Source organism: Ranitomeya imitator, chromosome 4 (assembly GCF_032444005.1).
Source record: "Ranitomeya imitator isolate aRanImi1 chromosome 4, aRanImi1.pri, whole genome shotgun sequence".
Lineage (NCBI taxonomy): Eukaryota > Metazoa > Chordata > Amphibia > Anura > Dendrobatidae > Ranitomeya > Ranitomeya imitator.
Window position 1 is genome coordinate 160,943,454 of NC_091285.1, and position 144,179 is coordinate 161,087,632.

The 144,179-nt window shown below is 44.5% G+C and overlaps 1 protein-coding gene across 2 annotated transcripts; it reads left to right on the plus strand.

The window, feature by feature from the left end:
• Nucleotides 1-9,421: 9,421 nt before the first annotated feature.
• On the plus strand, nucleotides 9,422-87,068 carry RBM27 (RNA binding motif protein 27). 2 transcript variants are annotated; one of them, XM_069764068.1, is made up of 21 exons: nucleotides 9,422-9,716; nucleotides 22,889-23,007; nucleotides 25,920-26,056; nucleotides 45,094-45,185; nucleotides 47,757-47,929; nucleotides 52,653-52,916; nucleotides 54,475-54,699; nucleotides 55,137-55,274; nucleotides 56,383-56,532; nucleotides 56,883-57,027; nucleotides 57,318-57,471; nucleotides 66,193-66,438; nucleotides 66,895-67,032; nucleotides 73,840-73,953; nucleotides 76,440-76,514; nucleotides 79,908-80,063; nucleotides 80,294-80,398; nucleotides 80,529-80,720; nucleotides 81,777-81,863; nucleotides 82,544-82,654; nucleotides 86,841-87,068. In XM_069764068.1, the coding sequence occupies exons 1-21, from the start codon at nucleotides 9,658-9,660 to the stop codon at nucleotides 86,922-86,924; spliced, it is 2,964 nt and encodes a 987-aa protein (XP_069620169.1). In that variant the 5' UTR covers nucleotides 9,422-9,657; the 3' UTR covers nucleotides 86,925-87,068. The 2 variants fall into 2 exon arrangements, with proteins under 2 accessions (XP_069620169.1, XP_069620171.1); XM_069764070.1 differs by lacking the exon at nucleotides 66,895-67,032 and having other exon boundaries at nucleotides 9,529-9,716.
• The last annotated feature ends 57,111 nt before the right edge of the window (nucleotides 87,069-144,179 follow it).

Here is a 144,179-nt window from a genome sequence, read left to right on the forward strand (position 1 = left end):
ATTATTTTGGGGAGGAATAGCATTTTTGCCGTTTGTATGCGGGCCATCCACGAGAGGGACGCGCTTGATATTTGCTCCATGCCCCTCCTGACCTCCGAAAGAGCTTCTTCGCAATTTACTCGGACTATGTTATCTAGCCTAGTAATCTTGATGCCCAGATATGTAAAGCCCAAGGGAGCCCAAATAAAAGCATATTGAGATTGAATTTGAATCTGAAGGGGGGGGGGAGGAAGAGGGGGAAAATTGTGGATTTGGTGAGGTTAAGTTTATAATATGAAACTGCCGAAAACTCAGATAGGATGGTGGTGATTGCAGTCAATGAAGTTAAGGGAGAGGTGCAGGTCAGGACCACGTCGTCGGCATAAAGACCAATTTTATGTTCAGTTCCCCCCACCGCAATTCCCCTTATGTCCGCGCACTGCCTGACCATGGCGGCCAAGGGCTCCATGATCAGAGCAAAGATGATAGGGGAGAGGGGGCAGCCTTGACGAGTACCGTTCCTAATAGGAAACGTTCGAGACCCGAATCCCGCCGATCGAACCGAGGCGCATGGGTTGGAATACAATGCCATAACCGCTTTGCTAATCTGCCCGGTAAGCCCAAACTTCTCCAATGTGAGCTCGATATAGCCCCAGTGCACTCTGTCAAACGCCTTCTCGGCATCGAGCGACAGGAATACACTGGGGAGACTCCCCCTCTCCACCACATCCAAGAGATCTATCAGACGTCTGGTACCATCCCTAGTCTGTCTGCCATGAACAAACCCAACTTGGTCGGGGTGAATGAGATCAGGAAGGACTGAGAACAATCTATTGGCCCAGACTTTTGCGTAGATCTTAACTTCGCAGTTTAAGAGTGCTATCGGGCGGAAGTTCCCCGGAGATGTTGTGGGTTTCCCTTGTTTGGGGAGAGTCGCAATGGCAGCCTCCAACCCCTCAGCCCTAATACTGCCAACCGTCAGCCAATTATTAAAAAGACGCAACAGAAAGGGGGCAAGGACAGGAAAAAACTGAGCATAGTAGGAGAAGGGAAAGCCATCAGGCCCCGGGGAGGAACCCTTATTGGCCTCTCTGACAATCTGCGAGAGTTCAGACTCGACAATGGGGGAATTTAGGAAGGAGAGCTGCTCCTGAGTGACGGAGGGGAGATTAGCCCTCTCCAAGAACGCCAAAATTGACTCCCGCGAAGGTTGGGGAATCCCCAGGTCAGACCCGAGGTCATAAAGCGAGGAATAATAAGAAGCAAACTCCTCCGCAATCTGAATCGGGTTGCGAACCTGGGAGCCATCAGACCGGAGCAAGAATGGGATCTTGGATTGGGCCTCTCTCTTCCTAACACGTCTAGCCAGAACAGCACCCGCTCGATCCCCCATTGTGTAGAATTTGGCTCTGGTTTTCCTCAGGGCCTTCTCAGCCTTATGGAGGAGGAGATTGCGAACATGTATGCGGGCTTTAGAAAGGTCAGAGAGAAGTGCTGGAGTAGGAGAAAGTTTATGAGCAGATTCCAGGCGAGATAATTCGTCTAAGGCTACCTGAAGTGCCGCATTGTATTTCCTCTTAGCCTTTGCCGCTAACTTGATGAAGTGACCCCTAATCACCGCCTTGTGGGCGAACCAGAGGGTATCGTCACCAATGTCAGGAGTGTCATTGGAGGCAAAAAATTCCCCCAAGGCCTCCTCTATACATTGGGAATTGGATTGGTCAGCCAGGAGGTAGGCATTAAGGCGCCAACGCGCAGGGGGTCTGATGGCCAAGGGGTCCTTCAGGGTAAGGGACACCGGGGCATGATCTGACCAGGTGATACTGCCAATATCTGCTGCGATGCAGTGAGGGAGAGCCACGTCATTCACCAGCACAAAATCAATCCTGCTATAAGAACCGTGTCTGGGAGACAAAAATGTGTAGTCTCTCTCACCGCAGTGCAGGTACCGCCAGACATCATGCAAGTGGAAAGAGTCAGCTAGAGGCCCGACTTCACATCTAGACAGTGAAGAGGCAGAGCAGTCAAGGACTTTGGACATTGGGGCATTGAAGTCACCAGCTATCAGCTTGTGCCCATGTTGAATATCATTAAGAGTTTTGAATACACCCTCCAGAAACTTAAGTTGACCTACATTAGGGGCATATATCGAGGCAATAGTATATGGGGCATTATTAATGAGACACAACACCACAATGAATCTACCCAATGGATCCGCTATAGATCGAACCAGTTGGAAGGAGTTGGACCTGCTGAAGAAAATTGCTACACCCGCCTTTTTTGACGGACCATTGGCGAAAAACTGATGCGGGTACAGACCTGATTGCATTCTGGAGTTATCACATTCCAGCAAGTGCGTTTCCTGGAGACATAAAATATCATGACGGGATTTGCTCAACTGATGCCAAACCACAGACCTCTTACCCGGCGAGTTGAGGCCATTAACGTTAATTGAATACAGTGAGATACTCATTGAAAAGGCATAAGAACAGTTTTACAGTCCTCAAACACTGATAACCTGAGCAAAGGCAAAGAAAACATGTGGTCAATATAGCAGGACATAAGAAAGGGCAAAACAGAAACAGAAGAGAAAGAACATAGGGAAACAAACAGGACATACAACAAAAAAACCAGCGGACCAAGGTCCATTCAGGAATATCCTGAGTCCAGAAGGTGAGAATCAAAAAAACAGTTCACCTATGGGGCAAACAGATGCTGCTGGAGCTCTCAAGCGAGAGACCAACGCAGCTTAAAAAAGGAAAAAAAAAAAAAGGAAAAACCAAGTAAATCCGTGCGGGAAAATAGCCAGGAACCAAAGATACAGTGGGTTCAAGCCTCCTCCCAGTCCGGTGTGATACGGGCCCTGGGACCTCCGTCAGACCCGTGCTTAGGAATGTTCACGGCACTCGAGGAGTCGGGAGTCCCCATTTAGCGAGAGCCGAAGCCGCGTGGGACGGAGTTAGGCAGGTAGTGATTGATCCGTCTTTGCGAATGAGCAGCTTCGTCGGAAATCCCCAGCGATACAGGATGCCTTTCTCTCTGAGGATGGTAGTGTAGGGGGCGAAGGCCCTCCGCAGAGCCAAAGTGCCCGGGGAGAGATCCGGAAAGACTGAGATGTTTGCAAATCTTTCAGGAAGCGCTGGGGTTCTCCTTAGGGCCTGTAGGAAGTCCTCCTTTATTTCAAAAAAATGTATGCGCGCCAGCACATCTCTGGGAATGGAGGGCCCCAGGCCAGAGGGTTTAGGGATCCTATGCACGCGGTCTATTATGAAGTCCTTTGGCGCGAACTGCGGTAAGGCTGCCGCCATAAAGTCCTGCAGGAATGGCCTCAAATCCCCTGCCAGGACAGATTCCTCGATGCCTCTCAGTTTAACGTTATTTCTCCTGGACCTATCTTCCAGGTCCAGGGCTTTAGCGTGAGTTTTAGCAGCTAGGGTTTGCAGGGATTCATGTGCGTCCCAGAGCTCATTATGAGAGGAGACCAGTTCCGCCATCTTGCGCTCCAGGCGGTCCGTGCGGTTGCCCAGCTCTGCCACCTCTCCTCTTAGCTCAGCCAGCATAGTACGCAAGTCCTCTTGGATGGAGGCTCTAAGGTCCCCAAGCAGGCCTTTAAGGAGAGATGCGGTCACCGGGCCATCAGCTGAGTCAGACGCCGAGCCTCCTGAATTTAACGCCGCTCCGCCAAAATGCGACGCTGCTGCGTCCGAATGTGATGCTGTTCCGCCTAGATGCGACGCCGCAGCGCCGGACCGCGACGCCTGAGCGTTGCGTTGTGAGGAGCGGGAAGCCCTGGGGGAGGACGGCGCCATCCTGGATTCCGGCGGTGGCTGCGGGGTGGCTGCAAAGAAGTCTGGAATTCTCCTAGGGGGATCGCGGTTGCACGCTCTGGATTTCCACATGCACTCACCGACGCTCCGGGAGCCAGCACCGATGTCGTGAAGGCAGAGGAGGACACCTGAGAGGTAGAAATGTGCCGCTTTGAGGTTCCTGGCTAAGGAGCTCCCACTCTGTGCGACCTACTCCATCAGCAGATAGGCCACGCCCCAACATTAGATGTTTTTACTATTGACGCTGCATAGGCAGCATCAATAGTAAAAACTTGGTCACACAGGGTTAATAGCGGCGGTAACAGAGTGAGTTACCCGTGGCATAACGCGGTCCGTTACCGCTGGCATTAACCCTGTGTGAGCGGTGACTAATGCTGCATTCTGACACTGTCTATCCTCGGCGCTCTGCTTCTCTGGTCTGGCTGTGAGCACAGCGGCCGGAAAGCAGAGCGGTGACGTCACCGCCCTGCTTTCCGGCTGCCCGGCTCTCACAGCCAGACCAGAGAAGCAGAGCGCCGAGGACAGACAGCGGTAGGTAAGTATGTACGGTTTGTTTTTTTTACTTTAACGATGGTAACCAGGGTAAACATCGGGTTACTAAGCGCGGCCCTGCGCTTAGTAACCCGATGTTTACCCTGGTTACCAGCGAAGACATCGCTGAATCGGCGTCACACACGCCGATTCAGCGATGTCAGCGGGAGAGCCAGCGACGAAATAAAGTTCTGGCCTTTCTTCCCCGACCAGCGACATCACAGCAGGGGCCTGATCGCTGCTGCCTGTCACACTGGACGATATCGCTAGCCAGGACGCTGCAACGTCACGGATCGCTAGCGATATCGTCTAGTGTGACGGTACCTTTAGAGATTAGACCTAATATCTGTAAAAGATCTAGCCTTTGGCAGGAAAGTCTTCCAGGCTATTGTCCCTCCCTAAACATTATTCTTTGGCATTTATCCTGTGGTGCTGTCGTGGAGGGAATAAAATAGAATTACACTTACTGGTTTCTAAGAACCTCCACGACAGCACTGGTAATACACCCCCTAAGAACGTTACATTCATTTGATTCCATGGTGTGAATAAAAAATTCAAGCATTCGTTCGGGGTCCTTGGGAAAAACCTCTTGTGTTTCCTGTCCCTAATTTGGATGTGGAGGCAACCTCCTGTGGTGCTGTTGTGGAGGGTCTTTAGAAACCAAATTACCGGTAAGTATAATTCTATTTTCAGGTCTTTTTTTTTTTTTGCACAATCAATGCCATAAAAACAAAACCCAAAAAGCAAAGTTGAAGCAATGGTGAGACTAGTGGCCCCAGGGAACGTGAATATGGTGCAGTTTCTTGTCTTTGAACAAACTGCAACAGACAGAACATTGTGTGAACGTGGCCTAAAGGAAACATTCAGTATTTGGCCAGTATTTTACCTCAGTATGTGTAAGGGTATGTGTCCACGTTCAGGATTGCATCAGGATTTGGTCAGGATTTTCCATCAGTTTTTGTAAGCCAAAACCAGGAGTGGAACAATTAGTGGAAAAGTATAATAGAAACATATGCACCACTTCTGTATTTATCACCCACTCCTGGTTTTGGCTTACAAAAACTGATGGAAAATCCTGACCAAATCCTGATGCAATCCTGAACGTGGACACATACCCTAAGCCAAAACCAGGAGTGGGTGATAAATACAGAAGTGGTGACGTGTTTCTGTTATACTTTTCCTCTCCTGGTTTTGGCTTACAAATACTGAGGTAAAATACTGACCAAATACTGACAGTGTGACTGTGGCGCTAATGAATGGGAGCACGGGCGTGCGATGCACCTCTGCCTGAGGCATTACCCCCAATAATGGCGTGCAGTACATTTACAGTGACATAAGCGCCACTAGTGATGCATTGGACAGGTGGGCTTCGCCATGCTCAGTCCCAGTGTCGCCCATGTTGGCTGGGCTGGCAGGGACAAGTGTAAAAATGCAAACTTCGAGCTGTGCAATACTGTTGCAATATGCAGGGCCGTATTTGCCACTAGGCGCTCAAGGGCACGTGCCTAGGGTGGGGACGATGCTGAGGGTGGCACCTAAGCAAGTGAGCAAGGTTTTTTTTATTTTTTTTACCTCCCGACTGACCTCCCCCCACCCACCCTCCTTGAAGAGTCAGACAATACTCACACTGACCCTTCTCCAGCGATGCCTGGTCTCAGCGTCTGTAGCGTGTCCTGAGTGAGCGGTCACATGGTGCTGCTCATTAAGGTCAAGAATATGTGCATATTCATGACCTTAATGAGCGGTACCACATGACCGCTCACTCATGAAGAAGGTACTGCGCCGGGACAGAGCCAGAGGGATGTCGGCGCAGCCGCACGGTGTGGTCGTGGGACAGCTGACAGGTGAGTATCAGGGACATGGGAGGATGAAGGAGGACGGTAAGCCGCCTGCGCCATGCAAGATGGGGGGAGCGGGGGGGGGGGGGCGGCGAGATGAGCCATGCATATGGGGGAATATGAGCCATGCATACAGGAAGGGGGGGGATATGAGCCATGCATACAGGGGGGGAATTATAAGCCATGCATACAGGAGGAGGTGGTGGTGGTGGAATATGAGCCATGCATACAGGAGGTGGGGGGGAATTATGAGCCATGCATACAGGGGGAATTAAGAGCCATGCAAATAGGAGGAGGGGGGAATATGAGCCATGCAAATAGGAGGGGGGGGGGGGAATATGTGCCATGCATATAGGAGGAGGGAATATGAGCCATGCATACAGGAGGAGGGGGTATTATGAGCCATGCATATGGGATGGGAGGGAGATGAGCCATGCATACAGGAAGGGGGGGGGTGATATGAGACATGCATACAGGAGGGGGTGGTGGTGGAATATGAGCCATGCATACAAGAGGTGGGGGGGAATTATGAGCCATGCATACAGGGGGTATTATGAGCCATGCATACACGGGGGGGATATGAGCCATGCAAACAGGAGGGGGAAAGAATATGAGCCATGCATACAGGAGGAGGGGGGAATATGGGCCATGCATATGGGATGGGAGAGAGATGAGCCATGCATACAAGATGGGAGAGGGGCATTATACACTATTGAGCTTCATGTGGGGTCATTATACAGTATGGAGCATCATGTGTGGCCATTATACAGTATGGAGCATCATGTGTGGCCATTATACAGTATGGAGCATCATGTGGCCATTATACAGTATGTGGCACTGTATGGCCATTATACAGTATGGAGCATCATGTAGGGCTATTATACAGTATGGAGCACTGTGTGGCCATTATACAGTATTGATCATCATGTGGGGCCATTATACAGTATGGAGCATCATGTGTGGCCATTATACAGTATGAAGCATCATGTGCGGTCATTATACAGTATGGAGCATCATGTGCTGCCATTATACAGTATGGAGCATCATGTGTGGCCATTATACAGTATGGAGCATCATGTGTGGCCATTATACAGTATGGAGCATCATGTGTGGCCATTCTACAGTATGGAGCATCATGTGTGGCCATTCTACAGTATGGAGCATTATGTGGGGTCATCATACAGTATGGAGCATCATGTGTGGCCATTATACAGTATGAAGCATGTGCGGTCATTATACAGTATGGAGCATCATGTGCTGCCATTATACAGTATGGAGCACTGTGTGGCCATTATACAGTATGGAGCATCATGTGTGGCCATTCTACAGTATGGAGCATCATGTGTGGCCATTCTACAGTATGGAGCATCATGTGGGGTCATCATACAGTATGGAGCATCATGTGTGGCCATTATACAGTATGGAGCACTGTGTGGCCATTATACAGTATGGAGCATCATGTGTGGCCATTATACAGTATGGAGCATCATGTGTGGCCATTATACAGTATGGAGCATCATGTGTGGCCATTATACAGTATGGAGCATCATGTGTGGTCATTATGCAGTATGGAGCATCATGTGTGGCCATTATGCAGTATGGAGCATCATGTGTGGCCATTATGCAGTATGGAGTATCATGTAGGGCCATTATACAGTATGGAGCACTGTGTGGCCATTATACAGTATGGAGCATCATGTGTGGCCATTCTACAGTATGGAGCATCATGTGTGGCCATTCTACAGTATGGAGCATCATGTGGGGTCATCATACAGTATGGAGCATCATGTGTGGCCATTATACAGTATGGAGCATCATGTGTGGCCATTATACAGTATGGAGCATCATGTGTGGCCATTATGCAGTATGGAGCATCATGTGTGGCCATTTTGCAGTATGGAGCATCATGTAGGGCCATTATACAGTATGGAGCATCATGTGTGGCCATTATACAGTATGGAGCATCATGTGTGGCCATTATACAGTATGGAGCATCATGTGTGGTCATTATACAGTATGGAGCATCATGTGTGGCCATTATGCAGTATGGAGCATCATGTGTGGCCATTTTGCAGTATGGAGCATCATGTGTGGCCATTATACAGTATGGAGCATCATGTAGGGCCATTGTACAGTATGGAGCATCATGTGTGGCCATTATACAGTATGGAGCATCATGTGTGGTCATTGTACAGTATGGAGCATCATGTGTGGCCATTATGCAGTATGGAGCATCATGTGTGGCCATTTTGCAGTATGGAGCATCATGTAGGGCCATTATACAGTATGGAGCACTGTGTGGCCATATTTTTTGGGGGGTTATAATTATTGTATATGAAACAGTGTGATCAGCAGTGCTAAATGGGTGTGGTTGGGACGTGGATATGGGTGTGACTAGTTGTGAAATGGGTGTGGTCAAAGGCGTGGCCTAAAATTTGCCGCGGCGCACAACGTGCACCGCAACCTTTAGACCAGGTACCACAAATCCCATAGGGAATGAATGGGGCAAAACGCAGTGTTGCCGTAAGTGATCCGTTACGCGGCAAAACTGCCCGACCTGCTGCAAAGGGCGACTTTCACATGAGCGATTCTCGCCAAAGTCACTGCCGATAGTGTCATACTCACCAATGGGGGAGGCAGCACTAAAAGTGCCTAGGGCAGCAGAAACTCTAAATACGGTCCTGGCAATATGTGAAAGTGTTGGACGTGAGAGCTGCCACCCCTCCATGAACCGGGTCCCACATGTGCAGTGAGGGCACCAGCCTAAAGCATTGGGTACCCAGGTACGTGTCCTGCAATGGCCAAGTGCCAGCATGGCGGCAATAAGTGTGTATTGCCATTGGAGCCCTCTCGCCACACCAGGACTAGTGACTACAACCACAGCAGGACTAGTGACTACAACCACAGCAGGACTACTACCACCCCAGGACTAGTGACTACAACCACAGCAGGACTACTACCACACCAGGACTAGTGACTACAACCACAGCAGGACTACTACCACACCAGGACTAGTGACTACAACCACAGCAGGACTACTACCACACCAGGACTAGTGACTACAACCACAGCAGTGGTCGGCGCCGCGCGTGTGCTGGCTGCACTCTGGCACCATGCGGTATTACAACCCTTTCTGCCGTGGCCCCGCCCACTAATGGCTGAGCGCGTGTAGTCCCGCCCCACCAGATCCCATTGGCCGGCGTACGTCACGTCCAGCATTGTGGTTGGCTGCTTGGAGCTGTCCGTCTTCCGGTCCCATCGTAGGCCCTAATGCCTGCCTAAGTTGTGCCGTGCTTGGGACGGGAGTGGAGCCGGTAATTGGCGTGCGGTCAGTGCGGAGACTGGCTGACGGGCAGGAAGCTCCTCAGGGACGTGTGCGAGGGACCAGGCGGATTCCGGCGGGAGACGAGGATGAGCGCTGCGCTCGCGCTGCTGGCACGCTAGTGGGCCCCCACACCCCCAGCCCTGCCTCAGCCGCCGACATGCTCATAGAGAATGTGGAGGCCTTCAAGACGTGGCTGGCCAAGTTACTAGAGCCCATGTAAGTGCGAGCAGCCAAGTGCTGGGGACTGGGCCTGGTGGCAACAAGTCTGGGGGAGGGGGCGGTGCTGCATGGCTTTGTGCCCGGAGGGTGACAGCTGGGGGCACCGGGAGCCCTGGCCGACCATGTATGCAGGCATGTGCTGCCCAGGCACCAGGAGCTTGCACACAAGGGTTAATGGCGGCTTTGTAGCAATGAATGAGAGCAAACTGTTGAATATTTGATGTGACCCCACTTGTCTATCAGTTCCTCTAAAAACACACACACACATCATAGAAAGCACTGGGCAGGGGGTTCCAAACATCCTGGAGAAGTGACCACTGATCTTTGTCTTCAGGTAAGAAGGACTCTATGATGCTGAGATCAGGGCTCTATGGCGGCTGTGTCATCATCCCAGGACTGCTTGGTCTCTACTACACTGGCTCGGTCCATGCTATGTTCATGCTACGCTCCAAGTATGCGCCCGTCAGTGTGTACAGTCAGGATGGCCACTTAGGCTCCCGTCAGTGTGTACAGTCAGGATAGCCACTTAGGCGCCCGTCAGTGTGTACAGTCAGGATAGCCACTTAGTCGCTCGTCAGTGTGTACAGTCAGGATGGCCACTTAGGCTCCCGTCAGTGTGTACAGTCAGGGTGGCCACTTAGTCGCTCGTCAGTGTGTACAGTCAGGATGGCCACTTAGGCTCCCGTCAGTGTGTACAGTCAGGATGGCCACTTAGGCGCCCGTCAGTGTGTACAGTCAGGATGGCCACTTAGGCTCCCGTCAGTGTGTACAGTCAGGATAGCCACTTAGTCGCTCGTCAGTGTGTACAGTCAGGATGGCCACTTAGGCTCCCGTCAGTGTGTACAGTCAGGGTGGCCACTTAGTCGCTCGTCAGTGTGTACAGTCAGGATGGCCACTTAGGCTCCCGTCAGTGTGTACGGTCAGGATAGCCACTTAGTCGCTCGTCAGTGTGTACAGTCAGGATGGCCACTTAGGCGCCCGTCAGTGTGTACAGTCAGGATGGCCACTTAGGCGCCCGTCAGTGTGTACAGTCAGGATGGCCACTTAGGCGCCCGTCAGTGTGTACAGTCAGGATGGCCACTTAGTCGCTCGTCAGTGTGTACAGTCAGGATGGCCACTTAGGCGCCCGTCAGTGTGTACAGTCAGGATGGCCACTTAGGCTCCCGTCAGTGTGTACAGTCAGGATGGCCACTTAGGCGCCCGTCAGTGTGTACAGTCAGGATGGCCACTTAGTCGCTCGTCAGTGTGTACAGTCAGGATGGCCACTTAGGCGCCCGTCAGTGTGTACAGTCAGGATGGCCACTTAGGCGCCCGTCAGTGTGTACAGTCAGGATGGCCACTTAGGCTCCCGTCAGTGTGTACAGTCAGGATGGCCACTTAGGCGCTCGTCAGTGTGTACAGTCAGGGTGGCCACTTAGTCGCTCGTCAGTGTGTACAGTCAGGGTGGCCACTTAGTCGCTCGTCAGTGTGTACAGTCAGGATGGCCACTTAGGCTCCCGTCAGTGTGTACAGTCAGGATGGCCACTTAGTCGCTCGTCAGTGTGTACGGTCAGGATAGCCACTTAGTCGCTCGTCAGTGTGTACGGTCAGGATGGCCACTTAGTCGCTCGTCAGTGTGTACAGTCAGGATGGCCACTTAGGCGCCCGTCAGTGTGTACAGTCAGGATGGCCACTTAGGCTCCCGTCAGTGTGTACAGTCAGGATGGCCACTTAGGCTCCCGTCAGTGTGTACAGTCAGGATGGCCACTTAGTCGCTCGTCAGTGTGTACGGTCAGGATGGCCACTTAGTCGCTCGTCAGTGTGTACGGTCAGGATAGCCACTTAGGCTCCCGTCAGTGTGTACAGTCAGGATGGCCACTTAGTCGCTCGTCAGTGTGTACGGTCAGGATGGCCACTTAGTCGCTCGTCAGTGTGTACGGTCAGGATAGCCACTTAGGCGCCCGTCAGTGTGTACAGTCAGGATGGCCACTTAGGCTCCCGTCAGTGTGTACAGTCAGGATGGCCACTTAGGCTCCCGTCAGTGTGTACAGTCAGGATGGCCACTTAGTCGCTCGTCAGTGTGTACGGTCAGGATAGCCACTTAGTCGCTCGTCAGTGTGTACGGTCAGGATAGCCACTTAGTCGCTCGTCAGTGTGTACGGTCAGGATAGCCACTTAGTCGCTCGTCAGTGTGTACAGTCAGGATGGCCACTTAGGCGCCCGTCAGTGTGTACAGTCAGGATGGCCACTTAGGCTCCCGTCAGTGTGTACAGTCAGGATGGCCACTTAGGCTCCCGTCAGTGTGTACAGTCAGGATGGCCACTTAGTCGCTCGTCAGTGTGTACGGTCAGGATGGCCACTTAGTCGCTCGTCAGTGTGTACGGTCAGGATAGCCACTTAGGCTCCCGTCAGTGTGTACAGTCAAGATGTTTAGACTCATTTAGATGGGTAACATTTAACCTCTTCACCCCCAGCCTGTTTTCACCTTCCTAACCCGGCCAATATTTTAAATTCTGTCCAGTGTCACTTTATGTGGTCATAACTCTAGAACACTTCAACGGATCCCACTGATCCGGAGATTTTATTTTTCTTGTGACATATTGTACTTCAAGATAGCAGTAACATTTGTTCAATATAGCTTGCGTTTATTTGTGAAAACATTGGAAATTTGACGTAAATATTGAAAACGCTGCAATTTTAAAACTTATTTTTTATTTTTTTATGCCCTTAAATCATAGAGATATCACACAAAATAGATAATATTTTCCACATGTCCCACAATTTAATTTATTTTAGTTATGAAGTTTGTAATGGTTAAAAGTTGACCAGCGATTTCTAATTTTTGCAACAGAATTTACAAAATCCTTTTTTTAGGGACCACTTCACATTTGAAGTGACTTTGAGGGGTCTGTATAACGGAATTACCCAAAAGTGACACCATTCTAAAAACTGCACCCCTCAAGGTGCTCAAAACCACATTCAAGAAGTTTACTAATCTTTCAAGTGCTTCATAGGAATTAGTGTAATGTGGAAGGATAAAATGAACATTTAGACTATTTGCACACTTTCTGGATTTTTCGGGGTTTTTTTCACGTTTTTTTTTTTTCGTCTGCTGCAAAAAACGCTTACATTAACCCCTTCAAGTCGCGGCCCTTTTTCGTTTTTGCGTTTTCATTTTTCACTTCCCTCCTTCCCAGAGCCATAACTTTTTTTATTTTTCCGTCAATATGGTCATGTGAGGGCTTATTTTTTGCGGGACGAGTTGTACTTTTGAACGACACCATTGGTTTTAGCATGTCTTTTACTAGAAAACGGGAAGAAAATTCCAAGTGCGGTGAAATTGCAAAAAAAGTGCAATCCCACACTTGTTTTTTGCTTGGCTTTTTTGCTAGGTTCACTAAATGCTAAAACTGACCTGCCATTGTGATTCTCAGGTCATTACGAGTTCATAGACACCTAACATGACTAGGTTATTTTTTATCTATGTGGTGAAAAAAAATTCAAAACTTTGCTTAAAAAAAAAAAAAGGGCCATTTTCCGATACCCGAAGCGTCTCCATTTTTCGTGATCTGGGGTCGGGTGAGGGCTTATTTTTTGCGTGCCGAGCTGACGTTTTTAATGATACCATTTCGGTGCAGATACGTTCTTTTGATCGCCTGTTATTGCACTTTAATGCAATGTCACGGCGACCAAAAAAACGTAATTCTGGCGTTTCGGATTTTTTTCTCGCTACACTGTTTAGCGATCAGGTTAATGCTTTTTTTTTTTTTATTGATCGGGCGATTCTGAACGCGGCGATACCAAATACATGTAGTTTTTTTTTTTAATTGTTTTATTTAGGATGGGGCGAGAGGGGGGTGATTTAAACTTTTATATTTTTTTCATATTTTTAAAAACATTTTTTTTTTACTTGTGCCATGCTTCAATAGCCTCCATGGGAGGCTAGAAGCTGGCATAGCCTGATCGGCTCTGCTACATAGCAGCGATCATCAGATCGCTGCTATGTAGCAGAAATACAGGTGTGCTATGAGCGCCGACCACAGGGGGGCGCTCACAGCAGGCCGGCATCAGTAACCATAGAGGTCTCAAGGACCTCTATGGTCACCTTCCTGATGCATCGCCGACCCCCGATCATGTAACGGGGGTCGGCGATGACATCATTTCCAGCTGCCCGGCCGGAAGCGCCGGTTAAATGCCGCTGTCTGCGTTTGACAGCGGCATTTAACAGGTTAATAGCGGCGGGTGAATAGCTATTTCACCCGCCGCTATTGCGCGCACATGTCAGCTGTACAAAACAGCTGACATGTCGTGACTTTGATGTGGGCTCCGGAGGTGAGCCCACATCAAAGGGGGTGACACGGCATGCGCAGTACTAGTACGGTGCATGTCGTGAAGGGGTTAAGCATCCCATCAATTTTAATGCATTCCGCAATTTTTGTGCATATGTTGCGTTTTTTTCAGCGATAAAAACGCATCTTGGATAAAAACGCAGCATGTTCATTAATTTTGCGGATTTTTGCGGATTTCCCGCTATATTATTGCATTGGGAAAAAACGTGAGAAATCTTCAAAAAACGCGAAAAATATGCTTGCGGATTTCCTGTGAAAGTGGTCTGGATTTGCTCAGGAAACTTCTGCTCACTTTCTTGAACGTGTGCACATAGCCTTAGGGTATGTTCAGATGTTCAGTAATTGACCTCACTTTGGACGTAGCACATGTCGTCTGAATCCAAAGCGCTGCTGGGTATTGAACGCAGGTGATTCCGCATGTGATCACTGAACCATGCGGAATCACCGCGTCCAATACATTGTACGGGTGAAATCTCTCTAATGGAGGCTCACATCTCCGCAAAAGAAATTGACATGCTGCTGTCTGGAAAGACGCGCCACGTGTCCGTCACCACGCGTGTCTCCGGATGCAAAGTGGGCATGGGATTTCTTGAAATCACATCCACTATGCTGTAACATCTGGACCCTGCGGGTTGGACGCTTCGCAAGTACGCAGCGTCCAACCTGCAATGTTTACTGACCGTGTGCATTTACCCTTAACTTTTTTTCACAAAAAGTTTACTTTAGACACAATTTTCTTTATTTTCACAAGGGTAATAGAAGAAAATGGACCCCAAAATTTGTTGTGCAATCTCTTCTGAGCATGCAGACAGCGCAAATGTTGGGGGAAACAATATGGGTGCATGACAGGGCAGGAAAGAGCTCCATTTCGCTTTTTGACTGCAAAATTGGCTGGAATCATTAGCGGATGCCATGTTGCGTTTGGAGAGCCTCTGATGTGCCTAAACAGTGGAAACCCCCACAAGTGACACCATTTTGGAAGCTAGACCTCAAGGAATGTTTCTAGATGTGTGGTGAGCACTTTGAACCCAAAGGTGCCTCAGAGTTTTACAACATTGATCTGTGAAAATGAAAAAATGCCCTATATATTTTTCCCATAAAAATGTTTTAGCCCTAAATTTTTTTTTTCATTTTCACAATGAGGAGAAAATGGACGCCAAAATTTGTTGTTCAATTTCCCCTGAGTACGCCAGTACCCCATATGTAGGGTAGTACTACTTTTGAGGCACAGTGCGTAGCTCATTAAGGGATGAATCGCCATGTTGGAGTTCAGATTTTGCTGGACTAGTTTGAAAGCGCCATGTCACATTGGCCATGACGCTGAGGTGCCAGAACGGAATGACAGCATTTTACAAACTACACCTCTTGCTTAATCTAGGGGTGCAGTGATCATATTGACACCACAGGTGTCACATTTCATACCATTGGGCAGTGAACAAAAAATATTTTCATTTTTACCAGCAAAATTGTGTCTGTACAGTGCTGCTTAGCCATACGGAGAGACTCGGTAGGGATGAAGCGCTATTTGCCTCCTGGAGCGCAGATTTTCCTAGAGTAGTTTGTGGACTCCATACACAGAGCCCCTAAGTACTAGAAAAGCAGAATCCCCCCTCAAGTGACCCCATTTTGGAAATTAACCCCCTTGAGAATTTATAGGTGTAGTGATGATTTTGACTCCATGGGTGTTTACCAGAAACAAGCAGCAGTGGATATTGCGGAGTGAAGATTGCAAACTGCCGTTGTAGGGACCAGTACGTCAGTTCTGTAATGTCGGAATTGATATAAAGTGGACTGACTCAGACTCTGAAAATATTTAATACATTGGGTACAGTAGTATAATCCAGGATGAGCTGTAAATGTTTTCATAGGTTCTATCACAGCGATCAAAATAAAAAATATAAATAAACCCCCCCTTTATCACCCCCATAGGTAGGGACAATAATAAAATAAAGAATATATATACATTTTTGCCCCACTAGGGTTAGGGTTACGGCTAGAATTAGGGTTAGAATTAGGCTATGTGCACACGGTGCGGATTTGGCTGCGGATCCGCTACGGATTCGTAGCAGTTTTCCATCAGGTTTACAGTACCATGTAAACCAATGGAAAACCAAATCCGCAGTGCCCATGGTGTGGAAAATACCGCGCGGAAACGCTGTTGTATTTTCCGCAGCATGTCAATTCTTTGCACGGATTCTGCAGCGTTTTACACCTGTTCCTCAATAGGAATCCGCAGGTGAAATCCGCGGTAAATCTGCAGGTAAAACGCAGTGCCTTTTTACTTGCGGATTTTTCAAAAATGGTGCGGAAAAATCTCACACGAATCCGCAACGTGGACACATAGTCTTAGGGTTAGGGTTGGAATTAGTTAGGGTTAGAATTAGGGCTAGGGTTGGAAATAGGTTTAAGATTAGGCTGTAGTTAGGGTTATGGTTAGAGGTGTGTTGGGGTTAGGGTTGGGATTAGGGTTAGGGGTGTGTTGGGGTTAGGGTTGTGATTAGGGTTATGGCTACAGTTAGGGTTAGGGGTGTGTTGGGGTTAGTGTTGGAGTTAAGGTACCGTTACACTAAACGACTTACCAACGATCGACCAGCGATACGACATGGCTGTGATCGTTGGCAAGTCGTTGTGTGGTCGCTGGGGAGCTGTCACACAGACAGCTCTCTCCAGCGATCAGGGGAAAGACTTCGGCATTGTTGAAACTGTCTTCAACGATGCCGAAGTACCCCAGGGTAAACATCGGGTTACTAAGTGCAGGTGACGTCATCGCTGTGCTCTGCTTAACGGCCGGCGCTGACTGTCAGTGCAGGGAAGCTGACGGCGGGGGACGTGACAGACATCGGAATATGAGTATGTAGTGTTTTTTTTTTTTTTTTTTTACTTTTACAATGGTAACCAGGGTAAATATCGGGTTACTAAGTGCGGCCCTGCGCTTAGTAACCCGATGTTTACCCTGGTTACCCGGGTGCTGCAGGGGGATTTCAGCATCGTTGAAGACAGTTTCAACGATGCCGAAGTCTTTCCCCTGATCATTGGTTGCTGGAGAGAGCTGTCTGTGTGACAGCTCCCCAGCAACCACACAACGACTTACCAACGATCACGGCCAGGTCGTATCGCTGTCGTGATCGTTAGTAAGTCGTTTAGTGTGACTAATGCCTTAGAATTGAGAGGCCTCAGACCCCAATCAGAGGACAACAAAACATTCACTCCTAATTTAGGAACTTTCCAATATTTATGGACTCAACTGTTTACCACTTATCACTCTCCCATAATGACAGTTCTGTGCTGTGATTCTTCAGAATTTGCTTTAGTCTGTGATTGATGAAGAGACCTGAGTAGTCTCGAAAGCTCATATATTATATAGGCATTACAAACAGTGATCTATTTCAAGTGTTTATTTCTGTTAATGTTGATGATTATGGTTTACAGCGAATGAGAACCCAAAAGTCATTATTGCAGTAAATTAGAATACTTTATAACACCAACTTGAAAAATGATTTTAAAATTTGAAATGTTGGTCTACCGAAATATATGCTCAGTAAATGCACTCAGTACTTGCTTTGGGCTCCTTTTGCATCAATTGCTGCATCAACCCAGTGTGACATGGAGGCGATCAGTCTGTGGCGCTGCTGAGGTGTTATGGAAGCCCAGGTTGCTTTGATGGCAGCCTTCAGCTCATCTGCATTGTTGGGTCTGATGTCTCATCTTCTTCTTGACAATATCTCATAGATTCTCTATGGGGTTAAGGTCAGGCGAGTTTGCTGCCAATCAAGCACAGTTATACTGTTTGTTTTTAAATCAAGTATTGGTACTTTTGGCAGTGTGGACAGGTGCCAAGTCCTGCTGGAGAATGAAATTTCCATCTCCAAAAAGCTTGTCGGCAGAGGGAAGCATGAAGTGCTCTAAAATTTCCTGGTAGACAGCTGCGCTGACTTTGGTCTTAATAAAACACAGTGGACCTACACCAGCAGATGACATGGCTCCCCAAACCATCACTGATTGTGGAAACTTCACACTACACTTCAGGCAGCTTGGATTGTGGCCTCTCCACTCTTCAGACTCTGGGACCTTGATTTCTAAATTACCATATTTTCCGGCGTATAAGACGACTTTTTGACCCCTAAAAATTGTCCCAAAAGTCGGGGGTCGTCTTATACGCCGGGTACGGCGTGTGCAGGGAGCGATCCTGGATGTTGGCATGTGGTTCCCAGGTTCTGGAGGAGAGGAGACTCTCCTTCAGGCCCTGGGATCCATATTCATGTACAAAATAAAGAATAAAAATAAAAAAACATAAATATACTCGCCCTCGGACGGCCCCTGGCTCACAGCGCTGCTAGCGTCTGCCTCCGTTCCTAAGAATGCAGTGAGTGAAGGACCTTTGATGACGTCGCAGTCAGGTAACCGGTCGCCTGACCGCTCGTGTGACCGCGACGTCATCGAAGGTCCTTCACTCACTGCATTCTCAGGAACGGAGGCGGACGCTTGCAGCGCTGTAAGCCAGGGGCTATCCGAGGGTGAGTATATCCATGTTTTTTTATTTTTATTCTTTATTTTTTACATGAATATGGATCCCAGGGCCTGAAGGAGAGTCTCCTCTCCTCCAGACCCTGGGAACCACACGCCGTATAAGATGACCGGGCATATAAGATGACCCCCGTCTTATACAGCAGGCATATCCCAAATTCCATATTTTATATGGAAAAGTTGGGGGTCGTCTTATACGTCCAGTCGTGTTATACACCAGAAAATACGTTAAATGCAAAATTTACTTTCATCTGAAAACACCTTGGCCACAGAGCAACAGTCTAGTTCTTTTTCTCCTTGGCCCAGGTAAATTGCTTCTGGCGTTGTCTCTTGGCCATGAGTGGATTGACACGAGGAATGCGACACTTGTAGCCCATGTCCTGGATACCATATGTCTGTATGTGGTGGTTCTTGAAGCAATGACTCCAGCAGCAGTCCACTCCTTGTGAATCTCCCCCAAACTTTTGAATGGCTTTTTCTTAATCCTTTCAAGGCTGCGGTTATCCAGGTTGCTTGTGCACCTTTTTCTACTACACTTTTTCCTTCCACTCAACTTTCCATTAATATGCTTGGATACATCACTCTGTGAACAGCCAGCTTCTTCAGCAATGACCTTTTGTGGCTTACCCTCCTTGTGGAGTGTGTCAATGACTGCCTTCTGGACATCTGTCAAGTCAGCAGTCTTCCCCATGATTGTGGAGACTACTGAAACAGACTAAGGGACTTTTTAAATTCTTAGGAAGCCTTTTTCAGGTGTATTTTGTTAATTATTCTAATTTACTGAGATAATGACTTTTGAGTTTTCATTGGCTGTAAGACATAATCACCAACATTAACAGAAATAAACACTTGAAATAGATCACTCTGTAATGGCTCTATATAATGAGGTTCACTTTCTGTATTGGAGAACTGAAATAAATGAACTTTTTGATATTCTAATTTAGTGAGAAGCACTTGTAGTTGTCAGGCATGTGGGTACGAGAGCTTCTGTCACGTAGTGAGAAGAGCTCAATATCTGCAGCTTTAGGGCACATCTACATACAGGAGCTCTGTCCAGAAATGTCAGGACTGCAAAGATGTTCATTAGGGTGTATGTTCAGCCTGTTTATGGATTTCCACATGAACATAGAAGATTGACTTACCATGATTAATGTTACTTCCAACGTGCACTATTGACTTCATAGAAGGTATCCTAGGTAGTTTCTGCTTTGTATTAAAGGTCTCCATTCCTTTACTGGTCCGGCAGCACCGAACAGTGGTATACCTTGGAAGATTGTGGGCCCCAATGTAAAATCTCCCACAGGACCCCCAACTATCACAAACGTTTAATATTGCTCTTCAAATACAGACTAAAGGGACCATTTGGCTGCAGGGACTGGGTGCTTCTTAAACACCTGCATCCACTATAGTTATGATATGATTGTGGATGGCACTCTCTTATTACTCACAAGTATGGAAGGAGCTTTCTGCTCCTATGTAACAGCTTACCCTAAAGTTGCCTGTCAGACCCTCACTAGACTAGCACATGCCTTCTCTTCCAAATGACTCCCGATGCAGAGTATCACACTTTTCCATCAGATAAGGCAACATACCTGATTTGCCAAGTCCACTTTATGGAAAAAGTGAAACAAATCTGCAAACCCGCAATAGACATGCTACAAAATGTAGACCTGCATAGAAAAGCCGTAACAGATGTGCTATGCAGATCATTAGCTTCAGATCTGTGGTGAAGGTGTGCTTGAATCTGCTGATCCGTACCTGGTAAGGTTGATGGTGCAGATCACTAGGGCTAAGTTCGCGTGTCTGATGGTATTATTTAGTCTTTTCCAGCCTAGCCTTAAATCGGGCGGTCCTCTCTTGTCATAGCTTCCTCTACTGCCATTTCCATGCTGGTGACATATTGTACAATTATTGGATGTCGCGACTTATGTACTAACCAGTGGTAACAGACCTGCCTTTATTGTACCTCCAATTATAGAAACCAACCATACCTCCACAGAGTGATAGATCATGCTATCATCCCCCTTTTGGGTTCTGGTACTCTTCTGCTTCACGCTTCAGAAATGATGAGTTTTGTCTTGTAGAGCTTATGTCTCATAAGGAGATGGTGTATCGCCAGTACGTGCCATCACTGGCCTCATGTTGTCTGGCCTATACTGGGAATTAAGCGGTTGCACCCCCCCCTCACTCTTAGGTCTCCAAAACATTTATGGAATGCCATCTCTATATATAATCGACTAAGGGGCACTTCCGTCTCTGTCTGTCACAGAAATCCCGCGACGGGCACAGTCCGGCCGCGAATTTGCCCCTTCCTACTCTGTCAGTTCCCCTTCCAGTCAGCGCTCACACATGGTTAATGGCTGCGTTACACCGCGTTATGCCGCGGCGTAACGCAGTCCATTAACGCTACTATTAACCCTGTGTGACCAACTTTTTACTATTGATGCTGCCTATGCATCATCAATAGTAAAAAAAAACGAATGTTAAAAATAATTTAAAAAAAAATAAAAAATCATTATATACTCGCCTTCCGACGCCTTTCCCGCTCCTCGCAACACTCCGGGCCATTCATTGCGGTCTCGCGAGATGATTACGTGGCTGCTTTATATACGGCGTGGGCTGTGCTATATACTACGTGGCTGGGCAATATACTACGTGGCTGTGTTGTACGCTGCGGTGGGCTGTGTTGTACGCTGCGGTGGGCTGTGTTGTACGCTGCGGTGGGCTGTGTTGTACGCTGCGGTGGGCTGTGTTGTACGCTGCGGTGGGCTGTGTTGTACGCTGCGGTGGGCTGTGTTGTACGCTGCGGTGGGCTGTGTTGTACGCTGCGGTGGGCTGTGTTGTACGCTGCGGTGGGCTGTGTTGTACGCTGCGGTGGGCTGTGTTGTACGCTGCGGTGGGCTGTGTTGTACGCTGCGGTGGGCTGTGTTGTACGCTGCGGTGGGCTGTGTTGTACGCTGCGGTGGGCTGTGTTGTACGCTGCGGTGGGCTGTGTTGTACGCTGCGGTGGGCTGTGTTGTACGCTGCGGTGGGCTGTGTTGTACGCTGCGGTGGGCTGTGTTGTACGCTGCGGTGGGCTGTGTTGTACGCTGCGGTGGGCTGTGTTGTACGCTGCGGTGGGCTGTGGTATATTTCTCTACTGTATCTGTGCATCATGAATCGTGGTATGTGTTAGAGGGGGGCCCACTGAGACTCTTTCTCCCGGAGCCCTCAAAAATCTGGAGCCGGCCCTGGCTTCACTGATTGGTCACACTTGGCCGGCCGCGAACAATCAGCGACAGGCGCAGTCCGGCCGCGAATTGGCACGGAATTTGAACTACGCTTCGCTAATTGGTCGCGGCCAGCCGAATCCTGTGTATAATTTGCACTATTCTGAAAACTTCATAAATAAACTACATACGTATTCTAGAATACACGATGCGTTAGAATCGGGCCACCATCTAGTCTCCTTATAAGATAACAATAGTCTATTTACAATTGACAACTTTTGAGGGGGGTCTTGTATGAGATCTTCTCAAGAGTGGAGACATTACTATAGACAATAGGAGCCAATCTAAGTACTCCAGTTGCCAATTTGAAATTTCTAAGATGTTGGAAACCTCAAGGCTGGACTGAAACAAAAAAAAGTGTCATTCCTTCATTGCCGACTTGAGTACTTCTACCTGGTACTAAGTGTGAAGAAGACTTCTGTGATTAGTAGTGTGCCTACTTTAGTTAGTGGGGATGAGGAGAGTCAGAAGTGACATTTTTACTACTACGGAGCTATGGACTCAGTAAGTCAAACATCTGACTCCTCAATTTCCCTGATTGACTCCACAGCACTGGTCACTACTGAGCATGTGCATAAAGTGCAGCACAGATTCATCTCCACTAAAAGCTGAGATCCTTAGGTCAGGAACAGAACAGATATTTATAGGAAATTTCCGAACTTTCTCAAATCTTGAAAATATTTACAGCTCATCCCTGAGGACAGAGCTTTCTGGATAATCACTCCTCATTTGGGATTTAAGGACTCGGTCCTACAACTACCGTAGTAGTTGGTGGCTTCACAGTCTGGTGAAGATTTGTGTAGTCCTGGACCTTCTGGGTCCTAGGATTTCACCAGCTGTAATAGGAAATATGAAGCATTTGTAAAACGGGGGGAAAAAAAATAGAATCCATTTTTATTTTATTTATTTTTTTACAGATCAGTTTGTCCCTGTAGATGCTGGGACTATGTGTGACCGTGTAATATCTGTTTTATCTGTGACTGAGATTTTTTGTGTTTTAGATTTCTTTTGTGTTCTTTGCCGTAACCAATAATTTCCTTTTTAACAGATGTGATGCTGACCCATCAGCTTTAGCGAACTACGTTATTGCTTTGGTACGAAAAGACAAATCGGAGAAGGAGTTAAAGGCCATATGTGCTGACCAGCTGGATGTTTTCTTACAGAAAGGTATAAAATTAATATTCAATGGGTACCTTGGATGTAAGGTCACTATAGGTTTGGGTGGATCCACAAAAAAGAAAAAGTATGCAGGATAATTGTTATATCCAAAATTTGGGTATGCAGGATAATTGTTATATCCAAAATTTGGATATGCAATTCCATCCAAGGTGAAAGGAGTTTTTAACTTTTTTTTTTTATAGCTGATTTTTTTTTTCTCTGTGATAATCGCACTGATTTTAAAAGCAGTGTTTAGACTGAAGAATGGTAAGAGGGCGGTATCGTCTAAAGTCCATAGGACTAGCCAGGATCTATCAAAAGATGCATCTTTGATTATGACAGATTTCTGTGATTGATCCTGGCTAGTTTAAAAAGACTTGTTGTTCTTCCTATACTATGATTAAGGGCGTCCTTGACACCAGAAACACATCAGTTTTTAACCTTGTGTGTCTTTTTTTTTTTTTTTTAAGGCTTGCTAGATAAAATCCTTATTTTATTGAGCCTAAAGTGCCGCTCTTCTTTTTTTTTTTTTTTTTTTTTTTTTTTTTGAAAAAATTATATATTAAAGTTCAAATCGCCCCTCATTTCTCCCATTTAAAAATTCAGAAATCAAAAAAGTCATTAAAAATACACGTACTGCTACTTTGTGAAAATACAGTATGATTTATCAAATTATAAAATTTATTTAACCCAATCAGTGCAGTGTAACGAGGAAAAAAAAGTCTTTTTGGCAGAAAGATGCAGTAAGAGACAATCAAAATATCATATCTAATCCCAAATGGTGTAAATAAAACCATTGCTTCGGGGCAAGAAAAGACAAGCTCTCTCTCATAGTAACATAGTTATTAAGGTCTCTATCACTTGAAAATTGAAAGCATCTTGTAAAATGGCGACACCAGAAATTTGTAAAAAAATAAAATAAATTTGCTTCACATTTTTTTTTCACCACTTAAATGAAAAAGGAAAAAAAAATTGGTATCTCCAAAATCATACTGACCTGTATAATCATATTTCCAGGTCACTTTTACCATATAATGAACAGTTTAAATAAAAAGCCCAAGAAGCAATTGCAGAATTGTTTTTTTTTTTCTAACCGCACACTTGATTCTTTTTTTTTTTTCCTTCTCCACTTGTTCCAGTACGTTTATATGATAAAATGTATTGTGTAATTCAAAAGTATAACTCGTCCTGCAAGAAAGCAAGCTCTCACAGCTACATTGATGGACAAATAAAAAGTATTATGGTTTTTGGAAGAAGGAAAGCGGAATAATGGAAAATTGCAATGTCAGAAAGAGGTTAGAGGATCTTACAACAGTTTCTACATGTTAAACTGGCTATATCATGGGATAGTGGATGCAGAGTTGAGTAAAACACAATTTTTACTTAAGAATTATTTCTCTCAATTGCAGGGATGTTATCTTGTAAAGTTTAGGTTAACATTTAGTTCATCTGGGTGTTAACAAAGATTTGTACCTGTGGGGTCGTCTTCTTCTCCTGCATGAGGTTGACCAGTCATATGCAGGCAGCATCACACAGGGAAAAGAAGATACTCTCCTCACTAATCTCTGAAGCTACTGTATAAAGACACAGCTCGTTCCTCACAGCAGTCAGTGTGGGGGGGAGGAGGTGAGAGCTGACAGGACAGTGAGATGATATCTGGAAGTGTTTGTAATGATGCATAACTCTGCTCAGCTGTATTGCTTAGACAGTAGCTGCACCCAATAGTGAGGAAAGCATACTTTTTCTTGTCCTTTGTATGCCTGCTCATGATTGGTGAATCTCATGCAGGGGAACAAGTACACTCCCACCAGAGATGAACCTCTGGTAACATCTAGTTGAGTTGAATTTTAACAAATTTCAACGCAAACTTTACAAGCTAATATCTCCACAATAGAGAGAAGAAATTAAAACCTGTTTTACTGAGCTCTGCAGCATCTATTTCATGAAGTGGCCAGTTCAACATGAATAAACCGTTCTTTTTCTTGATTGACAGCTGGCTCACCATAGTTAGGCAGTGGGAAACCGGCTGTTAATCAGTGTGATATTGACAGTGATGCCCCGTCAGCAGAACTGCTCTGTCGACGTGACGTCACAGAAAGCAGGAGAATCCCCAAACTGCCGGATAACCTTTTGAGTTGGAATCGCACATCCAGCTTGTTTGTGTTGGTACGTTTGTTTTAATCTAAAAACAAAAAAAAAAAGGAAAAAAAATAATGGAAGAACTAGTTCTTTCATGTGCACTCTTGTTTCACTTACAAAAACTGCTGTAAATGGAATGTCAATAGGATCAACCCTTTTAAGTCATTTACATAGGCATGCAGATCATGAAATTGAATACAATGATACCTTGATATCTGCAATCTGATATCTTACTCCAGATAAACCTACCTTTTTCTTAATCTGTAAATGAGCTGTTGAAATCTATGGGCTGGACACATCTTCCTGAGAATCTGCCTCCTGATCTTATTTTAAATGAAATGGCGCATTACTCATGTGGGATAAGTATAGACTGACACGTTGTTGCCATAATCACACACCGCTTTGCAGTGAGATCAGAACTAACACAGTACAGCAGAAGTGAACTCATTACAAACACATTTGCAGCAGCACTTGTCCTCTCATAGTGCTGTCGAGCTGTGTGTGATTACAACTAACACAGTACAGCCTATTTACATATAAGAAAAATGGGGATTTCTCTGGAATAAGATGTCTGATCGCAGATGTCAACCTATCATTTTATTATGCGTCCTGTGACCTGCATGCCCATCTAGATGGCTTAGGTGGGTTTATTCTACTTAAAGATTCTCTTTAATAATCTAAAAAAAAAAAAAAAAAAAGTCATGCATTTTCCAGCCTAGCCAGATAATACCAGTTTATTTTTGCATCCATATATAGCTTACATAGCCTTTTTACTTTTTCAGAAACAAATGACTTTGTGGATAAACTTTTTGAAAGTTTGCACACGGGAAGCTATCTTCCACCTGAAGAAACTGTAAAAGTTGAAGAAAAGGAGGAGATATCAGAAAAGCACCATGTATCTGTGGCTGGAACAGGACAGGTGAGTTTTTGTGTTGCTTGGTGTCATTTGCCCTGTACTTGTATTCTTAAAATAATTTCTTTTACATGCTGATTATTAACCGGAACAGTGATATATATGATCAGTGGTCTGTCTCTCACATTGTATTAACTCCCAGGTTTTAGAGGGGATTACCCTATAATGAAGCAGTTGGAGAACATCACACACGTCTACTATTTGGTTTGTGCCCTTTTTGAGAAGCTTCACCTTATTTTGAATAGTCTAGTCTGTATCATTGCGTGTACCAGCTAGTTTACCAGTGATGCTTTTCTTGATTAGTTGGCTACTATCAAAAAATGTGGCTTGTGAAATTAATGTTGAATTTATAAATCCTATTTTCATGTGTTGAAAGAGGTTGTCCTCTACTTTAACATAGGCCATCAATCTTTAGGATAGGCCATTATTGTCTGATCTGTGGCGGTTTGACACCCAGTACCCCCGCCAATCAATTGTTCTTGGCGCCAGAGTCAGCTGAAAGCTCTGTTTGCTCAGCTGCTCCATCTGATAGTGGCCGAGACAGAGTGCTGCACATACCCCCCCTATTGATTTTTATATGTGGCGGATGTGCAGTACCTGGCTGCTGCCGCTAAGATCTTCTGGCCACCTGCACAGAGAACAGCCAGGTGTAATACCACCGTTCAGACATTGACTAGGTCATCTGTGTTAAAGCTAAGACAACCTCTTTTTACTAGAGCAGGATCTGTTAAGAGTCCTTATTTCTTGGCCAGGGTGGAAAAATATTACAAAGTAGGCCCCTCTCTGTAGGAACTGGGCTGGATTACATGGACACCCTATTGATCTGAATAGTTGCTTTTTATGCTTGGTGTCACCTGTCATGATTTGTACTTTTGCCCTGTCCTGTATTTGAATATTATGCCATTTGATGTATGTAACTGTTCTCTGGTTTCTATTAGCTGTAATTTATGTATTTTCTTGTGCTGGGAGTTCACCTGTAACAATATGTCTCCTTCCCCCAATACTTGCAGCCCTAAGTTATAATGTAATTAAGCTTTGTCAACACCACTAGTGAAGAATAGCCATTCTTCCTCACAGCAGGCGGCTAGTCAAATGTACATACTAGATAGACTAAGTGGAGCCAACCAGTCTAGAATCTTCTGGTGGACCCAACCATTGAATAGAAGGTGTGACCCCCTACCCCCCTTCCTGAGCGGATCCCAGGAACTCAGACAATCCATTCTTATTTTTGAGATCAGATGTGAGTTGATCCTTAAAGGAGAAGGAGTGGGGATTCTTAGCTGAGGCAAGACCCCTCGTCCATCTGTGACTGCGGAAGGGGCGAGACTTGAGCTGAGGACATATCTCGTTGTTCGTGAGATTGTTTTGGGATCCCTTGGACTCGTGTGGACTATTGCTTTGTTAGCTGGCACAAGGATTATCAGGAGGTGCCCCCGAATCTATTCTGTTGGACTCGTGGAAGGACTATTGTTTTCTTTATCGGGTGCGGGATTACTGGAAAGCACCTCCAGATCTGTTTCTTTACTTGGACTTATTGTGGACTTCTCGTGGACTTGAAGGACATTATGGATATTTGATGTTGTATGCTCCCTGCTTTAATAAATCTCGTTGGATCGTCCCTCGGCCTGTTGTCCCTTCCTGCTCTGCCGTACACCCCGTCACAAACTGGTGGGATCAGAGCAGAAGGAATGGAGGACAAAGGCCCATCAACATCGGGAACCAGCACCGCAGAGTACAAGAACTGGACTGCGATGAACCTACAAACAAAGGCCCGTAAACTGGGAGTCAGCTACAAGGGACTCTCCAAGGGACAGCTTATTGAGGCTTTGGAAGGAGTTCGCCTGCAAGATTACGCTGAGGAAGGATCCCCACAGCAAATGGAGGAAAGACGGCAGCCAGAGGTAAATACCCAAAAAAGTCAGTGGGTTGTGTGGTACGAGGAGTTGGCATTGCTGGGAGAAGAGGCCACCATAGACTATAAGAGGGAGGCCATTCACAGAGCTCAGGAGAGGGAGAGGGAGGCCATTTACAGAGCTCAGGAGATGGCATTGCTGGAGAGGCAGATCGCTTTGGAAGCAGCTAGAAGCTCCAGACAGACTGTAACCCCAGCACCCACCATGAGGGAACTTCCCAGAGTGTCCCGCAAAGACTTCAAGCCCTTTAATGAGGCTGCAGGCGACATTGAGGGCTTCTTCCAGGACTTTGAGCATCAGTGTCGATTAATGGAAGTCCCGGAAAGGGAGCGAGTCCGACATCTGGTGGGGCTCTTAGAGGGTGGAGCTGCCGCAGCCTATAGAGCTATGGACCCTCGGGGGGGGGGGAACTGTGGGAACTGCGGAGATTAAACAGACTATTCTAGAACATTATGCTGTTACCCCAGACACTTACAGGACTCGGTTCCGTACTTTAGCCTGCAATGAGGAAGTGTCTTTCAAGATGTATGCCCACAGAGTCAAACAAATAGGTCATCGCTGGCTGGAGGCAGAGGAGGCCTTAACCTGGGAGACCTTCCTCCAGGTTATCCTAAAAGCGCAGTTTTACTTCAAGTGGCCTGCTGAGATCCGGAATGGGTGGGTGAGAGGAGACCAGCCTCTGTGGAGGAAGCTGCAGTTCTAGCTGATGAGGCTCTCACCATCAAGCCTCAGTGGAAAAAAACTACTACTCAGTGAGAAAAAACTACCAGCCCCCCAACGCTGGCGGCCCCTGGTCCTTCGGCCTCCAATATTTACCATCCCACTAGACCATCAACTCATGGTGACCTTCGTGTGACTGTACCTCGCACTACTCCTGCTCCACCTTTGGGAATACGACGAGGAGAGGAAGTAGCAGAGCGCAGGTTTTATGGTTGTGGGCATCCGGGGCATCTGCAGGCCTCATGCCCAGCCAGCCCATGGAGGAGTCGTCCTCAAACCCCTACAGCACCTTCAGGCGAGATCCGGTCTCCAGGTTCCCTTACCCCTCGCCCAAGAGGACGCCTTGAATGGAGTGAGACCCAGCACAGATGCTATTGATGTGGGCAGCCTGGGCATCTGCAAGCCTCCTGCCCAGCTGTTCAAATGAGGATTGATCCTGTACCCAGTCGTAGTATTAATTATGTACAGCCAAGTGCCATGGAGGAAGACGTGTCACCACTACGTGAGGACTGGCCTAGTGCCTCACCCACCCATGTTGCACCACTAGGAGTTTATGGTGTGCGACCCGCAGCTATGACGACTTCTGCTCATCGAGGTAAGCACTTGCAGGAGGTCGTGCTGGATGGACAGAGACTTATTGAATTTTGTGACTCGGGCTTTCCTCACACTGGCTGATCCCCAAGTGGTTCGACCTGAGGCAATTCATAGAGGACCTGGGATTGTCATTAAACTGGCTGGTGGACAATGGAGGACTATTCCCACAGCCACTGTGGATGTGAACTTTGGTTTTGGGGTCAGGCGATGTGTTGTTGGGGTGATGGGTGGTCTGCCTGCAGATGTTCTCCTGGGCAATGATGTGGGAGAGCTACGATGCCAATTCGTGGCTGCATGAAGCCACATGTAAGTTACGCTCTGCCTGTGTGTACTTAACCAGCGACCTGTAAAGGTCCCTAGTACGTACTGTACACAAATTGGGAGGGGAAGGGATTGTCATGATTTGTACTTTTGCCCTGTCCTGTATTTGAATAATATGCCATTTGATGTATGTAACTGTTCTCTAGTTTCTATTAGCTGTAATTTATATATGCTCACCATTGTCCAATATAAATAAAGCTGGCACTTCCAATACACTACAAACAACACATGGTTGCCCAAAGGGTAACCATAACGAAGAGATCCAGAATAATACACATAAAGGCTTTATTGGAAAACTAAGTAACATGCATAAAAATTGCCCAAGCACCCTAACATAAGGTGGAGGCTATGTGCAGTACATCATATCAAAATATCATTTAGCATGGTAGTGGTATCACAATAACATATTCAATTCTGTATCTCTTAAGCTGCCTAAGCATGCCCAGATTTTAACATCAATAACAGTATACATAAACCATATGTGTGGCCATATCTACCTGCAAGCAGCAACACAGCGTTCCACCTCACCCCAAAATACGTTTCGCACCTGGCTTCTTCTGGGGGCGTGCGATTGAGAGAACAATAAAACAACCTGTGTGTTTATTTAATTAAAATTTTAGTAATGTGTGTGTTTTTTTTTTTTTTTTTTTAACCATTTCATGCTATTGGATTAATAATGGATAGGTGTCAGAATTGACGCCTCTCCATTATTAATCTGGCTTAATGTCACCTTACAATAGCAAGTTGACACTAACCCTTCATTACCCCATATCCCACCGCTACACGGGAATGGGAAGAGAGTGGCCAAGTGCCAGAATAGGCGCATCTTCCAGATGTGCCTTTTCTGGGGTGGCTGGGGGCAGGTGTTTTTAGCCGGGGGGGGAGCAATAACCGTGGACCCTCTCCAGGCTATTAATATCTGCCCTCAGTCACTGGCTTTACTACTCTGGCAGAGAAAATTAGTAGTGTGGAATATGCAAAAAAAATGGGGATATGAGATGGTTTACTGTATGTAAACCATGTCTCATATGTTGGGTTTAGGAAGGAGAAAGCAAAAGCCGGCAATTGAATTACCGGCTTTAAAGCTATCTAGCGCTGGATGAAATATAAATAAAAATTTTTATATATATATATATATATATATATATATATATATATATATATATATATATATATATATATATATATATATATATATATATATATATATATATTGTGTATTAATCCCTATACTATGTGTATCTTAGCTATTCTAACCTGTCAGTGTGATTTTTACTGTACACCGCACTGAATTGCCGGCTTTTCTCTCTAACACCGCTGCGTATTTCTCGCAAGTCACACTGCTGGTCCGTGTGTAATCCGTATTTTTCTGGCCCCCATAGACTTTCATTGGCGGATTTTTTGCGCAATACGGTGACAAACGCTGCATGCTGCGATTTTCTACGGCCGTAGAAGACCGTATAATACGGATCAGTAAAATACGGCTGATGGGAGCAGGGGCATAGAGAAGCATTGTACCGTATGCAATCCGTATTTTCTGCACCTCTCTTACGTCCGTAAAACACGGTAGTGTTAAGCCGGCCTTAGGGTTAGGGTTGGGGCTAAAGCTAGGGTTTGGATTACATTTACGGTTGGGGTTAGGGGTGTGTTTGGGTTAGGGTTTCAGTTAGAATCAGGGGGTTTCCACTGTTTAGGCACATCAGTGGCTCTCTAAACGCGACATGGCATCCGATCTCAGTTGAAGCCAATTCTGCGCTGAAAAAGTAAAACAGTGCTCCTTCCCTTCCGAGCTCTCCTGTGCACCCAAACAGGGGTTTACCCCAACATATGGGGTATCAGCGTACTCAGGATAAATTGGACAACTTTTTGGTCCAATTTCTCCTGTTACCCTTGGGAAAATACAAAACCTGGGGCTAAAAAATAATTTTTGTGGAAAAAAATTTTTTTATTTTCGCGGCTCTGTGTTATAAACTGTAGTGAAACACTTGGGGGTTAAAAGTTCTCACAACACATCTAGATAAGTTTGTTGGGGGTCTAGTTTCCAATATGGGGTCACTTGTGGGGGGTTTCTACTGTTTATGTAGATCAGGGGCTCTGCAAATGCAACGTGACGTCTGCAGACCAATCCATCTAAGTCTGCATTCCAAACTGCGCGCCTTCCCTTCTGAGCTCTGCCATGCACCCAAACAGTTGTTCCCCCCACCCCCCTCACCCACATTTAAAGTATAAACGTACTCAGAACAAATTGGTCAACAACTTTTGGGGTCCAATTTCTCCTGTTACCCTTGGGAATATACAAGACTGGGGGCTAAAAAATATTTTTTGTGGAAAAAAAAGAATTTTTATTTTCACAGCTCTGCGTTCTAAACTGTAGTGAAACACTTGGAGGTTCAAAGTTTTCACAACACATCTAGCTAAGTTCCTTCCAAAATGGTGTCACTTGTGGGGGTTTCAATGTTTAGGCACATATGGGGCTCTCCAAACGCGACATGGCCTCCTATCTCAATTCCAGTCAATTTTGCATTGAAAAGTCAAATGGCGCTCCTTCCCTTCCGAGCTCTGCCATGCACCCAAACAGTGGTTTACCCCCACATATGGGGTATCGGCGTACTCAGGACAAATTGTATAACTTTTGGGGTCCAATTTCTCCTTTTACCCTTGGAAAAATAAAACAAATTGGAGCTTAAGTAAATTTTTTGTGAAAAAAAGTTAAATGTTCATTATTTTTTTTTTTTTTTTTTTTTAAACATTCCAAAAATTCCTGTGAAACTTCTTGAATGTGCACCTTGAGGGGTGCAGTTTTTAGAATGGTGTCACACTTGGTTATTTTCTATCATATAGACCCCTCAAAGTGACTTCAAATGTGGTGTGGCCCCTAAAAAAAAAAAATGGTGTTGTAAAAATGAGTAATTGCTGGTCAATTTTTAACCCTTATAACTCCCTAACAAAAAAAAATTTGGGTTCCAAAATTGTGCTGATGTAAAGTAGACATGTGGGAAATGTTACTTATTAAGTATTTTGTGTGACATATCTCTGTGATTTAGGCTTTGTGCACACGTAGGAAAAGAGGTGCAGAATTTTCTGCAAAAAATCCGCATCTCCTGGCAGAATCCGCAGCCTTGGATTTGCCGCGGATTTTGTGCGGTTTTTATGCGGAATTGATGCAGATTTTGTGTGGATTTTCTGCGGTTTTTGCCACTGCGGATTTTTAACATGGAGGGGTGCAGAAAAGCTGCAGATCCGCACAAAAGAAGTGACATGCACTTCTTTCAAATCCGCAGCAATTCCGCACCATCCTCAATTTTTCCGCTCCATCTGCACAGCTATTTTTTTATCCCATTGATTTACATTGTACTGTACATCACAGTGCGGATCTGCAGCGTTTCTGTGCGGAAAAATCCGCTGTGGATCCGCAGCAAATCCACATCGTGTGCACATAGCCTAAAGGACATAAAAATTCAAAGTTGGAAAATTGCGAAAATTTCAAAATTTTCACCAAATTTCCATTTTTATCACAAGTAAATGCAGGTAATATCAAAGAAATTTTACCACTAACATGAAGTACAATATGTCATGAGAAAACATTGTCAGAATCATCAGGATCCGTTGAAGCGTTCCAGAGTTATAACCTCATAAAGGGACAGTGGTCAGAATTGTAAAAATTGGCCCAGTCATTAAACCACCCTTGGAGGTAAAGGGGTTAATCAGTCACAATTTATTGCACAAGTAGAAAAACCTAGTAAGGCTACACGGAAACGTGTTGTGCGCTAATTAAAGCACAACATTGCTTGTAATGATTTCTTATGGTGTTGGATTTTGATCTGTGACCGATGTTTCCAAATGTGTTGGATTTTCTCTCTGTTCACAATTCATACCAATCACACTTGCATAGACTTCAATGTAAGTTGCACGCTATATGCGACTTTTCTGCAACTTGGATGGTTTATGTCCACAGCAAAATCGCAGCTCTAAAACTTTAGACGATTGCTTTTTTGCGACACGTCGCTATGTAGCCCCAGCCTAATTGTGTGCACAGACATTGAATAAGTAATGCAGCATTTTCTCAGACACAGCATTAACAACCCCGTTCACACTGTCGCTTGTTGTTCATCTGGGTAAAGAAGGAACAGAGTGCATGAACAGATTAAGTAGAAGCCCGGAAGATTAAAGAAGCAGTTATGAATCACTGCTGTCTCGGCCCATTTTCATCACCAGTTATCCAATGCCCTAAACATCCCATCGCCCAAAAGAGCTTTCAACATCACCTCTGAGCAATTTATAGAAATAACCTCATTGTTTTCTAAAGTTAGCTACTGCCCCTCTATTTTTACTCCTTTTTCCAAGAGGATTGTTAAATTTACTTCTTTAACCCTTTTCACAACATGGCAAATGAAATTGCCTGAAACTTTTGAAGTCCAGCTATGATTGATCTATAACAGCCCCGAAAAAGGGCTGGAGCTAGACAACGGCAGCGTCAGCAGCAGCTCCTGCACTAATTGAGAGATCGGACGATCGCCTCATTCTAGATTGGAGATGTGTTCAAAGCAGTCACTGTGTCATTTTGCTGCGGATTTGCTGGGCTTCTGTTGCTGCTGCTGCTGACTGAAGACCTGAAGAAAAGAGAAGATCTCTTCCTGACCAGTTCCTGTCCTTTGCCTAACCCACCATCGAATACCCTCCCACCCACCTTCTGCTGCCGAGTGCTGATCAGCACTTGATCACTCGATTTTTTTTTTTTTTAAAGTATTTTTATTTTTCTTCACCTCTGTGCAGCAGTGGCGCACTTCACTGATCAGCATCTATGCTCACTTTTGTCCAGGGCTTTGTTTCCCTGTCCATTTTTTTACCCCCTCCCCTTACACCACCGTTGTGCGTGTGTCCTGCAGCCGTCGAGCGCTAATCATTGATGCACATCACTGATCAGCATCCTGTGATTTTGTTTTTTAAATATCAATTACAAGTAAATCTAGACTAGTTGATAGGGCTAGATTAGGGACAGTAAAAATATACGGAAGTAATCAACTTATATTGGAGTACTTATTTTTTTACAGAAATATAACTAGGACTAGCATCCAGATAGCGCAGTGAAAAAAAATCTAATAAAAATATTTTATTAGTTAAATTTACTGTATGTAGTACAACAAGAACATGGGGATGTTGATCTCTCTGATCAAATCCTCCAGCCCTACAGTGCCATGGGTAAAGCGAAGGTGTGGCACAAGAAGCTGGCTTTGCACATTTGACAAATGGCAATTTATAATGCTTACGTGCGATCACTATCTGCAGTACAGACTGGCACATTTCTTCAGTTTCAAGGGTGAATATTTGGAAGGGCAATTGCCCAGTACCTCTGGAACTGAACATGCACATACCAGGGCAACATTTCCCCGGTGAGGTCCCCCAATCTTGAAACAAAGGAAGGTCGCAAAAATGGAACAGTGTGTTACAAAAAGGGGGATAAGTAAGGACACCATTTTTTAGTGACACCTGCCCTGAAAAACCTGGCCTGTATATAAAAGACTGCTTTAAAGTCTACCACTCATCCATGGACTACTAAATTTATTTCTGACTTACTCTAATTTATTGCATGACAGGGTGCCGTTTACACAGCTTGCGTATATAACGCCAAGGGGAACCTACAATCCTGAAATAAATATACCCCATGAAAAGAGGTTTTGACAAAAACCACTAAGAGTAAAACACTTCCTAAATGGGATAAAATATATACGGTACTTTTATTCAACAAATTTAAAATATACCATGATAATCATATATATTAACCAATAAATAACAAGCAGGAGGGGATACATGAGAACAGGAGAAAAAGGTGGGAACACCTGGATATAGCAAAGTAATGTATAAATATAGCATATGTTTCAATTGCCTAGTCCTAAAGGAGTGCTAGGTGCACATCTATACAAAATATCCATGTATTTATAAAGTGCAAGTGCTTGTAAACATAATAGACCACCAAATTGGTTTTCCAGGGAAATGAAATCCCTGAAAAAAACAGGGACCAAAGTAAGTGAGACAGTGTTATATATTCTGATCCTGATAATGGGACCAGGCATAAGCAGTGTATACAAATCAAATAAAGCATTGTATATTTACCACACAGCTTGCGTATGCCAAACTGACACACTCTACAGAACTTAGATATGACACCACATTATAAAATTAACATACCAGGAAAACAATAGATCAATTCCAGTATAGAGTCACTTGTGGGGAGGTTTCTACTATTTTGGCACCTCAAGGCCTCTGCAAATGCGTCATGGCACCCGCAAACAATTCCATCAAAGTCTGCTTTCCAAGACTTCACTCCTTCCATTTGGAGCTAGGCAGTGTGTGCAAACAGTAGTTTTCCCCCGCTTATGAAGTATCGTTGTACTCGGGAGAAAATGCACAACAGATTTTGGGGTCAATTTTCTTCTGTTACCCTTACGAAAATGAGAAAAATTTGGGGCTAAAGCAACATTTTTGTGGGGAAAAATCACATTTTTTTTTTTCATTTTCACTTTTCAACTTAAAATTCTGTGAAGCGCCTGTGGGTTCAAGGTGCCCACCAGACATCTAAATAAATTCCTTAAGGGGTCTACGTTCCAAAATGAGGTCACGTGTGGGAGGTTTCCACTGTTTAGGCACATCAGTGGCTCTCCAAACGTGATTATCGTCTGCTCTCGATTCCAGACAATTTTGCGTTCAAAAAGGCGCTCTTTCCTTTCTGAGCCCTGCCGTGCACCCAAACAGTAGCTTTCCACCACATATGGGGTATCAGGACAAATTGCACAACAAATTTTGCAGTCCATTTTCTCCTGTTACCCTTGTAAAAATAAAAAAAAATTGGGGCTAAAGTAACATTGTTGTAAAAAAAAAAAAAAAAAAAAAAAATGTTGATTTTTTTTTTTTTTTTTGCCTTCCACATTGCTTTAATTCCTGTGAAGCAGCTGAAGGATTAATATATTTGTTGATTGTGGTTTTGAGCACCTTGAGGGGTGCAGTTTTAGAATTGTCACTTTTGGGTATTTTCTGTCACACGGGCTCCTCAAAACATGTGATGAGGTCCCTAAAAAATGATGCAGATGTAAAGTAGACATGTGGTAAATGTTTTTTATTCAAATACATTTTTATTAAGAATAACAAGGCAATTAACATGTTACATTTACATTTTCAATATAGAGTATTTCCCCCCCCCCTCCCCCTTCAAACAACCCTCTTCGATCCCAAAGCCCCCACCCCACAAAGCAGCTCATCTTGTTAATTACTACCATCATTAAAACAATAGAGTATCTAATCCCTCAACCATTCGTATAAGCCACACTTCACATTACTATCCCATAGCAATCCATGGAGACCACATTTTATTGAACGTTTTGTTTTCCCTTTCTTCTTATAAATCCCTTTTTCTAGTGTCAGGCCCTGTTTCACATACTTGAGGAACTCTCCTCTTGACGGCGGCTCTTCCCTAATCCAGTTTCTAGCTATCACCTTCCTAGCCATGTACAACAATCTAGCTATAGCTATCTTTAGGTGTTTATCCACCCCAATCTCATCCACGCATCCCAACAAACAGACAACTGGGTCCCTTGGCACCGTGCATCCATACGCACCTTCCATACGACTCAAAACTACCACCCAGAAGGCAGCCAACCTCGGATATGTCCACATCATATGGAAAATGTCTGCATCCGTAGACTTATACCTCGGACATTCAGAGTCATTACGCAATCCTGCCTTATATAGCACCATCGGAGACCTATAAACTCTGTGTATCACATAGAGCTGTGACAGTCTATACGGTTCACTCAGCGACAGTCTTGGGATCCATTCCAACACCGACTCCCAAGTCTCGTTATCTATTGGGCCCAAATCCCTTTCCCATTTAGCTCTCGCCATTATTGTGCAACAGATCCCTGTACAGAGTGGATATGACTCCTCCAGTCGTCCCGTCATTACACACATACTCCAGTACTATATCCCTTTGAATCCTAATACCTCCGATCCTACTCTGAGCTCCAAAGGCATGCCTCATCCGCAAATATTGATACTCCCCTGCAGATCCAAGACCAAATTCCGCCTGCAATTGGGAAAATGATTTCAGTTCACCTTGTTCAATTATTTGATACACATACTGAATCCCTTTGCCCAGCCACTCTATCAGTACCCCCAATGCCTCAAATTCTTTCAGATTGTTATTATGCCATAGCGGCGAGTATCTAGTCAAGTCCGTGATCCCACGTATGTGCCTCAATCTACTCCACAGCTTGCGTATCAACAGCAAAGTCGGATATAGCTTCCCCAAACTCTCCAAGGATCCATCCTCCAAACATTGTACCACTGGCCTTCTTTTTGTCGCCACTTCCATCAACTGCTGTACCGCTCCAGATGACCCCTCATGCGCCCAGCCCCTTAAATGCTGACTCTGGGCTGCAAGAAAGTACAACTCAGGGTTAGGCAATGCCAGACCCCCATCATCCTTGGGTCGCTGAAGTGTCTCCAGTTTGATACGCGGATGCTGCCTCCCCCAAATCAGATTCCTAAACAGAGTTGATCTGTCTAAATTTCCCACGTGGTATCCAAACCGGTGCATTGTGAAGAATATACAGTATTTTCGGCATCAGAATCATTTTGATAAGATTCACCCTACCTACCACAGACAAATGTAGCTTAAGCCATGCATCCGCTTTTGCCTTGAGGGCACCCAAGATTGGAGTCAGATTCTCATGTATATAGTCAGTGACCGGCATAGATACCCATATTCCCAGGTACTTAAATTTACTCGTCACCTCCAGTTGCCCATCCTCCAATGGCTCCCCATCCACATCGTCCACCTTAAACAAGATAGACTTACTCCAATTTATCCTAAGTCCCGACACTGATCCGAATCGTTCAATAATCCCAATGGCTCCCTCCAAGGATGCAACTGGGTCAGCCAGAAACAACAAAATGTCATCCGCATACAACGCCACCCTTTCTTCAATCACCCCATATTTAAACCCCGTCATCTCATCAGACCGTCGAAGCGTAGCGGCCAGTGGTTCCACCGCCAGAGCAAACAAAAGGGGGGAAAGCGGACACACCTGTCTCGTCCCTCTAGCCAATTGTATGGTCCGTGACAACTCCCCATTTACCCTAACCCTGGCCATCGGCATCGAGTACATTAATTGAATCCATGATATGAACTGCGGTCCAAACCCCATTCTTCGCAACACCTGCCAGAGATACCCCCACTCCACACTATCGAACGCCTTGTGAGCGTCTAGAGATGCAATAACTCTGGCCACAGTTATCGGCTTTGAGTTGCAAGTTCACATACAGCCTTCGTAGATTAATCGCAGTTGACCTATCAGGCATAAAGCCAGACTGGTCTGAGTGTATCAGGCCAGAAATAACACTTGTCAACCTCATCGCTAACACCTTAGCCAGGAGTTTAACGTCGATAGTAAGCAAAGAAATTGGCCGATATGAGTCCGGCTGTGTCGGGTCTTTCCCCTCCTTTGGAATCACCACTATTGTGGCCTCCCGCATAGATGCCGGTAGCCTTCCCCCATTCCTAGCCTCTTCCAAGACCGCCTTCAATTTAGGGATCAACACTTCCCCCAAGCTCTTATAAATTTCGGCAGGAAATCCGTCCACGCCAGGCGCCTTCCCATTAGCCATCGACTGCAATGCCCGTCCCAGTTCCTCCTCCGTAATGGGAGCCTCCAAATCCTCCCTAGCTGTATCACTCAGCCTCGGGAGCTCCAATTCCTCAAGGAACGCCACCGTGTCCTCCATTGACCCATCTACCCGAGAGGAGTATAAGTCTGCGTAAAAATCTGCAAAAGTCTCCAAAATCTCTGAAGTCTCAGAAACAGCAACACCACTCCCAGTCACCAAAGAGTGAACAAAGGAAGTATTTCTCTGGGCAGATGCCACCAGCGACAGCAAATGACCCACTGATTCGCCCTCCTGGTAATAGGCCAAATTCATGAATTCCCTCTTCCTTTCAGCCTTACTCAGCAAGACCGCCTCTAGCTGGCTTTGAGCTGCCTTTAACCTCCTCCCAGCCTCCAAAGTACCCATTATTACCATCTTATCTTCAGCCATCCTCAGCCCATCTATCGCCAACCTCTCTGCCTCTCTCGATTTCCGCTTACACCTGCTAATATCCCTGAACAACAGCCCTCTCAAGTACGCCTTCATGGCTTCCCACACAGTAAGCACATCTACGCTTCCCTCATTTATCTCAAAAAATTCCACCAATTCCTTCTTAATCTTCTCCAAGTCTATACTGTGTAGCCAATTAGGGTGAATTTTCCACTCCCTTCTGCTCCCGTTCCGTGTCCCCACTGATCGAAATTCCACTTCAGCTGGACTATGGTCTGAGAGAGCCCTAGGTAAATATCTCACGTCCCTTACCATCGTATCTAGTAATCGGTTACCCAGTGCCAGATCAATCCTAGACAGCGTACCATGAGCTGGTGAGTAGCATGAATACGCCCTTTCCCCGATATGCCTAACTCTCCATAAATCAACCATGCCCACTTCCCCGACATAAGTCCCAAACGTAGTGATATGTCCCGCCGTCCTATTCTGGGTGTTTTTGTTCTTATCCCAAAAGTCATCACATATATTATTAAGGTCGCCGATAATTAGTAATGGTAACGGTCCCCAGCGCTCTACCCTCTCCAGCACCTCTCATCTTCTTTCTTGAGTATGGGGCGGAATATACATTGCCACTATACACATCAATACTCCATTCATTTTACATTTCACCACCACATACTGACCATCCACATCTTCCCTTACCGCTACCTCCTCATATTGCACCCCCGCAGGAATCAACACACACACCCCTAGAGTACGTCGAGAAAGTAGAATGATACGCCCTCTGTATCCAGCGCCTATTCAATACATCCACCCTCTCCCGCACTAAATGTGTCTCCAGCAGACCTATCATTGAGACCTTCTGTTCTTGAACATACTGTAAACTTGCCGCTCGCCGTGTTTTATCCGCCAGACCTCTCACATTCCAACTCAATATTTTAATACACTCTCCCCCCCCCTGTGGCTCATCATTTCTCATAATATCCAATTTCCCAAGTATGAGCTGCCCCACCCCTCCCATCCCCCCTACCCCCTCCCAACTTACCCCCCCCCCCCCCCGGTGTAACGCATTCTTCCTCTCATCAAGAGTGGGGCTCCACTGCCCACTGCGAACACTCTCCCTCACTTAACCCTCTCCATTCGCGTCCCGCTGCCACACTAAACATAATTTCCCCTTAACTTTTACTTTATTATAACTTAACATTACACTTATATGACATATAAGAAAAGTACCAAACCAATTTACAGTATCCGTCGTAGCCCTCCTCCCCCACATTTGGTAGACGGTACTGTCCCCTCCGGCCAGTCCTCAACATGGCCCAGCAAAACCCTCAGCATTTGCTCAACTTTTTTAACCGACGCTAACAAGCGCAAAGCTCTTCGCCAACAACAGAGAAACCAATTTCCAGCCAAATCTCGCCGACATGTCAGTCGCCCACTCCTTTCAGCTTTTTCTCATTGGTGTCAAGCCACTGGGTAGCGTCCTCCGGTGTCAGGAAGAAATGTGTCTTATTAAAGGCCACCAGTCTCAGCTTGGCGGGAAACATCACTGAGTACTGCACTCCCAGCTCCCTCAGTCGTCGCTTGACTCCAGTAAACTTCATCCGCTGCTTCTGAACTGCAGCGGAATAATCCGGATAAATGGCGATTTTCTGACCTCCAGCCGTCAGATCTTCCATCTCTCTAGCCTTCCTGAGGATAATGTCTCTGTCCCTGTAATTGAGTATTTTAGCAAGCATGGTACGGGGATTTGCTCCTGGGGCAGGGGGCTGCGGCGGGACCCTATGAGCACGTTCAACAGCAAAGACTTTTGTCAACACTGTGCTCCCAATCTTCTCCAGCAGCCAGTTCTCCACAAACTCAGTGGGATTTCTCCCCTCAGTCTTTTCAGGCAGCCCCACTATACGTATATTATTTCTTCTGGACCTATTTTCCAGATCCTCATTTTTGGCAGCGAGCTCGGCTATTGCTTGGGCGAACTTCTTTTCAGCTTTTTGTAGCTTAACTATGTGATCTTCTGCCGTGCTCACCCTCTCCTCCACCACTCCTATACGTTTGTCCATTTTCTGCAGAGCCACATTAATCTGTGCCGTGTCCCCTTTAACTTCCTGCATCTGCTGGGCTAGGGAGTTCAGGGATTGCTGGCACGAGGAGATCAGGGTGATTACATCCCTAAGGGTCGGCTCCTCTCCCTGCGGTATGCCTCCAGGTCCCCCACTAGCCCCCGCCATGCTGCCTCCTTCTTTCCCCCTCTGTACCTCATGCTGCTCGGCTGTGCTTGCTCCCACCACTTCCTGGTCAGCTCCAGCTCCGGGTCTTGCCTCTGCCTCCTCAGCAGCCTCCACTCTGGCATACTGCTGCAGCTTTGCGGCCACCTCCATGCGCCGCTGACATGCGGCGTTCTCCTTCTCGGCGTCCTCCCTTACCGGCGCCATCTTGGCCGGCTCCTGCATCGCCGGTGCCAGCGTCTTTTTGCCGCTTTCTGGTCATCGCCGCCGACTCCGGACCCACCGCTCCTCACCGCTGCCCTCTCCGAACCTTCAGCCAGCTGGAGGAATGTAAGTATCCCCGCAAGTCGGGGTTAAAACAGGATTATTTGTCCTTCTGGCAGCGGGAGCGCTCTTCCCTGCGTCCGCTCACATGGCCAGCTAGGACACGCCCCAGACATGTGGTAAATGTTATTTATCAACTATTGTGTGACATAACTTTCTGGTTTAAAGTCATAAAAATTAAAGCTTGAAAATTGTGAATTTTTTTGCCAAATTTGAGTTGTTTTGTGAAAATATCGGAAGTCATATTGAATAAATGTTACCACTATCTTGAAGTACAATATGTCACTATAAGACAATCTCCAAATCAGTGGGATCCAATGAATTGTTCGAGTTATTACCACATAAAGTGACACTCATCAGAATTGAAAAAAATTGGCCCCGTTATGAACCTGATAATGAGCTTTTGGCGTGAAAGAGTTAAAAAGAATGTCTCATTGTTTTTGCCACCTAATCTGAGAGCAGCATATTGTATAGACCGGTATCCTTATTACTGTGATGTGTCACTTACTGGGCTGCTTAGAAGTTTTGATAATTTCCTGCTGATAAAACAGTGATTTTTAAAAACCTATTCATCAATTTCACACTTTCTCATTGCATTGTGGAGATACATATAATTTCTGCTTCAAACTCATCCTATACATTGACACATTATCTACGGGGTCCTATACACCCTATGAAATAAAAGTTGCGACCTTCTCGGCCCTACATTTATAGAAATTGAGCTTGGAGACTCTACTATTACACCCATTTCAGCTGAGCAGATAAGGCCACATCATCTTCCCACACTTAACTGAATACATGGGATCTCCTAATGTCACTAAAATGAGTGGCCTATGCATTATGGAGATCAGGCGCGTGGTATCTCTCCAGCTAACACTCCACTAGTGCAAACATGAAGATCAACCTCTCTCATTCTAGAAGTCCGAATCTTGCCTCAATTGCTAGAAGGAACGAGGATCTCCTTCCAAGGAGAGCTGCATGCACATACTTCAGTCTCTCCCTTTCCCAATCTCAAAAACACTCTAGGTGATGGAGCTCCCACAAAAAAAAAAAAAATTTCCCGGATAGGCATACGGTATTTTTCGAGCAGTCTGACAGATGCAAACATCAGTTACAAATGCACCATATTTTATTTGCGTAATAATCAAGGATATTGTCCTGATCGCAATTGAAATCTATCTGCCTCCAATGATCCCAAAAATCTTGACGTTGTTATTCCCTTCCCAATCCCTGCATGTCCAAGTTCTAGGACCCCCCACCCCATCAATTCAGAAAATTATAGATTGAGCCCAGTGTGAATAGAACAGTTGTCGATCATGCACACCGCTATCTCCGGCGGTCCTATTAAAAATGTATGGAGCACAGTGCACATGATCAACCATCGCTCTACTCACACTCTGAAGAGCCACAGTTCTCTGGGTCGGTGGGAATCCCATTGCTTGGACCCCCAGTAATTGGCAGCTTTCTGCCTATGTATAGAATACCCAGAAAGCTGTCAATCAGTGCTGGCGATACGGTTATACAAATCCCATGGATATACTTGACTATCTAGCAGCAGATTTACTAGTCCTTTAGTGATAAAATCACTGTTTTATCAGCAGGAGATTATCAAAACTGCAGCAAGCAGCCAAGTAAGTGACACATTGCTGGAATCTGTCTCTAAATTATGTCGGTCTAGGATTAAGTGCCAAAAACCTGGTGACAGATTCCATGTAAGCTAGATTATTTTTTCTTGTTCTATAAAATGAATGTCACCAGGTTGTTTTTCTACCACATCTGTGAGACTGTCCTCTGCCCATCCTGTTACGTGATTGGCAGCAATTGCTTTGGAGCGCTGCCAGATCTAAATCACCAGGCCTTCACGTACTGACACTGCAGGGACTAAAGGTACTGTCACACTAGACGATATCGCTAGCGATCCGTGACGTTGCAGCGTCCTCGCTAGCGATATCGTCCAGTGTGACAGGCAGCAGCGATCAGGATCCTGCTGTGATGTCGCTGGTCGGGGAAGAAAGTCCAGAACTTTATTTCGTCGCTGGACTCCCCGTAGACATCGCTGAATTGGCGTGTGTGACACCGATTCAGCGATGTCTTTGCTGGTAACCAGGGTAAACATCGGGTAACTAAGCGCAGGGCCGCGCTTAGTAACCCGATGTTTACCCTGGTTACCATCCTAAAAGTAAAAAAACAAACAGTACATACTTACCTACAGCCGTCTGTCCTCCAGCGCTGTGCTCTGCTCTCCTCCTGCACTGGCTGTGAGCGTCGGTCAGCCGGAAAGCAGAGCGGTGACGTCACCGCTCTGCTTTCTGGCTGCCCGGAGCTCACAGCCAGACCAGAGAAGCAGAGCGCCGAGGACAGACAGCGGTAGGTAAGTATGTAGCGTTTGTTTTTTTACTTTTTAGGATGGTAACCAGGGTAAACATCGGGTCACTAAGCGCAGCCCTGCGCTTAGTTACCCGATGTTTACCCTGGTTACCGGGGACCTCGGGATCGTTGGTCGCTGGAGAGCTGTCTGTGTGACAGCTCTCCAGCGACCAAACAGCGACGCTGCAGCAATCCGGATCGTTGTCGGTATCGCTGCAGCGTCGCTATGTGTGACGGTACCTTAAGAGCACATACAGTGTCAGTGTGTTCCGGTGCATTTACGTCCCTCTACTGTGTATAGTGGCCGCTTGCTGCACACAGGATCACAAAGAAGCGGGTGGCTCATGCGTTCAGTGTGTCTGCTCTTCTCTCCCTCTCCTGTGTAGCAGTCACTTTTTTCTTTTAGCCACTTCAATCTTTATATCGACTTTGCAATCTAGTATTAACATTGTGTTCTTGTTTTTGATTTTTTTTTTTGGTTTTAAAGATCCTTCAGGAGACCTATGAAGAAGACAGAGACCTGAGAAAGAAGAAACATTTAAGTCCCCAAAGAAATCGTTCAGCCTCTGCTGAGAGAAGGTGAGCGTGTCTGTGTGCTTGGTATAGTGCCAGGAAGATTTGCTATTGGATATTTCACTTGTAAATTATGATGGTGACGAAGGGAAAAGTACAGCAGACATGGTTGTACTTTTATGTGGAGAGTAGTGATGAGCGAGTGTGCTCGGGTATAGTGTTATCCGAGTATCTTGGGTGTCCTCTAGTAATATGTTCAACCATCCCTGAGTTGAATGTGTGCTCTCAAGATAAGAAAGGTTAGAGGAACATGGAGGTGGTTTCTCTCTCAACTGGTCTTCACAAGGCAATTCAGCAGGATCCAGCGCATGATCAGATGAACAAGAATCCGTACGCTTTGCTTCACTCCACTTGTGCGGGATGTCGCCAAAGCCAACTTGTGATGAATCCCCGCCAGAGGGGCCAGCCGGTGATTGCAGCGGTCACATGATGTACACCTGAGGTTACTGCAGCTGCAATATCAATAAATACCCCTTATCTTTATGTAAAAGAAGTCAATGGAGTGGCAAGACATTGATGGGGAAGGCAAGTGATTTAAAAGGAATGTCACCCCTTCTCCCCACCCCAAATTTTGTAACTAGTTTTATAACTTCGAGTAAGCCAATGATGATGAAAAACTTAATTACGTAAAAGCATTTTAGCTGCTTCAAGATTGACCATAAACGTTAAACATCCGGGCAGACCCGCTCCTATTCTGCGTGTGATATTCTCAGGCAACACTGCATAGTAGCCAGGGCCGTGGAGGCAGTCCATTTTGGTGGAGTCGGTATAAAATGGACCGACTCCTAAAAAAACATGTAAATTGGGCACAATTTACATAAAAAATTTGGAAAGTTCTGAAATGTCCTATAAATGTCTGTTCTGTTCCTGATCTAAGGATCTCGCCTTTTAGTGGAGATGAATCTGTGCTGCACTTTATGTACATGCTCAGTAGTGACCACCGCTGTGGAGTCAGTCAGAGAATCATAGTCTGAGTTGGTGGTTTGGCATAGTGACTCCTCAGCCTTGATAGTAGCGCATCTATGCGTGAACCTGTCAAAGTTGGGATCTGGCTGTCAGAGACTGCCGACGTTCGCATAGAGTGGGGCAGATTGTTTATTTCTGTCTGTCATCTCTATCGCTGTATATGGACTGGAGCACAATCTCCATAAACAGTGGGTCGAAAATGACATTCTATTACAAATCCAATGGTTTCTTTCAGCATTATGGGGGACACAGGTTTTACTTTCATTTTAGCAGGAGTGAAAAATGTGGTGCGATTCTCTTCTGTGATGCCAAAGGAGAGCAGACACTATACAGGGTCTAAATAGCAAATGTAACTGTGGTGAAATATGTATATATATGTATATATATATATATATATATATATATATATATATATATATATATATATATATATATATATATATATTGACACATGTCTAGGGTTATATGTGTGACTAGTGATAAGGTAACATCTGTCATGAAGGCAAGTCAAGTCGCACCTAGGTGCTAATAGGTACTTCCTTGGGACTAGTAGAAATTCTGTCTCCGTATCTCACCAGGGGGTCTAGCTAGGGCCGAGAAGAAAAGCAACATTTGGCACCTTCTGGGTCTTGGAGGGGAGACGCTAATTGCGGCCTGAGGGAATCTATCCCTGAGAACCTTTCCACAAGAGAAAATAATATATTCATTGGGGGCGCGGCCGTGGCCCAATCAAACAGGCAGCAGTTATGATATTGACCTGAGGGGGCCGGCCTAGAAACCTGACCTCAGACCAAAGTTATAAATTTAGGCTGCAGACAGAGAATTGTGTTCACATGATGGGGGCAGCCTGAGAAGCTGATGTGATCCAATCTACATTCTTCCTTCCCTCAGGGATCAGAAAGCAACTACCTGTTAGATAATTTCTTTAAGTTTTCTCCTGTTTATTTTGACACTGTTTTGCATAAGTTGTCTTTTTATTATCATATTTTTATACCCTTTTCTTATTGTAAGCATTGAACCTTTTGTTATTAAAGTATAAAACTTTAACAAGTTGAACCTTGAATGTTCTAAAAGAATCCATAGCCTAAAGGTGTGTGAGCCTTATGAGTGATAGACATATTTTTATTAGTATTATTATTAGTCCGGGACTCATCGCCCGTGTATTCGATGAGTGGTGGCAGCGCGTATGAGCGGGTGTGTGGCCTGGGTCGGTGTGTGATTTATGCTCCCTTTACAGCATAGGACAGAGGTTGAATGCTGGACTGAGAGTGGGGAGATAGATTAACCCTTGCAGGCACAACCCCAAGTCACGTGTGAGAGCAGTTACGAGACGAATAAGTGACACCACGGAGTAGCTGTTAACTAGCTGATCAACCACAAAAATCATTGTAGGAACAAAGCCCCCACTGTATATACTTATGTGTTTGAGATCTTACAAGTACATGAACTCTCCAAAAGTCTATATAGGAAAGATTTGGTTTTCAACAGAAATTGGATAATGGCTGTAGTGGTACATAATGTATTTAGGTTGCTTAGTGTACATTACAGTGTGTATGTTTATTTCTCCCGGTACAACCCTCAGCTAAGTGTCATTTCTTTGGCTTCTTATAGGACAAGAGAAAAGAAGAGGGAAGATGGCAAATGGAGGGACTATGATAGACATAGGGACAAGTATGACTGGAGGAGAACAAGAAGCAAAAGCCCTATCAAAAGCAGGCCTCCGAATCGGAGTAGGAGCCGTAGCAGAGGAAGAAGCCGAGATCGGGAATCTGCCAGGAGCAGAGGTAATGACCACGTTCAGAGAAACTAAAAAGCTGTCGATACAGAGAATTGTCATGTCATATTTGTTTCTGCTTTTCATTTGTTAACAAAGAAATGACTAAGATCCCTTCTTGTGAGGATGGGGAAGGCAAGTGATTTAAGGGGAATCCCCTCCCGCCCCCACATTTATTTTTAAGCAATTGAGTATATACGGTACTTTTTTTTTTTTTTTTCAAGTATAAGCCGACCCGAGTATAAGCCGACCCCCCCTAATTTTGCCACAAAACTCTGGGAAAGCTTAATGACTCGAGTATAAGCCTAGGGTGGAAAATGCAGCAGCTACCGGTAAATTTCAAAAATAAAAATTGATACCAATAAAAGTAAAATTAATGGAGACATCAGTAGTTTTAAGTGTTTTTGAAAATCCATATTGAATTAGGAGCCCCATATAATGCTCCATACAGTTTATGATGGGCTCCATAAGATGCTCCATATTAAAATATGCCCCATGTAATGCTGCACAAATGTTGATTATGGCCCCATAAGATGCTCCATACAGACATTTGCCCTATACAATGCTGCACAAATGCGTATTATGGCCCCATAAGATGCTCCATACAGATATTTGCCCCATATAATGCTGCACATGGCCCCATACCGATATTTGCCCCATATATTGCTTCACATGGCCACATATAGATATTTGCCCCATGTAACGCTGCGCATGGCTCCATAAGATGCTCCATACAGATATTTGCCCAATATGCTGTTGCTGCGATTAAAAAATTACATACTCATCTCTTGCTCAGGCCCCCGGCACTTGCTATATTCACCTGCTCCCCGTTCCACCGTCGACCGCCGCTGTCTTCCCTGTCCTCTGCACTGACTGTTCAGGCACTAATTGCGTCATCGTGCCCTCTGACCTGAGCGTCACTGCAGAGGACGGGGAAGACGCAGCGGCGCTGACAGTGGAACGGGGAACAGGTGAATATCGCGCTCTGCATTATACTCACCTGCTCTTGGCGCGGTCCCTGCACGTCTATTCCCCGAGGCCGGCAGCTTCTTCCTGTAGTGAGCTGTCACATGGTACCGCTCATTACAGTAATGAATATGCGGCTCCACCCTTATGGGAGTCCATATTCATTACTGTAATGAGCGGTACCATGTGACCGCTCACTACAGGAAGAAACTGCCGGCACCCGGAGAACCAGGGACTGCAGGGACCGCGCCAGGAGCAGGTGAGTATTAATACACAGCTCCGCTCCCCCTCCCCTGCCGACCCCTGGGTATGACTCGAGTATAAGCCGAGAGGGGCACTTTCAGCCTAAAAAAAAAAATGGACTGAAATTCTTGGCTTATACTCGAAGGTATACGGTAAATTGTTTTAAAAATGAAGTATTTACATTTTTATAGAATAAGATATGAACCATAATTGAAAAACTTTTGAGATTTTCAACTTTCAGACACCTTGCGTCATACCTCCCCTCTTCTGCATGTTTACAAAAGGATACGGGTGAATGACGTTTCGGATCACAGTACTGAGCCATTATGTTGGTGACTGCAATGTGGTACTGAGATGTGGACATTTTCACCCATAATGGCTGGCAGCGCTGATTCTGTTAGCACTGTGCTGCTCATTAGTCTTTACAGAGATCTGAGCGGAGCAGTCATTATACTGCTGCTGCATCGCTTAGATCATCGTAATTACACAATATGTCTTAATGAATCAGGAACGTCTGACGAGTGGTGTGCACCTTGCTATGCTATGCCATAAATCTTTCTTCAGTCCCGGAGTAAGGTTTCTTCTGGTGTAGGGAAAGCCATGGCTCATCAGGGACTAAACAAGCTGTGCTGTCATGCCACCGTTTGTGCCTGCGTCACATCCCAGCTTCGTCCATTTTAACCGAGCCTGGAGAAACTGACTTAACAACTCTTTAAGTCACAATATTTTTGCGCTACTTGGTGTTGCTCAAAAATGTGCCAACTTTTTAAAGAAATCTAATCTAAGCATCGATTCAATCCAGGGAGTAATAAAAAATGTGGTTTATCCAGGTGCTGCCACAAAGGGTGACATGCCGGATGGTAAGTTCAAGATTTTTTATTATTATTATTTCCTAATGATGACAAAACTACACGTTTCTGGGACAGTCTGTCCCTTTCATAGGGTATCCTGGGACGAATCGTCCTAGAAACACATAGTTTTGTTACCATTAGAAAATAAGTAAAAAATCTTACTTGCCATCTAGCTCGTCATACTTTGTGGCAGCGCCCAGATAAACAGTGTATTGTCTTTCTCCCTGGATTTTCCATTGGTTCCTTGCCTTTATATTGGGACAGGCGGTCGGTGCAGCAGCTTTGGGTGTTTCCGGTCCAAATTTCATCCAGCGTTGTGCATTAATAGCACAACTATCCCAGGGGAGCAATTCCATCTTGCTGGAGATTTTGCACTCTTAGCTGATTCATAGTTAGAGCGCCTCTGTTTTCTTCTGTAAGCATCCAATTCAAGCACAGCTGCCATTTTGTATTCTGTGCCTGAAAAATGATTTATGTGGTGGGTGCACTGTTTCTTGGGGTATGTGCATACACAATTTTTTTTTTTCTTCAGGATGATTCTGCCTGTAACCCGGCTAAAAAAGCACTAATAAAAATACCAAAAGAATGAAACTGCAATGTCAAAACCATTTTCTGTGTATAGGTTCTGTCTTCAGTAACTTCTCTTAACCACTTCTGGCATCGAAAGCCGTGAAACTGCTAAAAGAATTAATCAGTCCATCCTTTCTGTCCGCTTCCACTTGGAAGCCACCACTATGTAATATGTGAAATAAATAAAAACATTGACCGTAAGGCCGCCACAAAAGATGTCCAAATAGACGTCCTAGAAAGTGCTTCAGGTAAACCGCCACTGGCGTATTCATGATGTGTCTTAAAAAAGCGATGTGGTTATGCTGCCGTCTTAATTAAACTAAAATAAAAAAAGGTTGTGTGTACATACCCTTGCTTACTAGTTGATTCCGGTTATTTTTCCCCATTTAATGTGAAGGAGTGCCTCTGCTTTTGCAGCAATTAAGTCCCCTTTACTCTGAGCTTCAGCTTGGGGAGTTTGGCCAAATATAACCTAGTTTGTCTAATTTATTCACTAGTGTATTCCAGCAAATGCGTGCATTTTCATAGGCGTGAGCTATTGTTGAGAGATTGAAGAGTGATACTACGCTGCCAGTGTCGGAACACGCAGCATTTCACTCTTCTATGCCGGCTTGGCTCCAATGGACCACTGGTTCTCCAGGTTTGGCTGGTCTTACCTGGAAATGAATCAAGTCACCCAAGTTTTTGCATGGAGAAGTAATGTATTATTCAGATATGTTCTTCTTTCTGCTATGTTATTTCTCAATCTTTCCAAGGAAACTTTCCTTTTCTGCCCTTGTTTCTTATGCTTGTCCAGAAGTGTGGGCCATGACTTACATGGTAGCCGCTCTATATACTGGATAGTATTGTGCCAATTGTTCAATTATGTGCATGACCCTTTGATGAACTATATATTTGTGTTTATACGTATGGGTTTTGGTTCTTACTTTGAGCTTACTTGTACATGTTTAATGCATTTTAGGCTGGTGTCATAGTGTATACTGGTAGTCCTCGACTTAGACATTGATCCGTTCTTACGTGGCATCGTAAACCGAATTTCGACTTAAGTTGGACCATACGTTCATACAGTACTGTACCATAATAACAGTACAGTACTGCAAACACTTAGCCTATCCGAACACCTATCCTAACACAGTACCCTACATAATTAGGGTGTTATGGCGTGCAGGAGACTTTTTTTCCTTGTGTAACCGGGTACAGTGTACAGTACTGGACTCTATTCTTCCGCCGCTGCACGTAGTTGCGCGTAGTTCGACTTACGACGCAAAACTGCATAAGTCGGAATGAAGTGTCGTAACCACAAAACGACGTAAGACGAGACCGTCGTAACCCCAGGACTAACTGTATATTGACCCTGGTGTGTCTGTGGGAGAGGGAAAAGCTTGACACGCTGAGACATATATCATAAGCCGTTGCAATTGAATATAGCTGGTGGGTGCCGTACCTGCTAGTGATGTCAGCCGAAATGAGGAAGAAGGATAGGTGTTCCCAGCACGTCCACCCAGTTTAAATAAAATGTCTTTTAATTAGAACATTTTTAAAAACATTTTTTTAAATTGAGAGAGACTCTGCCTGACGCATTTCTAGTGCACCACGGCGCCCTTAGTCATAGAATATTGACCCTGGTGTCTGAACCAGCCAGAGGGCTATTGATCTTAACTCAGTGACTTCATAGGCATTCATGACTATTGAATTCAGTTCAGAAGACCCAGGGCCAGTTGAAATATCATGGTCCCTCCTTAGACTGGGAAACTTGTGTGAAACCGGCCTTACCAAGAGTCGAGTAAAAGTGTGTGACTGGAAGCTTTACGAAATGCCACAGTATTCTGTGAGCTATAACATATGCAACAACCACCCATTCTCCTTTTTTTTAGATTTGTCTCTTTGTATAGGAATTCTTAATTTAAGGCTTAAATCATTGCCATGAAGAGCAGTTATTGCAGCTGTATGTGCATGAGATGTCTATTCAGCAAATTTGCCCGTCGACCATCGTTTCCAGCTGGGTTGTTGCATATTTCTCTGGGAAGAAACTTTGGTATTTGTATGCAAATCTCACAAATGAAACTTCAGCAAATAAACTTAACACAAATGATTTTTTTCTAGATCACCGGGAGAGGACGAAGTTTGAGTCTGAAAGGAGTGATGTGGAATCTTCTTACACTCCTGCTTCCCAGCCAGCGAGCATCTCCAACGAGCCGCAGTATTCCTCTGGTGGGCAGGCTGCACCCAGCACTGTGACTGTCATCGCACCTGCTCACCACCCCGAGAGCACAACAGAAATATGGTCTAATTACTATAACAACCACACCCCACCCAATTCATTTACTAGAAACCCACCCCCAAAACGACGCTGCAGAGATTATGATGGTGAGAAATTAATTTAAAAAATAAATAAAAGCAGATTTTACTCCCCCCTGCCCATAAAGTACTTCACACTCAAGGGCACCTTTATGAAAATTAAAGCCAAAAAGTCAGACCCAGCACTTCTATATTTGAAGTACAAGATGTCAGCTGCTATTTTTCTTGTATGCTATGTCTACATGCACAAACCTTCACAAAATGTTTAAACGGCCTTCTAAATCTGTAACTAAGAAAGAAAGTTTGAACCTGGATCGGTGGCCGGTTTCTCACATCTGCTTTGTGGTCCATAGTCAGTCCGCATAGCACAAACTTGCTATGATTCTCCTGACCTGAACTTGGGATTTGAGGTTGCAGAGTTTGGATCAGGAGACTCTGGACCAAGTCCATGCATTGCTGTCAAAGTATGGACTTCAAAACATGTTTGTGTAAAGCAAGCCTAAAATATTTAATCTCCAGATGTTTTAAGATTTAAGACCTCCATTCACAGAGAAAAGTAAACTGAATTTGCTGATTTTAGTGACTCGCCATCATGTGTATGTGGGATGTCCTGACTCATCCCCAACAGATGACAGAGGAGAGAAGGATCAGGCATGTTGAATTTCCGTGCCCGATCTTTTGGTTCTCATGAGATATAAGCCACTGACCGAGGTGTCTGACACGGCCTTTATTCACTCCCCTCCCCCCCATTGAAAAGAAATGAATTCTGAGCCGCACGGAGCTTCACGTGTGTGTGGTGGACTTGGGGATGAGAGCTGCTTGGTGGACAGCTATCTTGGGTGTATGGTCATCACTTTAGCAGTAGATTTGAGGATGAGAGCTGCATGGTGGACAGCGATCTTGGGTGTATGGTCCTCACTTTAGCAGTAGATTTGGGGATGAGCGCTGCATGGTGGACAGCGATCTTGGGTGTATGGTCCTCACTTTAGCAGTAGATTTGGGGATGAGAGCTGCATGGTGGACAGCGATCTTGGGTGTATGGTCATCACTTTAGCAGTAGATTCGAGGATGAGAGCTGCATGGTGGACAGCGATCTTGGCTGTATGGTCCTCACTTTAGCAGTAGATTTGGGGATGAGCGCTGCATGGTGGACAGCGATCTTGGGTGTATGGTCCTCACTTTAGCAGTAGATTTGGGGGATGAGCGCTGCATGGTGGACAGCGATCTTGGGTGTATGGTCATCACTTTAGCAGTAGATTCGAGGGTGAGAGCTGCATGGTGGACAGCTGTCTTGGGTGTATGGTCATCACTTTAGCAGATTTGGGGATGAGAGCTGCTTGGTGGACAGCTATCTTGGGTACATGGTCATCACTTTAGCAGTACATAGATATTTCTTGATCTATCCCTTGCTGCCTGCTTGAAAGCTTCAAATATTCAAAATGGTAGCACCACTGTGTACCTACAATAGATAAATTCTGAATATCAGTTGTTCAGAAAGGCACTTATTTGGTGGGAATATTATTTTCTCCTTGATTAAAGGAGTTATTCTTATTGGAAACATTTGTGCAGTCTGTACTTCTAAATCCTTTATACCTTAATTATTTTTTTCTTTCTATCTTTAATACAGAACGAGGATATTGTGTTCTTGGCGACCTCTGTCAATATGATCATGGAAATGACCCTTTAATAGTTGATGAGGTGTCATTGCCTAGCATGATTCCCTTCCCTCCTCCCCCTGGACTTCCTCCCCCTGGCATTCTGATGCACCCGATACCTGCTCCAGCTCATAATATGAGAATGCCTGTTCCGCGGCCTATGACCCAGCCCCCTCCTGTTGTCCATCCTGCTCCAAGTAAGTATCCTACGTCCAGATCATTCTTGTTGGCTGAGCATTGTGTAGTATGGCATAGTCTGCAAGATAGACTTCTTTTTATATATTTAAGACCCTCCTCTATGATGATATATATTATACACCCACACATCACAAGACACATTGGGAGAGCTGTATAGAAATTGTCGGGATGATAAAGTGGTGTAAATGTCCATGGCAACCAATTAGGTCACTGCTTTTATTTTCCAAATCCTCTGAAAAGTGTGAGTTAAAAGTTGAGAGTTGAAACTTGATTTGGCGCCAGTGGCAAATGGTCCTGATTTCTTTTGCACAAGTTTTGTTTCATCGTCCCTACTTAGTGCTGATAATAGACATATCTTTGCTCTCTTGGTGCTAGGGGACAATTTTACCCCTAAATATAAAAAAAAATAAAATCTATTTTTCTTCCAAACATGCAGGACTTCCATTGACACATTCAGGCTTTGTAAATAACCGTGAACAGCCAGGAACAAGTACTGTGCCCAGTCTTGCACCAGTAGGGGGAAGGCTCCCTCCTCCATTACCTCCTCAGAATCTACTCTACTCTGTTTCTGAACGTAAGCATAGCTTCTCACTACCCCCCTGTTTGTGATCAGAATATCGGTACCTGTCTCAACACTTCATCTTTCCCTTTAGCGTAATACTAACCTTGGCTTGGGCTGCTCATAACGTGTATCCTCATCACTATTAAGATTGGAATGAACCGCTCGTATTCAGTTAAAGTACTCCTTTTTAAATCCTTATAGGTCTGATATTTAAAGAGAAGCTGACACGTGATGCATGCTACCCAATGCATGTGTAGCAAGTATCAGGCACTGGCTGTTTGACTCTGAAACACTACAGCATTTTGGAGAAAAACATGTTTTTAATAGCCACCGGGGCCACACACACCTTCCTGAGAATCTACCTGCAGAACTAATTTTACCAGTGTGCGATATGTAATGACTGACACTTTGCACTCAGAATCACAGCTCTGCAGTGAGATCAGCACTAACACCGTACAGCAGAAGTGAACTTCATGTTATTACAAACACATCTGCAACAGCACTCGTCCTCTCATAGTGCCCTCAACTCTGCTGCCGAGCGGTGCCTAATTCTAACCAACGTAGTACAGCAGAGTTGTACAGTGTCTCATTGCAAGCACATTTGCACTGACGTCAGCTCTGCTGTACTGCCCCTCCCCCCACACTAGCTGCCTGTGAGATGGAAGCTGAAGTACTAAGAGGCGATGACTGTAGCAGAAGTGAACTTTATCTAAATAGTGTTAAATCTCCTGTTTTGGTTTTCCTCTCACTGTAGAGATCTGAGTCAGCATATGTGTTATGCATGAGAGCAAAGTGTCAGTCATTACATGTTAAACTTTCATTTAAAACAAGCCCTGGAGACCTATTATCAGGGACATCATTCTGAGCCATAGATCATTTACATATAAGAGAAATATTAATCGTCCTATGACCTACATGCCCATTTAGACTGCTTAGGAGGGTTCGTCCTACTGACAGATGCCCTTTGATAAGGTGATTGTTTAGGCTAGGCTGATCTATCTTGTTCTGTGCATCGTCTCTATAGTTTTTGTATTTAACCATTAGTCCATTTCATCTATTAGTATCCCTAAATGACAATTAGTGCCAGTGCAGTTTAAAATAAGTCTTTATGTTTTCCTAGATACGTATGAGCCTGATGGGTACAATCCTGAAGCACCTAGTCTTACAAACACTGGCAGACCTGGATATCGGCAGTTCTTCACACGGACACAGACACAGAGGCCAAATTTAATTGGGCTGACATCTTGTGAAATGGACACTGCACCGAGAGGTTAGTGGTCAGCCTCATGGATCATGTTGAGACTGTAAACGATGTAACTTTAATAAAAAACTGCACAAAAAATTAATAAAACTCTAATCTTACAAATTCTGTTTAAAGGGGATGATGGTGCAAACGGGTATCAGTCAAGTCTCGTTTATGCGTACCATTGTGATAAGTAGGATTGATACATGATACTTGATGGTCATTCACAAGACCTGGCACCAGCATTTCTTGTTCTCGAGTGTACAGATGAAAGATACTAGAGAAATGCTTTTAAATATTGTTTTTTTTCTGAATTTTGGCCGTTATTACCAGTTTTGTAGAATTTTTGGATATTTACTCATTTATTTTTTGTCTAGCTGCTAATATTGTCATCCAAACGGAGCCACCAGCTTCTACGCCTGTAAATAGTAACCTCAACAGAGTGGTGGTTGAGCCGGAAAGGAAAAGAGCACTTGGAAATAATAATGATGGTCCGTTTGCAAAGAAACCCTGGATGGACAAGTAAGGACACAAAAGCATGTTTTCTATTGTTAGTAGTCAGTCGCCCAGCTAGATTGATATTTTCTGATCACATATCATTGTGGTAACCTATGTCTTAGGAAAGGTTGAATCTGACAAGCCCAAGTATATAATGAACCACATTGTGGTCCTTTTGAGACTGCATGCAATTGCAGAATTGGTTGACCCTGGCTGAGAACTGAAAGGGCAGCGGTCATCCTTTCCTTACAGACTGGGCAGCCACAGTTTCTTCATACAGCTCTACATAATACTGTAACGTTTCTCTGTTACAGGCCGGGAAACAACAACCATAACAAGCTGGGTTTTGGGAAGAAGATCCAGTACACAAATACCAAACTTGAAGTCCGGAAAATTCCTCAGGATCTAAATAACATTACCAAATTGAATGAGCACTTCAGCAAATTTGGAACCATAGTGAATATTCAGGTGAGTTCTAGTTCAGGATTATTTGGCCACAAGTACAAAATTGCTGTTAATATTCGATATTCTAAAGGTCCTTATTTTTGTACAGCACCAGAAGACAATATGGCTGTTAGTAATATTCTAGTGACTAAAAACGTTAACACCCCCAAAATAAACATATGATCTTCTCCTGTGTAGTTCTCTCTAAAAAGTGAAAGTTTGTCTTGGAATACTGTGGAGTTCAGAGTAATAGTTGGAGCTTGTGTAAGATGCCCAGGATGGTAGCCATGGCTGCTTCACGACGCTTTGGCACATTACAAATAAGTTGTATCCCAGTCCATGTGTGTTGTGCTTTGTATGTTGCATTGCACTCCCTTCCGATATATTCATGGCCTCAGTTCCAGGTACAGCTACACACACATCAAAGGGACATCTGATTCGTTTTAACAAGTTGACTGGACAGTTCAAGTAAATCAGTCTTTAACACGCAGTATTGGGCAAAGCCCCTTTCGCTTCTTGTTCTATCAACACAGCACATTTCCATCGTTTTCTCCATCGTCTCATTGGGGGACACAGGACTGTGGGTGTATGCTACTGCCGGCAGGAGGCTGACACTAAGTAGGTATAAAAAAAAAAAAAAGTTAGCTCCTCCTCCATAGTATACACCTTGCCACTGGCCCTGACAGCTCCAGTTTATGCTTAGTGTCCGTAGGAGGCACATCTCTGGGTTTTCCCAGATGCTTTTTTCTCTGAAGATAAGACAGGGGCGACAGACCCTTTTGAAGGGGTCCGATCTCCCCAAACCAACAACGGGCGAGCACGTGGAGTGTCGCCTCCACGTATCCTCTCCCGCGACGTGGGATTTTTTTGCCGGACTAAGAACCTGACCACCCTGAGGTAACGGAACCCTAGGTTGTACAGGCATTCATTCCTTGTCCGTGCAGCCTCCACTTCATCACCAATGCACGACTACGGTGTTTAAAGGAGGCAGACGGTCCCTCTCCTCGCCTTCTGAAGGGTGTAAGGAGTTAGGGTGCCTGCACCGTCTTTTAATATTTATATATGTATATATATATTTATATGTGGATTTTTTTATGTCTAACCTTATGCGCTGTCAGAGGGCTGCACAGGGGGGGGGGGGCTCCTGCTTCATCGCGCGTTCTGCTGGCGACTATATCCGGCGCTGTGCTGGTTTCCAGCGTTTTTTCCCCACAAGCAAACTTCAGCAGAGGCATGGGCGGAAGTCCCGCCCCTTTTTTTTTTAGGCGGTTTCCTGTTCGCTGAGGCATTATGGATCTTGTAGTCTGAGCATGGGCGGAAGTCCCGCCCCTTTTTCGGCGGCTTCCTGTTTTCTCTGTACAGCCTGTGGCATTATGGGTCTTGTAGTCTGGGGGAAGTCCCGCCTCCATGGCGACTGTTTACTTCCGGTTTCAAGCACCCAGCTTTCCCGGAAGAGCAGGGGAAAGAGTAAAATCTTAGATCCCTGCTTCGGCCTAAACCGGGTCCATGTGCGGTCAGGAGACATGGTTCAGTGTTTGAGAGCATACGGGGACTCAGGACTGGGGTAAGTGCTACTTCCCTCAGCCTGACAACAGTATTTGTTCTAGACCTAGTAGCTCATAAGGAGATACGGAGCATAGCAGCACAGAAGCAGCAATAGAGTCATGTCTAGAAAGACTAAGACTCACTCAGTTCTGTATACCTCATGCATTACCTGTCAGTCTACTTTTCCGCATGCGCAAAGTAACCATTTCTGTGAGGCTTGTGATTCCGAGCGCGTGCAGGAGCCCCCGTCTGCTACCCTGTCTGCTTCCCCGCCGGCTATCCTGCCGGGTGTGCCTGTACCTGGGTCGGCAGTGTCTCCCCCTGAGTGGGTCATATCATTAACGCAGTCTATGGCGTCTCTAACAAAGGCGGTTGAGTCCCTTCAAGCCCCTGTCAGGGACATTCATCCGCCTGTTTTGGAAAGATCCTCCGATTTTCAGGATCCTCCGGCCTGCAGGGGCCGTACTCCCTCTAGGCAGACACAGGGGAAACGATCCCACACAGCGTCTCCCGGTCCGTCAGGTGCATCAGCATATTTGAATCCTGTCTCTCGATCTCCCTCTCCTGCGGAATTGAGTGAGCACGGTTCGGACTATGACTCAGAGGGGTCTTTTGATTTAGAAGCTCCTGGTTATCAGGAATCTGTTGACAGTCTCATTGAGGCCGTTAACCAGACCTTGGGAGTAGAGGATGTGGCCACCTTACCTTCTGGTCATAAGGTGTCCTTTAAGAAATTCAAGCAACCTCATAATGTGTTTTCTACTCATCCTGAGTTTGAGGATTTAGTCCAACGTCACATGGAGCGACCGGATAAACGTTTCTTAGGCCAGAAGGCCCTAGGTGCAAGGTATCCGTTCGCTCCAGAGCTTTGTAAAAAGTGGGCAGAATCCCCTTCAGTGGATCCTCCCGTATCCCGTTTGGCCTCTAGTACGTTGCTGTCTCTTCCTAATGGGTCGTCTATTAAGGATCCGACTGATCGGCTCCTAGAGAGTCTAGCTCGGTCTCTGTTTGAGGCTTCAGGGTCAGCCCTCGCACCGTCTTTTGCGGCCACATGGGTTGCCAAAGCTATGATAGCTTGGTCAGAGTCTGTAACTAAGGCTCTTCAGGATAAGGGGTTTCCTGTAGAGGTGATAGAGATGTCAGATCAGATATCTTTAGCAGGAAATTATCTGATTAATGCATCCTTGGATGCGGCAAATTGTTCAGCATTGGCTGCGGCAAATGCTATTGCTATCAGAAGGGCCCTATGGCTAAGAAATTGGCGGGCGGACTCTACTTCAAAGAAGTCCCTTACATCCCTTCCTTATCAAGGTGTCCGTCTTTTTGGCGAAAAATTGGATCAGCTTATATCTGATTCCACGGGACGTAAAAGTAATTTCCTTCCTCAACAAAAGGTTAAGCAACCTTTTCGTCGCCAATTTCAAGCAAGATTTAAATCCTTTCGTAACTCCCGGTGGTGTGCGGCACCAAGCGCAGGTCCCCCAAGTCAGCCTGTCCAAGACCGGGAGCACCAGGTCTCCTATAGGGCCAATCCATTGGCAAGAATGCGGTATCAACCGTCAAGATCTAGGGGATCTAGATATCCTCGATCTTCGGCTAAATGACTGGAGGCAGCCTCTCGTCGCTTCCAACAGAGTAGGCGGTCGCCTACTACTGTTCCATCAGTCCTGGCTGTCAGTTGTTCACGACAGATGGGTAAGAGACCTGGTGGTTTCAGGGTACAAAATAGAGTTTTCCTGTCTCCCTCCAGGCCGGTTTTTTCCGTCCAGTCTTCCCAGTTCAAAAACCCGTCTAAGAGCTTTATTCAGAGCAGTCGAGTCTCTTCAGTCCAACGGGGTCATTGTCCCTGTTCCAAAGGAAGAAAGGTTCAAGGGGTTTTATTCAAATCTGTTTACGGTTCCCAAAAAGAATGGGACCGTGAGACCCATTCTGGACCTAAAGTGTCTAAACAAATTCATCAGCACTCGTCGCTTCCGTATGGAATCTCTCCGCTCGGTCATTGCGGCTATGGAAAGGGGAGAATTCCTGGCTTCCATAGATATTCAAGACGCCTATCTGCACGTTCCTATATTTCCTCCTCATCAAAAATTTATACGGTTTTCCATAGGCGAGCGACGCTTCCAATTCACTGCATTACCTTTCGGGCTCGCCACTGCTCCCAGGGTGTTCACGAAGGTGATGGCAACAGTGGTGTCAATCCTGCACTCTCGAGGCATAGTCATTCTGCCTTACTTAGACGATCTCTTAGTCAAAGGACCAACTTTTCAGGAATGCAGGGACAACGTCAACATCTCTTTGGACACCCTAGCTCGTCTAGGGTGGCTGGTCAATTTAAAGAAGTCATCTCTAGTACCATCTCGGAAGATCTCTTTTTTAGGGATGATCTTCGACACCTCTCGGGGGCTAACTATTTTACCCCAGGACAAGGTGCTTTGTCTCCGGCAGGAGGTAAAAATTCTTCGGCAGCCAAGTTTCCATTCAATCCGGTTCTGCATGAAGGTCTTGGGCAGGATGGTAGCAGCTATAGAAGCGGTTCCATTCGCCCAATTCCATCTTCGTCCACTCCAACAGGCACTTCTGTCAGCCTGGGACAGGAGTCCTTTGTCTCTCAACCTCAGGTGTCGTCTGGCTCCTGGGGTCAGGCAATCCCTGATATGGTGGATGAGGAGTTCCTCCCTACTTCAGGGGAAAGCCTTTCCTCCAGTTCATTGGCTGGTAGTCACTACAGACGCCAGCCTTCTCGGTTGGGGAGCAGTTTCTCCAGCACACGGCTCAGGGTCGTTGGTCCCCAAGGGAATCAACCCTTCCAATCAATCTGTTGGAAATAAGGGCAATTTGGCTGGCTTTGCAGCACTTTCACCATCTTCTGGCGGGTCGCCCGGTGCGGATCCAATCGGACAATGCCACGGCCGTGGCCTACGTAAATCATCAGGGGGGCACTCGCAGCAGATCAGCCATGCGCGAGGTAGGACAAGTCCTCCGCTGGGCCGAGAACAATCACTCTGTGATCTCGGCAGTTTACATCCCGGGCAAGGAGAACTGGGCAGCGGACTTTCTGAGCCGACAGGGGCTTGCGCCCGGGGAATGGTCTCTTCACCCCGATGTTTTTCGGCAGATATGTCTACGCTGGGTAATCCCGGACGTGGATCTAATGGCCACCGGGTCGAATACCAAAGTACCCAGGTTCGTTGCACGGTTTCGAGATCCAGGAGCAATTGCCGTAGACGCACTAGTCCTATCTTGGAACCAATTTCGTCTTCCATATCTGTTTCCCCCTCTAGCGCTGCTTCCAAAGGTCGTCAGGAAGATCAAGTTAGAGGGAGTTCCGACAATTCTAGTCGCCCCAGATTGGCCTCGGAGGTCATGGTACGCAGACCTAGTTCAGCTGATCATCGGGGTTCCTTGGCAGCTACCAATGCAGCCAGATCTTCTGTCGCAGGGGCCGATATTCCACCAGAACTTAGAGGCCCTGTGTTTGACGGCTTGGACGTTGAATCTTGGATTCTGACCGAGGCCGGTTTTTCTCAGAAGTAGCCTCAACTATGGTTTATGCTCGAAAGACAGCTTCAGCACGCATTTACCACCACACCTGGAAAGTCTTTCTCTCATGGTGCAGGAAGAAGGGTCTTCCTCCTCTTCGGTTTTCCATTCCTAATGTCCTAGCTTTTCTCCAATCTGGTCTAGACTCAGGTCTCGCTCCAAGTACCCTTAGGAGGCAAATATCCGCCTTATCGGTTCTTTTCCAGCGCAGGATCGCTACCAATCTGCAAGTAAAAACTTTTTTGCAGGGAGTCTCTCATATAGTCCCTCCTTACAAAGCTCCGATAGAAGCTTGGGACCTTAATTTGGTTTTGAGTGTTCTTCAGGAACCTCCATTTGAGCCCCTCCAAGACGTTCCTTTAAGGTACCTTTCTTGGAAGGTTTTGTTTCTGGTAGCTATAACATCCATTAGGCGGGTATCGGAGTTAGCGGCCTTGTCCTGTCAGGCGCCGTTTCTACTATTTCATCAGGATAAGGTGGTGCTGAGACCAGCACCTTCCTTTTTGCCAAAAGTAGTCTCCTCATTCCACATTAATGAGGACATTGTCTTGCCTTCTTTTTGTCCTGCGCCTACACACCGGGTGGAAAAAGCTCTCCATACTCTAGATTTGGTGAGAGCTCTGAGAAGATACGTTTCTCGGACCGCTTCTTTTCGAAAGACGGATGTTCTGTTCGTTCTTCCTGCGGGTCATAAAAAGGGACTCGCAGCCTCTAGATCGACCTTAGCCAGATGGATAAGAACCACTATTCAGGAGGCCTACCGTATCAAGGGTGCAGCCATCCCGGCTGGGATCAGGGCACACTCTACTCGGGCGGTAGGGGCTTCCTGGGCGCTTCGGCACCAAGCTTCAGCAGAGCAGGTTTGCAAATCGGCCACTTGGTCCAGCCTGCACACTTTCTCTAAACATTATAATATCCACACTCAGGCCTCTGCTGATGCAAGTTTGGGAAGGAAAATTCTTCAGGCTGCGGTATCACACCTATAGGCGGTAAGTGCCTAGGGGTTTTCTTCCAGTGAGTCTTCTTCCCACCCTGGGACTGCTTTGGGACATCCCACAGTCCTGTGTCCCCCAATGAGACGATGGAGAAACAGGGATTTTTGTGTTACTCACCGTAAAATCCTTTTCTCCGAGTCGTTCATTGGGGGACACAGCTCCCTCCCTATTCATTTTATTTGTCTATGGAGTTGTTCAGACTATAGTATTATTCTAGACATGTTGTCTTTGCTCTAATGCTGTTTTGTTTTCTCTATCTCCTACTGCTTGTGCACCAAACTGGAGCTGTCAGGGCCAGTGGCAAGGTGTATACTATGGAGGAGGAGCTAACTTTTTTTTTTTATACCTACTTAGTGTCAGCCTCCTGGCGGCAGTAGCATACACCCACAGTCCTGTGTCCCCCAATGAACGACTCGGAGAAAAGGATTTTACGGTGAGTAACACAAAAATCCCTGTTTCTAATGTTCAGCTTGGACTATCCCTACTTTAATAGATCCTGTTGGCACCAGGGATATCCCATCCGGTACCGCAATATTCCCAAAATCAGCTATGTTTCCTTCACACGGTTTCCTGTCCAGCTTCACCTGTATGGATGGGATTAAGGCACACTTCTCAGTTTCATGATTGGGCTGTAGGCCCGTAACATTGCAGGAATGTCCACAGGAAGTTTTGTACGACCATGTACCACCAGAGTTTTTTGTCCACACCATGCTTCCTCCCACTGCACCTTGAACTTCATCTTGCCACCAATGAACACTTTCACTAACTGACCAAACCAGGAAGTGATTTAATGTCATTTTCCCTAGCCACCTCCTAATATGGGCTAGTCATTTAACTGTATCTTGCCCAAGTGTTCCTACCATTACTATCCATCTCTAAACTATATTCTATACTTCCCTATATCTGAGCTGAGTGCACCAACGTTACCTCAGGCATTAACTTCGCAGTACATATCAAGGTAGCATCAGTACATATCACACTATACATTGTTCACATTACACCTTATACATTTTACATTTCTCATGACACAATGAAACACAGTAAAAACGCATGACCGTATTCACACTACGCAATTATTGTTTTCAGGGGCAGGAACCTGGCAGCCTCGGTCACACTTACACCTAGATGACACTTCACACAACTGCTATGTAAATTGCATGGCTAGGTTGAAGAGCACCTATCACCAACCTGGGGCTGCCCTTTTTTTTAATGAGAGTGGCGATGATTTTTCTAAATATATTGGCAAAAGCACCCAGAAGTGTCAGACCTCCAGCTCGTGGGTTGTGGAATTCTGGCATTGAGAGCAGGGTCCCACAACCCCCTATCTTTACACGAACTGCCTTCTGCCTCATCTTTTACTAAGTGATTACCTAACCTTAACCCCCTTTTAAGGTTGATACTGTTAAGTAACATTTAGTAAATTTACCATGCATCGCTCTGTTAAGGTACCGTTACACTAAACGACTTACCAACGATCACGACCAGCGATACGACGTGGCCGTGATTGTTGGTAAGTCGTTGTGTGGTCGCTGGGGAGCTGTCACCCAGACCGCTCTCTCCAGCGACCAACGATCAGGGGAAAGACTTCGGCATCGTTGAAACTGTCTTCAACGATGCCGAAGTCCCCCTGCAGCACCCGGGTAGCCAGGGTAAACATCGGGTTACTAAGTGCAGGGCCGCGCTTAGTAACCAGATATTTACCCTGGTTACCATTGTAAAAGTAAAAAAAAAAAAACACTACATACTCACATTCTGATGTCTGTCACGTCCCCCAGCGTCCACAGGGTTAAAACTGCTTTCTGCAGGAGCGCTGCTAATGCACGCGCTGCTGCCGAGAGCTTCCCTGCACTGACTGTGTCAGTGCCGGCCGTAAAGCAGAGCACAGCGGTGACGTCACCGCTGTGCTCTGCCTACGGCCGGCGCTGACAGTCAGTGCAGGGAAGCTGACGGCGGGGGATGTGACAGACATCGGAATGTGAGTATGTAGTGGTTTTTTTTTTAACTTTTACAATGGTAACCAGGGTAAATATCGGGTTACTAAGCGTGGCCCTGCGCTAAGCAACCCAATATTTACCCTGGTTACAAGTGAACACATCGCTGGATCGGCGTCACACACTCCGATCCAGCGATCACAGCGGGTGATCAGCGACCAAAAAAAGGTCCTGATCATTCCCCAACGACCAACGATCTCCCAGCAGGGGCCTGATCGTTGGTCGCTGTCACACATAACGAAATCGTTAGCGGGATCGTTGCTACGTCAGAAAAAGTGTGACGTTGCAACGATATCGTTAACGAAATCGTTATGTGTGAAGGTACCTTTAGTGCAAATCGATCTCTTCTCTTCTAGGGCTCATTTAGGCTTGTGGGATTGTGCATTGCATGCCAAGATCGTACAACCCTGAAGTTCAAGCCTGACTTTAAGTAGATGATTTTTAGAAAAATCACTAATGTTGGACCGCCCAGTGTTTTATTAAATAAAAATGGTCAGTCCCAGACTTTTGATGGGTGCTCTTTAAGCTGGATAGAGCTCATGGAGCAGAATGAAGCCTATGGGTCTGATGTGTAACCAGTAAGATGTCGCCAATAAATGTGACGCACAACATAATGTCCTGCTGTTGTAATCGTAAATGCTGACCGTTTACAGGTGATTTCCCTTTTGTTTTAGGTTGCTTTTCAAGGAGATCCAGAAGGTGCCCTCATCCAGTACTTGACAAATGATGAAGCCAGGAGAGCCATTTCCAGCACAGAAGCCGTTTTAAATAATAGGTTTATTCGAGTTCTTTGGCACAGGGAAAACAATGAGCAACAAGGTTCTCAGCAGCTTCAGCATTTGCCATCCCACCATTTACCGCATACTATACCAACCACACAGTCCTCTGTTCCGCTCGCTGGACAGGCACATCTGCAAAAGGTAGCGCTCTAATGCTGTCATCTTACTGGCACTTTATCTCATCTGGTTTTGGTGTTTTCAGTAATCCTGACTGTGACCAGCACCACTACAGAGTATATAACTGTTTATAGGTGCTGTCCAGCTTCTTTATTGTAGACCATTAAAAGAAGGAAAAGCCACATTGTGTTCCCACTGTGCAGAGTATCTACCCTGGCATTGCATGTATATATTCAAAAGATGTAGATTTTTAATCTAAAATCTGACTTTCCTGTTCCTGCTTGGCCAGATTGTAGATGCCAATGCCATTGCAATCCTACCTGTATAATGTTTTTTTTTTCATACCTTTCTCAATGTTCTTTCGGCTATTTAAAGGGAACCTCCGCCAATACATGCTGACTGCATGATCTCAGATATGATTTTGTCATATACATTGTCTTCGTAGCACACTAATGTGATATCTTGCTTCACAATCTACAGGCAATGTCCAAACCTCCCCCCCAGGGTTCCTATGTCATTAATAAACTACCTGCGAAACATCGTCTCGGAGTAGTCACAAGTCAGCCGGACTCCACGTATGTGGCTCCTAACCAGAACAACTTGGTAGAGGAGCCAGGGGTAAGTGCAGTGTCAATTAATGGAGTGTCCTAGACGGATTGGTCTAGAAAGCTACCTTTCATAGACTGCTTCCATTATGTCTTGGTGGAGACTACCTGTAGACAAGTGAAAACCTGGGAAAAGTTATCATAATCTTCATATTAGAGCTTTTGCCACAGTTTTGCCAGGATGTGTTTGGCGCCATTAAATTACTTATAAATTATACGAATACAAATTCTAGTCTGTTACAAGGTAGAATTCAAATTACTTAGGCAACGTGATTCTCCTTGTCGGTACAATTATAGCGATACCAAACTTGTCCATTTCTTTTAGTAGTGAAAAATTGTTGGAAATTATTTGACTTGTCACCATTTTTTTTTTTCCTTTTCTGAGACCAGTAACAGATAATTTCTCACTTCATGGAGAGCTTATTGTTTGTGTGGCGAGACTACGTTTGTATTGATGCCATTTTGGTATGAATGACATTTTGAGACACACACACACACACACACACTACGGAAAGTATTTAGATACCTTTTACATTTTAGACTTTGTTTCATTTCAGCTATTTGGTAAATTCAAAAAAGTTAATTTTTTTTCTCATTAATGTACACTGCACCCCATCTTGACTTTAAAAAAAAAAAAAAAACAGATGTAGAAATTTTTGCAAATTTATTAAAAAGAAACTTGGTTTGGAAAGGCACACACCTGTCTATATAAGACCTCACCGCTCACAGTGCATGTCAGTAGTGATGACAATGAGTATACTCATTACTCGAGATTTCCCGAGCACACTCAGCTGTCCTCCAAGTACTTTTTAGTGCTCGGAGATTTTCTTCACAGCTGAATGATTTACATCTGTTAGCCAGCTTGATTACATGTGGGGATTCCCTAGCAACCAGGCAACCCCCACATGTACTTGTGCTGGCTAACAGATGTAAATCATTCAGCTGCGGCGAAGAAAACTAAATCTCCGAGCACTAAAAAATACTCGGATGACACCCAAGCGTGCTCGGGAAATCTCGAGCAACGAGCATACGAGCATACTCTCTCATCACTACATGTCAGACCAAAAGAGAATCATGAGGTCAAAGGAACTGGCCAAGGAGCTCAGAGACAGAATTGTGGCAAGACACAGATCTGGGTAAGGTTACAACAGAATTTCTGCAGTACTCAAGCTTCCTAAGGCTAGTTTCACATTTGCGGTTGAGTCCGCAGCGTATCGTCTGCAAACGCATGCTAAAGCCGCGCATCTGCTTACGCATGACGGGGAAAAAACACTTCGTTTGCATGCATTTGTGCTTTTTATGCACTTGCGTTCAATAGGAAAAATATTTTCCAGGAGAATTTCCTTGACACAAGCCATGCCAAATGGGCGTGTCTCATGGGATTTCTTGTTTACTCAGAAAACGCATGCGTACACAAATACAAGCGAATGCATGTCCTTGCGTTCTTGTAGACTGTTGTTTTGACGCTCTCCTTCTGCAAGCGTCCGCATGCGTATGGCAGTGGAAATTTGACACCTCAGAAATTGCAACATGGTGTGTTAGCCGCGAAACGACGCATGCGTAAGCAAATGCATGTACCTGCGTACACAATGTAAAAGATATGAAATCAATACGCATGCGGATGTATGCGTTAGAAACGCAGGCACAACTGCAAATGTGAAACGGGCCTAAGAGTACAGTGGCTTCCATAATCCTTAAGTAGAAGTAGTTTGGGACCACCAGAAGTCTTTTTGGACCTGGCTGTCCAGCCAAACTGAGCAATCATGGGAGAAGAACCTTGGTGAGAGAGGTAAAGAAGAAACCGAACATCACTGTGGCTGAGCTCCAGAGATGCAGTAGGGAGATGGGAGAAAATTCCACAGTCAACTATCACTGCAGCCCTCCACCAGTCGGGCCTTTATGGCAGAGTGGGCCCGATGGAAGCCTCTCCTCAGTGCAAGACTTATGAAAGCCCACATAGTTTGCTAAAAACACATGAAGGACTCCCAGATTATGAGAAATAAGATTCTCTGGTTTGATGAGACGAAGATAGACCTTTTTGGTCATAATTCTAAGTGGTATGTGTGGAGAAAACCAGGCACTGCGCGTCACCTACCCAATACAATCCCAACAGTGAAACATGGTGGTGGCAGCATTATGCTATGGAGGTGTTTTTCAGCTGCAGGGACAGGACGACTGGTTGTCATTGGAGGAAACATGAATGTGGCCTAAGGTTCACCTTCCAACAAGACAATGACCCTGAGCACACAGCTAAAATAACATAGGAGTGGCTTCAGAACAACTCTGTGACCATGCTTGACTGGCCCAGCCAGAGCCCTGACCTAAACCCAATGGAGCATCTCTGGAGAGACCTGAAAATGGCTGTCCACCAATGTTCACCATCCAATCTGACGGAACTGGAGGGGATCTGCAAGGAAGAATGGCAGAGGATCCCCAAATCCAGGTGTGAAAAACTTGTTGCATCATTCCCAAGAAGACTCATGGCTGTACTAGCTCAAAAGGGTCCTTCTACTCAATACTAAGCAAAGGGTCTGAATACTTGTGACTATTATTATTTATTATTATTATACATTTATATGGCCCATTTATTCCATGGCGCATTACATGTGAAAAGGGGCAAATATAGACAATCACAATAAACATGAGCAATACAAGGCACACACAAGTACAGAATGAGAGAGGACCCTGCCCGCTAGGGCTCAGTCTACAGCGGATGGGTGAGGATACACTAGGAGAGGGTAGAGCTGGTCTTGCGGCGGTTCAGCAGACTAATGATCACTGCAGATTGTAGGCTTGTCGGAAGAGGTGGGTCTTCAGGTTCTTTTTGAAGGTTTAGGTAGGCTAGCGGTAGGCTAGAGTCTGATGTGTTGGGGTAGAGAGTATGGGGGAAGCACGGGAGAAGTCTTGTATGCGATTGTGGGAAGAAGCGATAAGAGGAGAGTAGAGAAGGAGATGGGTAAGTACCGGGAGACCATGTCACAGATGTAGGGGGGAGACAGGTTGTGACTGGCTTTGTATGTCATAGTAAGGGTTTTGAACTGCAGCGTCTGGACAATAGGAAGCCAGTGAAGGGCTTGGCAGAGAGGAAAGGCTGGGGAATAACGGGGAGACAGGTAAATTGGTCGTGCAGCAGAGAGTAGGATGGATTAGATTGGTACCAGAGTGCTGGAGGTGAGGCCAGAGAGTAGGAGGTTGCAGTAGTCGAGGCAGGAGATAAGAACGTTCACTATCGTTTTTTGTGGTTTCATGGTCAAGGAATGCACGGATTCGGTAAATATGTTTGAGTTTGAGTCAGCAGGAGGAGGCAAGGGCTTGGATATGAGGCTTGAAAGAGAGGGCAGAGTTGAGGATCATCCCGAGGCACCGAGCATGCAGGACTGGGTAAAGTGAGCAGCCATTGACACTGATGGATAGGTTTGGTGGAGGGGTAGAGTGAGAAGGGGGAAAGATGATGAATTCTGTTTTTGTCCATGTTCAGTTTTAGAAAGCGAGCAGAAAAGAAAGCTGAAATAGCAGACAGACTTTGTTGGATTTCGGTGAGTAACGAGGTGAGGTGGGTCCAGATAGTTAGACCTGCGTGTCATCGACGTAGAGATGATACTGCAAACAGTGCAATTCTATGAGCTGTCCCAGGCCAAAGGTGTAAATGGAGAAGAGCAGGGGCCCTAGGACTGAGCCTTGGGGAACACCGACAGACGGGGTGAGGTGAGGAGGTGGTGTGGGAGAGGGAGACACTGAATGTTCAGTCTGTTAGGTATGACGTGATCCAGGATAGGGCCAAGTCTGTGATGCAAAGAGATGAGAGAATCTGTAGCAGGAGGGAGTGGTCCACAGTGTCAAAGGCAGAAGACAGGTCCAGGAGAAGGAGGACAGAGTAGTGTTGCTTGCTCTTGGCGTTTGTTGGGGCATTGGTGACTTTAGTTAGGGCAGTTTCAGTTGAGTGTTGCTTTCGGAAGCCAGATTGTAACTGGTCAAAGAGGGAGAAGGAGGAGAGGTAGGAGGACAGTTCAAGATGGGCATGCTGTTCCAGTAGTTTTGAGGCGTAAGGGAGAAGAGATATCGGGCAATAGCTAGACACAGAGGATGGATCGAGTAGCTAGACACAGAGGATGGGTCGAGTGAGGGCTGTGATCGAGGTATGCTTGAAGGATGAGGGGAAAACATCAGTTGTGAGTGATAGGTTGAGGAGGTGTGTTAGGGTTGGGATGAAGACTGTGATGAGGTGGGACGGGAGTGGGTCAAGCGTGCAAGTGGTGAGATGTGATCTTGACAAAAGGGTGGAGAGCTGATCTTCTGCTCTGGTGGAGAAGTTAGTTTTGGAGGAACAGCTTGGAGGGGCATTGGAGATGCGGGCCAAAGCTTTCTCTGATTGTATCGATCTTCTGCATGTGATATTTGTTATTCTTTTTTATTAAACTAGCAAAAACTTCTACATTTCTGTTTTTTTTGTTTAGTTTTTCAGTCAAGATGGGGTGCAGAGTGCACATTAATGAGAAAATGAACTTTTTTGAATTTCTCAAATGGCTGCAATGAAGGAGTGAAAAATTAAAAGGGGTCTGCATACTATCCGTACCCACTGTGTGTGTATGTGTATATGTATGTAGATATAGATAGTTATAGATAGAAGAAAAAAATGGAATACGTTGCCCAGGATGAGTGGGACAGAATAAAGTTTTTCGCTTTTTTCCACCTGAAGCAATTGGAGTGCTGCCTTAATTTTTTTTCTTTTCTTTTTTTTTTCTTTCTTCTGTTTAGTTTGGCAAGTATTAGGCTGCCGTCACACTAGCAGCCAAAACCAGGAGTGGGTGATAAATGCATAAGTGGTGCATATGTTTCTATTATACTTTTCCTCTAATTGTTCCACTCCTGGTTTTGGCTACAAATACTGATGTAAAATACTGACCAAATACTGCTAGTGTGGCAGCAGCCTCAGACTGCTTGGAGGCCTAATTTTTGTGCTGTTCCTTTTTTACTAGATAGATGGAGAGAGAGATATAGAGAGTTATAGATATATCTCCTTTAGACATGAGCAGTCTATAATTTTAATGGTTAGGTTAATGTTAACATTGAGAGAATATCAAAAATAAATTCCAGAAAATCACATTGTGTAACTGATATAAATGCATTTGCATTTTGCAGTGAGAAATAAGTATTTGATCCCTCTGGCAAACAAAACTTAATACTTGGTGGTAAAACCCTTGTTGGCAAGCACAGCAGTTAGACATTTTTTGTAGATGATGAGGTTTGGGCACATGTCAGGAGGAATTTTAGTTCGCTCCTCTTCGCAGATCATCTCTAAATCATTAAGATTTTGATCCCTGTTGTGTGCATGCTACTTTTTCCTTTGTTTGTTTGATCTTCTCCCAATCACTCACAGAATCATCCAGGCGTTCATTAGCAAGCTTCAGACAGGCCGTGCACATGTGCCTTCTTGAGCAGGGGGACCTTGCGGTCACTGCAGGATTTTAAACCTTTATGGTGTAATGTGTTACCAATGGTTTTCTTGGTAACTGTGGTCCCAGCTGCCTTGAGATCATTAACATGTTCCCTCCATGTAGCTTTAGGCTGATCTCTAACCTTCCTCATGATCAAGGATACCCCACGAGGTGAGATTTTGCATTGTGCCCCAGATCGCTGTCGATTGAAACTCATTTGGTATTTCTGCCATTTTCTTACTATTGCACCAGCAGTTGTCTCCTTCTCACCCAGCGTCTTACTTATGGTTTTGTAGCCCATTCCAGCTTTGTGCAGGTCTATGACCTTGTCCCTGGCATCCTTAGAAAGCTGTTTGGTCTTGCCCATGTTGTAGAGGTGAGAGTCTGTCTGATTGAGTCTGTGGACAGGAGTCTTTTATAAAGGTGGCTATGTAAGACAGATGTCTTTAAAAGGGAGCCTGTCACCCCCAAAACTGATGGTGAGGTAAGCTCACCGTCATCAGGGGCTAATCTACAGCATTCTGTAATGCTGTAGATAAGCCGCCGATGTTACCTGAAAAAGGAGAAAAAGACGTTAGATTATACTCACCCAGGGTCGGTCCTGCTCCGATGGGTGTCTCCGATCCGCTCTGGCGCCTCCCATCTTCATTCCATGACGTCCTCTTCTGGTCTTCACGCTCCGGCGCAGGCATACTTTGTCTGCCCTGTTTAGGGCAGAGCAAAGTACTGCAGTGCGCAGGCACCGGAAAGGTCAGAGAGGCCCTGCGCACTGCAGTACTTTGCTCTGCCCTCAACAGGGCAGACAATGTACGCCTGTGTCGGAGTCGCGGCGTGAAGACCAGAAGAGGACGTCATGGAATGAAGATAAGAGGCGCCGGAGCGGACCAGAGACACCCATTTGACCGAACCGCAGCGGTACCACCCCTGGGTGAGTATAATCTAACCTCTTTTTCTCCTCTTTCAGGTAACATCGGCGGCTTATCTACAGCATTACAGAATGGGGGTGACAGGTTCCCTTTAATGCAGGTAACAAGTTGATTAGGAGCGTATAACTGGACTGTAGGAGCCAAAACTCTTAATGGTTGGTAGGGGATCAAATACTTATTTTTCACTGCAAAATGCAAATAGACTTATATAATTTGTGCTATGTGATTTTTATGGATTTTATTTTTGTTATTCTATCTCTCAATGTTAAAATTAACCTACCCTTAAAATTATAGACTGTTCATGTCTGTCAGTGGGCAAACTTACAAAATCAGCAAGGGATCAAATACTTGTTTCCCCCATTGTGTATGTATGGATTAAGTATGCTGTATTGCATTATGACCCTTTTGTGCTTACAAGATTTTATGCCCTAACTTGTGTTTTGGCATTTGTTTCTATAGACCCTGCCTCCTGCCTCCAAAATGATTTACAACTCTGCCAGCTTGAAGGCAACGAATAAGAACCCAGCAGGATGTAAACCTGTAGATGTGCAGGATGCCCTGAAGAAAAAGCAGGTATTGTTTTAGTCTCCTGAGACAAAGGTGCCCAGAATTCCTGCACAAAGAGTGAATGGAAGTAAAAATAGGCTGTTCCATTGTCACTGCTGATCCTGTATCCAGTTACAGGCTGAACAAGTCCTGGCCTTTTATTTCCTTTCACACACAAGTCTCCAAGGCTGTGCTTCACATTAACATTTCTTTAGGATATCAGCCTTGTTTTGCTCTATATAAAAAAAAGTGTTTTTTCTTAGCTCTGGACTACATTTAAATATCTAAAGTCTGGCCAAGACTTCCAAACTGACAAATGTGAAGAGGTGCAAGCGAAGAGAGCCACTCCATATGTAACAAATGAAAGCTCCATTTTGCAACGCTATAGCATGCACACATGAAATTGGAATCGCATTACTGCTATAGAAAAGAAGTTAAAAAATGAAGGTACTTGGCGTATAAATTGGCCAATACATGTGTGCCCAACATCCAGTGACAAGGTGTACCCCCTCTGCGGGGACCCTAACCTAACGTGATGCCTCCTCTGGACTACATATAACCAGTAGATTTCCTAGGTTTCTTTGCAAAAGACAGGGCATTGCTAATGCAAGTGATGGCAGCTACATGTTGAACACTTTTTTGAATTTGTGCCCTGCTCTTGTCAAAGGGGTCAAAGAACAAATGACAGACTTAGAGGTTGCCGGGATTAAAGAGGACCTTATTCCAGATTTTCGGTGTTGAACTGGATGCATAATGCAATAGTGAAAGCAGAATAAAACTTTTTTTTTTTTTTTTTTTTAAAGTTTTTCTTCTCCGTTTCGGAGACATTATCAATCAAACCATTCGGCAGCTAGTGAAAGAATTTTGGTTAAAGGTAATCTGTCACCAGGTTTTTGCTTTTTAATCTGAAGCCAACGTAATACAGGGGCAGAGAGCCTGATCTCAGGGATGTTCCACTTAGTAGGCTGTGTGCTGGAGTTTTAGTACATGGTGATTCATACTGGAAAAGTTACAGTAACTTTTAAGAGACAGATCAACCGTACTGAAATTTGGACTGTGCATACTTTAGTTTATGAGAAGTGAGAGTGCAATGAACCTCAGCGACAGCGATGGAAAAACATTTTCGCATCGAGTGGTCTCGCCGAACTATCGACCCACCATGACTAGATAGACTTTCTGTACTCCTTTCTTCACGTCAGTAGATTGTGTGGTGCTTGCATTTCACTCCTGCCAAATTCCTTCTCCATTTGTTAGCAATGTACAGCTATAGTTTGGAGGAGCATGTTCTCATTGGGAAAACTGAGTACTTGAAGAGCTGCCAAAGTGAGTTCCTAAAGAAATTTGGAGGTCGAAATCCACCATCCAAGCAGTCTTCGGTGAATAAGCTGGAACTTTACTGGGCGGCCATGATGGAGGATGTCAGAAAATGTCTGGAAACAATTCAATATGTGAGACGGCAACTTCTGGCATCTCCACGTAAAGTGCTGCACAGGCTTTCCCAGGAGACAGCCATGTCGTATTCCACCTGTCAGCGAGCGGCCAAGAAAGGTCGTGTTTGCCCGTGGAGAGTCACTATCGATCAGGAATTGTAAGGGGCTGATCAAGAGAGAAGAATTTGTTATTGCCGGACTTTTTCCATTAGGGGTCAGGTGTACAGTAAAAAGCCACAAACATTACAGCCACTCCGAGAGAATAAACAGCGAGAGATTCAGGCTATGACCCCAGACATCCTGCGGAATACATTGAGCAGTATGGAGCCGTGCGTGCTTGGATGCGGGCGGTGGACATTTTCAACACCGGCTTTAAAAAATCAGTTTCTCATGAACCAAAGTAAATTACATTCCAAATTTCGGTGCGATATATATCAACTTTAAAAGGAGTTACAGCAATGTTTCTAGGTACAGTGGGCAGGGTGATTCGCTCGCTAATCAGGGATTTGTCAGTAGATTATAAATGGAGGACTACAAGTGGTTGTGTTTTGTATTTATATGCATGAACGGTTTTTTGTTTTTTTGACCTTTTTACAAACTATTTCAGTTTTCCGGCTTTGATGTAGAAATACTGCTTGGATAATGTGTTGAGTAATTGTATGAGTGAGTTGTCAATGCTTTTAGGTTTTACAGGAGTTCTCCCACTGCATTTTACACTCACTGTATAGATCATAAAAATATTTGCCAAGTACTTGGTGCTAAATAAAACAAACAACCAATCCAGTGCAGTTATGCCATTCTCTTGCATAGTATGGTGCCACCTAGTGTTGGACCTGCACATTGCTATACACTTTCATGTAATGATCTGTGTACGGCTGTCTGCCTTCCATTTGTGATGGATGCGGAGTAGTGAGCAGTGACTTGCTCTGCAGTAACTGGCTGTGGGGAGAGGAGCCCTCCTCAATAGATGGGCCTGTACAATGCTATGTACTTCTCTTCACTGGATCATTTACCAGCGTGTAAGCTGCAACAAAAGGTGTAATTTGGGTGAACACGAACAACTAACATACTTTTTACTTTCAGGAAGCCTCAAAGCTCCAACAAGACATGAGAAAGAATAAGCAAGAAATGTTGGAAAAGCAAATAGAATATCAGAAGGTATGTGCTCCGAGTGATAACCTGGAGAATTTGGCCATGATTCTGCATCACCTCTTTGTAGTGATTGTTTACATTGCAGATTGTGCTACCCTTTGATGATTGGTGTCATATACCGGTATGCTTCAAACAATTTTTTAATTTATTGTTGACCTCTGATACAAGCTGTGTCATGGGTTCACCTTTTCAGGCCAAGCTTTTTGCCCTCTTCAGACAGTCTTATAAGGTTTAATATTGGGAATTATAGCTGTGTGATGCAGACTTTTACAGTAGCACTTCTTCACATTTCTATTTTCCCATATAACGTTGCAGTTATTGTGTTTGTACGCCAACATTTTACATAATCTGATACTTTTCTTATCAAATGTTCCCATGTTTTGCACCATTTTTAGTAACTACAATAAGACTTAAAGGGAACCTGTCACCACCAAAATCGAGGGTGAGGTAACCGTCATTAGGGGCTTATCTACAGCATTCTGGTCTTGTAAGGTCTTGTAAAGACCTTAAAAATTAGCTCTAAAAAGGTTGAGATCTCAAGAATAATATTGTGTATGAATAACAGCGCAATGATAAGAGTAGAGTCCATACCATGATTAGGTGCAGTTACAAGCACCCCTGCCTGTCTATACTATCTGTAAGTACTGTGTGAAATGGCTCTGATCATAGCACATCTCCTGGTCAGGGAAGGAAGGAAAAGAGTGTACAGATAGGACAGCATGGAATCACTGAGCTGATTCTTTTTGTGAAGTAAAACATTTCACTGCCTGTTTTTAAAAAGTTTTATCTCAATGAATTATTTGTGATCCCGTGCTATCCTGTCTGTATACTCTTTTGTTTCCTCCCCTGCCCACGAGATGTGATATGATCAGATGATGTCCCTGTACGGTCAGACACGGCCACTACACAGTACACAGCAGCCGCACATTTATAAGATTACTAGATGGTGGCCCGATTCTAACGCATCGGGTATTCTAGAGTATGCATGTCCACGTAGTATATTGCCCAGCCGCGTAGTATTCAGCACAGAGCACTCGTAGTATTCAGCACAGAGCCACGTAGTGTATTGCCCAGCCACGTAGTGTATTGCCCAGCCACGTAGTGTATTGCACAGCGACGGAGTATACAGCACAGAGCCATGTAGTATAGACTTAAATAAACATATACTCGACCTCCGTTGAAGTCCTGGCCCTGTGTGCAGTGCACGCGGCAGCTTCCATTCCCAGGGTTGGTATGGGTGCAGGACCTGTGATGATGTCGCGGTCACATGACCGTGACGTCATGGTAGGTCCTTGTCGCATACCATCCTTGCCACCGGAACCTGTCGCTTGCATGGAGCGGTTACGGGAGCATCGCAAGGGGCAGGAAAGGCGCCGGAATGTGAGTATATGATGATTTTTTATTTTTTTTGTTATTAACATTAGATCTTTTTACTATTGAGGCTGCATAGGCAGCCTCAATAGTAAAAAAGTTGGTCACACAGGATTAATAGCAGCGTTAATGGAGTGCGTTACACCGTGGCATAATGCGATCCATTAGCGCTGCCATTAACCCTGTGTGAGCGCTGACTAGAGGGGAGTAGGAAGCAGGCACTGACTGCAGGGAGGAAGCAGCGGCCATGTTGCCGCCGGACTGCGCCCGTCGCTGATTGGTCGTGGGCGTTTTGCCACGACCAATCAGCTACTTGGATTCCATGACAGACCGAGGCCGCGACCAATGAATATCCGTGACAGACAGAAGGACAAAAAGATGGAAGTGACCCGTAGACAACTATATAGTAGATCTCAGCACAGGAACATTAAATTTAACACATCCTATAGTGGGACTTATTATTATTATTATTATTATTATTATTCAAAGATCTATTGTTTAAAATGAACTTTTGTTTGTGGGAAAACCCCCTTTAATACGGTCTCCTGCTTGTAAGAGCTGACGAGAAGAAACCTATCTCAAGCAAGAGACCTTAAACTGCTTTACTAGCCTACACTGAGAAAGCAGTAATAGGTCACTTATCTATCGCAGGCTTCCCCTAGATAGGACTAATAGCAGGAGTAACGTGATTGGTTTTCCACATTGTAAAGACCAGAGGCATCTACATTAGGAGAAGTATATCAAAGGGGAAGAAGGAATCAATGTCCTAGACCAGAGGTCCCCAACCGCCGGTCCGCGGCGCCGCTGACAGCTAGCTTCGCGGCCCTGCGCCTGGTCAGAGCACGCTCTGTGACAGCTCGCAGCTCCCGGCAGAGAACATTATGCAGGACGAGGGGGCAGCCCTCCTGCGCAGCATGGTGTGTTCCTGATGGGGTGGGGCGGCAGGCTCTCCTCACTGACACGCCCAGTGGCGTATCTAGGGGGGGGGCAGCCGGGGCATTTGCCCCGGGTGCAGCCGGCAGGGAGGGGCGCAGTCGGGCCGCCTCATTCGGCGGTCCGCAGTGTCTCCCCCCGGCGGCTGCATTCTGCCGTCCCCGGTCAGGGAGTCAGCTGTTCTCTGTGCCGACTGTCAAGCTGACAGCCGGCACAGAGAAGCTGCAGAGCGCCGGATCCCAATGTGTGCAGAGGTGGAGGGGAGCCCCTGCAGGGTGGCTGCGGCAGGCAGGGAGAAATCCGTGCAGCTCCGCTGCCCAGCGATCTGTCTTCCTGCTTCCTCTCACACAGACGCGCCGCTGGATGACTGGATGACGTCATCATTCAGCGGCCGGCTGTGCCAGAGGAAGGCAATGAGATGCTGTGGTAGAGTGCGAGGAGAGGTGAGAGGGGTGTGTGTGTGTGAATGTGTGTGTGAATGTGTGTGTGTGAGAATGTGTGAATGTGTGTGTGAGAATGTGAATGTGTGTGTGTGAATGTGTGTGTGAGAGTGTGTGTGTGTGTGAGAATGTGTGTGTGTGAGAATGTGTGTGTGTGTGTGAGAATGTGTGTGTGTGTGAGAATGTGTGTGTGTGTGAGTGTGTGTGTGTGTGTGTGTGTGAATGTGTGTGTGTGAATGTGTGAATCACATTCTCATTATAAATGTCATAATTACATGATAAGTATGCACTAAGCTCCACCCCTCCATAACTCCACCCCCATATGACCAGAGCCCCACCCCGACCCCACCGGGCCATGGAAAACTGGTCTTGCTTAAAGCCGGTCCCTGGGGCAAAAAAGGTTGGGGACCTCTGTCCTAGACAACCTAGGATTGGTATATAAAGTATAACTCGTCCTGTATATAAGATACTTGCTGGACCCTCTAAATTATTCCCTAATAGCCTAAATTCTACTATATATGAAAAAATGGCAGAATGCTGCTTTTATATTTGTGTATGAAATGCATCTAAAAAGGTGTTTTTTTTTTGTTTTTTTTGTTGTTTTGAATATTTCAAAACCTGAAAATTGTCTTATTTTTTTTTTTTTTATTTGTAGATGTTGATATCAAAGTTAGAGAAAAACAAAAACATGAAAGCAGAAGAGAGGACAGAGATTATGAAAACGCTGAAAGAACTTGACGAGAAAATCTCTCAGGTCAAAGATGAGTTGAAGACCTTATCTGCTCCATCTAAAGTCAAGTCTAAGATTGAGGTAATGTATACAGAATGTGTGGCAGGTTTTCTTGCCTTCCTTCAATATGGACAAGTGATGGTCCCCTAAGTGGAGCCTTCAGTGTGCCTCTGGCTGACATGGTAACCTTCATCCCGCTGTCACGTCATGGCAGTGATGCATACATATAAATTTTACTTACCATGCCCTATCTCAGCAGGAACTGTGATGTGTGGGTCTCTTGTAAAGTACTGATCTTTCCCTTCCTGCAGGCACAGAAAGAGCTTTTGGATGCCGAGATGGATTTCCACAAGCGACTGTCCTCTGGAGAAGATACAACAGAACTAAGGAAAAAGCTCAACCAGCTACAAGTTGAGGTGGGGCAGTGTGAATTTTTCAGAATTATGTACATTTATTATTTTTTATAGCGTCACTTATATTTTCACTAGATATGACTTTATAACACGTGTTTACAAATCTAACCTGTATGTTTTTCGTACATTCAAGGCTGCTCGATTGGGCATCTTACCTGCAGGACGGGGGAAGAGTATGTCGATGCAGAGCAGGGGCAGAGGACGTGGACGCGGAGGAAGGGGAAGGGGCTCACTTAGTCACATGGTTGTCGACCATCGTCCCAAAACAATATCTGTTGCGGGCTTTTATGAGAAAGAAAAAGAAGAGTTGTTACAACATTTTGCTGTAAGTAAACATGAAGATAGGGGGAAACATTTTATGAAGGGCCATGTGCCACAATTGTCAAGTCACGAAGTTCCAAACTTTAGTTATTTTTTTTTTCCAATGCCCTGACCATCTTCTTAAGTGGAAGGGGTTACCAGGAACCCTGCAGACTTACTAGAATATACGCCATTGAAGATGTGATGACTCTATTTAACCTCTACATGATATAAAACAAACCTATGTATTTTCTGGTTCCCGTAAATGGAGCGGGCTCAGAAGCTGAGCCTGCACCATACCAGACAGATACTAGCAAAAATAAATAGCTGGCTTCTGCCTGTAACTACAGCAGTCGGAGAGCATACTGATCTGTATAGATTAACGACTGAAATGTCCTGAGCAATTTCTGGCGGCATTTAAATGGCATAATTGCTGGTTCACGCAGTCATCACTAGCTTCTACTGGCTAAACCAACAGCGATAGGTTGTCATGGCCGCCGGAGGCCTGCTAAAGACCACAATGCTGGCAGTTTGGTCCTCCTATAAAGCTCAACCTGAGGTGATCTACCTTTTCAAATAATATACTGCGATATTTATATATATAATTTTTTATTATTTAAAAAAAACTAAATCTCCCACTTTTTTACACCCCCCCCCAATTAAAAAGGACATTTTCTATTTTTTATCAGTACGTTTGTAAAAGTCCAGTCACAATATAAAATAAACACAATTAATTGAAAAGAATTGAAACACCAGAATTTTAGTTTTTTTTTGACAGTCACAAGCACTATAAAAAGTATTTGATATAAAGAAATTAACAAATCGTTGTATGTACCCCAAAAAGCTGTCAATATAAACACTAGCTGCCACATAATAACAAAAGCGCTTGCATCGACAGAAATATGAAAAATGTTTCAAGTCGCGGAAAATGGCTTCACAGGTGGAAATTATTTTCTTTGATGTAGGGATTAAGACTGACGGCTGAATTGCTGATCTCAAGTCTTTTCCAACTGATTGGTTCATTCAATTTGCAAAAGACACAATTTGGCCTTTTTCATCGCTTTTTGTGTGTATTTTTCAGAAATTTGGTGATCTTGATGAATTAAAGGAAGAGGAGTTTCCCCCAACTGTCATTTTAACATTCAAGACAAGGCAAGAAGCAGAAAATGTGAGTAAGAAGATCGAAGAATCCTTATTTCTCCCCAAATTGTCCCTAATGCTGTAGTGTTCTCCTTCTGAGTCAGCGCAGTGCAGAGTAAGAGGTGTGCAGCTGGTGTAGCACTTTGACCATATAGTTCCTGAAGGGAAAAAGTCTGTAAAACTGACTACAGCACTAATAACTCAGAAGTTAAGTGCAATATAAAAGAAAAGTAGTGGTAAAGTGATAATAATGTGCAAACTTTCACTTTAAACCACTAGGGGGCACTATTTTATCTTCTCTAATTTTTAGCACAGATCCAGCCTGTCATGAGCCCTATTTTTCTCCTGCGAGCGTTGGATAGTATCCACAAGGACCTGTATCTATATATTTTCCATACTGTACTCATCATCGTAATATTTAGCAAAGAATTACTAGCTACAGTGTAATTATGTAATAACGGAATACTAGTATTGAGGATGTAAATGCCAAAGCTGGCTTCCCCAGTAATAACCGCTGACGACCAGGAAGTTAGTGAAGCCACAGTAACCTGGTGAGCATCAGCTCGATTGGTTTTTCCTGTACATAGGGGTCCAACAGTATCAAGTGCTGAGGCAGACACAAAGCCTGTATTGTCGTCCTTGGCAGCATTCCTTCTTTTTAATGATATTTTATTTTTGAAGGGATGACTTAATTTTTTCTTTTACTAGGCTGCTAATCAAGGTTCAAAGTTCAGGGGTCGAAAGCTTATAGTATGCTGGCACAAACCGAAAACGCCCTCGATGTCCACTGAGGTTGAAGAGGAGGTGCCAAAGGAAGAGGTATGTCAAAGTCCAGCCCTTTAAAATATGATTTAGAGAAGCCCTTTTCATTCTTGTGTTAATTAACCAGTTCCCGACATAAGGCGTAGTCGTATGTTTTGTAATGATGGGCGAGTATACTTGTTAATTGGGTTTCCCCCGAGCACGCTCAGGTGGTCTCCAAGTATTTTGGCGTGCTCGGAGATTTAGTTCTGGTCGCCACCGCTGCATGATTTGTGACTGCTGCACAGCCTGAACACATGCAGTCATTGCCTGTTTGTTAGGGAATTCCAACATGTATTCAGGATGTCTAGCAGCCTCAAATCATGCAGCTGTGGGGACGAAAACTAGATCTCTGAGCACGCCAAAATACTCTGGAGACCACCCGAGCGTGCTCGGAAAACCCGAGTAACAAGCATACTCACTCATGACTAATGTTTTGTTTCGAAATGTTTTCCCACAGATCAACTTAACCCTTACTGCCATTGGACGGGATAGTACGTCCAATGGCAGTACTCCCGCTTTGATGTTTGTTCCGTCGGTGAGCCCGCATCAAAGCCGGGACATGTCAGCTGTTTTGAACAGCTGGCATGTGCCCGCAAGAGGTGTGGGCTGAATCACGATCCACCCATGCCTATTAACTGGTTAAATGCCGCTGTCAAACTCTGACAGCAGCATTTAACGCGCGCTTTCGGCCATCGGGCCAGAAATACGTGCACTGCTGAACCCCTGTAACGAGACCTCTATGGTTGTTGATGCCGGATTGCTATGAGCACCACCGTGTGGTCGGCGCTCATAGCAATGCAGTAACTCTGCTACATAGAGGTGATCTGAACATCGCCTCTATGTAGCTGAGCCGATCAAGTTGTTGCAGCTTCTAGCCTCCCATGGAGGCTATTGAAGTATACCGAAAGTAAAGAAAAAATGTAATTGATATGAATAAAATAAAAAAATATATAAAAGTTTAAATCCACCCCCCTTTTCACCCCATTCAAAATAAAACAATAAAAAAAAAATCAAACCTACACATATTTGGTATTGCTGCGTTCAGAATCGCCCGATCTATCAATAAAAAAAATTAACCTGATCTCTAAATGGCATAGTGAGAAAAAAAAAAATCGAAACTCCAGAAGTACGTGTTTTTTTTTTTTGTTTTTGTTTTTTTGGCGCTGCGACATAAAATGCAATAACGGGCGATCAAAAGAACGTATCTGCATCGAAATGGTATCATTATAAACGTCAGCTTGGCACACAAAAGGGAAGCCCTCACCTGAGCCAAGATCACAAAAAATGGAGACACTACGGGTATCGGAATATGGCGCAATTTTTTAATTTTTTTTAAGCAAAGTTTAGAATTTTTTTCCACCACTTAGGCTACGTTCACATTAGCGTTTTGCAGGGCTGCGGCGATCCATGCGCCTCTATATTTAACATGGGGGGCGCATGGACATGCATTGTCTTGCGATTTGTGGCACATGCTTTTTTTTTTGGCGCAACAGAAAACGCTGCATGATGCAGTTTTTTTCTGCGCCAAAATTCATGAAAAAATGAACGCATGCGTCACAAAAAGCTGTGTTTTGCATGCGTTTTTGCATGCGTTGTGCGTTGCATCGCCGACGCGACACCGCAAAACGCTAATGTGAACGTAGCCTTAGATACAAAAGAACCTAGACATGTTTGGGGTCTGTGAACGCGTAACGATCTGGAAAATCACAATAGCAGGTCAGTTTTAGTATTTAGTGAACCTAGCAAAAAGCCAAACAAAAAACAAGTGTGGGATTGCACTTTTTTTCCAATTTACCTCACTTGGAATTTTTTTCTTGTTTTCGAGTACACTGCATGTAAAAACCAATGAAGTTGTTCAAAAGTACTACTCGTCCCGCAAAAAATAAGCCCTCATATGGCCATATTGACGGAAAAATAAAACCGTTATGGATCTGGGAAGAAGGGGAGTGAAAAATGAAAACGCAAAACCGAAAAAAGATCGTCATGAAGGGGTTAAAGGGTATTCCCGTTTCCAAGATCCTAACCCAATATGTAGTAAGAGTATTAATATTATTAGCAAATACCCTGGATTAGAAATGTTTTTCTGAATCGCTATGTCTCAAAACCCAGGTGCAGGGCATTGTGGTAGCTTATGTATCCATGGTTACAACCACTAACAACTAAAAGTAATGAGTAGTTATAACCATGGGATTCCTAAGCTACTGCAATGGCCTGCACATGTGGTAAGCGACATAGCGAATCAGAAGAACTATACTCCATTTCTGATCTGAGGAATTTGCTAATAATATTATTCCTACTACATATTGGGGTAGGATCTTAAAGATGGGAATACCCCTTTTTTCATCACACTGTTGCACAAAATGTAGAATATGTAGTAGAATAGAGCGCAATTAATGAAAAATGCTGTCACTGAAAGTAATTTCGTCCTGCCATAACCCCAAGCCTCGCAGTGTGCCATTCTTGGAATTTGGCATTCACATCTATGGCATTGCTGCAGTGGGAAGAACCCACTGAACCTTTTTGGGCATGTTTGTGTCTAGAAGCACAAGTTGGGTCCAACGTACTGGGAAGAAAGTTTGCATATTTGCAATTTTCACTCTGCAACACCAGCTGCTTATTACTTAGTTGTGGAAAACAGCCGTGGAGTCAAAAAGTCCACTACACCTGTACATGAATTCCCAGAGAGGTGTAATTTCCAAAATGGGGTCATTTGAGGGGTGTTTCTGATGATCTGGAACCTCAGGGGCACACCCAGAGGCAAAGAGCACTCACACTTCTTGAGCCCCTTGTGTGCCCAAAAGTAGTTCTGTTTCGACACCTCAGGGGCTCTGGTGATGTGACATGACACCCACAAACCAACCATTACGGTAAAACCTGCACCCCAAAACGGTTCTACTTACCGCCTGAGATTTGTAATGTACCCGAACAGTAGTTTCCTACCACATGCTGCGTGTTGGCATATTCAGGAGACATTGTCTTACACTCTGTGGGTTCAGTTTTCACCTATTCCCCCCCCCCTCCCCCACCCCCCATGTGAAAGCTAACAAAGCTGTGGCTAGAGCAATATTGTAATGGGAATGTCATTTTTCATTTTCACCGCCAACTAGTGAGCTCTGCTGTGTGCCCAAACATTACTTTCCAATAATGTATGGAGTATCTGTGTGCCCAGAAGAGAATGCACAACAAATTATGGGGTCATCTTCTCCTATGAAAATAACAAATTTGCAATAAAGCTACATTATCTGGGGAAAACACAAATTTTCATTCTGCTTTGCATTCTTCTTAAGCACCTAAAGGGATAAAGGCAATCGGTTACCAAGGAAAACAAAATTTAAATGCAAATATAGGTTTAGTCTGCAGGTAATTAGTCTTAGGATGCTGCCCCCTTTACTGATAGCACAACTTCCAGGAGAAAGTGAACTTCTATCCTCCCAGGATACACCTGCTATCAGTCATGGGGGTGTGCACTGTTACACCTCCTAATATTGTGAGTGGCCACTGTAAGCACGCCTGACATTTTGATTGACGGCTTGCTCTGCACAGACGTTCTGTTGAGCTCGCTGTCAAAGTTCGGAGCATGCTTACAGCCGCCACTCCCAATATTGTGAGGAGTGACTGTAGCTGCTCTGTGCACGCTCTTGGATGGAAATAAGTTCATTTTCAGTAAGGGTGGTTTCACCCAGTTCTTTGTCAGATGTTTGTTGGTTACATCGGGGCTTGCATCCAAACGCCCCACATACCCTCCCCCTTTTCCCTATCGCAGTTAAAACGGGATTCGAGTGTAGTCAACATGAGATTTGTTGAGCATCATTTTCGGCATATACGCCTACTGGACGCAGACACCTGGACATGGTAGACTGCGCCTGAGTGTCTGCGTCCAGTAGGTGTATACGTCTGAAAATGACGCACAACAGAGCACACGTTGACTCCGCCTCCACCATTACAGTGAATGGCCCAGTTGGCGCATACGCCTCAATCCTGGTTTAGGCAGGTTGAACGCAAGCCTCGACTGTACCACTGAACATTGCGAAGAACGCAGTGTGAAAGGCCTCAACGGGTCACAGTAGATGATAGTCCTATTTCAGAATAGACCTGCTCTCAAAATTATACCAAAGCAGAAAGTTCCAGTCTTGCACCGAATTGTCATTTTCCTCTTTCTCCCGCATCCTCCCATGACCCCTTTTTTTTTTCCCATCACCAGGAAGCAGAGACGTCCGATACATTTCTTCATGAAGATGATGATGAGGATGAAGACGAAGATGAGTCACGTTCCTGGAGAAGATGAAAGCACCATAAAAAATAAAAAAAAAAACCAGAGAAATGTACATACAAGTTAATTTTTTAAGACGTGTTTACTGACATTTTTACTATAGTAACATGAGGAAGGAAGAAAGTGTGAACCCAAATGAGCCAATTATTTTCTCCTAGTCACAGGAAGTATATCTCTTGATTGTGTAAATCATTGAATCGAATGCTTTTTTTATGAAAGCCAAAGGCTAGAGACTGTTTGTGTTTATTGTTGTTCTATTTTTTATTTTAATATACATGGTCCTACATGGAGAGTAGAGTGAGAAATATTTTTGGATGTCTTTAAAGTTATAGTTTTATGAAACTGCTAGAAGTCTACCCACTTTAAGAAGATGCCCAGCAGCGTAGGCATTTGTGTCCTGCGTCCCGTAAAGTGCAGTCCTTTTTCAGCCAAATCCCTGCAAACTAACATTCGGGCAATAACCTACAAGACTATCCTGCTTTATAATTTGGTCACCCATATCATCGCATCTAAGGCTTTAAAATGGTTATCAATAACCTGACTACTTGTGCCAAACTTGGCTTTCTGTATTGCTGTATGAGCTCCCAACGATTAGATTTCCTAAGCATGTACTGAGTGTAGTTTACGCTAATCCGAACTGTAGTTTTGTATGTACGTACCATCTGCCAAAGGATTCTTTGCCACCATTGACACTAAATCGGCACATGGTTCTGAGTGCTAGGCTAAGTTCTGGCTAACACAGGTCCAACTACTGCGCAGTTCTTCATCAGCTAAGAAATAGGTCTCGGGTGTAGGTTTCTCAGTGGTGACCGCGTTCATATTGTATGGGTGGTTTAAGCCGCTCTGCCTCTTGGAAGTACATTGTCATCAAGGGAACCTTTTACAAGGGAGAAGTATTAACTTAAAGGCTGGGGTAGTATTGAAAAGACCACCTATATTCATACACACTAATGATCCCTACACACAGGGCAATAGGTGGTGACCAGATTGAGCCTCTAGGACTGATCTCTTCACTTTGATAGGACCGCTGATACAAAAGTCCCCAGAATATGGCCTTATAAAATCTCCCTTCACTAATGCTATGTATGTGTCGGAAGGCGATGAAATGTACACACTAATGTGTAGTTGGGTCCAAGCTCAGTTGTGATATGATTGGCTGCTTTGCCCCTTTTTTCTTTTCTTTTTTTTTTTTTTTATTTTTTGTTTTGCGCTAGTTTTCACAATTAAAACCTATTGATTGTAAGAAGCGAGTTTCTCCGAAACCGCTGTCACTGCCAGGCCCTTATTGGCATTGCCAGTGATGTCTTGAGATCTTTATATATGATAAAAGGCAAAGGAAGGAGGGGGGTGGGGACAAAAGATTTATATATAGTATGTACAGATGTTTTCTTAAGATGTATAATTTTGTACATAACTTTCTCCTTTTGTGTGTAGTAAGTTAGAAATTAAATGGATGCCCAAAAAGTTTTATTTTTTCTACCAACAATATAGAGAGGAAAAGGAGACCAACCAAATAATTGCCTTTTGGCAGCAAGTCCTTGTCTTTGTCCACATCTACAGCAAGCTAAAGCCTTGTCACCAATAGTCCTAGTTTTCATACCAGTCTAAACTTACACAGCTCCTGGTTTCCGGTCTAATGTTTGGAAGCCTATACCGTAAGCTATTGAAACGATATACCAGCAAGTCAGTCTCTTGATCCTATGGTAAACCACCTCGCTGTATTGTTTTTCAGGGTGATGTGATGCTAAAATGTGGCATTCACCTAAGGACCTGCTATGTTATGGTCCGTCTATTTAATGCAGCTGTGCTGAAATGTCTGAAAGTTTTTGTTTTGTTCTTTCACATTTCTTTAAAAGATTCTATGGACATGTGACATGATTAAGATAAGTCATCAATATCACATTGGTGGAGGTGCTAGGTGTCAGATTTTCACCAATCCACTGATGGCTCCAGCAGAGGAGGAATAGGAGCTATGCCAGGCACCGTCCAGGGCGGAGGAATAGGAGCTATGCCCGGCACCATCCAGTACAGAGGAATAGGAGCTATGCTCGGCACCATCCAGTATAGAGGAATAGGAGCTATGCCCGGCACCATCCAGTACAGAGGAATAGGAGCTATGCCTGGCACCATCCAGTACAGAGAAATAGGAGCTATGACCGGCACCATCCAGTACAGAGAAATAGGAGCTATGCCCGGCACCATCCAGTACATATTGAATGGAGCTATGCCCGGCACCATCCAGTACATATTGAATGGAGCTATGCCCGGCACCATCCAGTACATATTGAATGGAGCTATGCCCGGCACCATCCAGTACATATTGAATGGAGCTATGCCCGGCACCATCCAGTACATATTGAATGGAGCTATGCCCGGCACCATCCAGTACATATTGAATGGAGCTATGCCCGGCACCATCCAGTACATATTGAATGGAGCTATGCCCGGCACCATCCAGTACATATTGAATGGAGCTATGCCCGGCACCATCCAGTACATATTGAATGGAGCTATGCCCGGCACCATCCAGTACATATTGAATGGAGCTATGCCCGGCACCAGCCAGTACATATTGAATGGAGCTATGCCCGGCACCATCCAGTACATATTGAATGGAGCTATGCCGGCACCATCCAGTATATATTCAATGGAGCTGTGCCCGGCATCATCCAGTACATATTGAATGGAGCTATGCCGGCACCATCCAGTACATATTGAATGGAGCTATGCCGGCACCATCCAGTATATATTCAATGGAGCTGTGCCCGGCACCATCCAGTACATATTGAATGGAGCTGTGCAGTACATCTCCGTTTATTGTATTTACATCCAGGCACTACCAAAGCTAATAACGGCTGATTGGTGGAGGTTCCCGATATTGGACTCCCACCGATCTGATACTGATCACCTATCTGGAGCTCAATATCACATTCCCGGAGAACCTCTTTAAGGCTGGAAACAGACTAGCGTTTGGCATCCAATGTGAGATGCTAATGACCCTCGGATCCAGCTCTGCTGCAGGCGTGAGCCGAGGGTCAGTGCACTGATCCTATCGTATGAGAGAATTGCAGAGGAGATGGAGAAAGTGATTTCTCCATCGCTGGTGTTCGTGGGAATAACATCTGAGTGCAGTCCAATGTTTAACACACACACACCCATAGACTTGTAAGGGTGTGAGTGAGCTAAGTCTTGCCACAGTTGTTCTCTCATACCGAATCGGCATGAGAAAGTAATCTGAGTTCTAAGCTACCCCATAGAATGACACTGGGCTGAGTGCTTTATCACATACCACTCAGCCGTGTTATACGGTAGTGTGACTCCGGCCTAAAGATGACTTGCATGTACGCAATCGGCACATTAATATTTAGAGATTGATGGTATGTTCCTGTATTGATAGCATTGAAATGCTACTCCACAGTGGTGTGGACAAAGTGGTTTCTTCACCTTTTTTTATACAGACGGGTGGTGTGTGAATGTATGTGTGTGTATGCACAGAGACCACCATTTAATTTTGATTGCCACTATTGCAATTTCGAGTGCCTTACATAAAACAAATCACCGTTTTACATGACGACAGGTTTTTACTTTGTGTAATGTAAAAGTAATTTTTCAGTTAACCGGGGGAAACTTCTGAACAGCTGTTCCAATCCCAAATTCTAAGCCCCTTTAGTCGTACTTTGTGTTACATAACTAGTGCTATGTGGAAGACAAATGACAGTGTGTGAATTTAGTTCTGGACTTGGACCGCTGGCATACGGTTTACTGATTGAAAAATTCAGTTCCCAATAACTGGTTTGGACATGTTAATTTTGCATTTCATCAAAGCCTTTCTTGAAAAACTAAATAAAACATTGGGAAATCCGTTTCTTAATTACAGATAATTATCTAACTATTGAGATCCCACATGCAGCTGTACTGTGGCAGCCTAATTTCAGATGTGTATACATGTAGTTTTTGGTTCAGTTTCTTTAGCCAAAAGTGAATCATAAGAGATGGACCGGTATGAAAAAGTCTTCAGTGCCGTTATTTTATTTTCTTCAGGAGAGGGGCTAAAACTGCTTTAAAAACTTTACCAAACACTACATGCATAAATGGTCAATAAAATGTTTTTGGTACAGTTTTTTTTTTTAAAGTTACATTTTGTGGGAAAAAAAAAAAACACCGACAACTGCACCACTACCTTGTGCTTTATAAGACAACACAAAATGCTTGTACACAAGACTTATTTTTCCAAAAATAGTGTAATGGAAAAGTGGACTTGCCTTTGGAATCAGCTCTTGTTTCACAGACCCATTCAAAAATGAAAACCCCAATTTGGCTGCTGCGGGCAACTTCTTCACTTTTCTTTTCTACTATTTTGATAACTTTCCCTTTTTATGTCTCTGGTTCTGAAATGAGTAGAGCTGGGCAGATTGAATCGCAGGACTCCATCAGTAGTCTCTCGACGCTGGAGGGGAGGCTTGTGAGTCTCTTACCTTCGGGACCCCCGATGCAGCTTTTGATTAGGGATGTCATATGGGCGCCATTTCACAGTGATGACCTTACACCAGCCCTGGCCAATCAAAAGCTATGCTGTGGATCCTGGAAGGTTAGAGATTTGGGAGTCCTGCTAATCCATCCGCCCATCTGTAGAAATGGTTTTCTTTAGGATTCTTATCAAGTCTTGAAAGCTGCTGATACACTTTTGGGTTGTATTCTGCATGTTTGGACTAAACATGCACTTTTACAAATTCGAGGTTCTTGTATGTTTTATGCCCTCTGACAACATTGTATAAAAATGTGCAGTGATGAACAACTTTGCAATATGTCCACTTTATTGTTAATCTTGTATGTATGCGTCTTTCCTGATGACCGAAAATATTGGAATGCACCAGCTTAAGAAACAAAGGGCATTTCTTAAAAAGGGACTTCATCCCTTGCTCTTTGCAGTCCAGGGTTGAACCGGGGCGAATAAGTTCTTGGTCAGGCTTGTTTCACGAGTGTTCTAGCTAGATAATCTAGCAGCATCATGGCGATCGATGATGTGTACAGGCCAGGATTTGTTGTCCTAGTACAGGGGCAATAAATGAGCCCATATTACGCTTATGTGAAACTGACCTAGGAGAACTCATGTAGAGGATCATGTGGCTAGGTTTGGTTCTTCTGATGTACAGTATACTTGTATTATAGTTTTTACAATATTGTGAACTTGTGTCATAGTATGATAGACAATATTGTTGAATTTCTAATTGTTTATACAGTTAAAAATCATCCTATGTAATGTTTGTTTTATTGACTTTTTTTTTTTTCAAGCTGAATTTCTTAAAGCATGTTCACTTTTGCAATAAAGAAACATGGTTCAGTGGTTCAAAACAAAAGATATCAAGGTAAAAAAAAAAAGATTAAAAAAAAAGAAAATATTAACATAAACATACTACACAGTCACTGAATTTGGAACAAATAAGAACCACTCCAGAAATTTTACAGCTAAACATGTTGTCGTGTCCCTTTTTTTAGATCGTGTGCGTGCGCTTGCGTTGGGTAGGTGGGAGGGCTAGCGGCAGAGGATTGTTGTGAAGGGGAGATGTGCTTAAATATTTTCTCATGGACCAGTCGATTTTTTCTACTGTTAGCTATGTGACACCACTTTATGGCAGTAGCAATCTATTCTACTTTTGTAAGTGCTATTACCAATTGCATAGTTTCTCTATCGCCTCATTGGGGGACACAGGAACCATGGGGGTGTATGCTGCTGCCACTAGGAGGCTGACACTGTGCAAATAAAAAAGTTAGCTCCTCCTCTGCAGTGTACACCCCACCGACAGGAAGTAGGATATTCAGTTTAGCTTAGTGTCAGTAGGAGGTGGACACGGGTCTTTCATTAGATCCCTATCTACCTCAGTGTGCATCGTTCTTTTTCAGGTACCCGGTGGGATACAGTGTGAAAAGTCAAACCTGTACTCCCACAAAGAGAGTATGAGTACGGCGTGTACTGCCACCCCGTATCCTCATGTCTAGTCGGCAGGACCCCAGCCCCTAACACAGAAGCGTGTTCAGGTGATCCGATCGTCGGTCCTGCCTCCGTCTCCTGCCCACCAGAGCCTGTCGGTTGGAGGAGACGCGGATGTCCCACAGAATTTTTGGACGTCCGATCTATCCCGGATAAGGAGGTATTTCTTTCTCTCCCCAGTACAGAAAGAAGAGGAACCAAGAAGATCGTAACTTTTAATAGAGGGCATTAGGAAAGGGACCTATCCCCTCTAATTCATGTGTACATTTGCAGCGTTCTCTGAGCCCTCCACTCCGACTCTAGGTCCCGGTTTTTCTCAGGCCTAGCAGCAGCGTGGGGCATTAGTGGGTTTTTTCCTCAAATCCGGGGGTATTTTGGGCACTAAACTTCTTTCCGGCATTTATGGCCCTCCGTGCTGCTCCCCCATGCTCCGGAGGTTACCAGCTGTAACCTAGGTCCCGGCTTCACTCGGGCTTAGTTGCGGTGTTGGCTCCGCCCCCTTCACTGCACTTTGGGCGGGCTTTTCTCCCGCCCGTCTGCCCCCCCCCCCCCCCCCCCTTAGCTTCATTGGAGCCGGCGCCATGTTTCTCCTACCCAGACCCGGCGCTTAGCTCCACCCCCCTTCCCTGCATTTCGGGTGGGCTTCTCTCCAGACTGTCGCTTCTCTGTTCCATTTCTCTGCTTGGAGCCGGCGCTTGGCTCAACCCCCCTCCGGCCTCAGAGCGGGCTCTGCAGTGCACGCTTTTGCCCTCTCGGTTCCTGTCAGTCTTCTTGCGGTTGCCCCTTTTTTCCTGCTTGTGGATCCGGACGGTGACCTCCCTGCGGGACCTACATCTTCAGCTCTAGTAGCCCTACAGCCTGGCAGCAGAACATCTCCCGGCACCTGGACCCAGACGGCAGCACTTGATCCAGGTAACAGTTCGAAGTGTAAGCCAGGCACAGCAAAATACAGTTTGGACGGGAAATGCTATCTTCAGGCTCCGTTATTACTGGGAGTCACCATCATTCCTATTGGGGCTGCTGTAATAAGCGCTATGGAGCTGTACAGTCACTAGTGTAATGTATTAAATACTCTGGAGCAGTGTAGTCGCTCATATAATGAGTGCTCTAGAGCCGGGCAGTCACTGGCATAACAAGTGCTATGGAACCTTGCAGTGACTGGTGTATTAAATACTCTGGAGTAGTGTAGTCGCTCATATGAGTGCTCTAGATCAGGGCAGTCACTGTGGTAATAGGTGCTATGGAGCCGTACAGTAACTGGTATATTAAATGCTCTGAAACAATGCAGTCGCTCATATATTGAGTGCTCTAGAGCCGGACAGTTAACATCAATGGGTATTGCAGTACTCTCCACGCTCTGCACCCTCCACCTTGAGAGGGGCCTCTATAAGTCCTGCCGTATGCCGTTGGCTCTGTAGAATTTTCACTTGCAGCCTCTCAGACTTTTCTGTTGTGAATTCTGCTATTACGAGTTCAGCGGAGCATGGCAACAGGCCCCCTCCCTGCATCTCAACGCAGCCCTCTCTTGATGCTAGTGTTACTCTGCAAGCAGAGAGATGAGCTGCTTCTACCCCTTCACGATTGCAGTGTTGGGGGACCAACTTCCGGCTGTGTAAAGGTCTGTATTCTCCAACATGTCTGCCGGGGCTCAGTGGATAAAGAAGCTGACCACAAATTGCAGGCCCAAGGGTCTGAACTCAAGTGCACAACAGAGAGAGAGTTTAGTCTCTGATTCCAAGCATACAACTCGGCCTTCTGGAGAACTGATTGTTTAGGATATACTTCAGGACAGACTTCGTGGTGCGGCCTTCTACACATGAAACGGTTCTGCCTAACGCCGTCCGGTATCCAGACCTAGACCGCGACACAGAATTGGCCCTCTCTGATACCCTTCTCCAGGGTCCCCTCCACGCTAAAGCAGTCGCAGGATGCTGAGAGATAACTGCAGCAGTTCTCTTTCCGCTAACAAGGTTTTTTGACGCACCACCTACCAGGTACAGTAGGGTACTTTGAAACTGTTGTATTTTCAGTGCATTAGACTGTTCCTGGGTTGACTGCTGCAGTGGTATTCTGTACGGTATCAGGTGAGTCAGAAGCCTTTTCCTTCCTGTTTCCCGCGTTCGATTGCAGTAGTACTCTATCCGCTATCCAGGTTTTACATGCGTCATCTGACAGACACTTTTGGTCGATATCTGCCGTCTTTCCAGTGGTTCAGAAATGCCGAGGTCGAGTGTTGCATCGGTTCCGCTCATGAGTCAGAAATGCTCTCTTTCACCTACCTCAGGGTCTTTTTGCAACATCCGCCTAGACTCTCTTCGTTTAACCACCCAGAGAGGTGCCCAGTATTCTTTACTTCTGGTTGGCTGCAGCAGCGGTTACAGTCCGCTTTCAGGTTAGTCAGAGGTACATTCTGCTGCGTGTTTCACGATCAATAACATCTGTGATCTATTAACAGTTTTTACAGAAAATCTACCACGTACCACAGGGAGATCTCGGTACCACAGGTTGGATCTCAGGCGCAGCATGAGTGGCCAGTCCACTTTCAGGTAGGTCAAACACGCTGGTGTCAGTTACCGGATGGTCGCAGTTTTTTCTTCGGCCATGCTCCGGGCCCGCTTTGCAGGTTGCTCTCCAGGGACCCATCCAAATCTTCTGATCATTTGGGCCTACTACTAACTATCCGTAGGTCAGTTTACAGTACTGTCTTCGGGCTATCTTCATTATCCAGTGCGTTACTCCATCATAGATGATTTACCAATCACTGTTTTTATGTTCTGGCTGTCTTTTACTGAGTTCGCATATGTATACCATAACTCTCATGATTGTTCACTGTTCTATCCTCGGGGCCTTTGAGCTACCTCAATACCAGAGCTCCCTATCTATTTCTTAGTGCTAACTCTTCTTTCTTACAGACACTGGATAAAGCCTCGAGCAGCTCCGGGATTTGATTTCCAAGGGTGGCGTGAACAGGTTCTCCCACCTTGGACTAGAATTGGACCTTACTCGGCGCACGTATCAACCAGTGCGGAAGGCTGCTCCAGGCCTGAATCCAATGAGGAGTTTTGTGATAATACGTTTCTTTCTTCAGCAAGATTCATATCTTTTCCACTGGTTTCTTCGGTCATGTGGTCTTGCACTTAGGTAAGTGGGTCCACACACTACAATCCTCCCTGTTCCAGAGAGCCCAGGACACCTAGGGTCTCCAATGTCATCAGGAAGGATCTTCCTTTCATCAAGTTTGTTCTGGGGTCTATGTGCTCCTTCCTAGGGCCAAGTTTCTATGACTTTGGCACCCTCCATGTTTTTTTCATGGATTTTCCTCCTTTGCCCGCTCATTTTTTACTGTGTCTCCCAACGCCCGTCTAGATCCTCATCCCTATACGCTTGGAGTTTAGCTGCCATGTCATCCAGTAGTTTATGTTCTACCTGATTAGATGGGCTAACAGTTTTCTTTTCCGATGGTTCTCCTGTTCTGAACCGTTTTTTGTTGGTCGAAATAAAGCATTCACCGTTGCGATGAGATCCAGGGACCACCTTTCAGTGTCTTGCCATCTATCAGGTTCACAATAGCCTACTCTCAAGTCTTTCCTTTTCTCAGAATCCTAGTCCAGCTGCTTCCAAAGAGTGTAGCACCTCGGTATCCTATATCTCCTCTTTTGAGCTCACTGCGAATTGGACCAATTCTCTGACTATGGTCCCTCTGGTTTCCAGACTTTCCACCATACGGTTCTCCCTCTCCCAGAAGGCGCATCCCTTGAGGATACCAAAGGCGGACTCAGTCATTGACAAGGGCAATGACCCTTTTAAGGGTCTGACGCTGCATTGTGCCCTGCCTTTGCTTCCACCTGGGTAGCAAGTTTACAGTTGCTGAGGCCATCGTTGTGGACCAAATTACCCTGGCAGGGAAGTATCCGCCTTCCCCAGATGCCACTGTAGGTGCTGCTCGGGCATCCAGCAATATTGTGACCTTCCGAAGGCCCATTTGGCTAACAGCGTGGCAGGCGAACTTATCCTCAGAGTCCCTTCTGACTTGCCTGTCCAGGGTTCCCATCAGTTTGGCTCCAAGTTGATCCACATTATTAAGGTGATCACCGGAGGGTCGAGCTCTCTCCTTCCTCTGGCTAAACCTCGTCCTCCTGGGGGCTTTGTTTCCTCAGTGTGTTTCTTTGGGGATCCTAGATTGCTGAACGGAAGGGTCCATCCTTGTCTTTTCAGCATGAAATTTCATTGTTCAGTAATTACTTCCTGGGAACCGCATGAGTTTTTCTTTTGTCCCATGGAAGCCCTAATCTAGGTCTTGATCTTTCAGGGCATCGGACTTTTCTGCGTTTTGCGAGGAGCGCACCCTTTATTTCCTTTTGTAGCTTTCTCTTTAGGGCTCCCAACCACTCTGTCTCGCAGAGTGTGTGGCAGCAGTTTGCACAGTCTGTGGATAACAGCTTCAGTGCTCGTCACGTATCCCGCCGGTGTTCTCCATGGCCCCATCCATCATTTTTCATTCTTTCCTTCACCTGGCTCACTCTTCCTTCATAGCGCTTTCATCAGGCTACCTGGCCAGGGCAACGTGCGTCTGTCTGGCTAAGGCCGTCCCTCTTCCTTTTTCAGAACACTGGCTCGTATAGAGGCCCTCTGGTCTCCAGGTCAGCGAATGCTCGCTGAATATGGTCGACATTGGTAGGTTTACCAGGTCAGATCAGAGCGCCTTCTTCTGGGTTAGGGCCCACTCTACCTGGGCAGGGTGCGCTTCCTGGCGGTGCACATAGGGATTCCACCCTGCGCCTCGACAGAGGGATTTGCAAAATCCTTCAGAGTCAATGTCTTTCTTCGGTGGATGCCGGCTTCGCTAGAAAGACCTTGCAGGTGACGGAGGTGAGTTCTCCGACCTGATTGGAGTTATCGGCTGTTCCCTCTCCTTGGGGACTGCTTTGCGACGTCCCATGGTTTCCTGTGTCCCCCAATGAGGCTATAGAGAAAACAGGATTTTTGGCTGCTTACTGTAAAATCTGTTTCTCGGAGTCTTCATTGGGGGACACAGCACCCTCCCAAGTTAAACAGCTTTTTTTGTATTATACTGTTACAGTTTTGAGTTTGTGTAATTTTTCTAATATTTATTGCTTCTCCTACTGCTTTCTCACTAACTGAATATCCTACTTCCTGAAGGTGGGGTGTACACTGCAGAGGAGGAGCTAACTTTTTTATTTGCATAGTGTCAGCCTCCTTGTGGCAGCAGCATATACCCATGGTTTCCTGTGTCACCCAATGAAGGCTCTGAGAAACAGATTTTACGGTAAGCAACCAAAAATCCTGTTTTTTTGCCCACATGAGCAGTAGAACTTCTCTTGTAAAATAACATTGCATTAATCCTATATAAAAGTACTAGATGGTGGCCCGATTCTAACGCATCAGGTATTCTAGAATATGTATGTATGTATATAGCAGCCACATAGTATATAGGAGCCATGTAGTATATAGCAGACAAATACTACGTGGCCTGTGCTATATACTATGTGACTGCTTTATACATACATATTGTAGAATATCCGATGCGTTAATACAGGCCACGCAATATATAACAGTGGTAACGCAGTATATAACAGCCCAAACAGTATATAACACAGCCCACGTACTATATAACAGCCCACGCAGTATATAACTGGCGACTTAGTATATAACACAGGCCACGTAATATATAGCACAGCCCATGCAGTACATAACACAGCCCACATAGTATCTAACACTGGCCACGTAGTATATAGCAGCCACGCAGTATATAACACAGCCCACGTAGTATATAGCAGTGTAGGCACCATATCCCTGTTAAATAAAAATAATAAAAAAAAATAGTTATATACTCACTCGCCGGGATCCAGCGATGCTCTAGCGGTGCCTGCCACCAGCTTCCGTTTCCAGGATGCATTGCGAAATTACCCAGATGACTTAGCGGTAGTCATCTGGGTAATTTCGCAATGCATCTCTGGGAATGGAAGCAGGCACGCGCGGCTCGGCGGACTACGGAAGGTGAGAATATCAGGGGTTTTTTTAATTATTTTTAACTACATTTTTTTTTACTATTGATGCTGCATAGGCAGCATCAATAGTAAAAAGTTGGGGACACACAGGGTTAATGGCGTTAACGGAGTGCGTTACCCGCGGCATAACGCGGTCCGTTACCGCTGGCATTAACCCTGTGAGCGGTGACTGCAGGGGAGTATGCGGGCACTGACTGCAGGGGAGTAAGGAGAGACTAATCGGACTGTGGCCGTCGCTGATTGTTCGCGGCAGCCATGACAGGCAGCTGGCGAGACCAATCAGCGACGCGGGATTTCCATTACGGAAGTTGCAGACAGATGAAAGTACCCCATAGACAAATATATATATATATATATATATATATATATATATATATATATATATATATATATATAGATACAAAATGTACTTGGAACTCAAAAAGATGCTGAATAGCAGAAAGTAAGTATATTCAGGTTTCTATATTGTAGAAATTTTAAAAAGTGTATCGATGATGTTTTAGTCCCTTTTTAACCTTGACCATCAGATACAGATTGCTGGATGTATTAGGGTATGTTTCCACAGTTAGCGTCTCCGCAAGATAAATTGACATGATGCGATCTGGAAAGACGCGCCGCATGTCCGGTTACGCAGGGAAGCCAGAGGTGTCCCTGCACGCATGGTGGAGATGGGGATTTCATAAAATCACATCCACTATGCTGTAACATGTGGCCACTGTGGATTGGACGTTGCAGCTGTACGCAGCGTCCAATCCGCAGCATTTACTGACCACGGAAACATACCCCTAAAGATAGTCCGGAGAAGATAAATGTAGTATAAGTGCTTCCATAGTTGTAATGTGAACAGCACTGAGCCCTTTACTCATTGCAACTATGATTGCACTTCCACTGCGACTATCTTCTAAGGATTATCTTCCCAAAATCTGTGTCTGATGAAGGTCCATGTTATAGGGACTGAAACGTTGTTACAACCACCTTTTGATTATTATGGTTATAAAGAATTTTGAACATTTTCTATTTTTCATAATCTTTTTGAATGCCAAGTACTTTTTGAATGTTTAGGCCATGTTCACACAATCCTTTTTTTAATGCGGAACCGCCGCGATTTTCCCGCTGCGGGTCCGCAGCTGTTTTCCATGCAGGGTACATTACAATGTACCCTATGGAAAACAGGAACTGCTGTGCCCACATTAAGGAAAATCCCGAAAAAAGCCGCGCTAAATAGCTGCGGTAAAAAAGAAGTACCATGTCACTTCTTTTTGCGGAACTGCAGCGGTTCTGCACCCATTGACCTCCGTTGTGAGGTAAAACCCGCAGACGAAAAAAATATCTGCGGGTTTTCTGCGGTTTGTGGTGCAGAACCGCTGCAGCAGGAAGTGCGTGGGCGGAGTGTGGCTGTTCCCCCGTGCCCCAATCCCACCCCCCCGTGCTCCGACGCCCCTTCCCCGTGCCCTAATCTCCCCCCCCCTTATACTTACCAGGCCTCCCGGTGTCCGTCCGGCCGTCTTCTCCCTGGGCACCGCCATCTTCCAAAATGGCGGGCGCATGCGCAGTGTGCCCGCCGAATCTGCCGGCCGGCAGGTTCGTTCCAGGCACATTTTGATCACTGTGATAACCTCACAGTGATCAAAATAAAAAAAGGTAAATTCCCCCCCCCCTTTATCACCCCCATAGGTAGTAACAATAATAAAATAAAGAATTTTTTTTTTCCCCCACTACAGTTAGAACTAGGGTTGGGTATTTTCAGACATTTTAACCCTAAAAAAACTTCCTAGAAAACAAACAGACTCTGCAGAGAAAACTGCATAAAAAAACTGCACTAAAAAACGCATCAAAAAACGCACCAAAAAACGCACCTGCGTTTTCTGCCAAGAGCTGCGGTTTTTAGTGCAGAAAAAACAGCAGGGAAATCAGGAACGTGTGAACATGGCCTTAAGGACTGAGTGGAACCTTTTCTTGAGCCGTATATCCATAATACCATATATAAAGGTAGGTATTTGTAGTTTAGATAGTGTTCTGGAGAGAAATGCAGGTGGATTTGGCCCGTTTTTCATAAAGAAAGCATGTGTAGCTTTGGAGCCTTTGCATAGAAGCCTTTTTTCCCACTTACTGAATTTACATTTAATTATTTCTGTTTTTAGATTTCTTTTTTCCATGTTTCATATCATTAGGGTTTGCTGGGGTATAGGTACTCTGTAAAAGGCTGGTGCTCAGAGAAATGTCTCTACGGGCCATATCAAGGCTACAGCCACTAAGCTAATCAGTTTTGGTTTAATGTTAGTAGGAGGTAGACTTGGATCTGATTTCCCAGGCTTGTAACCTAGATTTTTTTTTAGCTTTTGCTCCTGTTCTTTTTTTCCCAATGTAAGGAATCTTGGATGCTTATGTCCTGATGGCACAGTTTTGAAAGTTGCATAACCTCTCTTAATAAGCTGTCTGCTATTCAGCAAGTAAGGAATATAGTTGTGGACAAAAATTTTGATATTTTTTTTGTGACACAAATGTAGGTTTTCACAAAGTTTGCTATAGTGGCAAGTTGCATCAACTCTAGATTGGTTTGAACAGAGATCAGATGAATTAAAATGTTTGTTCCTAGCATTGAAAATGAAATTACTAAAATCTGGTACGCTTCCTTCACATGTCTGTTTCAAGTAAGTGATGTGTTTTTTGTTTTGTTTTGTTTTTGACAGCTACCACACATACCCATTATATGCTATGCACATAGCCAGTACAAGTCTGAGTCTGGGAAAAACACCTGCAGCACATGGATACCATCTGTACGACTTTAGCACTGCAAAGTGTAGGAGAAACTTTGTAATTTAATTCTTTCTTTATCCATACCGGAACAGTCCTGACGACAGACTGTGAAAGAGGCCTAACAGAGAATGGTTAATTGTGAAGAAGGCTTCAGAGTATGTAAGAAAGATCATCAAGTGCCAAAAGTGCCCCCTAAGTGTTCAGCTACAGGATCGGTTTAACACCAGGGAAGAACTTGCTCAAGAATGCAGCAGGCTGGTGGCAATACATCTTCACACACCCAGTGAGGTGAAGGCTTTTGGAGGCTTACCTGGTGCCAAGGGCAGCAAAGAAGCCACTTCCCTCCATGAAAAATTATTTTCTGCTGGAAGAACACGGATTTGAGAAGACTGGAGTAAAGTTATTTTTTCCTGATAAAGCCACCTTCAGACTGGACATTTAGAACAGTGTTTGCCCAGATAAGAAACGGTGAGTGCTACCATGAGTTTTGTGTCAGATACAACAGTAAAGCATCCTGAGACCATTCACGCGTGGAGTTGCTTCTCATACAAGGGAATAGGCTCTCACAATTTTGCCTGAGAACACTGTCAATGTTTATTCATGGCCGTCTAAACATCCTCCAAGAGCAACTTCTCCCAAAGATCCAGGAGCAACTTGGCGATAAACAATGAATTTTCCAACTATGAATGGAGCACCATGTCAAAAGTGATAACAAAGTGGCTAAAATATAGAAATGTGGGGGCTATAGCCTGGAAACACCAGATCTAAATCCCATTTGGAAAGTGTGGTTAATCCTCAAGAAGCAGGTAGACCAACACAGAAATTGTGATAATCTCCAAGCATTGAACAGGCAAGAATGGGTTCCCATCAGCCAGGATTTGACCCAGAAGTGGATATCCAGCATGTCAAGACAAATTGCCGAATTCCTGAAAAATTAGTCAATACTAAATATTTAGCTTTTTCATAAACTTGATATATTTCTCAGTAAAAGTTTAAAAATGTATGAAATTCTTATAATTGTACTTCTTTAACCCCTTCATGACCCAGCCTATTTTGACCTTAATGACCTGGCCGTTTTTTGCAATTTTGACCAGTGTCCCTTTATGAGGTAATAACTCGGGAACGCTTGAACGGATCCTAGCGGTTCTGAGATTGTTTTTTTTGTGACATATTGGGCTTCATGTTAGTGGTAAATTTAGGTCAATAAATTCTGCGTTTGTGATAAAACCAGAAATTTGGCGAAAATTTTGAAAATTTCGCAATTTTGAATTTTTATTCTGTTAAACCAGAGAGTTATGTGACACAAAATAGTTAATAAATAACATTTCCCACATGTATACTTTACATCAGCACAATTTTGGAAACAAAATTTTTTTTTGCTAGGAAGTTATAAGGGTTAAAATTTGACCAGTAATTTCTCATTTTTACAACGAAATTTACAAAACCATTTTTTTTAGGGACCACCTCACATTTGAAGTCAGTTTGAGGGGTCTATATGGCTGAAAATACCCAAAAGTGACACCATTCTAAAAAATGCACCCCTCAAGGTGCACAAAACCACATTCAAGAAGTTTATTAACCCTTCAGGTGCTTCACAGCAGCAGAAGCAACCTGGAAGGAAAAAATGAACATTTAACTTTTTAGTCACAAAAATGATCTTTTAGCAACAATTTTTTTATTTTCCCAATGGTAAAAGGAGAAACTGAACCACGAAAGTTGTTGTCCAATTTGTCCTGAGTACGCTGATACCTCATATGTGGGGGTAAACCACTGTTTGGGCGCACGGCAGGGCTTGGAAGGGAAGGAGCACCATTTGACTTTTTGAATGAAAAATTGGCTCCACTCTTTAGCGGACACCATGTCACGTTTGGAGAGCCCCCGTGTGCCTAAAAATTGGAGCTCCCCCACAAGTGACCCCATTTTGGAAACTAGACACCCCAGGAAACTTATCTAGATGCCTAGTGAGCACTTTAAACCCCCAGGTGCTTCACAAATTGATCCGTAAAAATGAAAAAGTACTTTTTTTTCACAAAAAAATTATTTTAGCCTCAATTTTTTCATTTTCACATGGGCAACAGGATAAAATGGATCCTAAAATTTGTTGGGCAATTTCTCCTGAGTAGAAATTGGACCCCAAATGTTGTTGTCCAGTTTGTCCTGAGTACGCTGATACCCCATATGTGGGGGTAAACCACTGTTTGGGCGCACGGCAGGGCTCGGAAGGGAAGGCACGCCATTTGGCTTTTTAAATGGAAAATTAGCTCCAATCATTAGCAGACACCATGTCACGTTTGGAGAGCCCCTGTGTGCCTAAACATTGGAGATCCCCCACAAATGACCCCATTTTGGAAACTAGACCCCCAAAGGAACTAATCTAGATGTGTGGTGAGCACTTTGAACCCCCAACTGCTTCACAGAAGTTTATAACGCAGAGCAGTGAAAATAACAAAAAAAAATTTCTTTTCTCAAAAATGATTTTTTAGCCCGCAATTTTTTATTTTCCCAAGGGTAACAAGAGAAATTTGACCCCAAAAGTTGTTGTCCAGTTTCTCCTCATTACGCTGATACCCCATATGTGGGGGTAAACTACTGTTTGGGCACATGCCGGGGCTCGGAAGTGAAGTAGTGACGTTTTGAAGTTCAGACTTTGATGGAATGCTCTGCGGGCGTCACGTTGCGTTTGCAGAGACCCTGATGTGGCTAAACAGTAGAAACCCCCCACAAGTGACCCCATTTTGGAAACTAGACCCCGAAAGGAACTTATCTAGATATGTGGTGAGAACTTTGAACCCCCAAGTGCTTCACAGAAGTTTACAACGCAGAGCCGTGAAAATAATAAATACGTTTTCTTTCCTCAAAAATAATACATATACATATATATATGTATATATATATACACGCACATATACATATACATACATACTATACACGCACACACTGTACAGACCAAAAGTTTGGACACACCTAATTTAAAGATTTTTCTGTATTTTCATGGCTATGAAAATTGTACATTCACACTGAAGGCATCAATACTATAAAAAAAATTATGGAATTGCACTCTTTTTTGCAATTTCACCACATTTGGAATTTGTTCCAGTTTTCAGTACACTATATGGTAAAACCATTGGTGTCATCAAAAGTGCAACTTGTCCCAAGACGTACAAGCCCTCACCCGGCCATATAGACATAAAAAAAAAAAAAGAAAAATCTCGTGATGGGTTAAAGAAAAACAGGCAGTCAGGACTAGTCTAAGACCATGGTCAAAAGTATTAAGACTGACAAATTTTGGTTTTCACAAAGTTTGCTCAAATATTTTTTAATCTTTTAGTCAGATGTTGCCATGGTTAACCCCTTCCCGACCTGTGACACAGCGTATGCGTCATGAGAAAATAAATTAAATTAGATTTTTCAGGATTTAAGGGCTGGTTGAGCTGATGTTTTATCGATACTATTATGAGGTAACTCTGGAACACTTCTATGGATCCTGGTAATTCTGACATGGTTTTCTCATGACATATTGTACTTCATATTCGTGGTAAAATTTCTTTGATATGACTTGCGATTATTTGGGAAAAAAATGGAAATTTGGCGACAACTTTGTAAATTTAGCAATTTTCCAACTTTGAATTTTCATGCCCTTAAATCACAGAGATATGTCACACAAAATACTTAATAAGTAACATTTCCCACATGTTTACTTTACATCAGCACAATTTTGGAACCCATTTTTTTTTGGGGTTAGGCAGTTATAAGTATTAAAAGTTAAACAGCGATTTCTAATTTTTACAACGCCATTTGTTTGTTTTTTTATAGGGACCACCTCATATTTGAAGTTACTTTGAGGGGTCTGTATGATAGAAAATATCCAAAGTGACACCATTCTAAAAACTGCACCCCTCAAGGTGCTCAAAACCACATTCAAAATGTTTATTAACCCCTCAGGTGCTTCACAGAAATTTTTTTAATGTTTTTTTTTTTTTTTTTTTTAAATGAGCATTTAACTTTTTTTCACAAAAAATTAATTCAGATCAAAATTTTTATTTTCCCAAGGGTAACAGGAGAAGTTGGACCTCAAGAATTGTGCAATTTGTCCTGAGTATGCTGATACTCTATATGTGGTGGGTAAACCACTGTTTTCAGTGCAAAATTAGCTGGAATTAGGATCCGACACCATGTTGCGATTGGAAAGCCCCTGATGTGACTAAAAAGTGGAAACCCCCACAAATGACAGTTTTGGAAACTAGACCCCCCCAAGGAACTTATCTAGATGTGTGGTGAGCAATTTGAACCCCCAAGTGCTTCACAGAAGTTTATAACGTAGAGCCGTAAAAATAAAAAACATAGTTTTCCACAAAAATGATCTTTTGTCCTCAATTTTTTATTTTCCTAAGGGTAACAGAAGAAATTGGACCCCAAAAGTTATTGTGCATTTTGTCCTGAGTACCCCGATGCTCCATATGTGGGGATAAACCACTGTTTGGGCACATGACCAGATCAGTAGGGAAGGAGCTCCAGATTTTACTGTTATGGTTTGCAGGTGCCACGACCCACTGGGAGAGCCCATGAGGTGCCAAAACAGCAGAACCCCCCCATAAGTGACCCCATTTTACGACACCTCTTAGTGAATTTATCTAGGGGTGCAGTGATCATATTGACACCATGGGTGTGGCACAGAATTTTATATCATTAGGAAGTGAAGACAAAATGACTACATTTTTACCACCAAAATTTTGTTTTAGCCAAAGATTTTACATTTTCACACAAGAAGTGGGTAAAAACGGCAACAAAATTTGTCCCACAATTTCTACTGAATGTGGCAATACCCCGTATGTGGCTGTACAGTGCTACTTAGCCATGCGGAGAGACTCGGGAGGAACAGAGCGCTATTTGCCTATTCAAGGGAATGGGTCTGTGACCATGTCAGTGTGTTTCCACGGACCGTGTGTCTGTTGGCAAAAGACGCTGACATGTCCATTTTTTAATGTCTGCACGGGCCATAAAACGTCCCGCACACATGCATGCACATAACACACATGGATGTCATCCATGTGACACGCATCGGCGCAGGGAAAGAAGCGTTACAGTAAACACTTCCTGGATGCTGAACACGGCTCTCCTCATTCTTCCCTGCTCTGCCAGCGATCGGCACGAGCAGGAGAGAGGCAGAGCAGGGGAGAATGATGAGTTACATTTAAGTAAAAGAGACAACAGGCGGCGGCTGATGGGACTATTACTCCCATCAGCCTACCCCTGCTGCTGCTAATAACAGTGACAGGACCAGCGGATTGGAGTATTCATTTGCCGCTCCTGTGCTGTAAATAAATACGGTACTTAAAAAAAACCATGTGGATTCCCTCTTATTTTTGATTACCAGCCAGACAAAACTCACAGCAGGGGGCTGCAGCCCTCTTCTTTCTGTCAGCTTCAGCAAGCTTGGATATTAAGAATAGAGGGGTCCCCACGCCATATTTTTTAATTATTTAAATAAATTGTTTTTTTTTTTTTTAAACGACGTGGGGTCCCCCCCATTTTTGACAACCAGCCTTACTAAAGCTCATAGCTAGGGGCTGGTAATCTCAGGCTGGTAAGGGGCCATGGATATTGACCGCCCCAGCCTAAAAATAGTATTCTGCAGCTGTCCAGGAAAGGCACATCTATTAGATGTGCCAATTCTGGTGCTTTGCCCGGCTCTTCTCACTTGCCCTGTAGTGATGGCAAGTGGGGTAATAGTTGGGTTGATGTCACCGGTGAGTAATGGAGAAGCATCTATAAGACATCTATTCATTACTAATCCTATAGTTGTATGGTAAATAAAGACAGCAAGAATAAATTCTTTTATTTTAAATAAAAAAAACAGTTTAAAATTGTACTTATTACTCCTAATCCAAGCAAAGCCCTCGATCTCCTGTAATGAGAGTAAAATAAAAAACAATAATATACCGTACCTGTCCGGTGTTGTGTCCCAAGCTGTAATCCATGTCTGGGGGATATACAGTATTCAATCTGGATGGTGCCAAGATGTGACCGTCCCGGCTGAAAAACACTGGTGAATGAGCCTATTGGGAATGTGGCGTCAGTGAATGGGGGTGACGTCATAGAGGTTACCTTCGGTCATTGAGCTCTGTTCCCAGCCGGGCTGAGCTGCGGTGACTTCTGTCAGATCCACGCTAGCACCGTGAGCCCTGAGCACTCACCCCTCGCAGTTTAAAATTATTTATTTGAATAAAAAATATGGAAATATGGCATGAGGACCCCTCTATTCTTGATATCCAACCTTGCTGACAGCTGAGGGTTGCAGCCCCCAGCTGTGAGTTTTGTCTGGCTGGTTATCAAAAATTGGGGAAATCCACGCCCGTTTTTTTTTTTTAACTTACCGTATTTATTTACAGCAGCAGATGAATACTCCCATCCGACGCTCCTGCTGTTACTGTTATCAGCAGCAGGGGTAGGCTGATGGGAGTAATAGTCCCATCAGCCGCCACCTGTTGTCTTTTATTACTTAAATGTAACTCATCATTCTACCCTGCTCGCGCCTATGGCTGGCAGAGCAGGGGAGAATGATGAGAGCCGTGTTCAGTACCCGCCGCCAGGGAACAGCGCTTACTCTAACGCTTCTTCCCTGGCGCCCATCCTTGTGATACTGATGTGGCACACTCATGTCACACGTGTGTCGCAAGTATTACACACACGAACACTGACATCTCCGGTAACAGAAATATCGGGACGTGTAAAAGAGACCTTACAGCAGGTTTTTGTTTGGCTGCTGTCACATACTAAAATACTTTTTTTTTGTTATAAAAATAGTTTTTGCATCACCATATTTTGAGAGCTATAATTTTTTCATATTTCGGCCAACAGTCATGTGAGGTCTCGTTTTTTGCGGGACGAGTTGGCTTTTTTATTGGTACCATTTTGGGGCACGTAACTTTTTTTGATCGCTTTCTTTTCCGATTTTTGGGAGGCAGAATGAACAAAAACCAGCAATTCATGAATTTCTTTTGGAGGTGGCGGTTATACCGTTTCATGTGTGGTAAAATTGATAAGGTAGTTTTACTCTTCGGATAAATATGATTACAGCAATACCTCATTTATATCATTTTTTTATTTTGATGCTTTTATACAATAAAAACTTTAATATAAAAAAATAATTATTTTTGCATCCCTTTATTCTAAGAGCTATAACTTTTTTATTTTTCTGCTGATGGAGTTGTATGGGGCTTGTTTTTTGCTGGACAAGATTTTCAGCGGTACCATGTTTATTTATATCCGTCTTTTTGATTGTGTTCTACTTTTTGCTCAGCGGTAACATAAAGCATTGTTTTTTGCCTTATTTTTTTTATGGTGTTCACTAAAGGGTTTAACTAGTGATATGGTTTTATAGGTCGGGTCATTGCGGACACGGCGATACCAAATGTGTACTTTTATTGCTTAGACTTTTTTCTATTCAAATATTTATTTAGCGATAGAATAAGTATTGATTTTTAATTTTTTTAAAAAATATTTTTACAATTGTTTTAAAAAAAAAATTGTTTTCTTTCTGACTTTTTTACTTTGTCCCACTATGGGACAGTCATTTTTTGCAGGCTGATAGCTTTATAGCATGCAGATGAAGCAGCATCTGCATACTATAGAAGCTGTCAGCGCTGTACTTAGTGCACTGACACTGAGAAACTTCCTGATCATGCCCTGCATATGACCAGGAAGTTTCTTAGCTCCGGTAACCCGGATGTCATCATAACAGCGATCGGGACCCCGCTTCACGCTGCGGGGTCTGCGCTGGCTTCCAAAGTGCTGCAATCGTGTTCAATCGTAGTATTTCGGGGATTAAAGTGCTGGGAGCGGTCTGTGACCGCTCCTGGCACCTAGTGCCAGGTGTCAGCTGTGAGAATCAGCTGACATGTGGTGAGGATTGGCTATGCACCACCCGTGTGCGCGGCCGCTCGCGATAACGTACTCTCCCGTCCATGGTCAGACAGGCCCAGATCACACGGACAGGATAGTATGTCGGATGTCAGAGAGGGGTTAATTCTAGTGGTTTGATTTTCCCTTTTTTCTTGTTACACCGTTTACCAATTAGATTAATTGCTTTTACATTTTGATCGAGTGTTTCTGAACACACAAAAACAAGAAAAAGCAGAGCCCATACAAAAAGGGGATCACCAAACAGCATGGATTTGTACAAAAAAAACAACACAGCTTTATTAAGGTGCAAATACAGGACAGATCATTTTAAAAACATCTAAAAACACTTAGAACAATGCCTATAATATGGAAAGTGCCTGTGCACAAGGTGAAAGGGGGAAAACAGGAACACATACAGATATATATCTCAGTGACCTATATGGACAGCATATTAATAAAGTGCAAAAAACATGATAACACAAATAAGGCCTAAATGGCTAATAAAGCTGCACATGAAAAAATATACTGTGATACAGGAAATGTGCTAAAATTATGCAACATATGACAGTACTAAACATGGGATCCTGAGATCACTAATAAGTGTGTCCACGTGGTATGTGTATGTGTATGTGGTATGTGTCCACGTTCAGGATTGCGTCAGGATTTTATGCAGGTAAAATCCTGACCAAATCTGCACATGAGGTCACTGGCAGGTCACCTGTGTTGCCCTTGCTTTGTTTCAGGAATGTAAGGAAATGCTGCGTTCTTAAAACACGCGCCGCCTGTCAGTTTCCGCGGGTATGCCGCATGCGTCTTTTCATGCATGGTGGAGACAGGATTTCATTAAATCCCCTCCACTATGCTGTAACATCTGGACACTGCGTTTTTTACACTGTGGCTCAACGCAGCGTCAAAAACGCAGCGTTTCCTGAACGTGGAAACATACCCTAAGGCCGGGATCACACACAGCGAGATACGGCCGAGTCTCGCAGGTTAAAACCAAGCTCTGGCACCGGAACTCCGGAGCGGAGCGTGCGGCTCCATGTATTGCTATGCGGCCGCACGCTCTGCTCTGGAGTGCCGGTGCCAGACAGTGGCGTAGGAAGGGGGTGCGGGGGGGGTCGGTCCGCCCCGGGCGGCACAATGCGGGGGGCGGCCGGCGCTGCAGGAGGAGAAAGAAAAAAAAAAAAAAAAGACGCTCCTTTAAATCTTCGGGCGGCGCCGTCCGCCGCCACGACCATGCTCCCCCCACCCCCGGGCCCCCGCCCCCCGCTCTAATACTCACCTCTCCTGGTTCCTGCGGCTTCAGCGTCCTCTGACTCTGCGACGTCTCAGAGCAGAGGGCGCGATGACGTCACTACTGTGCGCGCCGCTCAGCCTCTCTGTCCTGAGCGTCGCAGAGCCGGAGAGACGCTGACTGGCTGCACCGCACTGGACCTGCGCTAGGAACGGGAGAGGTGAGGATTTTACTTTTTTTTTTTTTTTATGTCTGAGTGTCTGGGGGCAATACTGGAGACCATGGGGCAGATTGCTGGACACACTGGGGCAATACTGGAGACCATGGGGCAGAATGCTGGACACACTGGGGCAATACAGGAGACTATGGGGCAGATTGCTGGACACACTGGGGCAATACTGGAGACCATGGGGCAGAATGCTGGACACACTGGGGCAATACTGGAGACCATGGGGCAGAATGCTGGACACACTGAATACTGGAGACCATGGGGCAGATTTCAGGACACATTGAGGCAATGCTGGAGACCCTGGGGCAGACTTCTGGACATACTGGGGCAATACTGGAGACCATGGGGCAGATTGCTGGACACACCGGGGCAATACTGGAGACCATGGGGCAGATTGCTGGACACACCGGGGCAATACTGGAGACCATGGGGCAGAATGCTGGACACACTGGGGCAATACAGGAGACCATGGGGCAGATTGCTGGACACACTGGGGCAATACTGGAGACCCTGGGGCAGATTTCTGGACACATTGAGGCAATGCTGGAGACCCTGGGGCAGACTTCTGGACACACTGGGGCAGATTGCTGGACACACTGGGGGTAATATGCTGGACACACTAGGGCAATGCTGGACACTGGGGGTAATTTGCTGGACACACTGGGGCAGACTGCTGGACACTGGGGCAGATTGCTGGACACACTGGGGGCAGTGCTGGACATACTGGGGCAGATTGCTGGACACACTGGGGGTAATATGCTGGACACACTGGGGCAGATTGCTGGACAACATGGGGGTAATATGCTGGACACACTGGGGCAGATTGCTGGACAACATGAGGGTAATATGCTGGACACACTGGGGGCAGGACTTGAGGCATGGGCAGAATGTAGATACGGGGCATGATTGGAGACACGGGGCAGGATTGGATCATGGGGCAGGACGGATGCGATGGAGGCTGGTGGGGCAGGATGGGGAGATCATATGGGGTAGAATGGATACTCATGAGGGCAGGATGCGAGAACATATGGCTGGAGCCAGGAATGAGATAAACGGGGCCAGGGTGGGGAATAGTGTTACCATAGGGGCTAATTAAGGGATATTATTACTGCAGTGATGTATTTATTTTATTTTTTGAGTATACTGTTTTAAATGGGGGGGCGGTCCTGTTACTGTGCAGAGTGACACTATATCACCTTTTTTTCTTCATGTGATGTAATGTAGAAGTTGTGAAAAATTAAGTAATGTGTTCTGCAAGCGGAGCACGAGATAACTGTGTTATTTCCTGCAGAAACGAGTCCTGGCTGGAAGGAATGATGGCGGTCTGTGCTGGATGAAAGATGAAGGACTTCCCCTAGAGACGTCACTGGTGAGTCAGTGTTACCTATACACTGACACTATACACTGTATACTATATAGAGGTCCTGTGTATAATGTCACCAGTGATCTCTGTATTACCTCTACACAGACACTGCATACTAAGTACAGATCTCCTGTGAATACTGGCACTTATGGTGATAGTATTGTGGTTTTTTTTTAATTACTGATCAGTATTGTAGTATTCAGTCACTATGTGGTGGTAATATGTGGTCTGGAAATGGTGTTGTGGTATTTGTCCCTTGTATGTAGTATTATTCGGTCACTATGTGGCCTGGTCATGGTGTGGTGGTATTAAGTCACAGGTGTGGCATGTGGGGGTGACACCATTAGGCCCAGTTTAAGTTCTACAAAACAGGAAAACCATTTTTGGTAACCTTTGTGTGTATTGAGCCGGAAGGGGGGGGAGGGGCGCCAAACTCGGGAACAGCCCCGGGCGGCAAAAGCTCTAGCTACGCCTCTGGTGCCAGAGCTTGGTTTTAACCTGTGAGACTCGGCCGTATCTCACTGTGTGTGATCCTGGCCTAATGGGAATTGTGAGGTGCAGATCGATTGTCATGGCAGCTGATTGTAAACCATCTCTGTATTCTAGCAGTAGGGCTTAAAGGGAACCTGTCACCTGAATTTGGCAGGACCGGTTTTGGGTCATATGGGCGGAGTTTTCAGGTGTTTGATTCACCCTTTCCTTACCCGCTGGCTGCATGCTGGCCGCAATATTGGATTGAAGTTCATTCTGTCCTCCGTAGTACACGCCTGCGCAAGGCAATCTTCCAATATTTCGGCCAGCATGCAGCCAGCGGGTAAGGAAAGGGTGAATCAAACACTCGAAAACTCCGCCCATATGACCCAAAACCGGTCCTTCCAAATTCAGGTGGCAGGTTCCCTTTAATAGGAAAATGTGAAAATGACAATATACAGCAATGTATTAGTCTATAGTACCTGAAGTGCAATCATCCAAATAAATAATATATCATTATTCTGCACAATAATTATTGTGAAAAAAGGTTAGAAAATGTTTTTTTCAACTTAATACTCAAAAAATTAAATCAAAGTGTATAAACCTCATAATAGTACCAATATAAACTAACATTCATCCTACAAAAAACAAGCAAATTGCTTCTAGAATACAAAAAAATAAATAAATACAATTCTATACAGTAGTTGAAGATTTGTTACTCAGCGGTAGGCAAAAAATGTGGCGTGGGCGGAGGCTGTTGTGAGTTCTGTTTTTGGGCTCCCTCTGGTGGTTACTGATGGTACTGGGTGATTTGTGTTCTGCTGTCTCTGGTGTCCACCTGTTCTATTAGGATTTGGGAGTTTCCTATTTAACCGGGCTTTCTTGTCATTTTCCCGCCGGCTATCAAGGTTATCAGAGTGTTTTGTTACCTCAGCTTCTGGCTTCAGTAATCTTCAGGACAAGCTAAGTTTTGATTTTCTTGTTCCACGTTTTGCTTTATTTTTGTCTTGTCCAGCTTGCATATAATTGTCTCTTTGCTGCTGGTTGCTTTAGTGGGCTGTAATTGCTCCTCATGTTCCATGAGTTGGAACATGAATTCAAGTAATTACAGGATGGTTTTTTGAAGGGTTTTTTGCTGACCGCGCAGTTTACTTTTGTATCCTCTGCTATCTAGTTTTAGCGGGCCTCATTTTGCTGAATCTGTTTTCATACTGTGTATGTGCCTTCCTCTCATTTCACCGTCATTATATGTGGGGGGCTGCTATTTCTGTGGGGTATTTCTCTGGAGGCAAGAGAGGTCTGTGTTTCTTCTAATAGGGGAAGTTAGATCTTCGGCTGGTGCGAGACGTCTAGGATCAACGTAGGCACGTTCCCCGGCTATTGTTATTTGTGTGTTCAGGTTTAGGGTCGCGGTCAGCTCAGGTTCCATCACCCTAGAGCTCGTTGGTGCTTGTCCTTTTGTGATTCCCTGCCATTGGAATCATGACAGTATAGCCGGCCAAAATGTTTGGGCTGAAGTAGGAGGAAAAGTAGTCTGAGGAAGTTTTTTTTTTTTTTTTTTTTTCTCTCCTCTGAGGTTGCTGCCTAGCCTTAATTGCAGCCAGGCTGATTTTTTTTTTTTTTTCCTCCTCTTAATCCTTGAATGGCTCTGACCTTAGCTGTTTATCATGGACGTCCAGAGTTTAGCTTCCAGCTTGAATAATCTTGCTGCTAAGGTTCAAAATATACAAGATTTTGTTGTACATGCTCCTATGTCTGAACCTAGAATTCCTATTCCAGAGTTCTTTGCTGGAGATAGATCTAGTTTTCTGAATTTTAGGAACAATTGCAAGCTGTTCCTTTCTTTGAAATCTCGCTCTTCTGGAGACCCTGCTCAGCAGGTTAAGATTATTATATCTTTCCTGCGGGGTGACCCTCAAAATTGGGCATTTGCATTGGCACCAGGGGATCCTGCGTTGCTTAATGTGGATGCGTTTTTTCTGGCATTGGGTTTGCTCTATGAGGAACCTAACCAGGAGATTCAGGCTGAAAAAGCTTTATTAGCTCTCTCTCAGGGGCAAGATGAAGCAGAAATATATTGTCAAAAATTTCGGAAATGGTCAGTGCTTACTCAGTGGAATGAGTGCGCCCTGGCTGCAAAGTTCAGAGATGGCCTTTCTGAGGCCATTAAAGATGTTATGGTGGGGTTCCCTGCGCCTACGGGTCTGAATGAGTCTATGACTATGGCTATTCAGATTGATCGGCGTTTACGGGAGCGCAAACCTGTGCACCATTTGGCGGTGTCTTCTGAACAGGCACTTGAGACAATGCAATGTGATAGAGTTCAGTCTAGAAGTGAACGGCAAAACTATAGGCGGAAAAATGGGTTGTGCTTTTATTGTGGTGATTCAGCTCATGTTATATCAGCATGCTCTAAACGCACAAAAAAGGTTAAGTCTGTTGCCATTAGTACGTTACAGTCTAAGTTCATTCTGTCTGTGACTCTGATTTGCTCATTATCATCCATTTCCGTCGATGCCTATGTAGATTCAGGCGCTGCCCTGAGTCTTATGGATTGGTCATTTGCCAAGCGATGTGGGTTTAGTCTTGAGCCTCTGGAAGTCCCTATTCCTTTGAAGGGAATTGACTCTACACCTTTAGCTATGAATAAACCTCAGTACTGGACACAAGTGACCATGCGTATGACTCCCGTTCATCAGGAGGTGATTCGCTTCCTGGTATTGTATAATTTACATGATGTTCTAGTACTTGGTCTGCCATGGTTACAAACTCATAATCCAGTCCTTGACTGGAAAACAATGTCTGTGTTAAGCTGGGGATGTCAGGGGGTTCATGATGATGCACCTCCGATTTCTATCGCTTCATCTACTCCTTCTGAGGTTCCTGTATTTTTGTCTGATTATCGGGATGTTTTTGAGGAGCCTAAGCTCAGTTCGCTTCCTCCTCACAGGGATTGCGATTGTGCTATAGATTTAATTCCTGGTAGTAAATTTCCTAAAGGTCGTTTGTTCAATCTGTCAGTGCCAGAGCATACTGCTATGCGGGATTATGATAAGGAGTCCTTGGAAAAGGGACATATCCGTCCATCTTCGTCCCTTTTGGGAGCAGGTTTTTTTTTCGTGGCCAAAAAAGATGGGTCCTTGAGGCCTTGTATAGATTATCGTCTTTTGAATAAGATTACCGTAAAATATCAGTATCCTTTGCCTTTGTTGACTGATTTGTTTGCTCGCATTAAGGGGGCTAAATGGTTCACTAAGATTGATCTTCGGGGTGCGTATAATCTTATACGAATAAAGCAGGGTGATGAGTGGAAAACCGCATTTAATACGCCTGAGGGCCATTTTGAGTATTTGGTAATGCCTTTCGGACTTTCTAATGCTCCTTCAGTCTTCCAGTCCTTTATGCACAATATTTTCCGTGAATATCTGGATAAATTTATGATTGTGTATTTGGATGATATTTTGGTTTTTTCTGATGACTGGGAGTCTCATGTTCAGCAGGTCAGGAAGGTGTTTCAGGTCCTGCGGGCTAATTCCTTGTTTGAAAAGGGCTCAAAGTGTCTCTTTGGAGTCCAGAAGATTTTTCTTGGGGTATATTTTTTCCCCTTCTACTATTGAGATGGATCCCGTCAAGGTTCGGGCTATTTGTGACTGGACGCAGCCTGCATCTCTTAAGACACAAAAGAGAATAGTAAAACCAAAAACACTCAGTTTGAAAAAATGTTGCAGTAATCCGCAAGTGCTAGTAAAAGATGTAAAAAACAGGGTATTTGGTTGATACGTTTTTTGCAAAAAATGTATACTAAGCTGCTCTACCAATCTTCACGGTATACCCTTATCAGAGCAGTCCTAACTAATGTATGCAATCCCTATCTGATGTATTTAAAAACCTGATCATCTGTATATAACCTGTGTGAACAGGGTTCAGAGAGGAAAAATCCATGTGTGCATACAGGGTAGAACAGCTTTTGTGCAGATAGCCCAAGAGGAGTGGTGGAACTCCCCAATCTTGTAGACACAAGAGAACAATTATGGAAACAGGAACACATGGGCTACTTGCACAGTGAACAAGTCTGTATGATCATGTTCACACACCACCAAGAAACCTGAAGACACAAAAGAGAATAGTAAAACCAAAAACACTCAGTTTGAAAAAATGTTGCAGTAATCCGCAAGTGCTAGTAAAAGATGTAAAAAACAGGGTATTTGGTTGGTTGATCATACAGACTTGTTCACTGTGCAAGTAGCCCATGTGTTCCTGCATCTCTTAAGAGTCTGCAGAAGTTCTTAGGCTTTGCTAATTTCTATCGTCGTTTTATAACTAATTTTTCTAGTGTTGTTAAGCCTTTGACGGATTTGACTAAGAAGGGTGCTGATGTTGCTGATTGGTCTCCTGCGGCTGTGGAGGCCTTTCGGGAACTTAAACGCCGGTTTTCTTCTGCTCCTGTGTTGCGTCAGCCTGATGTTTCGCTTCCTTTCCAAGTTGAGGTTGATGCTTCCGAGATTGGAGCGGGGGCGGTTTTGTCACAGAGAAGCTCAGATTGCTCGGTGATGAAGCCATGTGCGTTCTTTTCTAGAAAATTTTCGCCCGCTGAGCGGAATTATGATGTGGGTAATCGGGAACTTTTGGCCATGAAGTGGGCATTTGAGGAGTGGCGTCATTGGCTGGAGGGTGCTAGACATCGTGTGGTGGTCTTGACTGATCACAAAAATCTGATTTACCTTGAGTCTGCCAGGCGTCTGAATCCTACACAGGCTCGTTGGTCACTGTTTTTCTCTCGTTTCAATTTTGTGGTTTCATACCTGCCAGGTTCAAAGAATGTGAAGGCGGATGCTCTTTCTAGGAGTTTTGTGCCTGACTCCCCTGGAAATTCTGAGCCCACTGGTATCCTTAGGGATGGGGTGATTTTGTCGGCCGTCTTCCCAGACTTGCGACGTGCTTTGCAGGAGTTTCAGGCGGGTAAACCAGATCGTTGTCCGCCTGAGAGACTGTTTGTTCCGTATAGTTGGACCAGTAGAGTCATCTCCGAGGTCCATTCTTCTGCGTTGGCAGGTCATCCTGGAATATTTGGTACTAGAGACTTGGTGGCCAGGTCTTTTTGGTGGCCTTCCTTGTCGAGGGATGTGCGTTCTTTTGTGCAGTCTTGTGAGGTTTGTGCTCGGGCTAAGCCTTGCTGTTCTCGAGCCAGTGGATTGTTGTCACCTTTGCCTATCCCGAAGAGGCCTTGGACGCACATTTCCATGGACTTTATTTCGGATCTCCCTGTCTCTCAAAAAATGTCTGTCATCTGGGTTGTGTGTGACCGCTTTTCTAAAATGGTTCATCTTGTACCCTTGCCTAAGTTGCCTTCCTCCTCTGAGTTGGTCCCTCTGTTTTTCCAGAACGTGGTTCGTTTGCATGGGATTCCGGAGAACATCGTTTCTGACAGGGGATCCCAGTTTGTGTCTAGATTTTGGCGGACGTTCTGTGCTAAGATGGGCATTGATTTGTCCTTTTCGTCTGCATTCCATCCTCAGACGAATGGCCAGACGGAGCAAACTAATCAGACCTTGGAAACTTATTTGAGGTGTTTTGTTTCTGCTGATCAGGATGACTGGGTTACCTTTTTGCCGCTGGCCGAGTTTGCCCTTAATAATCGGGGTAGTTCTGCTACCTTGGTTTCTCCTTTCTTTTGTAATTCGGGGTTTCATCCTCGTTTTTCCTCTGGTCAGGTGGAGCCTTCTGATTATCCTGGAGTGGACATGGTGGTGGATGGGTTGCATCGGATTTGGAGTCATGTGGTGGACAATTTGAAGTTGTCCCAGGAGAAGGCTCAGCAGTTTGCTAATCGCCGTTGCCGCGTGGGTCCTCGACTTTGTGTTGGGGACTTGGTGTGGTTGTCTTCTCGTTTTGTTCCTATGAAGGTCTCTTCTCCTAAGTTCAAGCCTCGGTTCATCGGTCCTTATAGGATCTTGGAAATTCTTAACCCTGTGTCGTTTCGTTTGGATCTCCCGGCATCGTTTGCTATTCATAATGTGTTCCATCGGTCGTTGTTGCGGAGGTATGAGGTACCTGTTGTTCCTTCGCTTGAGCCTCCTGCTCCGGTGCTGGTGGAGGGAGAATTGGAGTATGTTGTGGAGAAGATCTTGGATTCTCGTGTTTCCAGACGGAAACTCCAATATTTGGTCAAGTGGAAGGGTTATGGTCAGGAGGATAATTCTTGGGTGGTTGCCTCTGATGTTCATGCTGATGATTTGGTCCGCGCTTTTCATAGGGCTCATCCTGGTCGCCCTGGTGGTTCTCGTGAGGGTTCGGTGACCCCTCCTCAAGGGGGGGGTACTGTTGTGAGTTCTGTTTTTGGGCTCCCTCTGGTGGTTACTGATGGTACTGGGTGATTTGTGTTCTGCTGTCTCTGGTGTCCACCTGTTCTATTAGGATTTGGGAGTTTCCTATTTAACCGGGCTTTCTTGTCATTTCCCCGCCGGCTATCAAGGTTATCAGAGTGTTTTGTTACCTCAGCTTCTGGCTTCAGTAATCTTCAGGACAAGCTAAGTTTTGATTTTCTTGTTCCACGTTTTGCTTTATTTTTGTCTTGTCCAGCTTGCATATAATTGTCTCTTTGCTGCTGGTTGCTTTAGTGGGCTGTAATTGCTCCTCATGTTCCATGAGTTGTAACATGAGTTCAAGTAATTACAGGATGGTTTTTTGAAGGGTTTTTTGCTGACCGCGCAGTTTACTTTTGTATCCTCTGCTATCTAGTTTTAGCGGGCCTCATTTTGCTGAATCTGTTTTCATACTGTGTATGTGCCTTCCTCTCATTTCACCGTCATTATATGTGGGGGGCTGCTATTTCTGTGGGGTATTTCTCTGGAGGCAAGAGAGGTCTGTGTTTCTTCTAATAGGGGAAGTTAGATCTTCGGCTGGTGCGAGACGTCTAGGATCAACGTAGGCACGTTCCCCGGCTATTATTATTTGTGTGTTCAGGTTTAGGGTCGCGGTCAGCTCAGGTTCCATCACCCTAGAGCTCGTTGGTGCTTGTCCTTTTGTGATTCCCTGCCATTGGAATCATGACAGGAGGCCGGCAATGAGTTGAAGGGGGTAGGGGATAGTTAGTTAAGGGGTTGAGGTTTTGTGGGGGGCATTTATAGAGCCGGGTTAGGGGTGGGGTAGGGTCCTTTCAGTTCCCGCTCTCTGGAGTTGAGATTGGTCACCTTACAGGGCACTCACCATGTCGGACGTTGAGCGGGCCCTTGAGAGCCTGAGGGCCGCAGCTTTGTCCTAGCCCCATAGCTAGCTTGAGGGGCAGGTGGCCGGGATTATCGGAAGCAGCATGGGGCTAGCTGGTGAGTCTTCCTCTCGGGAACGGTGTCCTCGTAGAGTGCGGCCTCTGGAGCGTCTTTCGCTGGATTTTGCTCCTCGGATCCTCCAGGCTGGGCGTCGGTAAGATCACGAGCCAGTAGGCCCCAGCTTGAGATGAATTCAACTGCCAGGCGGGGTCTGGCAGCGGCGGCAGCAACTAAGCCTTCACCTCGCTGTAGCTTGGGGGTGGATCTCAATTCCTGCCAATTCTGCATTGAAAAAGTCAAACGGCGCTCCTTTACTTCAAGTTCTGTGGTGCGCTCAAAAAGTGGTTTACCCCCACATATGGGGTATTGGCATATTCAGGAGAAATTGCATAACAAAATTTATGGTTACATTTCTGTTTTTTACACATGTGAAAATAAAAAAAATGGTTCTGAATTAAGATGTTTGCAAAAAAAAGTTAAATGTTCATTTTTTCCTTCCACATTGTTTCAGTTCCTGTGAAGCACGTAAAGGGTTAATAAACTTCTTGAATGTGGTTTTGAGAACCTTGAGGGGTGTAGTTTTTAGAATGGTGTCACACTTCATTATTTTCTATCATATAGACCCCTCCAAATGACTTCAAATGTGATGTGGTCCCTAAAAAAAATGGTGTTGTAAAAATGAGAAATTGCTGGTCAACTTTTTAACCCTTATAACTCCCTAACAAAAAAAAAATTGTTTCCAAAATTGTGCTGATGTAAAGTAGACATGTTGGAAATGTTATTTATTAACTATTTTTCGTGACATATCTCTGTGATTTAAGGGCATAAAAATACAAAGTTTGAAAATTGCAAAATTTTAAAAATTTTCGCCATATTTCCGTTTTTTTTCATAAATAATCGCAAGTAATATCGAAGAAATATTACCACTAACATGAAGTACAATATGTCACGAAAAAACAGTCTCAGAATCAGCGGGATCCGTTGAAGCGTTCCAGAGTTATAACCTCATAAAGTGACAGTGGTCAGAATTGTAAAAATTGGCTCGGTCATTAAGTACCAAATTGGCTCTGTCACTAAGGGGTTAAAGCAAGTGTGAACAAGTGTGAGCTGCTATATGTTTTTCGGAGGTGCTGGTTGTTTTTTTTTTTTTATTATTATTATTATTATTTACTATTAAAGGTAGTGACTGCTTCATTTTCTGACTAAGTACTGCTCCCATAAGCTTAACACCTCATTCACAAGCCCATGTCTAACTACATTACTGTAAATGTATAAATTCAGTGTTTGCATACATCTTAGCATATACAAAGTGCAAAGATAGATGCTATCACAACTATTTAACTGTCCAGATGCTTAAGTTTTGTAGCAAACATGGCATCCAAGGTGTGGGGGCTCACCAGACTGACCACTGCCTGCAGTCCCCCAGGATTTCATGGCATCCTGGAGACAAATGCAGGTCCCAAGGTCGGTCATCAAACTCATACATAGTCCAGTCCACTAGTGGCACTAATAAAGTACAAATAACTGGTAATGTCATGGTCACAACATCCTAAATTACACAGTTATCACATTATGTGACCCAGTGCATGTCATCAAAATAAATTAATGAAAATCATACTAAAATTGCTATTGTGAGTTACATTGCCTCCCAAATGACAATAAAAAATTGGTACTCTATACCCCATACTGATACCAAGAAATGTCAGCTCGCAAAAATCAAGCTGTTCTAATAAAAAAAAATAGGCTCTCCGAGTATAGAGACACGAGATAAGAGATTTATTTTTTTAATACCGGAGAAGTTTTTACTGTGCAAAAGTAGTTAAACTATATCAATATTTTTGCCTTACTCATACTGATACACATAAACCTATTGCTGTAACCTAAATATTGCCTTTAATTTTTTTCATGATCGAGAGGTGACCTGTAATTAGTTTTTGATACATAATTGTCAAAATTGAAGATTGTCTTGGCTATGGCATACGTCAGCGTTGATATTGTTGTGATGAGTCCCTTCCCCCCCGCTCACATTTACCTGACGTTCCAATTCTCTGCATATCCTCTCCAGTTATTACAGCCGAGCAGTTCTTGCGCTGAGATGTCGCCGTTTGCTAATGCTTTTTATTTGTGTCCATCAAATGCCAGATTTCTCCAATCCTGTCTCTGTTCTCCTCTTGATTTACTTCCCCTGGGATTCAACAGAAGAGTATCTTGCTTACAACCTCTATATTGAACCCACATCTAAAATTGTTTAGTTATGGTAATTTACAGATAAGTATATTTTCTGGCAATATTCCTTCTGACCTGGTAAATGCACTTTTTCAGCGATTTGACGTACACAACATCAAATCTTATGAGTGTAACATATTTCTTTCATTTTAATTTGCAATATGAGATTACTGTAGAAAACTTAGTGACCTTGTCTGCAGCCTCACAAATGGTATTTTTTTGGCTTAATGCAACATATAACCCAACAATTACTTCTTTATTTAATTGTTTGGCACGGATCCCCATGAATGGCAATTGGCAATGCAGTGGTTACGGAGCTGTAGAGAGATCTATAGCTTGATAGCCATAATGGCAGATTTTCTTTTTCAGTTGTATAGGTAGGCAAATGAATCATGAACAATTATTGTCTATCAAGGAAAGGTAAGCACAATGTATATCCCCATGTTAGATATGTATAGGTAAACTGTTAGATATACAGTTATGTGAAAAATAATAGTAGTCTAACATCACTAATGTTTTAATTACTGTTTTGGGCAGAAAAGATCATACAACATGGGTTAAAAAATCATTTCTCGATGTAGGCAACAAGTAGAATCAACAGTCATGATATGCAAGCTGCTAATTGGGTGTAATTGACTCATTTAATGAAATGGGGGTGTTCCAATTAATAACAATACCGAGTTCAGTTAGGGAGGTTATTCATTGTGCAAAGAAAAACGTGTCAATATAATGGCCCTTAATTAAGGAAGGAGGGCAGCAAATGTTGTACCTGCTGGTTTTAGCCCTTGCTCAGTGAGTAAAATGGGCCGTTCAAGACATTGTGCCGAAGGAGAAAGAACTTTGATCAAGAAGTTGATTGGAGATGGCATACCTATAAAGGCATGCAGAAAAGAATTGACTGCTCAGCGGAAAAGATTTCCAATGGCAAACTAAACCCGAAACATGTGGTAGGAAAAAAACACTACCATCTGCATAGATCATAGAGTTACAAGAATGGCAAAGAAGCATAACAGTTTGGGGATGCTTCTCATTCTATGTAATTGGGCCCATTTAGCCCATTACAGGCACCATGGCTTAGTTTGAATATATGAAAATACTGGAAGAGGTAATGTTGTCTTATGCTGAAGAAGAAGTCCACTTGGAATGGGAGTTTCAGCAGGACAACAACCCTAAAAACACCAGCAGGCGGGCAACATCCTGATTAGAGACCAACAAGATTGCTGTTATGAAGTGGCCAACCCAACCCCCCAGACCTCAATCCGATTAAGAATTTGTGGAGTAACATAAAAAATGCTATTTTTGATGCAAAACCTAAGAATGGACTATCTGTTGTCAGGTGTCAGATGTTAGTTTACTCCATACCACACAGAAGTGAAGCAGTTATCAGAAATAAAGGTTATTCAACTAAATATTAGTTCAGTGATTAACAGAAAAGCTAAATGTTTATTGTGTAACTATTCAAGTTTGTAAATTAGAACGCAGACACTGTCAAGGGTTTACCGCGACAGAGAGGAGCCAGAAGACCGAAATGTTTGATTTCTCCTTCTGTTTGAGATAGTCGGGTTTCGCGAAACCCGACTCGACCCTAAAAAACTAAGTCGCTCAACCCTAGTGTGAACCCAAACACAGCCCTCCTATATACAATATGAGCCCCTGCACAGCCCACCTATGTATAGTATGAGCCCCCTACGTGCAGTATGATAACATACAGAGCCCCTATATACAATATTAGCCCCTGAATACCCTCCCTATATAAAGTATGAGCTCTCACATAGTCCCCTATATACAGCATGAGCTCTACATAGCCACCTTATATTCAGTATGAGCCCCCTGTATACAGGCACATACCCTAAATACATGGGAAAGAAAAAAAACATACTCGCCTTGCTCCCGCTCCACCAACACTCTGCTCTTTGCTGTGTGCACTGATGGCGCCGTACTGCAGATGCAACATAGTGATGTCATCACCTCTGCTGACTCAGTCGCACACACTGATTGGTGGAAGTAAGAACCAGCGGCTGTGGCCTCCATTTCGCCTTCATTGTACTGAAAAGCAAGAAAATTTCGTAAAATTGAGAAAAAAATTGTTTCTGTCGTTGATTTAATTTTCTGTTTACTGAGTATGATAAAAAAAAATTACCTCGCAAAATAATTCTCCATTTCATAATTATTACGCTGATGCTAAACATGTATAATTTGTTTTATTTTTTATTTAAAGGGAATCTGTCCTGTCAGAAAAACACTATTAGGGCTCGCTCACATCTGCGAATAGATACGTAGAACGCAGTGTGACCAAAAAAAAATCACTTAGCACTCGCACCAATGTTAATTAACGAGTCATTGCTGATCTGCATGCTTTTCCAGCTGTAATCAGGCTGAGGAAAAAAATTGCAACATACTGCGTATGGCCGGTTTCACACGTCAGTGGCTCCGGTACGTGAGGTGACATTTTCCTCACGTACCGGAGACACTGACTCACGTAGACACATTAAAATCAATGTGTCTCTGCACATGTCAGCGTTTTTTCACGGACCGTGTGTCCGTTTGAAAAACACGGAGACATGTCAGTGTTCGTGGGAGCGCACGGATCACGCGGACCCATTAAAGTCAATGGGTCCGTGTAAAACACGTACCGCACACGGATGCTGTCCATGTGCAGTCCGTGTGCCGTGCAGGAGACAGCGCTACAGTAAGCGCTGTCCCCCCAGCTTGTGGTGCTGAAGCCCCATTCATTTCTTCTCTCTAGCAGCGTCCGTGTGGTACCCAGGTGGCACACGGGCGGCGCACGGCTGCCGCCCGTGTGCCACACTGATGTGCCACGTGAGCACACGGACATGGATAATTCCGATACCAGAATTATCTGGACGTGTTGGACAGGCCTATGGCTGTATAAAATGGCCAAGACTAGCCTATGTAAGTCTATGGGTGCGACAAAAAAAACTGATGGCACACAGACCATCTGTATAAAGATATAGATATAAATATATTAGATATATAATAGATGGATAATACATAGATATATAAATAAATAGACATACAGATAGAATAGATAGATATCCTGCAGATATATAATTTCACAAGCCCCCTACATATAATAAACTTGCACCCGTTAGTGCCTTTCATGTGGCGTTTATGGAGTTTATTGTACAGTTATTTAGGCTTGTTTAATTTAATAAATAAAAAAAAAACCTCATGGGGCCCCCCCTATTTTATGGAAACCAGCTAAGGTAAAGCAGGTGGTTGAGAGCTGATAGTATCAGGCTGGGAAGGTGCATGGTTATTGGGCCTTCCCGACCTAAAAATACCACCCTGCAGCCGCCCCAGAATTGGCACATCACATGAGATGCGTTAAATCTGGCGCCTCGCCTTCTCTCTTCCTGCTTGTTCTGATGCGTGTAGTCTGGGTAATGGGGTTTGGGGTTGATACCAGCTGTGATTTGTCCAAAAACACAGCTGACATCAAGCCCTGGAGTAAGCAACTAACCAAGTAATAAAAAAAACACACACAAAAAAAATACTTCCTAACTCTTTCCCTGGTTCACCAATTTATTTGTAAAAAAAAAAAACAAAACACCCAGGCAGGTCAAACGTAGTCCGGGGAATTTGACATAACCCATAAGGCTATGTGCACACGTTGCGGATCCGCAGCGTTTTTTGCAGTGCAGAAACGCTGCAGATCCGCAATTGATTTACAGCACAATGTAAATCAATGAGAAAAAAAAATGCTGTGCATACTTTGCAGAAAATCCGCAGCTGAAACGCTGCGGTTTAAAAGAAGTAGCATGTCACTTCTTTTTTGTGAATCTGCAGCGTTTTTGTACCCATTCCATTATAGAAAACTGCAGGGGTAAAAAACACAGCAAAAACGCACAAAAAATGCGACAAATCCGCAGGTGCGTTTTCTGCCAGGAGAGGCAGAATTCGCACCAGAAATTCTTAAGGCTAATCTGCAACGTGTGCACATAGCCCAACTGGAAGCCTGAAACAAATAGACGTGGGAAATCAAAACCTGACACTATCCCTCTTTCACCAATTTATTAGGAAGCAAAGTTCCCATGCAGGTCCGACATAGTCCATCGCTTCCCCCAATGCTCCCCAGTTCCGCTAATCAAAGCCTATGGAGCCTTGTTCTGATACAGTCCGCTCTACTCATCATCGACATCGGGCTCGGAACATCGCCACACTTCTGCTGTCGCCTGCTTCCTGAGGCCAGTCTCACACGTCCAAATAATTCCGGTACTGGAGAAAGCTGTACCGGAGTTATCCGTGTCCGTGTGTCCGTGTACTCACGTAGGCCATCCGTGTGGGATCCGTGTGATGTCCGTGAGTATGTTTTTCGGGTCCGTGTGCTGTCTGCTGTACGTGTGCTGTACGTGTGTCCGTGTATTGCAACAATTTTTACCCTATGACAGGAAAAACTTTATTCCTCTCAGCAGCCTCGGGCTTGCAGTCATAGAGGCGCAGCCAGCGCAACTTCAATGTCACTACTCAGTACATAGTGAGCGGCGACTGTATCCACACCTCAGCACTTACTGACAGCTGATCAGCAGGGCATTAGTGATATCAAAAATGTGGAATTTTGTAAAAAAAAAAAAAAATAAAGTACAAAAATAATTGTTTTGTGTCACCATTTTCTGAGACCTCTAACTTTTTTTTCACCAATGGAGCTGTGTAAATGTATGTTTTTTGTATGGCAAGCAGACGTTTTTATTGATGCCTGCTTTGGATAGACATGACGTTTTGATCTTTTTATTGCAATTTTTGAGTAGATGCATTTAGATTTTCTTTTCATCATATGGTTTACCATTCAGGTTTATTAATTTTATATGTTGATAGATTTGGCTTTTATCAATGTGGCAATATCAGAAATGTTTTTTTTCTAAATTTCTTCATTGTAAATGGTAGGAAAAAGTTATGATTAAAGTTTTTATACTTTTTCTCTTGTTTTTTTTTTAAACCTTTTTTTTTCTTTTAGTCCCTTTAGATGACTTGAACCTGTTATGAACAGATCGCTTATACTATGTATTATATACCCTCCCCCGCAATCATCTTAAGGGGCGCATGCTTATTGACAATTGAGTAATTTAAATGCTGTGAGTGATTGACAGCGGCATTTCAAAGGGAAAGCTTCAATTTGGAAGCAAGAAGTTGAACATAATTGTAATGTGAATGTAAAGTCACTGAAATTTTAAAGGGGATTTCCAGGAAAAAATATTGCTGGACTATTGCATTGTTACGGTAAGCCACTAATTAGTTAATAATGAAGATCCACTACCAGGCCTTGACATACGTATGTATGAGAAAGCTGCTATATTTGGTTAAACATTGAGAGGACTTTGTATTCTGTTTGTGGGGGTTTTAGGGCTTCATAAAACTAGTCACTATTCCGCTGCACGACCAGCTCTGCCCTCACCTACAGTATCCTCACCGATCCCTGTACATCAGGGGTGTCAAACTGCATTCCTCGAGGGCTGCAAACAGGTCATGTTTTCAGGATTTCCTTGTACTGCACAGGTGATAATTTAATCACCAACTCATTATTTGTGCAGGTGATTAAATTATCACCTGTGCAGTACAAGGAAATCCTGAAAACATGACCTGTTTGCAGCCCTCGAGGAATGCAATTTGACACCCCTGCTGTAGATTGTGAGCCCTCGCGGGCAGGGTCCTCTCTCCTCCTGTACTGGTCGTGACCTGCATTGTCCAAGATTACTGTACTTGTTTTTATTATGTATACCTTTTCACATGTAAAGCGACATTGAAAAAATGACGCTACGATAATAATAATAGGATGGTTGACTGCATTAAATGAGAAGGAATAAAGTCTGATATTGGAATGAAATGTTAAACTCCATTGTGGACCCTGTCGGCTTGGTCCTCATTGTTTAAGACTGATACTGGAGAAAGCTGCACATATCTCTGGATATTGTCTATCAGTCTAGACGTGTTCAAGTTTTCTGGTATTTTATTGCACTTGCCAATTTAATTAGTTTAATAGATATACTTAGTTATAAAAATAAACATAACCACAAATACACTATTATTTTTTCCAAAAAGTAACTGTATTACCCAGTGTGCAAATTTAATGAAGAAGGGAATAGTCCACGATAAAACAGGAGCATCATTGTGGTTCATTAAGTACAATAAAAAGCAGCGACATTGTGCTACATTAAGTACTTCTAGATGGGCTCTTTCGCTCAGATTGTCATTGTAATGCTACATGGGTTGTTGTCCGTTTGAAGTAATTATAATTTAATATTCTGAGCACCTTATGCCAATAACCTCAGAACTGTCCCTGTGATTTATTTAAATTCCAATAAATTATACATATTTTGCACTTTAGTAATTCATGTGAAAATTATTTGGAGACATCTTACTATAATGCACCACAGCATGGTCTCCTGTGGCTGTGAATACATCAGACAACAGTTTTATTCCTCTTTTCGGTTTCTATGTGAAAGTAGAATGTCTTAGCATAAGGTCCCAAATGGTGGCAAATTTATTTTAGTAGTAGTAGAAACAAGAAGTAGTTCTAAAATGTGTTCCTAAATGTATCAACTGTGGTACATCAATGATGGTCAACTATTGTCCAGTAGGACATGGATAACTCTCTAAATGTTCTATTAAGTCACCAGCACCTCTTGCAAATGCTATTGATGTGCTTGCCAATGATAAGTGTCTTACCCAATTTTGGTTCTTAAAAACCTGGGTAGGGCTGTAATATCTTTAAACCTAGATAAGAAGGAAATTAACCCCAAAGCATTACCATAAATATATGTGTAGTGTAAGGCACTATTCAAGCAGACAAAATATGAGATAAAAAAGAAACTACTTCAACGAGAGTATAAATAATCAGAAATATTCAATCAACAACATAATTTTATTTAGGACACAAAAATCGATCAAAACTGACTAAAATACGTGAAAATACAAGACAAGATAAAAATAAACAATAACTAAAAAGAGGAAGCAGGACAACATAAACAGCACTACTGAATTCTAGTATGGTAGTTTTCTCCGAGTAATCAACAGTGAGTGCCAGAAAGGAGTACCAGATCATGGCCGACCGTTGCCTGGCATGGATGGATGGTGTTGTGAATTCTGTTGTCGGGGTCCCTCCTGTGGTCATGAATGGTACTTCGGCTGGTTCTGTCCATGGACTTCCTCTGGTGGGTGTTTCTGAGTTTCCTTCCACAGGTGACGAGGTTAATTCGTTAGCTGCTGCTCTATTTAACTCCACTTAGATATTTGCTCCATGCCACCTGTCAATGTTCCAGTATTGGTCTTGTTCACTCCTGGATCGTTCTTGTGACCTGTCTTCCCAGCAGAAGCTAAGTTCCAGCTTGTATTTCTTTTGTTTGCTATTTTTCTGTCCAGCTTGTTGTTTTTGTTGTTCTCTTGCTTGCTGGAGGCTCTGGGACGCAGAGGGAGCGCCTCCGCACCGTGAGTCGGTGCGGAGGGTCTTTTTGCGCCCTCTGCATGGTCTTTTTGTAGGTTTTTGTGCTGACCGCAAAGTAACCTTTCCTATCCTCGGTCTGTTCAGTTAGTCGGGCCTCACTTTGCTAAATCTATTTCATCTCTGTGTTTGTATTTTCATCTTTACTCACAGTCATTATATGTGGGGGGCTGCCTTTTCCTTTGGGGAATTTCTCTGAGGCAAGGTAGGCTTTATTTTTCTATCTTCAGGGCTAGCTAGTCCCTTAGGCTGTGCCGAGTTGCATAGGGAGCGTTAGGCGCAATCCACGGCTATTTCTAGTGTGTTTGATAGGATTAGGGATTGCGGTCAGCAGAGTTCCCACGTCCCAGAGCTCGTCCTTTATTATCAGTAACTATCAGGTCATTCCGTGTGCTCTTAACCACCAGGTCCATTATTGTCCTGACCACCAGGTCATAACAGTACAGGTGGCCCAACGTACTAATGCATCTCAATAGAGGGATAAGAGAAGTCCTGAGACCATTTTTTTTTCTTTGCAGTGTATTTTGTCTCTCTTTTCCCCTTTACCTCTGGGTGGTTCAGGACACTGGTGTAAACATGGACATTCAAGGTCTGTCCTCTTGGATGGATAATCTCACTACAAGGGTACAAAACATTCAAGATTGTGTGGTTCAGAATCTGATGTCAGAGCCTAGGATTCCTATTCCTGATTTGTATTTTGGTGATAGATCTAAGTTCTTGAATTTCAAAAATAATTGTAAATTGTTTCCTGCCTTGAAACCTCGCTCCTCAGGTGACCCTGTTCAACAAGTAAAGATCATTATTTCTTTGTTACGTGGTGACCCTCAAGACTGGGCATTTTCCCTTGCGCCAGGAGATCCGGCATTGCGTGATGTTGATGCGTTTTTCCTGGCGCTTGGATTGCTTTATGACGAACCTAATTCAGTGGATCAGGCAGAGAAAATCTTGCTGGCTCTGTGTCAGGGTCAGGATGAAGCGGAGATATATTGTCAGAAGTTTAGAAAGTGGTCTGTGCTCACTCAGTGGAATGAATGTGCCCTGGCAGCAATCTTCAGTAAGGGTCTCTCTGAAGCCCTTAAGGATGTCATGGTGGGATTTCCCATGCCTGCTGGTCTGAATGAGTCTATGTCCTTGGTCATTCAGATCGATCGACGCTTGCGTGAGCGTAAAGCTGTGCACCATTTGGCGGTACTATCTGAGCATGGGAGTGAGCCTATGCAATGTGATAGGACTTTGACCAGAGCTGAACGGCAAGAACCCAGACGTCGGAATGGGCTATGTTTTTACTGTGGTGATTCCACTCATGCTATCTCCGATTGTCCTAAGCGTACTAAGCGGTTCGCTAGGTCTGCCTCCATTGGTACGGTACAGTCTAAATTTCTATTCTCTGTTACTCTGATTTGCTCTTTGTCATCCTATTCTGTTATGGCATTTGTGGATTCAGGCACTGCCCTGAATTTGATGGACTTGGAGTATGCTAGGCGCTGTGGTTTTTTCTTGGAGCCCTTGCAGTATCCTATTCCATTGAGAGGAATTGATGCTACGCCTTTGGCCAAGAATAAGCCTCAGTACTGGACCCAATTGACCATGTGCATGGCTCCTGCACATCAGGAGGATATCCGCTTTCTGGTGTTGCATAATCTGCATGATGTGGTCGTTTTGGGATTGCCATGGCTACAGGTTCATAATCCAGTATTGGACTGGAAATCTATGTCTGTGTCCAGCTGTGGTTGCCAGGGGGTACATGGTGATGTTCCATTTTTGTCTATTTCGTCTTCCACTCCTTCTGAAGTTCCAGAGTTTTTGTCGGATTATCGGGATGTATTTGATGAGCCCAAAGCCAGTGCCCTACCTCCTCATAGGGATTGCGATTGTGCAATTAATTTGATTCCTGGTAGTAAGTTTCCTACGGGCCGATTGTTCAATTTATCTGTGCCAGAACACGCCGCTATGCGGAGTTATATAAAGGAATCCTTGGAGAAAGGCCATATTCGCCCATCGTCATCACCGTTAGGAGCAGGGTTCTTTTTTGTGGCCAAGAAGGATGGTTCTTTGAGACCTTGTATTGATTACCGCCTTCTTAATAAAATTACAGTCAAATTTCAGCATCCTTTGCCGTTGCTGTCTGATTTGTTTGCTAGTATTAAAGGGGCTAGTTGGTTCACCAAGATAGATCTTCGAGGGGCGTATAATCTTGTGCGTATTAAACAAGGCAATGAGTGGAAAACAGCATTTAATACGCCCGAGGGCCATTTTGAGTACCTGGTTATGCCATTCGGGCTTTCCAATGCTCCATCAGTATTTCAGTCCTTTATGCATGACATCTTCTGAGAGTACCTGGATAAATTCCTGATTGTGTATTTGGATGATATTTTGGTCTTTTCGGATGATTGGGAGTCTCATGTAAAGCAGGTCAGAATGGTGTTCCAGTTCCTTCGTGCAAATTCCTTGTTTGTGAAGGGGTCAAAGTGTCTCTTTGGAGTTCAGAAGGTTTCATTTTTGGGGTTCATTTTTTCCCCTTCTATTATCGAGATGGACCCTGTTAATGTCCAGGCCATTTACAATTGGACTCAGCCGACATCTGTGAAAAGCCTGTAAAAGTTCCTGGGCTTTGCTAATTTTTATCGGCGCTTCATCGCTAATTTTTCTACTGTTGCTAAACCATTGACTGATTTGACCAAGAAGGGTGCTGATGTGGTCAATTGGTCTTCTGCAGCTGTAGAGGCTTTTCAGGAGTTGAAGCGTCGTTTTTCTTCTGCCCCTGTGTTGTGCCAGCCAGATGTTTCGCTCCCGTTTCAGGTTGAGGTTGATGCTTCTGAGATTGGAGCAGGGGCTGTTTTGTCGCAGAGAAGTTCTGATGGCTCGGTGATGAAGCCATGTGCTTTCTTTTCTAGAAAGTTTTCACCTGCTGAGCGTAATTATGATGTTAGTAATCGTGAGTTGTTGGCCATGAAGTGGGCATTCAAGGAGTGGCGTCATTGGCTTGAAGGAGCCAAGCATCGCGTGATGGTCTTGACAGATCACAAGAATTTGACTTATCTTGAGTCTGCCAAACGGTTGAATCCGAGACAGGCTCGATGGTCGTTATTTTTCTCCCGTTTTGATTTTGTGGTTTCGTACCTTCCGGGCTCTAAGAATGTGAAGGCTGATGCCCTGTCAAGGAGTTTTGTGCCTGACTCTCCGGGTGTTCCTGAGCCGGCGGGTATTCTCAAAGAGGGGGTAATTTTGTCTGCCATCTCCCCTGATTTGCGGCGGGTGCTGCAAAAATTTCAGGCTGATAGACCTGACCGTTGCCCAGCGGAGAAACTGTTTGTCCCTGATAGATGGACTAGTAGAGTTATCTCTGAGATTCATTGTTCAGTTTTGGCTGGGCATCCTGGAATCTTTGGTACCAGAGATTTGGTGGCTAGATCCTTTTGGTGGCCGTCTTTGTCACGGGATGTGCGTTCTTTTGTGCAGTCCTGTGGGACTTGTGCTCGGGCTAAGCCCTGCTGTTCTCGTGCCAGTGGGTTGCTTTTGCCCTTGCCGGTCCCGAAGAGGCCCTGGACGCATTTTTCTATGGATTTTATTTCGGATCTCCCCGTCTCTCAGAAGATGTCGGTCATTTGGGTGGTTTGTGATCGCTTTTCTAAGATGGTCCATTTGGTACCTTTGTCTAAATTGCCTTCCTCCTCTGATATGGTGCCATTATTTTTCCAGCATGTGGTTCGTTTACATGGTATCCCAGAGAACATCGTTTCTGACAGAGGTTCCCAGTTTGTTTCGAGGTTTTGGCGATCCTTTTGTGCTAGGATGGGCATTGATTTGTCTTTTTCCTCGGCTTTTCATCCTCAGACAAATGGCCAAACCGAACGAACTAATCAAACTTTGGAAACATATCTGAGATGCTTTGTTTCTGCTGATCAGGATGATTGGGTGTCCTTTTTGCCGTTGGCTGAGTTCGCCCTTAATAATCGGGCCAGCTCGGCTACTTTGGTTTCGCCGTTTTTCTGCAATTCTGGTTTCCATCCTCGTTTCTCTTCAGGGCAGGTTGAGTCTTCGGACTGTCCTGGTGTAGATACTGTGGTGGATAGGTTGCAGCAGATTTGGACTCATGTGGTGGACAATTTGACATTGTCCCAGGAGAAGGCTCAATGTTTCGCTAACTGCCGGCGCTGTGTGGGTCCCCGACTTCGTGTTGGGGATTTGGTTTGGTTGTCGTCACGTTATGTTCCTATGAAGGTTTCCTCTCCTAAGTTTAAGCCTCGTTTCATTGGTCCGTATAAGATTTCTGAGGTTATCAATCCTGTGTCATTTCGTTTGGCCCTTCCTGCTTCTTTTGCCATCCATAATGTGCTCCATAGGTCGTTATTGCGGAGATACGTGGCGCCTGTGGTTCCATCCGTTGATCCTCCTGCCCCGGTGTTGGTTGAGGGGGAGTTGGAGTATGTGGTGGAGAAGATTTTGGATTCTCGTGTTTCGAGACGGAAACTCCAGTACCTGGTCAAGTGGAAGGGTTATGGTCAGGAAGATAATTCCTGGGTTTTTGCCTCTGATGTTCATGCTGCCGATCTGGTTCGTGCCTTTCATTTGGCTCATCCCGGTCGGCCTGGGGGCTCTGGTGAGGGTTCGGTGACCCCTCCTCAAGGGGGGGGGTACTGTTGTGAATTCTGTTGTCGGGCTCCCTCCTGTGGTCATGAGTGGTACTTCGGCTGGTTCTGTCCATGGACTTCCTCTGGTGGGTGTTTCTGAGTTTCCTTCCACAGGTGACGAGGTTAATTCGTTAGCTGCTGCTCTATTTAACTCCACTTAGATCTTTGCTCCATGCCACCTTTCAATGTTCCAGTATTGGTCTTGTTCACTCCTGGATCGTTCTTGTGACCTGTCTTCCAAGCAGAAGCTAAGTTCCAGCTTGTATTTCTTTTGTTTGCTATTTTTCTGTCCAGCTTGTTGTTTTTGTTGTTCTCTTGCTTGCTGGAGGCTCTGGGACGCAGAGGGAGCGCCTCCGCACCGTGAGTCGGTGCGGAGGGTCTCTTTGCGCCCTCTGCGTGGTCTTTTTGTAGGTTTTTGTGCTGACCGCAAAGTAACCTTTCCTATCCTCGGTCTGTTCAGTTAGTCGGGCCTCACTTTGCTAAATCTATTTCATCTCTGTGTTTGTATTTTCATCTTTACTCACAGTCATTATATGTGGGGGGCTGCCTTTTCCTTTGGGGAATTTCTCTGAGGCAAGGTAGGCTTTATTTTTCTATCTTCAGGGCTAGCTAGTTCCTTAGGCTGTGCCGAGTTGCATAGGGAACGTTAGGCGCAATCCACGGCTATTTCTAGTGTGTTTGATAGGATTAGGGATTGCGGTCAGCAGAGTTCCCACATCCCAGAGCTCGTCCTTTATTATCAGCAACTATCAGGTCATTCCGTGTGCTCTTAACCACCAGGTCCATAATTGTCCTGACCACCAGGTCATAACAGGATGGACACCGTACCCCCGAATGCACACTAGACTCCTGGAAATTTTGAGTCATCTGATTGAGCTAAGATACTTGTTAATCCTCATAACAAAATTGAGTAAGTCTCCTGACGAAACCGATTGGAGGAGAAACGCATCGAGAAATACATGCTTAATAGCTCTATTTGGTTTCTTATATCCTCTGTTACTGAATATTGATCATTTACATAGAAAAAAAATGGTTATCCAGCTCACCCATGATCTGAAGTCCTCCGGTGTTGCAGGGACATGAGAGACTGTATCGGCAGTAGGAAATCAAGACAATTTGGTAGGGAAAGAAAAAATGGTTATCCAGCTCACCCATAAACTTAAGTCCTCTGATTGTGCAGGGACATGAGAGCCTGTATCGGTAGCAGGAAATCCCTACCAAGATATCTTCATTTCCTGCTGCCGACACAGGCTCTCATGTCCCTGCACTACCGAAAGCTTCATTTTATGGGTGATCTGGATAACCATTTTTTCTATGTAAATTATCACCCCAGTATTCAATAACAGAGCATATAAGCAACCGAATAGAGCTATTAAACCATGACCAAACCACATATTACCAGTACATAGTGACCGAATAATACCACATACAAGAGACAAATACCACCACACTATGATGAGACCACATATTACCAGCACATAGTGACCAAATATTACCACATACAAGGGACAAATACCACCATACCATGACTAGAACACATATTACCACCATATGACCGAATAATACCACATACAGTACAAGGGATAAATACTGCCATACCATGACCAGAACACATACTACTATCACATAGTGACCAAATAATATCACATACAAAGTATAAATACTACCACACCATGACCAAACCACATATTCCCATCACATAGTGATGGTATAAAACTAAATACAAGGGGGAAATACTATTACACCATGACCAGACCATATATTACCACTAATATATATATAATGAGAGAGAGACTGCAACACCGAACATTAGTTGAACTTGCCAAGATATGTTCTTGTGCCCCCAAAAGAAAAAAAACATAATTTCACTGGCCACATAGTACTGAATGAATAAAGCATACATGTGCAGGAGCTTATCCAGACCCAATACTCTGTAATGATGTCTTACAGTAGCAATTATAAGTAATTTGATTTTTACCTTGGAACAGCAATACTATATATAACTTGCTATATGCATGTCCATTATGTTTATAGCATAGGAGATGAAAAATTCTTGTTCCATATTTGAATGCAGGGCCAAACTGGCCATCGGGCAGTTCTGGCAAATGTCAGAAGGGCCGGTGGCAGTAGTGGGCCACTCACTAGCACCAACTCCCTCCCCCCAGCGCCGCCGCATTCAACTATACCGGCGTCCAGGGCCGGACTGGCCATAGGGCACTTCTGACAAATGCCAGAAGGGCTGGTAGCAGTAGTGGGCTGCTCGCTAGCACCGACTCTCCCCCAGCAACGCCGCATTCAACTATACCGGCGTCTATGACGCCGGTACAGTTGAATGCAATGATAGAGGAGAGAGCATCTGCTGACGCTTCCTCTCCCATCATTCCCCACTCTGCCTCTGACACTGCGGGTGCGCGCGCACTCACTGTGTCCCAGGCAGTGCAGCGGCAGCCACCGAGACAGGAGCAGGGAGCAACGTGGGCACGAGGAGAAGAGGAGTGTGTTTTTTTTATGTGGGCAGTGCTATATACTACTGTGTGGGCTGTGCTATATACTACTGTGTGGGCTGTGCTATATACTACTATGTGGGCTGTGCTATATACTACTATGTGGGCTGTGCTATATACTACTGCGTGGGCTGTTCTATATACTACTATGTGGGCTGTGCTATATACTACTGTGTGGGCTGTGCTATATACTACTATGTGGGCTGTGCTGTATACTACTATGTGGGCTGTGCTATATACTACTATGTGGGCTGTGCTGTATACTACTATGTGGGCAGTGCTATATACTACTATGTGGGCTGTGCTGTATACTACTGTGTGGGCTGTGCTGTATACTACTGTGTGGGCTGTGCTGTATACTACTATGTATGACCCCCAGAAGAAGGCTGATTGCCGAAACGTGCGTAGGGGCAGGCGTTGGCACCCACCGGAGGTATCTACTTGCACATTGTCATAGGTAAATTGCTCTTGGAGTATTTTCATGTTTAGCGATTTATTTTTGTACTAAATTTATAGACCTATCATGTGCACCTTATTGGTTTGTTTAGATTTTCTGTAGTGCCTCTTTACTTAGTATGGTGGATTCCTGCGCCGTATTTTGGTTTCCCACTTTTTAATACCTACCAGGTTTAGCTTTTTGTGCTTTTGTGTTTTTGTGTTTTTTCTTTAATAAAATTTGTATTTTATATATTTGGTTCTCATGTACATTTTTTTTATCGGATTTCCTATGTGGGCCGTGCTGTATACTGCTGTGTGGGCTGTGCTGTATACTACTATGTGGTCTGTGTTATCTGCTATGCGGGTTGTGCTATATGCTATGAGGGTTGTGCTATATACTATGCGGGTTGTGCTCTATACTATGCGGGTTGTGCTATATACTATGCGGGCTTTGCTATATACTCTGCGGGTTGTGCTATATACTATGCGGGCTTTGCTATATACTATGGGGGTATATTATATTCTATGGGGGAGGCTGTGTTATATACTATGGGGGCATATTAAATTGTATGGGGGAGGCTGTGTTATATACTATGGGGGCTGCATTATATTCTATGGGGGCTACATTATATATTATGGGGAGGTGGGCTGTATTCTATTCTATGGGGGGCTGTTTTAGATTTTATGAAGGATGATTGCATCATAGTCTTTGATGGGGCTGCATTATATTCTGTGGAGAGGTAGGCTGTATTATATTCTATTTGGGCTACATTATATTCTATGGGGCTGTATTATATTAATATTCTTTGAGGGGTGATTGCATCATACTCTATGAGGGGGCTGCATTAAACTATGAGGGGGACTGCATTATATTCTATGGGGTGGCTGCATTATACTCTGGGATGGCTGCATTATACTATATGTGGGCTGCATTATACTGTATTGAGGACTATGGGGAATACGTTAAACTATATGAAGAACTATGGGGTGCATTATACTAAGGGAAGTGAATTGTACTACATGGATGACTATGGCGGTGCATTACACTATATGGAGCACTATGAGGAGTATATTATGCTATATGGAGGACTGTGGTGCACATTATAATATATGGAGGACTAAGGGGTGTATTTCACTAAACAAGTAAAATGCTGCATATTCAGATTGTTTTTGCTGGAACAAAAATCATTGTTCTCAACAGCACATCGCCGCTGTAAATTGTAGATGTGCTGTTGATAACATGATACTGTATGGTGATCTGTTAGTGATCGTTCTGTCCCATCATTATTCGTCAGCTGGTAGAAAGAGGCCGGGAAACAAGCGTTGAACAACTTCAGTATTGTCGATCAAACTCATTTAGCGGCCTGAGATCAGCGCATGTAAATACAACCAAAATGCTTTTGTGTGATGTGCAATATGTTATCATTTGGGGCCCCATTTTAAACTGTGCCTAGGGCCCCACTTTGCCTAAAACCGGCCCTGCCTACAAGTGTACAAAGATATTATACAGTCACCATGTGACAAGTGGGCCTGTGTAACTTCAAATGCCAGGGCTGAATCTTAGTCCCAGTTTGGCCCTGTTTGAATAATAATAATCTTTATTTTTATATAGCGCTAACATATTCCGCAGCGCTTTACACACATTATCATTGCTGTCCCCATTGGGGCTCACAATCTAAATTCCCTGTCAGTATGTCAGAGGAAACCGGAGTGCCCGGAGGAAACCCACGCAAACACTGAGAGAACATACAAACTCTTTGCAGATGTTGTCCTTAGTGGGGCTTGAACCCAGGACTCCAGCGCTGCAAAGCTGCTGTGCTAACCACTGCGCCACCGCTTCTGCATTTCACCGATGTATTAATCTACAAGTAATAATAATCTAGTAAAACAATGAGCAGCTTTAAAAGTGAATTATAAAATCATAATATTAAAAAAAAAAAATCCAAAGGTTTCCTATTTGTATAAATTATGGAGATTAATCGGAGGCCTTCCCAGTTAGAAATGGTGTAAAACAAGGCTCCGTATTCGCACCGACCCTGCTTAGTATGCTATTTTCTACCATGTTGAAAGATGCCTTTTACACACTCAACGCCAACACAGAGCAGTAGATGCAACATGAAATGGACTATTTTTCACAAGCTTGCGACAACTGCGATCTCGTTACCAATACTAGAAAGCCCAAAGTTATGCACAACCTGCTTCAGGAAAACCATATCAGAAGTCATGCAATATGATGAAGGAGCACAACTTCAAAGCAGTTGACGACTTCATCTACCTGGGTAACACACTCTCTCCCATAGTGACCATAGACGCTGAGGTCAACAACAGAATTGCCAAAGCCAGCATTGTCTTCGGGATATTGAGTAATAATGTCTGGGAATGAAGAGGATTTGCAGCCAAGATGAGGGTCTACTGTGTGGTGGTCCTTGCCACACTTCTCTATGCCAGTGAAACCTGGCCTGTCCACAGTCAACAAGCCAAACAGCTCAATCACTTTCACCTGGGCGGTCTCTTCAGACTTCGCCACATAAGGTGGCAAGACAATGTCCCCGACACGGTAATCCTGGAACAAGTTGTGCTGCAGAATTTACACACTCTTGTTCATAGCCCAAGCCAGGTGGGCTAGACATATGGTAATTATGTATGGAGCAATATATAGGGCCATTAAGTTTGGAGCATTATATGGGGCCCATTCTGTATGGAGCATTATATGGGGCTCATGATGTATGGAGCATTATATGGGGCTCATTATGCTGCATGGAGCAATATATGGGGCTCATTATAATGTTTGGAGCAATATATGGGGCTCATTATATTGTATGGAGCAATATATGGGGTCCATTGTTCTGTATGAAGCAATATATGGGCCTCATTATTCTGTATTGAGCACTATGTGGTGCCCATAATACTGCATGGAGCAATATCTGGGGTCCATTATTCTGTATGAAGCAATATATGGGCCTCATTATTCTGTATTGAGCACTATGTGGTGCCCATAATACTGTACGGATCAATATCTGGGGTCCATTATTCTGTATGGAGCACTACGTGGTGCCCATAATACTGTATGGAGCAATATATGGGATTCATTATTCTGCATGGAGCAATATATAGGGTTCATTATTCTGTCTACAGCATTATGTGGTGCCCATAATAATGTATGGAGCAATATATGGGGCTCGTTATTCTGTATGGAGCACTATGGGGTGCCCATAATACTGTATGGAGCAATATATGGGGCTCGTTATTCTGTATGGAGCAATACATGGGGCATATTATTCTGTATGAAGCGTTATGTGGTGCCCACAATACTTTATGAAGGACTATGTAGTGCCCATAATACTGTATGGAGCAATATATGGGGCTCATTATACTGTATGGAGCACTATATGGGGCTCATTATACTGTATGGAGCACTATGTGGTGCTCATAATATGGTATGGAACAAAATATGGGGCTCATTATACTGTATGGAGCACTATGTGGTGCCCATCATACTGTATGGAGCAATATATGGGGCTCATTATTCTGTATGGAGCACTATGTGGTGCCCATAATACTGTATGGAGCAATATATGGGGCTCATTATTCTGCATGGAGCACTATGTGGTGCCTATAATACTGTACAGAGGACTATACTGTCTGGTTTCTGAGCTATTGTAGACTTTACAATAGTTATCACTCATGTAATGTAAGAAGTAAATGAAATCTTTGGCATTGTACTATACCTACAGTATATTTCTCTGCTGTATCTGTGCATCATGAATTGTGGTATATGTTAAAGGGACCCACTGAGATTCTTTCGCTCGGGGCCCACAACAACCTGGAGCCGGTCCTGGGTCCAGCCACCAGTTCACAGTTCAGCATATAAATATCTTGAGCTAATTCTGTGGTTCCGCCACCAGTCCACATTTCAGCATATTGTATCTGTGCATCATGAATTGTGGCATGTGTTAAGTGTATTGTGCCAACTACTTCTCATATAGGTAAGTGAGAGGCCCACTGCGGGATTCACCCCTTCTCCTGTGAGCCAGCCCAGTCCTGTGTATCTATATTTATAAAAATGAGTGTATGTTTGTGTTTGTGTGTGTATGCATCGGCCACGCCCACTCCACATAGCAACCAATCACTAAACATTAGTGATGAGCGAGTATACTCGTTGCTGGGGTTTTCCCGAGCATGCTCGGGTGATCTCCGAGTATTTGTGACTGCTCGGAGATTTATTTTTTGTTGACACAGCTGCATGATTTACAGCTACTACACAGCTTGATTACATGTGGGGATTCCCTAGCAACCAGGCAATCCCCACATGTACTCAGGCTGGCTAGCAGCTGTAAATCATGCAGCTGTGTCAACAAAAACTAAATCTCCGAGCACGAACAAATACTTGGAGATCACCCGGGCATGCTCGGAAAACCCAAGCAACGAGTATACTCGCTCATCACTACTAAGCATCTTTCATTTCACCAGAGCTGTTTATAAGAAGCTGAACTGTGATTGGTTGCTATGAGCAACAGTTTTCCTTGTAGACAGTTGTGGTAAATGAGGCCTATTATTCTTATCATTTCTATGATGTTATCGTCCTTCTGTAAAGCTGGAAATAACATAATTTATTACCGTGCAGACGCAGACCACCCTCTGACACATACTGCATGGGAGCCCAAGGGGAGCCCAGTATCACACAAGATAGTATTAGATACACGGCTCAGCAGACTGTATCACACAGGAGAGGATTAGATACACGGCTCAGCAGACAGTATCACACAGGATAGGATTAGATACACGGCTCAGCAGACAGTATCACACAGGATAGGATTAGATACATGGCTCAGCAGACTGTATCACACAGGAGAGGATTAGATACACGGCTCAGCAGACAGTATCACACAGGATAGGATTAGATACACGGCTCAGCAGACAGTATCACACAGGATAGGATTAGATACACGGCTCAGCAGACTGTATCACACAGGAGAGGATTAGATACACGGCTCAGCAGACAGTATCACACAGGATAGGATTAGATACACAGCTCAGCAGTCAGTATCACACAGGAGAGGATTAGATACACAGCTCAGCAGACAGTATCACACAGGATAGGATTAGATACACAGCTTGGCAGTCAGTAACACAGGATAGGATTCGATACATGGTTTAGCAGTCAGTATCACACAGGATAGGATTAGATACACAGGTCAGCAGTCAGTATCACACAGGATAGGATTAGATACACGGCTCAGCACACAATAAGACACAGGAGAGGATTAGATACACGGTTCAGCAGTCAGTATTACACAGGATAGGATTAGATACACGGCTCAACAGACAGTAACAAACAGGATAGGATTAAATAAACAGCTCAGCAGCCTGTATCGCACAGGATAGGATTAAATACATGATTCAGCATACTGTATCACGCAGGATAGGATTAGATACACGGCTCAGCAGACAGTATCACATAGGATTGGATACACGGTTCAGCAGACAGTATCACATAGGACAGGATTAGATACACGACTCAGCAGACTATCACACAGGATAGGATTAGATACATGGCTCAGCAGAGAGTGTCACACAGGATAGGATTAGATACATGGCTCAGCAGACTGTATCACACATGATAAGATTAGATACACGGCTCGGCAGACAGTAACACACAGGACAGAATTAGATACATGGCTCAGCAGACAGTATCACACAGGATAGGATTAGATACACAGCTCAGCAGTCAGTATCACACATGATAGGATTAGATACACGGCTCAGCAGACAGTAACACACAGGACAGGATTAGATACACGGCTCAGCAAACAGCATCACACAGGATAGGATTAGATACACAGCTCAGCAGATGGTATCACACAGGATAGGATTAGATACACAGCTCAGCAGATGGTATAACACAGGATAGGATTAAATACACAGCTTAGCAACAGGATGTGCCAAAGGAGAGGATCTTTTCATTCCAAGAATTTCTCTCATTCCATCTGATTTGCCTTTTGATTTTAAAGGCCTATAGTTTCCACTTCGACTGGCTTTTGCAATGTCCATTAACAAGGCTCAGGGACAGTCCTTGAAATTAGTAGGGATCAATTTGCAATCTCCATGCTTTTCTCATGGTCAACTTTATGTGGCCTGTTCAAGAGTTTGAACTGCCAAAAATCTGTTCATCTTTGCATCAGAAGGAAAAACCAAAAACGTTGTTTATCCAAAAGGCTCTTGAATGAGTTGAAAATAAAATACTATCAATACTTGGTAATTGTTTAGTTAATTTGTGTTGTAAATCTGTAGTGTTGAATATATGATGTGAAAAGTTTTTATGTGCAATACAATCATTGCAATTTATTATAACTAAGCACAGTTAGGTACTATGCCCAGTCAACGCTGGGCTCTTCAGCTAGTAACATTATAGAGGGGAGCTATTCTGTGACTTGTCCTATCTGACCAGCATGTAAAAGCAAAACTAACAACAGAAATTCAAAAACAGCATTTCCTCTTACTGAATGAGAAATACCTTATTAGAAAATGGTGGCGCTGAAGATATTTTTATAAAAATACAGAGATTACTGGAGCCAAATAATTTTTTCTACCATTTTTGTGGGGTCAGAAATAATTTTTCTTACATAAAAGGCACTTATAGCAAAATTTTGTTTCACCTGTATCTTATCCAAAGCCTGAAATTTTTGTCCTGTTCAAGTTTGGAACACTTTGCAATTGTTTAAAGGAAATCTATCAGACCAAACCGATAGCATACACTAAGCACAAACCTTGTA

What these genes read in the sequence shown, in the direction of transcription:
- RBM27 (XM_069764068.1), top strand. Translation starts at nt 9,658, where the DNA reads ATGCTCATAGAGAATGTGGAGGCCTTCAAGACGTGGCTGGCCAAGTTA. An exon ending in GAACCATAGTGAATATTCAG is followed by an intron (nt 57,472 to 66,192) that starts GTGAGTTCTAGT and finishes CTTTTGTTTTAG; the next exon opens with GTTGCTTTTCAAGGAGATCC. An exon ending in AAGTCAAGTCTAAGATTGAG is followed by an intron (nt 80,064 to 80,293) that starts GTAATGTATACA and finishes CCCTTCCTGCAG; the next exon opens with GCACAGAAAGAGCTTTTGGA.